We start from the raw sequence: 144,179 nt of genomic DNA on the forward strand, positions 1-144,179 counted from the left end.
CCATGGTCAATCCAGGCAATCCTCCATGGCAATGACAACTCATAACCAATAAACCACATGCATGTACTATGCATGCCAAAACTAGCAAGGAAACCATACATGCTACTCGATACTTGCAAAACAATCCCGCTATAGTTGTTGATCCAACTATTCCCTTGCACTTTCCTGCTTTCCTTTGCCTTCTTTTCCAATCCAATTGAATGATAGAGTGCTCCAAGAATACTCTAAGGGTGCAAGAGTATGAGAGAATAGAGAGAGATCTTCACCATAGAACTATCCAAAAGCCTGTGACTGATTCGCAAAAGCCTTTTTATCATCGAGCCCTCTATTTTCTTCATTTCCTTCATTTTTTCCTTCAATTTCCCTCTCATGCAAATATGTGACCTTTCACCTTCATTTTCTCTCATTTTCCATTATTTTCATAAATAAAATGCCAAATAATGTGTCTTTGCCTTTGCTAATTTCCTTAGCCATAATAAACCGAAATTGACACCCACTAGGATGTTTTGCCCACCATTCAACTTGGAATACGTGTCTCATGACCTTGGCCTTATATATTTTTTACATTGAAATTCAAACAAGGGCTGTTACAATAATCCTACACATTACCTATTTAAACACGAGAGTTACACAATAGGCAAAGAATACAATGTATTACCATCTTAGGTAACATAAAAAGGTCATATATATAACTTGAAATAGTTGCAAGAAGACCAAATTTAATTGAATTAATACTAGACATCTCAACAATTAATGCACATCTTTACAAAAGTTTTGAGAAAATATAAATTTATAAAGTTCATGGTAATGGTCGGTGGGAACATAAATGATTTTCCATTAAAGGAGAGTGTTAAAAATTGTGATAAAAAACTTGACCACAATGAAGGAAAAAAATAGTATGACGAACATAGAAGTGCAGGTGCACACTAATTGTGATTTGGCAGATGCACATATTAGTGGCTTAGTGTAGAGGTGTTTAACTCAAATAGAAGTAAAGTGCACAAGCATGGGAAACTTAAAGCATAAACACATAAGAGCATTGTAGTTGACACAATTAATTAGCAATTTTTAAATGGGAGCCAAATAATAGAGGAGGAATGATTTGGTTAAGCTTGCTTAATGACCCAATCAAAGGTAATCACTAGTGTGTTGGGCAACAACAACAACTTGGAGAATTAAGTTGATTATTGAGATGATCAAGTTTGGCTTCTCATTTAGATATATAGTTATAGATCACATCTTTCTTGTTTGGAGTTACTTAGTGTTGTGACATCTTGTGATTGTTGTGTTATGAGAGATATATTAATATTAGAGAACCATGACGTTCTCAAGTTTGATTATGGGCCCAAGAGCTATAAGTGGTTGTTTTCGTGGGCCATTAAATTAGATACTCCAAGATTTCATGGTATTCAATGTAAACTTGCACTTATTGTAATCCTATTGCACATTTGTACTTTTTATTTCACAAAGTTAGTTTTTTATAAATCCATTGATTACATGTCATATGTTATCTTATATTATTTATGTGTGATGTTGTGTTAGTTCTACACCCAAATACTTGATTATATGCCTTGTTATCATTGAATACTTGATTATATGCCTTATTATCATTGAAATCATAGTTGATCTGTTCATTATGTGATATAGTGCTAAAATTTGAGTGTGATCTCAACAAGTCATCATACACAACCACAATTAAAATAAATTCTTGAAAATATTGTGTTTAATTATTGAAGCTAAAACAATATTTGTGAGTTTAAATTGTAAGGTGTTATATTCATTGTTTAAAGCTCAAGTAACAATGATACTATATAAATTAATTAAATATTTATTAGTATTAAATTAATTGGATTTTTATTAGAACATGTAACACATTGATAAGTCTTTTCTACCAATTAATGAAGAGAAGACAACTAGTGAATCATTTGAATTTTCCACAAACTTAATATGATAATATGATAGGTGACAATTTTTTTTTAGTGGTTTTCAAATAAGATGTAATATTAATATAGTAGAGGACAACAACATGACCTTGCCTCTTTAATGGTAAACCTCATATAATATGTGACAAGTATTTTTTAGTGAATTTTAAATGTGATGTATTATTAATATGGTAGAAAATAACAACATGATCATGCATCTTTTATGATAAACCTAATATGATATGTGGTAGAGAACAACAACATGACCATGCATCTTTCATGATAATTGTATTTGAATCACCAAATTTATTTATGATAATGTTATTGTTATAATACAATTCTATGTCAACGTTTTTTAATTGCCATTTCATCTTTATGAAATCACCATAATTTAAAACTATTTAAATTATCTATTTTCATATTAAACTTTCCACACATTATGCTTTTATTTTATTTCTATTTTAAAGTAACCAATAAGGGTAAAATATTTTTAAGACTCAAGGCCATTCAACAATAAAATTTCAACTCATTATAACAATTATGAACTCAACATGCTTCTATTTTATTTCTATTTTAAATTAACCAATAAGTAAAATTAAGATATTTTTTAAGACTCAAGGCCATTCAACAACAAAATTTCAACCCATTATAACAATTATGAACTCAACATACTGCTATTTTATTTCTATTTTAAATTAACCAATAAGTAAGAATTATATATTTTTAAAACACAATGCCATTCAACAACAAAATTGCAGCCCATTATAACAATTATAAACTCAATATATTACTTGCGGAAATAGACGAGAGTAATAACCGTTATTCTCAACTACCCAAAATAAACTTAACTAAAGCGAACTTAAAATATATTTCCTCAAACAATATCAAAATATTTCATTTTAAATATAATGCAATACATTGTGTATCATTTTATTTATCATCATACGTTTGCCTCTCGAGGTAAACCGACAAAATACATGTATTCACTGTACAACTAATTAACCGTTGTCTTAATAGGGGAACACCATTTTCTTTTTACTTTGTGGAAAAAAGAATGTAATTAATCCACACCATTCATATAATACGAAAATGCCGACCCTTTTGAAAACTTTTCGAAAAGTTAGATAGTCTAATTGGATTATTCTAAAGATACTAAGGACTAATTCTCTGACATTTTTAACAAACCGTTTGGAAAAGTTATTCAGTACAACATGATTATACCAAGGTTGAAATTGTTTAGCTCATCATCAATATTTCCGAGGCCAACCATGGAAAGCTGAAAGCCAAGTGGGAAATTTCCGAACCTATTTTCAAAGGAAAATTGACACACCCGTGCTTTTGTTTCCAAGCCCAATTACTGTAGACGACGGGTCACACACGCTAACTCCCTCCCGACGGAATTCGTCCAATTAGAGCTGTAAAAATTGTTTAGCTCATCATCAATATTCCGAGGACAACCATGGAAATCTGAAAGCCAAATGGGAAATTTCCGAACCTATTTTCAAAGGAAAATTGACACACCCGTGCTTTCGTTTCCAAGCCCAATTATTGTAGACGACGGGTTACACACGCTAATTCCCTCCCGACGGAATTCGTCCAATTAGAGCTGTATACATCCCACGAAAGATGCAGTGTACAATTTCACAAATCACGGCGTCAGATGCAGAAGTATAAGAGAAAAATTTGAAAAACCATAAGAAAAACACGAAGATCCGAATGAGCAGGACAGTGTCGCAATCGTGATTGGTGAGGGTATTGGGTATAATATAATAATGTGTTACTCTTGAACGAAAACAAAACAGAACTCCATATGGTAGAGAAGAAGTCGGAGAATATTCTCTGTGTGATGGTGTTGATGCCTTCGTTCGTTTCTGGCCCTTTTCCTGTCCACTTGGGAAACCCTAGGTTAGGTTGCAGAACAATGCCGTGCTCTGTCCGTCATTGACAGGGTTCGAATCCTGGACCTCTTGATTGATTTTCACTAGGGCGTCGTGGGATCGAGGCTCATTGGCAGAATTCTACGAGAATTCGTGGGAGGATCGGTTTCCTTGAACGTATTCTGTTCGGAATTTGAGGGGTGATTGATGGCTGTGGATGAGTAGAGTTTTGTTATGTTTCAGATCAACACAATTTCGATCTGACTGACGTCTTGTCTTGTCCACCGAAAAAAATGGAGGACAAGCGGAGCGTTGCGCGGGCACTTTTTGCTGTGCTGCAATGGTGGTGCTTCAATGTTGCTGTCATTATTACGAACAAGTGGATCTTTCAGGTAAATGCCTCTCTCAATCCTTCCTAATTTTCTGTTCTTTAAGGAAAAGAAGTTTCTTTAGTCTTTAATTTGCCGTGGTTTCTTGCGCCGACTTTATGAATGTATCCCGTTAGCAGTCTGATAAAACTTTTTCGGGGTAGTTGCTATGTTTTTCCTTCTACGATGTTTTTGAAATTGTTAGCGTGTAAAACAGAATCAGCGCGTAATGGCTGTATCTTATAATCAGTTGTAGTAAATGCCACTTAATTACTTAAGCCACAAGTCACGAGTGATTATAGCTTAATTTACTTAGGTTTCCGTGTTTTAACTTGTAAATGCATCTTATGCTCAGATTTTGACCAGCACCATCCCGATGGAGGATGTATCATGTAAAATTCAGTCTATGCAGAACCTGGTTATGCGTATTCTTTCAAGAGAAGCTTGACACTGAGATATTTTAGATGGTTTCTATGCGTATTCCAGTGATGTGTTGTGTGATGCTAATTTTCCCATCCGGTTTAAAACAATTATGTTGCAGAAGCTTCTCTATGAGCGAGCTTATTGAATGTTACCATTTTTCCGATTGTGTTTAATTATGTTGCATAAGTTTCTGTATGACCGAGCTCATTTTAACTCGTTGAATGTTATCATTTTTGCAATTGTGATACTAGGTGACTACATCTATGGCTTGTTTAGGAAAGTTTCTTTGAGAATTCCATGTATTTCTTAAAAATGCACTATCTCCCTTGTTATTGCATCATACTGTTTCTCTTCCAGTTGTTTTATAACCGAGTACTTATTTTAACCGCCTCTTATTTTATAGACTAAATTGCAGTGTGTATATGTAGTTAATCAGGTTAAGTTGCGGTGTGTATTTCACATTCACACACAATTGGCGTGATGGATGAACTTATCTTAAAATTAGCTAGCTCAGACATGAAATTTCACATTCATAACACCGACATGGCACTACAAAATCAGGCAACAAATGAACTCTGAATTCTCATTTTACCGAATAAAATTGTACAAGAAGATATGAAAAGTACAAATCCTTACACAATCAACAGTTAATTAACAGTCAACCCTTCAAGCCCCATGGGAATGCTAGGAGAGATGTTATATTGGAGCCAAGCGAAGACGCAATGTTATTAACTTATTATTGTTTATATTTTCTATATTACAACTAGCATAGATCCATTTCAACTCCATATCTATTAAGCATGAGAGGGATCAAAAGGTAACTAGAGTGAAAATCTCTGGGTGCTTAAAACTAAGATGTATCTATGCTGATTTACGTTATTATTATATAATATTATTTTTTAATTATTATGTTTTTTTTTTTTTTTTTTTTTTTTTTTTTTTTTTTTTTTTTATTTTGCATTTTTAGGTTACAACCTTTAGCTTTTCTTTGGTTGCTGCCCAAGAAACCGGATTCGTCCTTCCCCTCGTGTCTCGAATCCCACAAATAGGACACGATTCTCTAGGACATGTGTCTGATTCTCGTGTCCAACGTGTCCTAGAGTACACCCATCTATCATTGTTGAAGATTGCAAATACATGGTTTGCCTCTTCATTCATCATGTTGAAGAGGTTAAGGGAGGTCAAGACCGCTCTGGGGGCCATGGTTATTTAAGAGTTTTGGTCTTTTTGGAGAAAGATAGATCATGCAGCGTCAGAAAGAGTGGAAGACACAATGTTAAATGATGCTTGGTGGGAGAGGGTAGATCTCACTATTAAGATCATGGACCCTATCATTACTTTGCTACGATTTGTAGATATAGACCAACCCATCCTAGGAGAGGTTTATGAGGGATGGGATTCCATGATTGAGTCCATGAGGACCATTATTTTATAGAGTGAGTGCCCCGAGTATGAGACATCATCAAAGACCTTCTTCACCACCATACAGGATATTCTTGTCAGTAGATGGGACAAGAATTGCACACCTTTGCATTGTTTGGCTCGCTCATTGAACCCAAAATACTACAACCATGAGTGGCTGAATGGTGGGCCTTCCTGTAGATTCCCTCCTCACATGGATGGTGAAATTTCACAGTGGAGGAAGGATGCATTGAGGCGGAATTTTTAGGATAGAGAATCCCTTGATGAGGTGGAGGATGCCTTTGCAGAGTTTTCAACTAGCACTGGGCGATTTGCAGATTGTGATGTGATTAGAGACGGGGGGCTAAGAATCCCTATTCTTGGTGGGCAACTCATGGGGCAACAAGCCCTCCTCTACAGCAGTTAGCCATGAGGCTCCTCTTTTAGGTGACTTCATCTTCTTGTTGTGAGAGGAATTGGAGCACATATGGGAATTTTGATTTTGATGACTTAATGAGAAAACTGCAGTTTCTTGTTTTTCTCCTATTGGATCATTGATGAATCTGTCACAATTGTATTTGTATGCATAATGTTACTTTGTAAAACTTACAAATTTTAAAACGTACAAATTTTAAATTTACAATGTAGAATCTAGATCTATGTTTGAATTTGTATCATGAATGAGAATTTGTGTAAGAATATATATATATATATATATATATATATATATATATATAATGTGTCCTAACGTGTCTTGTTCCAAGGGTCAACGTGCCTGTGTCGGACACTCAAATTTTCGTGTCCTGCATGTCCCATGTCCCAGTGTTAGGTGACTTAGCTTATTAACATTATTTCACATTACACATCTCATCCATGATTGTTGTAGTATGCACCACACTTTTCGTGGTGTGATAAACTACAAAATCTCAATGAAAGAGAAAGAGACAAAGAGGGAAGATTATACATCCTAGGTGTTGGTGTTCTACATGGAAATTGTTAAGTTGTCCAATTGTGCTTGCCTCATATTCTTGTGTCTCTATGATGAAATCAACATAGCAATGTTGCATGACAAATCTTAGCATGACTAGCTAAGTAACATGAAATGTCCTCCCCATTCTATGTCATGTTAGACACGACATGTGTGTGGCACGAGTTTGCTCGTGTCATGTTCGCAAGACCCGATTTTGATAGGTGTTGGACGTGAGCCCTACTTGTGTTCTGAAATTTGGACATGTGTCCAGTGAAAAAGCATCTCAAAATTGATTTATTGCCTCATTCTCACACAATTCAGTGACAGGTTTGGAGCTCCCAAAGGTTTTGGAGTGTATTTAAGGGCAATTAAGCAATGTTAGAAGGGGTTCCCAGTGTTGGGAAGTGGATTTACCCATGCCCAACTCATGTTATGCAAGTAAAAATGACATTCTCCTTTATCTTTCATTTTCATTATTTTACTTAAATTTTAAACATTACCATTAATTGACTCAGGATGTTTGAAGTGGTTATGATCTCATTGGATTTCATATGGAGAAAATATAATTTTAGATCCCACTCAAAATCTGATAGACTTAACAATTTTCAAGAATTCAGGATTGGGGGGATTGCAACTTTTCAATTGGGGTTTGTTATGTATGAGGGTATGGAACTAACATTTAATTAAGAGGACCAAGCCCTCTATGTATCTCAATGTTGGGGGTATTGATTGTTGAACTCTTCTATCATGATCCTAGTAAAAATGTACTCATCACTCAAGCAGAATCTTAATTTAACATGTTAAGCTTTTCCTATCTTATTTTAATGTTTAGAGTGTGACATAGATGACAAGGATCCCAATATAGGTAATGGTTTTGATGATATGTAGTACTAGTTGTATGTTGTAGCATGTTTTTTTTGGACACTATGTTGAAAAGTGTAGCGAAGAAGGTCCTTCTTGACTTGCCTTAGTCAAGAAAGACCATAAAAAATCTTTCTTTTAGCATGCACGAGTTCCTAGGAAATAGGACTAGTCATGGAGCCGTTAACTCATGCACAGGAGTTGGAGGCTCAATTTTGTTTATCTCTAAGTGTGAGTTTATTTTTGGAAAAGGACGAGTGAGAGTCTCACTGTCTAATTGAGGCTAGGACGACTTAGAAGAGTTAGTTTAATGCAGTTAACAAATTAGTCACTAGTCTGAGTTCTAAATTTAAACTTGCCAGTTATAGCTGAGTCGAAAAGCTTAAAAGGAGGACGAAGGCACCTTTGTAATCATTCTTGTATGCACAGGTTGTGTGTGTGAGAGCTTGTTGTGGGAAGCGCGTATCTAGGAGCAACCTATATCCAGTGTTGTGACAAAGAGTTCCTTGCAGACTAGCGATAGGAATTAGGAGAAATTCCTAGGAAATTGGGGCTTAGATTTGTGCTAGGAAATAGGGATTTCCAATGCTAGATAATAGGAGCCAAATAGTGCAAGGAAGAGGAGCTAGATCAAGTGTTCTTGTAGGGAGTTTCAACTAAGTATTAGCAATGAAGACTAGGTTGTTTTATTGAAATACACTGTTGATTTTTGGTAGCATCGGATGTGCTCTAGCCATGAAAATTGGTGGAGAGGCTAAGGCACATGAGATCTCCAAGACCCATAAATCATTTGGGGAAATTCCACCTGGATGGAGAAATATTAAAATAATTAATATTTTTAATGAGACCCTAAGTCTAAACTTAGGAAAATAAAAATATTAATGCGTATTAATATAATATGGGTGAGAAAGTTCTAAATAACGAGGATCAAGCCAGATCTAATCTTAGCCGTTGATTAGGGACTTAATCTCAGCCGTTGATTAGGGACTTAATCTCAGCCGTTGAATCGTCAATAGGAAAAGTATAAGAGGTGGCTTGAGGGTCAGTTGGAGACACACCAAGTTGATCAGTCAGTTCGATTTTCTGGGGCGAGGTTTGCTGAGGAAATCGAGCAAGTGGTCTGTTGTAGCGAGGAGCAGTTTGATAAGAGGCCGAGAATACATAGTAGAGAGGTAGTGAAAGTGTTAGAGAGTGATATGATATTCACTCTATGAGTGCCATCAGTTAAAGATTTATTAAACTCAAGGTATTACAGACTCATGTACTGGTGTGTGTGTGTTCTGTGTTATTGAAACAATGGATTGATCAGATTGCCAATACACAGAAAATAAAATGGAAAGACAACATAGAAATACAGTAAGCAAAAAAAAGACACAAACAGTTTTAATAAGGAGTTCACCCTATTCTCTAGGGCTATGTCTCCGGTCCAGCTTCAGTGGTGGCCTTGTTTTATTGTGTCTTTTAGCAGAGAAATTACAATACATGGACTCAATATGAGTTTTCCTGAAGCAGATTTTGCTTGGCAGGGTGGTTCTTGGATTCCCCAAGCCACTCGGAGTACACAGACTCTTCTTCTTCCTACCAGCTCTGTGACCCTTGGTCTACAGTGGAAAGAGCCAAATGTGATGCTTAGTCCGGACAGATTCCTCTATGGGAAGTCTTGAATTTTCAAGCTCTCTGGTGCTCGATGCTGCCTGTGGTCAGCTCGACCCTCTGTCTCTTTTGCTTAGTTTTACTGTTCTCTGTGTTCAGTCCTCCTCTCATGGTTCACTGTTCACTGTCTCTCTTGGTCGCTTGGACTCTCCTCAATTCAGATTCCAAATCAACTCTCTTACCTGTTCGACTATCTCTGTTCATGGCTTTAGCCATTCGATCCCTATGCCTGTTCGGTTCCTCTTCCGCCTGCGTCGATTCACCTTCTGCAGCTGCGCTTGGAGTTCCCTGCGTTTGGCGTCATCATGAATGCTCAGGGAGTGGCCACTTGTCCTCCTCTAAATGGTGCCAGCATGCTTCGTCGGTTCGTTTCTTCAGTTACGCCGTGGATGCGTTCTTCCTCCACTGTGGTGGTCAAACAGATTCCAAATCCCTTTAGAACGCGGCTTAATTCCCTGTTGATTCTGCTTCTTTCCATCGGGCGCAATCTCAGCCGTCCGATCTGGGCCCTCCAGATCCGACGCCATACGCACGTTTCACGCAATTGACTTGCTCGATTGATAGTGCGCGATCGACGACGGTTTTCTCTCACCTCCGCCTGCCACGCGTCGATTGGTGTATGGAATTGCTCCGCCCCTATGCAAAACCTCTTACCGTTCAAAGGCACCCCGATCAAAACCATCGGTTTCCAGAGCACGGGTCCCGCCTTTGTACTTTAGCGCTTTTACCTTTTTCCGCCTGCGGTCCTCCGGTTTCCCCACGCAACTGGGTGCTCGGGCTTTCCCATTTTGGCCATGTTCGCTTAGCGATGCATGATTAGCGCTAATCGCGCATCAAAAACTTCGCCCTTTTCCCATTCCCGGGCTCCCAGGGGCTACTTTGGTCTCCTGCGCGGTCTCCATGGGCCTCCGTTAGCGCGCTTTGACCAAGGTCCTCGTCGTTCCACATCGGTTGCCATGGCCACTGGTTCAGGGTGTTTTTGACACTGTTTTGGATTTCATTAGAGATTTGTTCGACCTGATTCAGTCATGGTTCTTGACAGTCTTTCTACCGTAGCTGTCCCAGTTGACCCGAATGCTAATGAGAAGTATGAGGAGGCCGAGGCGAAGGCGAAATGCATGATCCTAGATGGGGTCGAAGATCATGTCATACCACATATTGCTAAGAAGAACACAACAAGGGAGATGTGGGAGGTGCTGACCACCTTATACCAGGGCTTTTCCATGCAGTGGAAGATGTTATTAGAGAATCAACTGAGGTCATATTAGATGCATAAAGGAGAGGAGATAGATCACTTCCTCCACAAGTTGCAAGGAATTCACGACTAGCTTACTTCCGTGGGGTCTACACTGGATCCAGAGTTTATGGTCTAACTGCTCTGAATGCAGTCTCTAAGGACTGAGAGACGTTTGTCCAAAGTAATTTGGGCAAAGCGACTCTCCCCAGTTGGGAAGAGATGTGGGCAGCTCTTCGACAGGAAGAGATCAGGAGGTTGAACAAGGCGGGGAGTAGTGGTAAGGGAGTTTGAGTCAAGAAAGAGGAGGAGGATGATGCAGCTCTAGCATCTGCGGGACAACAAGGGAAGAGGAAAAAGAAGGACATCTCCAAGGTCAAGTGCTTCAACTGTGGGGAGTTGGGACATTATGCATCTCAGAGCCCCAGGAAGAAAGGCAAGGGAGAAGCTTTCGACTCAAAGGCAGCTCCAGCAAAGGCGGAGATGGATGTCGAGACCGATGATGATTTGCCATGAGTGCTCATGCACCTCTAGAGAAGAGGTGGGGTGACATCGAGTTGTAGTCAGGAGGACAACAAGCACAGGCAGGATCCTTGAGATGCCCAAACTCTTGGATCACATATGGCTATGGGAGCCCTTAACGATAGTAGCATGATGACAGGTGTTGGGTGGTGCAAGGTGTGATGGAGCGACAGGGCAGTGCCAGAGTGCAGAAGTCTGTAGCAGCGCAGTGGAGATTGCAGCAGTGTGAGAGGCACAGAAGAGGTTGCAACAGCATAGTGGCAATAGATGGAGCATAGGATAGTAGCAGAGGTAGCTTCAGCATCACGAGGCTTCTAGACTGACCAGGATGTCAGTGTTTGGGTGAATGAAATCAGTTACGTACTTCTCGGTAGCTAAGTTGCAGTGCTGTAGTTAGCAGTGGCAGTACTATGGGCAGCATGATGCAACATGTTGAGAGGGAGCTGTAGTACAGATGTAGGAGTGGCAGTGTCATGGGTAGAAGTACAGGAAGTAGCAGTGCAGTGGATGTGAGGTAGCAGGCCAAGCATCAGCACAGGTACCGATGCGGAACATTAGTGTGATGTTTCTATGGTAAAGCATTAGTAGGGCACATTCTTCGCTAAGAGGAAGTGTTGGTTTTTGGTAGCATCGGATGTGCTCTAGCCATGAAAATTGGTGGAGAGGCTAAGGCACATGAGATCTCCAAGACCCAGAAATCGTTTGGGGAAATTCCACCCGGATGGAGAAATATTAAAATAATTAATATTTTTAATGAGACCCTAAGTCTAAACTTAGGAAAATTAAAATATTAATGTGTATTAATATAATATGGGTGAGAAAGTTCTAAATAACGAGGATCAAGCCAGATCTAATCTTAGCCATTGATTAGGGACTTAATCTCGGCCGTTGAATCGTCAATAGAAAAAGTATAAGAGGAGGCTTGAGGGTCAGTTGGAGACACACCAAGTTGATCAATCAGTTCGATTTTCTGGGGCGAGGTTTGCCGAGGAAATCGAGCAAGTGATCTGTTGCTGCGATGGGCAGTTCGGCAAGAGGTCGAGAATACATAGTAGAGAGGCAGTAAAAGTGCCAGAGAGACAGCGCAGAGCCAAGGAGGACTGACACAGAGGCAGCCAGGATTGACGCAGAGGCTAAGGAGGCCAGCGCAGAGGATGCAAAAGGCCGTAAAGTTGACGCAGAGGCTAAGGAGGCCAGCGCAGACGATGCTGAAGGCCATAAAGCTTATGCAGAGATTGATGCAGGCAGCGCAAAGGTTTGCAGGGCTGACGCTGGGCTGAAGAGGCTGTGCTGAGGTGATTTTGTGGGGAAGACTGGGAGTTGATTAGCTGACACAGAGTCGTAGGAGGGTGACACAGTTCTAGAAGATAACTTGGAGCAGCTTTCGCTGTCCAGCTGAGGAAGAATCGAAGTTACTGTGGGGCCAATCAACCGGTTGTTGATTTGCTGGAATATTTGTCTCCAAAGAGAGGTACTACTGCCAAGGATATTCTCTGAAGGGTGAGTCATTTTTGGCACCCTAGTTGTATTCAGAAATTTGCTTAATAATAAAACCTTCATATAAGTTGCACCAGTTTTCCAGCATTGGGTTTTTCCGGGGACGATTGTCCAAAAATAACGGTGTCCCTTGTGTTGTCTCAATTTATTTCAATTGTTGATCTGTATATTTGTGAAGGCTGCAATTGTGTTTACTTTGATGTTTATGTTAATAAATAACTTGTTAATGTAAATAACAAGTAGGAGAGAGTAAACTAGATATTGCAGTAGGGGTTTCTGATGTGTTAGATTCATAAATTTTCACATAGACTAATTGGGTTCCCTAGAAAAAAAAATCTTGTGTAATTGTGTCTTTATTTCTATGTGTAATTCCCCTACTTCTATTGTTGAGAAATTCTGTGTTTTGGTGAAAAGAATTTAGTTGCAGATTGTTTGTCATAGCAGTTTCAAAATTTCAAGGGAATTTAACATGGTATCAGAGCACATATTTGTATAAAGACCAACACATCCACAAGAGCATTTCCTCTCAAGAGAAAACAGAGCCAAAGGAGCTATATACCTCAGGGTCTGAGTTGCAAGACGAAGGAGGAAGTCTAGTTGACTTGTGGAGAATTGCTGGAGAATTGAAGTTTCTGTGCATAGACCTACGCTAGGGCTGAGCATATACTTTTGTTCAGAGGTCCGTATCTCCCTGTGCATGAGGATGAGGAAGGGTCTAGACTATTGATTGCTGGCCGAGTTCATGAGGAGGGGATTGAAGGAGTATATGGATACATACACAGGGTTCTAAGCTATTGCAAAGAAGGTACAAGGGCCGACTTTCCTGTGGATGTGTACAAAAGTTAGGATCAGTCTTGGACTGAAGTTTCTCACTGAACCAAATTTGCTGAAAGGGGCTAGTGGCAACATTTTCAAGGAAGAGGAGTGTTGGGTGGAAAGCTGTTCATAAGTCTTATGAACAGGGTTTTGGTTAGTAGCTTAAGTACAAAATTGGAGGACTATTAGAAGTTGCTATGTGTCCTAAAGTATAGTCCTTGTGAAGGACTACAAGGCAGTTAAGACTTAAGAGGGCAGTTTTTTTAAGAGCATAGCTGATCAGATTTGTGAAGGACAGAGATTGGTTTGTGAAGGAGAGCTCTCTAGGTAAACAGGATGGTGTTCCACGGGTTGAGATCATATCACTGTTTAGAGGTAGCCTTTAACTTTGTTGCATGGAAAGCAAGGATCATGATAGTATTGGAGGATAATGGGGTGGGAGATTTTGTTAATAACACTATACCACCACCACAAGCTTCAACAATTGACCCAACATACTAAGAATGATATTAAGGCAAGGGGGACTATTCTAGAAGGGGTTAGAGATCATATAGTTACTCATATCCATGAGAAGAAGACAACTTTTGAGGTGTTCAAAACTATTTTAGATCTATATCAGAGTACTAGTGATACTAGGAAGCTTGCTCTTAAGGAGAAGCTAAGGAGTATTCGAATGAGTGCTGGAGAACCCATCGTCACATATTTGTCAAAGTTCACTCAGGTTTGAGATGAGTTGGGTGGTGTGAGTGTGACTATACCAGAACATGACCTTGTGAGCTTTGCTCTTCTAGGACTTCACAAGTCTTGGTATGGGTTCTAGGATGTTGTCAGTGGCAGAGAGAATTTTCCCAGTTGGGAAAGGCTATGGATTGACTGTGTTCTGGGAGAGATCAAGAGAGGGACCAAAGATGGTAGATTGATGAAGATAGAGGATGAGGAAAACTTTGCCCTGGTAGGCAAGAGCAGCAAGGCTAAGGGCAAGGAGGGCCAAGGAGTGGCCGAGTCCAGTCATAAGGGAAAGAAGAACGATCTAAGTAAGATCAAGTGCTTCCATTGCCATGAGTTTGTACACTATGCCACTAATTGTCCTAAGTGGAAGGAGTCCAGGTAGGATTATGTAGCTGCATTAGTGAAGGCAGATGCATTTTTTTCCCAGTTCAAGAAAGATTTCTTATTGATAGCTTGCATGGAAATCTCAACAGATAATAGTGTATGGTATATTGATTCAGGAGCATCCTTCCACATTATCGAGAACGCAAAGAATTTCAGCCACTTGAACGAGAAGGAAATGCAGTTTCAGACTGAGCTAGGAGATGATGTCATGTATGCAACTAGTGGAGTTGGCACTATCAGTTTTTAGAGGGAGTCAAGTAATTCTCTTCATCTTAGAGATGTCCTGTATGTTCCAGGATTAAGCAGAATCTTGTTTCTGTAGCTACTCTTGAGTACAAGGGCTATGATGTCATCTTCAGTAGAGGTAAGGCTTACCGCTAACACTTAGCTTCTATATGTAAGAAGCAGATACGTGTAAGGAAGAAGAATCTCTACAAGTTATAGGTAGAGAGAGGCAAGGGCAGCCTTTAGCAGAAAGGCTGGAAGCTCTCGGAGTAGAGAAGTGATGGTTGAGCGAGAGAATGATAGGGCTCTCAAGACGGAACCTTTGCTAGTATCTTAGTTTGAGTCTCAACTAGTTGGAACTTGGCAGTTGGGCTGACCAGCAAGATGAGGAAGATCATAACCCAGGGTGAGTGGAGGCAACCACTCAGTCAGTGACTCCCAATACAGGGAGAGTTCGAGCCAAGTGGGTGGAGGATTTGTTTAAGGGAGATCAAGAGAGAGTTGGATCTTTCGATATCAACTTCAGCCAGAGTAAGCAACCATAGAGGTATACAGGGTACATGGAACTTATGACTAAAGTGATAGACTCGCAGAGCATGGTTGGAAAGAATAGGTCTTCAAATCGGATTCTGCATAAGAAAGCAGGGAAGTATTCTAGTTTAGAGGGTGCGGTTGCGACAACGGAGAGAGCGGTAGAGTTGGAGACAAATCTAGGTGGATGAGGTTCTTCTAGAAGCACCTTCCTTGCGAAGAGGGAGTGTTGAAAAGTGTAGCGAAGGAGGTCCTTCTTGACTTGTGCCTTAGTTAAGAAATACCACAAACAATCTTTCTTTTAGCATGCACGAGTTCCTAGGAAATAGGACAAGTCACAGAGTACTTAATTCATGTGCAGGAGTTGGAGGCTGAGATTTGTTTGTCTCGATGAGCGAGTTTATTTTTGGAAAAGGGCAAGTGAGAGTCTCACTGTCTAATTGAGGCTAGGACGAGTTAGAAGGGTCAGTTTGACTCAGTTAGCAAATCAGTCACAAGTTTGAGTTCTAAATTTAAACTTGCCAATTATAGTTGAGTCGAAAAGCTTAAAAGGAGAACAGAGGCACCTTTGTAAGTCATTCTTGTATGCACAGGTTGTGTGTGTGAGAGCTTGTTGTGGGAAGACCGTATCTAGGAGCAGTCTATATGCACCCTTGTGACAGAGAATTACTTACAGACCGATGCTAGGAATTAGGAGAAATTCCTAGGAAATAGGGGCTCAGATTTGCGCTAGGAAATAGGGATTTCCAGCGCTAGATAAGAGGATCCATATAGCGTAAGGAAGAGGAGCTAAATCAGGTGTTCTTGCAGGGAGTTTCAGCTATAGGTATTAGCAGTGAAGACTAGGTTGTTTTCTATTAAAACATACTGCCTTGTAAAGAGATCAATTGCTCAATTTTTGTCAATAAAATCTACAACAAAGAGGGTTTTCCCAATTGGGTTCCCTAGAAAAAAATCTTGTGTAATTTCCCTAGGAGAAATTATTAGGAAATAGGGGCTTAGATCTGCGCTACAAAATAGGGATTTCCAACGCTAGATAATAGGAGCTAGATAGTGTAAGGAAGATGAGCTAGATCAGGTGTTCTTGCAGGGAGTTTCAGCTAAGTATTAGTAGTGAAGACTAGGTTGTTTTCTATTGAAACAAACTGCCTTGTAAAGAGTCAATTGCCCAATTTTCTGTCAATAAAATCTACAGCAAGTAGAGGGTTTTACCAGTTGGGTTCCCTAGAAAAAAATCTTGTGTAATTGTGTCTTTATTTTTGTGTGTAATTCCACTGCTTCTATTGTTGAGAAATTTTGTGTTTTGGTGAAAAGGATTTAGTTTCAGATTGTTCATAATAGCAGTTGCAGAATTTCAAAGAAATTTAACACACGACAGGTCATTTAAGGCCTCTTTGTTGATGTATTTTTGGTTCAGAGGTGGATTGCACTAAGTGTTATTTTGGTTATATGCATTAGTTGGATGATTGAACTTGAGTCTTTTATCATCATCATGTAAATGTTTTATATATTTCATATTTTATGTGTAATTCACTATTTTCTATGTTTTTTAATAGAAATTATATTTTTAAATATATGATTTATAATGTGTCCTCAGTGTCATGTTTTGGGGGTCATCGTGTCATGTGTCAGATACTCGTATTTTTCATGCCCTTTGTGTCCAGTGTTCTCATGTCATGTGACTTAAATGACTGGACATTTTGCTTGTGTGGTCGGGTTGCAATACTGAACTATACAACAAGGGATTAGCATGCCAATGACATAGAATAATTTGTCACTTTGATATGTTTTGTTGGTTGGTCGCTGCAATGTGCATCTCTAGGATGTTGCTGCTATACTATTTTGCACTACAACTGTTCAACAAACATGGACTTAGTCAATCTCTGATTCTTCCGGTATGATCAATTTTCATGTTGGATGACTAGATGGATTATATTTGCTAAAGTTGGTTGTATGAAGTGCCCCACAAAGATTGTTGCATGAATGCCAATATTTACCATTAAATATGGGAACTTCTTCTGTAATCTTCATGAACATCATAAGCTGGCGGAGAATATATGAAGATTGTTGATATGATTGTTTCATCATTGTTGAGAGGACTGAAATGGATACCATTTAACTGAGCACTCTAAGGATGTAAGAATAGTGTTTTTTTTTCTTTTACAGAAATGGTTGCTTGTATTAATTTTAAAAAGGGGCTCTCCACTAGAAAGTTAAGAGGAAAATACAATTAAATTTGGGGGAGCAGGGCCCGAGGTATTTCCCGACTCTATTTGTGACTATATCTCCGATTCGTCTGTATTAACGAACATGCTGGCCTAACAAAAATAGATATTTACATAGACTCTTTAGTTATTGCCTGCTGGTCGCATTTATTTGAATTTCCAGCCAAGTGACGTCGTTTTGCTGATGCACATGATCCTGGTTGGTTATCATTTTTCTTTGACCAGTCATTCATGAAGAATTTGCCTATTCTTGTCTTAGACATTTATGGAATGGGGATGTTTTGAATTGATTCATTAATTTTGGCTTCACCTTGCTGTTTGGTGCAAGCATTATTGGTGAACAGGTTTTCCCTGCGATTATTATCTCTGAGAACATGGTAGAATTGGACATTTTTTGTGCTTTTTAAGACTGATATGGTACAAACGATTGTTTGGGATAGAGCTACTTTGCTAAACTTCTTCTTTTGTATCAGCTGATCTATTAAGATTACAGAGTCTCCAATTATTATGATTGAATTTATGTGCCTTTATTTGATGATTTTGGCTCCCATAAGTGGCACAAACACGTCTGCTCTATTATTGGTTTGATTGCCTAGCCCTCATTCAAAGGTTGCTTCTTCTTTTCTGTCAGGGCCCAGAAGAAACACCCTAGCCCTTCCCCCCCACCTGCTGGCCCATGTTCTTTTTTGATGCTCCATCGAAAAATAAGATAAACTGACGTTGCTCCATTTTTCATTTCTCAAAGGATTGATGATCCATTATGATCTTCCATGAGTTAGGATCTGCTAGAGGCCTGATTGTGGAATTAAAGATAGGGAGCTTTGTAGTGCCCCCTGCTCCCAGCTGGGCAACACCACTCAATTGGGACTGGTTACTTGTAAATTAAGAATTAATTGTCGAAGCACATGACTCAAAATTATCATAATTTGTCCCTGCTTGGCCATTATAATTAAAAATGAATGCAATATCACATGCCATGAATGCATTTCTTTTCACATATAAACCATAAAACATAAATTCGTAGCGGAAATAAATACACAACAATGCAACTAACCAAACCCATAAATCTAGGGTCTTAATTTAAGAAAACAATAATTAAACATGGCAGATAATTATACAGTTGCACACAAGAATTTAAGAACTTATCTGAAAATGAAAAGCCAGCTAGCTATGGGCTTTCCACGTTCCTCCCATCCGTAGACCTCGGGGTTCATAAGCTCAACTACTAGTCATCCCTGAGTTGGGACAACAACTCCATAGGCAACAATCATAAAACCAAAATGAAACATTGGTCGAGGCACCAACCCCAACAACCCTAGTCCCCAACCACATGCTCATGTTCCCCTTGACCAGCACCCAAGTGGTGCAGGGCGAGCCTCTCGACGATGCCCACCTTCTAGAGCGACTTATAGTTGGCTAGGATGGTCTCAACCCATAGCTCTAGGAGCTCTGCAGTTGTCTGGGCATATAGATACCAATGGCCAAACTGAAATAACTCCACAACTAGTGCCAAAGCTCCACCAGGACTCACCGACTATCTCTAAACCAAGTTCCCCAACCAGAACTCCATGGCCACCCAGCCATAAATAGGGTCAACAAACCCTCAGAGCACCTAGCTCCTTAGAGCCAGGATAAGTGCTCACATCATAAACATGATGCATCCTAATGGTATTGTTAACTGAATAACTGCACCCCAACCAGTGTCAAAAACCACCCTATGATTCACTGAGTAATCAGTGACCAACTGAATGATTAACTGATTGAATAATAATCCAACGCAAACTACGTTTTTTATATATGCATGGCCCTAACTTGCCATGTGGCACCCTCTAGAATCCACATGGGCCCCAGGTGCACTTTTCACCAAAAATACCCAACCATTGCCTGTTTCCATGGAGTTGCACTTGCATCTCCCATACTCTTTTCGCAGAGTGGGCTCTGCAGCCAACCTTATTTTATTAATATCATGATATGTACAAATTTACAATGTCCATGTGGCATCCTCTAGAATCCACATGGGCCCCAGGTGCACTTTTCACCAAAAATACCCAACCATTGCCTGTTTCCATGGAGTTGCACTTGCATCTCCCATACTCTTTTTGCAGAGTGGGCTCTGCAGCCAACCTTATTTTATTAATATCATATGTACAAAATTACAATGTCGAGCACAATGACCCAAAAAATATGACTAAAAATAACTAGATGGAAATGCAGACCACATAATAAAATATTTGGCTCAACAACCTAATGTCAAAAATACATATATTTACATCGTCAAAATAGGTGGGGTATTACAAGCTTTGTCAAGATTGAATCAAACCATCATTTTTCATCTATGGAGAGTGCTAAATTATCCAACTTAGTTGCTCCTTTTATTAAAATTGCTTCGATGGCCAAGCTCCAAGTTTTTGTGAGTACTTTCCTTTTGTTGGTAGATTTGTTTTTGAATATGAATTTGTTTCTTGCTAACTAAAGTTGGTAGCAAAGAAAAGACGGGAGGCTTTTACAAAATCGCTTTAGGAGAGAGTTACCTTTGAAGGCATATGGGTATTTTGAAGACCAAGTTCTTAGGAAATCATAAAGGGGGATGTCAAATTGGAGAGAGATAGGGAGAGGACGGGTGAGAGGTAGCCAACATTCTTTTGCGAATGAGCAGCCCAGGAAGAGGTGATGTATGTCTTCTTCATAGTTGAGGTAGAAGGAGCAACGAGAAGGGCCTATAATTCCTCTTTTCTTCAGATTTTCAGTGGTTAGGATCTTGTCGTGAAGGAGAGTCCACGCAAAAGCTTTTATCTTGGGGAGACTCTCTGATTTCCATATGATCTTCCAAGGAGGCCAAGGGGGGCTCAAATTGGTTTCAATTGATAAGAGAGCAATGCCTTCTTTGACTGTGTAAGACTTGGAGGTCAAACCCCATCCCAAAGAATTAGGTCGATTTAAATTGAATGGGGCAGGTCCTTTGAGTTTCGTGATAAAAATATTCTTGGCATCCAATAAGTTAGGAGGGATTGAAAGGGATTTCCATCCTTTCCAAGGCCTGGAAACTTGATCCCACTCACAAAATTGGTTGAGAGTTGTCATTATTCTTGAAGCGCACCACTGTTGGAAAGCCCCTAAGGCTATGTAGGAGTTCAAAGGGGGATTGTTGCATATTTTGTCTTCCGGGATTGTTGCATATTTTGTCTTCCTAGAGTTTGATATTTCTTCCATTGCTAGGAATTTTATAGAGGAAGTCTTTTAGCGGCAGGAGGGATTTTTTAGACAGTTTCCATATGGAGGAGCTAGGTCTGGAGGGGATTTCATTCTCAATATTCTCTTATTTGGGGAAGTTTAAATATTTTCCTTCCAGAACTTGTTTCCCCCAGGTTGACTTCCCTGTGATAAGTCTCCATAAGAGCTTGGCACCCAAGGCTTTATTCAATAAATCAAGCCTCCTGATTCTAAGGCTATGTAGTGGTTCAAAGGGGGATTGTTGCATATTTTGTCTTCCTAGAGTTTGATATTTCTTCCATTGCTAGGAATTTTATAGAGGAAGTCTTTCAGTAGTGGGAGGGATTTTTTATGCAGTTTCTCTATGGAGGAGCTAGGTTTGGAGGGGATTTCACTCTCAATATTCTCTTTTTTGGGGAAGTTTAAATATTTTCCTTCCAGAACTTCTTTCCCCTTGGTTGACTTCCCTGTGATAAATCTCTACAAGAGATTGGCATGCAAGGCTTTATTCAATAGATCAAGCCTCCTGATTCTAAGTCCTCCTTTTTCAGAAGTGGTCGTTGCCTTGGACCAGTTTATGAGATGAAATATCTTTGTTATAGATCGTCCCCCTTGCATAGGAATTTCCTTATCAAAATCTCCAATTGCTTTAAGATTCCACACTTGTAACATTGCAAATTGATATATGGAGGGAGAAGAGAGGACTGACTTGATGAGGATGACTCATCCAACTAAACTAAGCCACTGGGAACCCTTTGATTGATCTTCTTATTTTTATCAATCATTCCCAACCAAACTTCTAATTTGGGAGAACTCTTGAAGATGGTCATTCCGAGGTATTTAAATGATGTCTAGTCCACTTTGTAGGAAAATTCGAATATTCGAAACATTTGACTCAAGAGGTTAGGATGAATGTTCCATCTTAATAAACAACTCTTTCCTTTATTTACTAGCCCTCCAGAGTTTGAAAGAAAAGTGTCTAGGAGTAGTTTAAACTTTTGAACCGTGATTAGAGATGCTCCTCTTAGAAGAAGAGTATCATCCGTGAACTAAGAATGATTGATTTCCTTGATTCCTCTATAGAAGAACATGCCAGGGATTCTTCCTATTCTTCTTTCTTTTTCCAAATTCGTCCTTAGAGCTTCTGCAAGGATGATATAAAGAAAGAGGGATAGGAGGTAGCCTTAACGAAGTCCCCTTGTTGCTTGGGAAAAATAACTTGGCTTGCCATTTACTAACACTGATATCCACGACTTGCGTATGCATTCTTTCATTAAATTTAAAAATAGTTAGAGAATGGCATACCCGATTGAAGGCGTTAGCCATGTCTAATTTCAAAACAAAACCTTTGTCATTTCTTATTTGGCTATAGTGCATTGCTTCCTACACAAGGAGGACGTTATCCACTATCTGACAATGCTGCAAGAAGCCTCCTTGATTTTCAGAGATTAAATTGGAAAGCATAGGCTTAAGGCGATTTTCCAGGATTTTAGTCAATATTTTTTAGGAGGTGTTACAAAGAGAGATGGGTCAAAATCGATCAAACAAAGTGGGATTCTAATATTTGGGGATTAAAGCCAGAAAGGTAGAGTTAGTGCTTCCACCCATTGTTTTACAAACCGGCCGTTTCGAAACCGAAACGGCCGAGTCAAACCGAGTTGAAGCCTTGAGGAGTGACCCGGTAGAAAAACCAGTCCGGGAGGCCGAGTCATGACTGACTCGGCCGAGTTATTGCATGACTCGGCCGAGTCAGTCATGACTCGGTCAACCCGGCCGTTTTGCACATCTACTCGGCCGAGTCATTAAATTCAGCCAGTCACCCAAAGAAACAACGATTTTTCTATTTTTTTTTTAACTTTTTAACATTTGGCTGATTGTTGGGGACTCCAAGGTGTTTTCTAAATTGGTTAAGTGCTATTTGGGGTCCATTCCCCTCTCCTAGTATTGATATGATGTTCAAATTTCATGGTAATGTTAAATTCTTAAAGTAAAAGTGACATTCTCCTTAATCTTCATTTTCATCCTTTTACTTAAATTTTTAACATTACCATGAAATGACTCAGGATGTTTAAGAGTGGTTCCAGCCTCATTGGATTTCATATGGAGAAAGTAGAATTTTAGATTTCATTCAAAATCCAGCAGACTTATCATTTTTTCAGGGTTTTAGGATTGGAGGATTGCAATGTTTCCATTGAATTTTGTCATGTATTAGGGTATGGAACTCGTATTTAATCAAGAGCACCAATCCCTCTGTGTACCTTGATGTTAGTGACATTGGTTGTTGAACTCCTCTGGGATTCGCTCTCAAACCTGGAGCTTCTGAAAATGTCGCTTCTGCTCCCGTTTTCGCTCTCGCTCCCCATTTCCGCTCCTGCTCCCAAGTAACACTGAGCTAGATGATGTTGGCAACTCTAGCAGTAGCCAGTACTGGTCATTGATGGGGCCCCTTGTCTGACTCTGATGATGATGATCCAGAGATTGGTCGAGATGATCTTGGCTCCTCTGGCAGTAGCTACTAGCCTCCTTGGTTATTTGTATTTTGTTTTGACTCTCGAGTCTTTGATCATGTATGACAGACTACAGTTGACTATGTATTTACTATTGCCATTGGGTACCACCGTACCATTTTGATATAATGGATTGGTTCATGAGCCTACTTTGATCATATGTTGTCTTCCATGTATATTATAATGTTGTGTGTTTGGAAACTTGAATGAAAATCTTTAAAATTATGTTTAAAATATTTAAAATTATGTTTTTTTATAAGAAAAATAAATATTTAATGTATTTTTTACAACGACCGAGTCATTGAAATCGAGCCGGCCGAGTCATTACCGAGTCGGACCGAGTCGGAGTCGATCCTCGGCCGAGTCCGAGTCCGAGTCCGAGTTGTAAAACATTGCTTCCACCTAATTTTTATTTTCATTCGCCCCCCAAGTATTTTCAAAAGGTCCTTATATATTTTGCCTAGGTTGCTGTTGAAGTTTCTAAGTCTAATAGTTAGAAACCCTCCATGTACTTTTTGATTTATTCCTTCCTACTTGTTCTGATTAATTAACAAGTTATTTACCATGTAATTACTGAAAATAAACACAAGTACATGCTCAACACATTACAGATCATCAACTGAAGGAAACTGAAACAAGCACACAAATGACACTGTTATTTTTGGACTAATGTCCTCGGAAAAACCCAATGCGGGAAAACTGGTGCAGCTATTTGAGGGTTTGATTTATTAAGCAGTTTTAGAATACAATCTGGGTGCCAAATCCGGCTCACCCAACAGAGAAAAATCTCGGCAGTAGTACCTCTCCTTTGGAGACAGATGTTCCAGCTGAAACCCTGGATAAACACCCCGACAACTCCTTAGCTCCAATCTGCCCCACGAAAAACCCTAGCGTCAGCCTCTAGGGACTGCGTTAGCTTTCCCGGCAGTTCCTGGTAGTTTTGGTTGTTCCTGGCAGTTTTGGCTTCTGCCCTCTGCGTTAGCTTTGTCGGCAGTTCCAACCAATGTTTTAAAACTCTGATTCCGACTCCGACTTGGCTAAGGGTCGACTCCAACTCCGACTCGGTACCGACTTGATCGGCTCGATTTCAATGACTCGATTGTTGTAAAAAACAAATTAAATATTTTTCTTTATTTATAAAAAAACATAATTTTAAAGATTTTCATTCATGTTTCCAAACACACAGCATTAGAATATAGATAGAAGACAACATATGATCAAAGTAGGCTCATAAATATATCCATTATATCAAAATGGCACCCAGTGCACTGTCCAATACATACATGATGATGATATGGAGATCAAAACAAAAACACATAACCAAGGAGGCTAGAAATGGCCTCTACAACAAAAGTAAACTATGACCAGTACTACTGGCTAGTGGCTACTACTAGAGGAGCCAAGATCATCAGGATCAACCACTGGTAGCATATCTACATGCTTCATAGTTTGTAACTCATTTTTAGTCTTGTACCCTCATCAATCATCTTAGACCATCTCACCAAGATGGATGTTAATAGATGTATTCATGAGAAGAACTACAAAAGCAATTTGTATGTGACACAGATCAAGATATAGGATCCCTAACGCCAAAACTTCTGCATCCACATCTACATGCAGTCATGACAAACCCATCTACACCCCATAGAATATTTTGTGGCTATTCTCTAGTTTTAGGATCCCTTGGGGCAACTTCAAGTTTTTTCCCATCAACTTTGTAATATGTATAAAGATAAACTGCCATCTTCCAAGAGAGAATTGCACCTATAAACATTCTAACTAGGATCACATGTCTGATCAGTATTTCAATTTCATGTGCACTCTTTATTACATGGTTCTCAGATAGTATCATTGTTTACTTCGAAATTCACTTTGTTCCTTGAGGAATTTTATACAATGAAGGCAACATATGTCTTGCTCCATTCTTACAGGAGATTTCATGTTCTTGGCAAAAAGTTCACAACATTAGATCCTATCAAATTGCCAGCGCCAGACTCATCACTTTCTATTTTCAAGCACTAAACGATTCATGCCACAGGAAGCCATGTGAACAAGTAAACAACCTATGAAAACAATCAGCTAATGTGGAATTCATGTGTCCACCAGCTTTTAACACAAATATCTTCACCAAAAAGCAAGTAAAAAAAATCATTTTTTTGAGTTTTCGGGCCACTATCACCGAGTCGGCTGGGTTATCATCTAGCCGGCTGAATCGGTTTGATGGTCGAGTCGACCCGGTGAGGGCTTGACTCAGACCAACTCGGCCGAATCGGTTCCAAGCCGGCCGATTCTTAAAGCAGTGGTTCCGGCTATTCCCGGCAGTTTCGGCTTCTGCCCTCTACGTCAGCTTTCCCGACTGCTGTGCTGATCCTCCCGACACTATCTCTGCCTCTTTGCTTTTGTATTCACTGCCCCTCAGTTGCAACTCCAGATCACTCTCTCAACTTCTCAACAAACCCAGCCCCAGAAAGTAGAAATCTTGATCTCTTGGTGTGTTCTCCAAGTGACCCTCAACCCGCTCTTATACTTTTCTCGTTGACTAATCAACGACTGAGATTAAGTCCTTAATCAACGACTAAGATTAGATCTGGCTTGATCTGTGACTTTTGGACCATTCTAACACAGTTTTATATTAATTCACATTAATATTTTATTTTCCCTAAGTTTAGACTTAGGGACTTCATTAAAAATATTAATTATTTTAATATCTCCCAAACTATTTAGAATCTGCCCAAACCCTTTCTGGGTATTGGAGCGCTCATGTGCCTTAGCCACTCCACCAATTTTCGTGGCTAGAGCACATTCGATGCTACCCCAAATCAACACTCCCTCTTAGCGAGGACACTGCTCTAGCAATACTCCTCACTGAGCATCACCCTGATCATTTAGCATCGGTCCTTGTGCTGATGCTAGGCCTACTGCCCAACATCCTCTGCACTGCTGCATCCTGTACTGCTACCCATGGCCCTGCCACTGCCACTGTTGCATCCGTACTGCAACTCCCTCTGCATCCATGCTGCTGCCCATGGCCCTGCCACTGCCATTGCTGCATCTGCACTGCAACTCCTCTCATCATGCTGCCCATAGCACTACCACTGCTAATTGCTGCACTGCAACTCAGTTACTGAGAAGTAAGTAACTGATCTCCCAACTCTAACATCTTCGTCAGGCTAGAAACACTCCTGATGCTGAAGCTCCTTCTGTCATTGACAAGTGGTCCCTCTCTGACCTCTGCGTTGCTGCAACAATTCTGTGCATCTCGCACCGTTGTACACCTCTCTGTGCCATCCTGCACTGGTGCAACACTCCCGTGCTTCTCGCACTGCTGCCTCACGTTGTCCTGGGAATCCTGCACTGTAGCTCCCTCTGTTGCTCCATCCACATCTGTCTCTACTGACATCCGCCAGTACTGCTACTCCTCTTCGGAGCTTCCGTAGCAAGGTCTAATCCAAGAGGCTGGGTACCTCGAGGATCCTGCCTCTCATCGCTTGTAGTCCGTCTGTCTACAACTCAATGTCTCCCCACTTCCGCTCAAGTGGTGTGTGAGCACTCGTGGCACAGTCATCATCCCTCAAGGCGAAGGCCTTGATATGATGTTTATCTAGAATGGACAGGATCTTGGCCTTCTAGACCACAAAGTTGGACGCTCCGTCCAGCCTATCCTGATCCCTCAGCCCATTCACGACCATCTCTCTACTCTTCTTTGTTGACTCTTCCGAGTCTCTCTACTTCCTCCCTGGAAGTTCTTGGTTCGACTCTTGCTGAGTCTCTCTACTTCTCGTTTGGAAGTTCTCGGTTTGACTCCTTCGAGTCTCTCTACTTCTCGCCTAAAAGTTCCCTTTTGGACTCCCTTTGAGTCCCGATTTCCCTCCTGGAAATCCTTTTGCCAACCGTCAAGTTGCCCCTATCCAATCGTCTGTGCAACTGCACCACTGATTTGGATTCCTTGGCTAGAAATCTGCCTCGACAACAACTCCCTCCCCTTGGTCTTGCCCTGTTAGGTACTGTTCTGACTACAGTACCCCACCAACTTCACTCTGGAACTTACCCACAACCTCCTAAGCCCCGACAAACTGAAGGTTAGAGCTTCTAGGCTTTGCACAACCCCGACACTAGCAAAATTCGCACCTACTGGCCACAGGTGTCAATCCCTCCTGACTGAGAAAGATGACTAGGCACTGCGTAGGTCGAGTCTGCTCCCCTCTACCACTGCGCTGATCCTCTTCCCGGCTCAAACTTGATGACGCAGGCACTGCATCACCCCTTCCTTGTTGCTTCTCTGCTAGGAACAACTTTTGTCACTCGGGACAACTGTTTTCTGTTGCTGTTGCTCTGCTCGGCTGATGTCCTTAGTTCTACTGTGATCTGCAATCACACTCTGGTACCATGTTGAAGTTTCTAAGTCTAACAGTTAGGAACCCTCCATGTACTTCTTGATTTATTCCTTCCTACTTGTACAGATTAATTAACAAGTTATTTACAATGTAAATACTAAAAATAAACACAAGTACATGCTCAACACATTACAGATCATCAACTGAAGGAAACAGAAACAAGCACACAAATGACACCGTTATTTTTGGACTAATGTCCCCGAGAAAACCCAATGCGGGAAAACCGGTGCAGCTATATGAGGGTTTGATTTATTAAGCAGTTTTAGAATACAATTTGGGTGCCAAATTTGGCTCACCCAATAGAGAAAAATCTCGGCAGTAGTACCTCTCCTTTGGAGACAGATGCTCCGGCTGAAACCCCGGATAAACACTTCGGCAACTCCTCAGCTCCAATCTGCCCCACGAAAAACCCCAACATCAGCCTCTTCTTCCCTCTGCGTCAGCTTTCTTGGCAGTTCTGGCAGTTCCTGGTAGTTTCGGCTGTTCTCGCCAGTTCCAGCTTCTGCCCTTTGCGTCAGATTTCCTGACAGTTTCAGCTGTTCCCGACAGTTTTGGCTTTTGCCCTTTGTGTCAGCTTTCCCGGCTGTTTCGACAGTTCCCGGCAGTTCCGACTGTTCTCGGCAGTTCCGGCTTTTGCCCTCTGCGTCAGCGTTTCCGACTGCTGCGTTGATCCTCCTGACTACTGCGCTGATCCTCCCGACACTATTTGCCTCTCTGCTTCTGTATTCACTGCCCCTCAGCTGCAACTCCAGATCACTCTCTCAACTTTCTCAGCAAACCCAGCCCAAGAAAGTTGAAATCTTGATCTCTTGGTGTGTTTTCTAAGTGACCCTCAAGTTGCCTCTTATACTTTTCTCGTTGACAAATCAATGGCCGAGAGTAAGTCCCTAATCAACGGCTAAGATTAGATCTGGCTTGATCCATGACTTTTGGACCATTCTAACACAGTTTTATATCAATTCACATTAATATTTTATTTTTCCTAAGTTTAGACTTAGGGACTTCATTAAAAATATTAATAATTTTAATATCTCCCAAACTGTTTAGAATCTGCCCAAACCCTTTCTGGGTATTGGAGAGCTCATGTGCCTTGGCCTTTCCACGAAATTTCGTGGCCAGAGCACATCCGATGCTACCTCAAATCAACAGTTGCACGGTAGAAAGAGATTAAAAATCCATCCATTCCTAGAGCTTTATTAGGATGCATTGACCAAATTGCAGACTTGACCTCCTCTTCTTGAATTAGTTTTGACAACATTGATTTTTTCTCTTGAGTGATCACGGTTGGGACATTTGCGAGGGCTAACCCAATAGAAGCCAATTTTGGGTCTGTTGAAAGGAGCTAGTTGAAATGAAGGGTTGCTTCTGATTTAATGTCTTCTAAATCTTTTAAAAGATGCCCCTACTCTTTTTGATGGAGCTTATATTGTTTTTGTATCTTCGGGCTTTGCCCCTGCTCTTTTTTGATGAAGCTTATATTATTTTTATAACTTCGGGCTTTATGTTGGTTGTAAGAAAAGGATGTGTTTTTGTCCCTAGATTTAAGTCACATGGTTTGTGATTTCAACCTCCATTTTTCTTCCTCGTTTCCAAAACAATGGTAGTGCCTATAATATATTTCTCTTTCCTGTGCCTGAAGCGCAAATGTTTCCTCTTCTACTTCAAGTCTTTTTTGTGTATCTTCTAGTTCTTGTTGAAGTCTTTTTTTCTCCTTTTATGGTTCTTGAAAGTTTTCCTTGGCCTAGACTTTCAGAGTTTGCTTTGTTCTTTTTAATTTAGTCTCCCATATAAAACTTGGTGACCCTTCTACTTTTGCACTCCAAGTATCCCTTATTAAGGACATGGTCTGCTCCTGTTGTAACCATAGAGGGTTGAACCTGAAGAGTAGAGGCCCAAGATATTTTCTTTTACTAAAAGAGATACAGATTGGTATGTTATCGGAGATGGCAGAAGTGAAATTTTTTGAGGTGATGTCTTTAGGCCTTCCTAGAAAGTTAGAGTGAACAAGAAATTGATCCAGACGTGCCTTAGTATTCCTAGGTCCCAATCTTCGATTGCATCAAGTGAATCTTCCATTAGTAGGCTTGGCGTCTACTAGATTTTGATCAATCGTGATTGCTTCCAGTTTTTCTTTTGAAGGTTCAGGAGAAAAGGAGCCACCTCTTTTTTCCTCTTGACTTAGAATGAGATTAAAATCCCTTGCTATTATATAATCTTTGGAGGAGAAGATATCTAAGTAATGAGAAAGGGAGTGCCAACATGTCTCTATGTCCTGTAGTGCACTGAAGAATAAAGGTTGATGATTTTGTAGATTTGGTTTGTGCTTTTATATCTCAGAGTGGAAAGAAGCCAATGAGTTTCTATATGTTTGTCTAAGAGCTCGAATTGATTTTCGTCCCATAGGGTGTAGAGCCCCCCTGACGCATCCCTTGTGCTTAATGTCTTACCTTGAAAGTTTTTATTTATTGTTTTGAATAGAGGAGTGATATCTTCCTCTAAAAGTTGTCTCCTGGATCATTAGGATATTGGGATTTTCGACCTTGATTAGGTCCTTAATTCCGTTTATTTTCATTGCATTGCCCAATCCTCTATAATTCCAAGAGGCTGTAAACATTATTTACCTTGATGGGGGTTTGTAGGTCCTTTCGCTTTTCCTTCTTGATCTGTATTTTCTTTATCACTTGTTGAATATTTGAGGAAGGTGTCCATAGATTTTTGTGTTCCTAAGGCCATCCTTTTGTGCTGCTTCCTTATTCCTCCCTGATCTCCTTTCTGAGAGCTCTTGATTAGCTGGGATTTCTTTGGCCTTGTTTCTTGTGAGAGAACCAACATAAGAAGGGGAGCTCTGAGTTGATTGATCAATAGGGGGAAACCATACCGAGGGGGATAAAAAAGGGAAGGTCCATGAGGACCTTGAAGGATCCCTTCATAAAATGGGGTTTGAGATTGGACTTCTTAAAGGACCACCCCGTTGAAGGGATAAAATATTGGTTTTGCTGAGCTACCATTGAAGGTATTGAGTTAATCTAGGGTTTCGAGGATGATCGACACTTTTAGGCTGCTCAATGGGATCCGGGTTCAGGTTCTCCAAAGTTGAGAAGCTATTGTTTGTTTTTGGAGTTGACTTTGAGGTGAGAGTAGGAGGATCCGAGGAAGGAGGGGTGATGGCAGTATGATTTTTTGAAGTGGAGGGGCATGAAGCTTGCTTTGAGGAGGGACCTTTGGGGGGATTGTTGGGTTTTTTCTTTACTGTTTTCCATTGATCTTCTTTTGGATCCTGGTTGTTTTCATCTTGGACTTTTGGGCATTGATTCGCAAAATGGCTATTCGTGACATACCTTCCATTTGAACAAACGTTGCTTGTAATCCAGCTGTTGGATATGGGACCAATTTTCCATTGTTAACTTAACTGCTTCAGGTAAGCCTTTTTCGAGATCCACTTCGACACATATCTAGGCGCATGCTTGCATTCCATCTTTGGGTCCATATTTGTCAAAACTTGTCAATTTCATTGCCTATTGCTCTTACAACATCGTCTCCCCAACAATGAAACGACAGATGCGAAAGTCTTACCCATACTGGGACAATGTTTGACGTGTTCAATTTTGGGTCGAAGTCAGTAGAGACCTTGCGTATCCATGAAGTATGGGTCACTTCTGAAAATGAGATCTCTATCTTCCTTTGTTTCGAAAATAAAAGTGTAATAGCCTTTTCCACAAAAATGTATGCCTATTCTTCCATTGAGATTTGATTGCCAATTGTTTTCGACCCCTCTGGCAATCACCCTTGGGGAGGGTCATAAACTAGTGAATTGTCCAACAAGAGCTTGTTCAACGAAAGACAAAGTTGCTTTTCGAAGAATTGTCGAAAGGAGGGCAATGACAGGAATTTTTTGACAAATTTTGAAACTGTCAGGCGAGGATGGGGAGGGTCGAGAGAGTTAACAAGGGAGTAGAAGGCATCAATTGCAAGACTAGGGGGGAAGAAGGTGGGTTGGGCACCCCTCGGAGGAGGCTCCAAAGTGTCCATGGGAGTGGGCAAAGCGGCATGAGAGAGTTGTATTTTGTAGGAGGCGGGAGCGAGAGTGCCTAAGGATGCAAGAACAATTGCTTATTGAAAGAAGTAAGGAATTTTAGTCAAGAGGAACTTTCTTCACAAGCTTCATTTCAATGTTCATAACAATTAGATAGCAAGGTTCTATAAATGGAAAATGACTCCCATGGAATATTTTGGTGGTTTCTGTGCTCAAGTTCTACAAACATAAAAAATTTGCATGCTGCTTAGTAACCAAGTTTGTCATTAAATAATGTAGTTTCAAAGAATTTGAAGGTTTTCTATCATTTAACAGTGTTGAACATGAGATATGACATTCTTACCCTTAGAGAAAACTCATCCTCAATTTTGGCTTAGCAAAATGATGAATTGAACACAAGTGCCATGATTTACAAGAATTGATCTAATTACATGTCTTCTCATCTTGATATACATGCTTAATATCTTGCCTTCTAGAGGGTCATTAATTAACCTATATATGGTGTCAACTCTATGAAGATAGTCTACCCTTGGGATTTATTCTTGAGTGTCATCTAATAACTAGGTTCATCCTTACATAACCTTATCATTGTTGTTTTCCTTTCAACCTTGTGAAAATATAAGGTTTTTCAATGTTAAATAGTTCTTATAAATGAATACCACATTTTCACACCTTTCAGCGAGCTCATTTTTTTGCCCCTTATGTTCTCTAATACCTTCGGTATTTGCAGACATTTGGAAAAATCAGAACAATGGGGTGGGGATGTACACGACATGATCTAGGGCCATCCCATGTGTCTTGAGGTGTTCCTTTGTTCCTACAATTGATAGATTGTTTCGTTAAAATTGTTTTATAATAGAAATGGAAAAACGCTAAAAATCCTTCTAAGCCTAGTCTTACAGGCCCTAGTATTGTTCTTGTTCTCAAACCTCATCCCCTTGTCCTTCTTATTATCCCATCTCTTTTTATTGGGGTTACATTGCTTCTTGCATATAAAAATGTTGAACTATAGTTATGGCATTCTTGATCCCTTATAAAAAAAATTTCACTAGGTTTTGCTCAACCATGGCGCTGTTGATTGCAAGACCCAAATTGTCACATGATTCGGGTTCAAATTTGAGTTCGACAACGATTAAGTTCGGTTCAAATTCAAAGTTTTTGATGAGGTTCCTATGAGTTTTAACTATATATATATTTTCAAAATATTTAGTTTTAACTATATATAAGAAACCAAAATCAACAAACATATGAACAATGAACATACATGAGAAATTTAATCATTTATAGTTGGAGAGAAGCCATATTGAGCATAAAAATGTTAGCAATATCTTGGTATGGCCTATAACCTTGGCCCTATAACTTGGTGTGCCACTTGGGGTGTGATGTTCTTGTTCTCAAACCTCATCCCCTCGCCCCTCTCACTATCTGATCCCTTTTTATTGGGGTTACATTGCTTCTTGCATATAAAAATGTTGAACTATAGTTATGACATTCTCAATCCCTTATACAAAATATTTCACTAGGTTTTACTCAACCATGGCGCTATTGATTGTAAGCCCCAAACTATGTCACATGTCTCGGGTTCTAATTTGAGAAGTTCGATTCAAATTTCAATTTTTTGATGAGGTTCGTATGTGGTTCACCATTAGGTTTGACTATTTATATTGTTTAAAATATTTATATGTATAATATAGAAACCATAAAATGATAAGAAATCAACATCAATAAACATATATGAATAAGAATTCTGAACTATGAACATACATGAGAAACTTAATCATCTGTAGTCGGAGAGAAGCCATTTTGAGCATAGAAATGCTAGTGGCATCTCGGTATGGCCTATAACCTTGGCCCTGTAACTTGGGGCGTTACTTTAACCTTGACTCGTGTTCATGAACGTGTACCTATAAGCTCGGTTAATGTTCCATTGCTAATGTTTGTAGCTTGTTCCACAACGACACCACATCATTATAACCTTAGACCCTCATCACTGTAACTTTGGCTTGTGTTCCTATATGGCATTACATCCTTATAACCTTGACCTCATAACTTAGTGCTTCAACTTGTGCCACATCCCTGCAAAGACCCTTGTTGATTTGCTAAGTGATGCCAAGTTTCGATTCTACCATTGTGATCGAGGCTCTGTAGCCTTGTACCTTGGTGTGTCATTGTAACCTTGACTCATGTTCATGGATGTGTACCTGTAAATTCGGCTGATGTTCCTCTGCTAATATCCGTAGCTTGTTCCACAATGACACCACATCAATATAACCTTAGACCCTCATCGCTGTGAGCTCGGGCCTCGACCCTTGTTCTTGTATGGCGCTGCATACCTGTAACCTCGACCTCGTAACCGCGTACTTCGACTTGGGCTGCGTTCCAGGAAAGACCCCTATTGATTTGCTAAGTAATTCCAAGATCCAATTCTATCATTGAGGTTTGGTAGCAGGTTGCTACCATCAGGTGTGCTGTTGAGGATTTGTGGTAGCAAGTTGCCATCAGGTGTGCCATCAAGGGGATCGAGCCATCGTTGTTGAGGAGATCAAGTTGTCATTCAATATGGCCTATCTCTAACTATTGAAGGCACCAAAACCAACAAACCCCAAAAAAATCCATTAAATTCGACTTTAAAGTCACCTTTCAGGTTTGAATTTGTATGGGTTTAAATTCAATCAAGTTCGAATTTAAGGTTCGACGAACCTCAATGAATTTGGAATTTTTTTTGAGGTTCGCCGAATTTCAAACCCCAAGGTGACATAGGCCCCAAACTCTAGTAGAACTAATCCTTCTTATGTCTTGACATCTTGGCATCTTAATTCAATCACGTAGCCTTGTAGAGGGAAATTGATTATAGTCAACCTTAGTCTCATTTGAAGGATTCTAGTGAGTTAAGTTTCTATGCTAATGTTCTCATGCCCCAAGTTGTGAAGCTCCATAAAATAAAGAGGATAGCTAAATCCATGTCTTTTTCTTTATTTGGAAGTACTTTAAGAAACATGCCATGACTAGTTGCATCCAATGTTATCAGAATCAAACTGGAAAACTTTATGGACTGGGAACCGGTTGGAACCGGACCAGAATTGGAAACTGGAAAAAAACCGGTTTACCAAAAACACGTAAAATATTCATATTTTAAAGAAAAAACATATATATTCATGTTCATCCATATGAATCCAAACCATTTATACACATGCAAAAGTTCTCATTTATATAGCAAGTAATAGTGTATATAACAAAAATAACACTTAGTGCAAAACATCGCTAAACCAAAAATGTTACAAACATCAAGAAGTAGGTTCTAAAAGACCTTTATAGTCCAGACTCCAAAATAACATTATAGATCATAGTATTATACTACAACCTACAATACTACAAGCTACAACTACAACAAATCAATGATCAAATCATCAATCATCATCAGAAATTAGAATCATCATCCGATTCTTGATCATCCTCCTCATTCTCATTTGAAGAATGAGTAGCATCCAAGTTTGCAATGGGATTATGGCTTCATTCCCCTGGCCCTGAAGTTGCTACTAGTGCTTCTAATATATCTGCCTCTGCATCCTGTGGAGGTCAGTCCAAGTCCATCCAAGAAAGGTCTTCATTGTCAAATGTTGTTGCTCGACTCTCCACAACCCATTTTGATGTTGGATCAAAGTCACCCAAGACAATGTTGCGTGATTCAGGGGTTTTATTCAGCAATTGGTTGCACCTCAAATTAAGATTGTACTGAACAAAAACCATGTCATTCAACCACTTTTGCTCCAAACGGTTCCTCTTCTTAGTGTGTATACGCTTAAACACACTCCAATTCCACTCACACCCTCAGAACAACCCTTCAAAAAACTCTTTGAATTCTCCTCACTGATCTCAGCTCAAAAATTGCAAGAGACTTGAATGGTGAGTGAAATAGAGGGGGTGGGGCATTAGAGTAGTGTTAGAAACTAGGAAAAATAATAAAAAAATTAAATTAAAATAAAAAATTAAAAAAATTGTTTTTTATGCCCAGGCCACTTGCCTTGTGGACCAGCGGAACCGGTCTCCGAACCGAACCGGTTCGGTGACGAAACAGGCCGGTTCGGTACCAAACCGGTCTTTTCATGTTTGGACGGATGGTTTGGACTGGTTTTGCCCCCAAACCGGTCCGACCAGTCGGTCCCAATAACATTGGTTGCATCACAAAGCATGTACTTATTGTGACTTACGTACCTAGTTTGAGGGTTATATATTTTGCAAAATTTCACTAGGACTTGTACGTATCCATCCTTTTGAAAATCAAAATTCATGCCATACAGGTGAGGCAAATGATAGTAAGAATGGAACTCTCGTGGATTGCTTAACAGTGTATGGTTAAATAGCAATATGGGCGATCTTTCCTTTTTTTGCTTAAATTAGAAAGGTTATCTTCACTGTGTTGACATTATGGTATCTTTGTTCAATCATCAAACCTTGTAGATAAGTTGCTAGGTTGGTATGGTACAATATTTTATTTGAAAATAAAAAATGATGGGTAAAGGAACATTGTAAGTGTCATTTAGTAGCTAACTTGAAATTTCTTGTAGAGTGTAATATAAGGAAAATGCAAAATGATTGGATGATGAGTATTATGAAAGCTGTTTAGTATTTACTATTAATGTTGTAATTAGCTATCAAAATTACATTGTGACCTGTTTGACCTTCATAGGTCAACGTGACCCTAGTTTGGTTGAGTTGCAACTTTCACATCAAAAGCCTTCATGAGACTTATTGCACTGTAGCTAGCTTGGTAAATTTGTGAATGTTGTTATACTTCTCATCCTTACTATTTGACATTGCCATAGTTTTGATTTGACAATGGTTTTGGAAAGTGAGTCTGTACTTTTAAGACTATTGAAAGACATGTAAATTCACAATGCAAAGCATGTATTTAACTAGGTTAGGGTTAGGATCAAGACCCTAGTTGTGCACTTTCCTTTAATTTGTGTCGAGATTAGACTTGCAATGTGACTTGGTTGCACTACAACATATTAGCTAAGTTAGTCATGATGAGTTATTTGTGACAGAGGGGCTAACTACTATAAGCATATTTCAATCTCTCAAGTAAGTGATAACAGATATGAATGCAAGAGCAATCTGTTTGTTTTGGGGGTGAGTCGGTAGTTGTATAAAATATGCAAAATCGCAAAGTGTGCTAAATACTTAAGAGAATAAGCGTAAATGAATAGAAGTGAAATCAATAACAATGATAATAGCGAGCAATCTCGATCAAATCATGTCATGAACATGAAGAATTAGCTCAATTGTACATTAGCTGCCATTATAGAGAGGATGAACTACAAAAAATGTCGTGATCGAATTGATGTAAGGAAATCATTGAGGCTTGAGCTATGAGGATTGTTGTGGAGAGCTCGATTTCACTATGTGAACACAACTAGATGAACCAAAATGTGATCCCAAATATCGATGATCATTTACTTTCGAAATGATAATATTTATATAAGTTAAATGTTTAGTGTTGGAATCATTAACTCCTACTTTTCTTATGAATTAATGTGTGATTCCTCATCATACTATAAGGTTGTGTTTGTGGAATGTATTGGTTATTGTAAGGTAGAGTTTGTTTCTAAGTAAGCGGTTCGATTATTTAGGAGGTTGTTGTATCTAGTTGGACTTGAGAGATTCTTTCTAACTAGTTAGCTCTGAGATTGGTGTGTGGTTGAGATATTCCCTCAACAGGTTGTTAGCAGTGTTAAGATAGCTTGCCTATCTTAAAGCCAAATCTTGAAGTATTTGCATAACAATGCTGACTGAATAATATACTCAGAATGGTTTTGATTGTGTGAAGAAACTATGTCTACTCTCCCATTTTCTATCATGGTATTAGAGCCATCTATAGAAGATGTACTAAGTAGCTGCTGTATGGGTATGGTAATACCAACTTTATTGAAAGGGAGAGACAGAAATTGTAATTTTTTTGGCAAGAAAATCTGTGTGGCTGAAATCAGTGCTGAAATAGAAATTGCTATGACATGTTAGATACATATCACAATGATTTGATGTTTGAGGAATGATTTCTCATTATTTCTCATGGTTTTTAGCCTTGAAAAACAGGTAGTCAAAGAAGAAGAGGGGACAATCATATTAGTTTCATTAATGTGTTTTTTTAGTAGAAGAGATTTCATTAACATTGTTTTTGTGAAATATTTGATGATGAATCTCTAGAATTAGAAACACAATGGATGTTGAGAAATCTAGGGGCAGCTAGAGTTGAGGATTTCTCTTAACTTGATAATTGCTTGTGATATATTTTTAATTTACTTGATTAGCTTCTTCTTACACTTGATTATTATTAGTGTTCTTTATCATCAAACAACTACCAAACAATAAAATCAATGAGACAATAGGACACAATATGTAGGCAATTGGCCAAGGTCAAAACGTCTCCAATTGAGAGGAAGACCCACAAGAATTCTTCTCTACTTACAGAAATTCAATTGACGAATTCCAAGACCTATGACCTTTGACCAAGAACCTCCAGGACCAAGTCAAACCTTGCTTCCGACAACTTGTGCAATTTTGACTTACCCAACAGATTCTTTTGGAACTTCGATCTTCCCAACAAATTCTTCTGCAACTTCGACCTGCCCAACAAATTCTTTTGCAACTTCGACCTGCCCAACAAATTTTTTTGTCGATCAAATTCTTCTGCTCAACAAATGTAGAAACCCTAACACAAGAGAGAGAGAGAGAGACCCAAAAGCTTTGATCTAGTTCTTCTCCTTCTTTTTTGTGCTTTTCCAGCTTCTATATTGAGAAGATCGAACTTGCTTGAGTGAGTCTCCAAATGAGGTTGAGTTCCTTCTTATTTATAGGCTTGTGAGGGGTACGAATTGCTATCTTTAGGCCGACTTGATCTTTGCACCATGACGAGGTCTTGGAGGGTCTTTTGACTCTATTTTGACTCAAATAAATTTTCTTTACAATATGTAACATACCTAAATGGGTCTTCAATATATGACAATGACTCAATTGAATTTATGACGAACCTAGAAGCATTAAATGGGTGCTTGACCTAATAATAAATTTTCCATGAGCATGAAATCCATGCCTCAAGAATAACAATAACAAATATATTTTTCACTTTTCATTAAATACATTGTTAATTTTAGGTATGTTCTATGCTAGAGCAATTTATTTCAGTTTTCATAGTTAGCTCAATATCTTTTCCAAATTAGCAATCACATCAGCATTAAAGTAAACTGCAGATAGAACATAAATATAAATCGCAGAAGACAAGCCATGACAAGAGGACACAAGATATGGCGCTAGCCAGGGACAAACCCCAATGTGGGGAAATCCTTGATCAATTCTTCTTTTATGTTCTTCAAAGTTCAGCAGAGAAAGAGAGAGAGATAGTACAATTACAATAAAAGTCAACATTTTGACTTTTGATATCTGCATGAGATCAGTTGAAGACATATTGCTTCCACTGATTCTACAAGGTGACTATTTCACCTATCGTAGTGTTGCATTTCATCATGGTGCTACACCTAGTCACAGCGCTGTTCCTATCACTGAGCTGCTCCCATTACCATGCTGCAATTCATCATCATGTTGCACTATGTTGTACTTCATCTTCTCAGTGGTGTACTCAAACATCACTGAGCTCAACGTCATGGATCTGTATTTAATGTTGTACACATTGCGGATCTACAATGCCTGCTATGCTACACACATCATCGGTTGCACTTGTCAACGTTGATGACTTCTAGCTGCACTAGCTATCACTACTTCATGACTTAGGGCATCAACCTTCATCCCTTATCTTTCACTCAGTCAACAATAAAGGCCTTCAAAGGCTGTGATGCACCAAGGTGAGACTATACTACTGTCATGCTGTCAAGGTCTGGCTTGTGCAACCCTTTGACGTTGTCTATGGCCTGTGGCCTAGCCTAGTAGCAAGATAGGCTTACGGTCTTCCACCAAACAACTTCCAATAACCATCAATGCAGCAGTGTAAGAACATGGCTTACTGTCATTACCTTCTAGCACTGAATCTGCATACCTATGCTGATTTGATCAGAACCTTTATGGCAGATTTCTTTTACGCACAGTCTCACCTTATGCTGCAGCTCCTTTGCCTTGCAAACAGTCCTTGACCCAAGCCTAGGAACAACCTCTATCTTTGTGCTGTTACCTTCAGCAATTCATGCTTGTTTCAGGCTTCTTCTTGCTGCATTAGGACTCATTTTGTTGCGGCTAAAGGTCTCTCCTTAGTTGTGAATTAGGGCTTGTTATATCTGTGGCCAGGTCTTCTTTAGCTGCAGCTAAGGGTCACTTCTAGACTGCGGTTTAGGAGCCTCCTTATGACAACAGATTAGGGCCTTCTTGTTGATGCAGATAAGAGCCTCCTCTGCTGCGTATTAGGCCTCCCTTTACTGCGGATTAGGCCTCTCCTTAACAACGAATTAGAGTCTCCTTTCACTGCATCTAAGAGTCTCCTTGGACAACGGATTAGGGCGTCACTTCTTAGTAGATTAGGGCATCATGTTGACTCTGTATTGGAGCTCCTTTAGACAGAGGATAGGAGCCTTCCTTTGACTACGACTAGGGTACATCTGAACTGCGGCTAGGGCATCATACAGTTAGCCCAGCGTACTCTTTAGTGTCTCTCCTTCACCAAAAACCCAAGACGTGGAGAGGAGGAGATCACATAAAGAGTGTGTCTCACAATTCAAGTCCTCTTCTATTTATACTAAAACGTAGATGATGAATAGACATGTCTATTAGGCTTCTGAGCCTACATAAGATGCTGGCCGACTTGACAATATGTCTTATAACACAAATAAATTCATAACTCCATGAATACTTGTCGGAATCGGATGATCTTTAGATCAATCCTACACCTCTCGATGAGAGGGATCCAAGAAAAATATCAGTTGCCATAAATAAGATGACCCACATGGAGTTTGGCCCTAGTTGCCAATTTTAACATACATAAAATCATGATTACATATGTCATTATGAAGATCGAACCTAGTTACATATTTCAACACTCCCTCTTAACTAGGGAGGTATTCATAATCCATACAAGATGTACTTGGACATTCTCAATCTTAAGAATTCTCATAAGAAGAGTCGAATTGGTAACTCACCTGTTTAGCATCGTATCATCCGACATTGTCAGATAGCAAGGCCTTGACTAACTGCGCTATCTCTCCACAAGATCAAAGCATAATGTTGGCAATGTTGGCAATGTTGAAGAAAGTGTAGCTAGGTTCGGTATTTACAAATGTAATATTGATCTTTGTACTTGTCAAGAAAAAGAAATATTATTTCTGTAAAATTATAAGAATGAGTCTCTTGCTCATTCCATAAGTCTAGGAAAGTCAAAGAGTTAAAGACATATGTAAAGAGCTCTTCTTGAGCGTATACGTAATATATACAAGTCTGTAAAATGGTGTCTAACAACCCTCCAGTAATGACAAGCACAATCCTCTTCACATCGGCCAACAAATGAATTAAATAGAAGTCATGTGGACTTACACAACGATTCACTTGATCAAGTTGGCTAATTATAGAGACGAAAGTTGAAACCACTATATATACCTAGTGAGGGTCTGTGCAAAATAGAGACGGGAAAATCAGATTCCTCTGTGATTTTCGTGGGTACAGTATAGAGGAGACACTCAAACTTTATGAATTAACTCAATGGGTACATGAGTCTGTAATTCGTATTACAGGAGGACACTATTTCGAGATCTTTGAAATTTCGTGGATATTTGCAGTCTCAACACAATCATTCATGAATGAGAGGATCACGATGATCCTACTACAGTCTCGACACATCTCTTATATGACACTCTCAGGATAACTATAATTACAGTATCTCTGTCTCGACATACTGATAAGATGAACCCATGGACTCTGTATCTTTAACGATGAAGGGATACACACTTAGAATACTCTATAAGAACAGTCACAGTCAAGGCGTAAGTACGATGATAAGGATCTTGGCAACACACCTTGTCTCATGTTCTGGATGCAATTATAATCATGACACAGTGGGTTCATGACTTTAATGTAGATATAATTACAAAGGCATAATCATAATAGAAGATCTCAGTGCAACTTCAGTAGATAGACTTCGTAGGAACAGTGATGATCTTCGTAATTACACAGTGATAATCTCAGGAAATATGCAGTGATGATCTCAGTAAATGTACAATGATAAACTCAGTGAATGCACAGTAATGATCTCGATGATGGCGTAGCTATGATGATCTCAAAGATGACCTCGGTAAAGTAGTAGTGAAGATGATAATCTCAGCAGTGAAGAGGATTGGTGTCTTGGTCTTGGAGTGGCTTAATTAGGTGAAGGGTCATGGTCTTCGTGTTCGTCAATTGGAATCTCTATAAGAAGAATTTTGTGCGGGTTTTCCTCTCCAAGAGGGAGAGGTTTTGGCCCTGGCAGAAAGCCAACATTTTTGTGTTCTTGTCTCTTTGTTATGGTAGCTATTGTTAATCAAGGTTGTCATTGATGTCAATATGGCACTAGCTGAGATGGCTAATATTCTTGAGATGCCTGGTTCCAAATGATGATGTCATAACTCTTGTTTGAAGAAGATGTCAAGCCACGAAGATGTCAAGCAACTAATGAAGAAGGCTTGCCCGAACAAGTCCTTGAACTAACCATAATGTTTCTGAGTGCCAATCATGTGCCTTGATTGGTGATCTAGACCTTAGGTGCCAATATACAAGCCTTTGAAGTGGAGGACTATAATTGATGAAGTCATACACGTGATAATGTCATACCCTTTAAGAATGACCACACTTTGACATAATTGGAAGACTACTTTGGTGTCTTTGACAAATTAATGAAGGCTGCACTATGACATATTATTGCACTATCATTGAATACATGATGTTGGATACTATCATGATGGCATTATTGGTGCAAAACAATGGAGAAGCCACCCTGTTCTAAAACATTCTTCATACTGTTCCAAATATTTTTTGCACAAAAATCTAAGGACAATCACAAAGAAAATTAATTTTCACTACCATAGAGGCAACCTCTCAATGTGATTCCTATACCATCCTTTAGAGCATAATTTTGTCTTTCCAACAAGCCCTCACATGCCTCCAAACTCCTAGTAGTTTGGGAGATATCAAATTTTCAAGTTAAAAATATATATTTCTGATCTTGAGCCGACCTGTGCTAGGGCTTTCATGTCAGCCTCCCTCCAAAAGACGTGACATTTCGTTTACAGTCCAAAATCCACTATAAATATGAATGCGGTCTTCATTTTTTCATCATTATCTCAGTCATCAAATACAGAAAAGAGGAATTACAATTCACAACTCGTGAACTTGAAGAAAAGGAGCATAGAACTTGTTAGGTCCCTATACTACTAGTGTAACCCCTTAATGTTATTAGTACAACCCCCTTATTATATTGTTGTGCCCATGTAGTCCGCATATTGTTATTATTGTGCCCCATAGAAGCCCACTATTGATATTATTGTGTCCTTACGTTATTATTGTTATGTCGGCTCTGATTATATTATGACCCCTTAGACTCCTATATATAGAAAGGAGGTCTTGTCATTTGTATCATCCAAGAATTGTTCATTTGTGTAATGTAAAAGAGGTTGCCCCCTCGAAGAGGCTTATTTTTAAGGCGTTGATTTATCTTTTCTATCTTTTTGTGAGCCGGTTTCATAACATTTGGTATCAGAGCTTTGGATTCTAGGGTTTCGCTGCTCCAAACAGGTCATTGTGGCATTTTCGCTATAACTTTTTTTCTGCGACGTTTCAGAAGCGAACAAATCCCATTTGTGACGAAATCACGCTGATCCTCGGAGATATGATCTAAGGAAGTTAGGGTTTTTGCAAGCTCCAGAATTCCATCTAAAATAGGTCATCGTGGAATTTTCGTTATAGCGTTTTTGCTACGAAGTTTTAGAAGCTAAAAAAAACCCATTTGAGAAGAAATCGATCTGAACCTTAGGTCCGAATTTCAGATCTTGGCTCGCTATATTTTCGGATATATGATCTGATGAAGTTAGGGTTTTTGCAGACTCCCGAATTACATCTTAAACAGGTGACCTTGGGAAAATCGTCATAACTCTCTCTGAGCATCAGATTGAAATTTCGTAAGAAGTTACAGAAAGAGAATGGACTGTATTTTGTTTGGGTATAATTTTCAGAACCTTAGGTTGAAACAGTGACACGTGGCACATCATACAAGTTCACTCTACTGAACTAGTCTATAATTAGGTCATTGCAGGAGATTGGGAATAAATCTTTCTTCGGGAATTCAATTGCAGTCAGACTTGCGGAGTTAGAAAGAGGACTTAGAGGGTTATTACAGGGCGAAATTTCATAACTTAAAGATCCGAAACTACAAAGTTACAATCATTTCAAGATCAAGCTCCTAAAATCAAGAAAAAACGAGATGAGGAAGTTTGATGGCAAGGATCTGGTAAATTGGATACTACAGATGGAGAAATATTTTGATCTACATGGTGTACCACTGTTACAGAAGGTACGTATTGCATCTAATTATATAGAACTGAATCATTTTTTATGGTATAAAGGGCTTTGTTCTCCTAAACCACTTGTCACATGGTCAATTTTCACGGAGGAAATGATAGCACATTATGAGGATACCAAGAGCAATACCTTCTTTAACCAATTGATAAATCTCAAACAAAAGTGTTCAATGGAAGAGCACATTGAGGACTTTCAAAAATTGAATATAAGGGAAAATGATATTCCAGAGACGTAGAGGATTGATGTTGCCATAGGGACTTTAAAGGATAACATTCAACATGAAATTCATCTCTGGGTGCCTGATTCATTGGAGAAGGCATTCAAGTTGGCAAGAAAAATTGAAAGCGAAATTATGGAAACAATGAATCCCACCACTCACGACTATAATTATGGAAGTGTTTTTTCTCCTAGCCTTCCACAACCTACAAGGTTTACACCACAACAATTGGAAGAAAAAAGAGAAAAAGGGCTCTGTTACAATTGTGATACCAAATACACTAAAGGCCATAAGTGTGCTGAGAAGAAATTATTTTACATAGGTTATGAAGAGGCGGAAGAAAAGGATCAAGAAACATCAAAAGAAGAGGATATACACCAGGAACCCACCCCAGAGAAAGAAGAAATGAATCTGACCATATCTTGTAAAGCATTGGAAAGAATTACCACTCCTCAAACTCTCAAGATAGAAGGACATATCAAGAAGAAAAAGGTTCAAGAAGTGAAAGATCACATCAAGAAAGAAGAAATGAATTCGACCATATCTTGTAATGCATTGGCCGGAATTACCACTCCTCAAACTATCAATATAGAAGGACATATCAAGAAGAAAAATGTTCAAGAAGTGAAAGATCACATCAAGCATCAAGAAATGAATCCGACCATATCTTGTAATGCATTGGAAGAAATTACCACTTCTCAAACTATCAAGATAGAAGGACATATCAAGAAAAAAGGGTAATAGTGTTGATTGATTCGGGCAGTACCCATAATTTTATTCATTGTAAGATAGCTAAGGAATTGAATTGCTTCTTATATCCAGCACCAGAGTGTCAAGTGATGGTTGCAAGTGGAGGAACCATAAATTGCTCTGGAAAGTGCCATAATATCAAGTTATCCATGGGAGAATATGTATTGAATAGCCCAATGCTTTCCATTCCAATGGGTGGTGTTGATGTTTTACTAGGATTCCAATGGCTACAATCTTTGGGTACGATAGCTTTTAATTTTCAAGAACTTTTTTTGAAATTTTTTTAAGAAGGAAAGGAAGTTGAATTGAGGGGTATCGAAGGGAAACCGGGAAAGATAATCAACTCTAACAGCATGACAAAGCTTCTAAATAAAGAACAACGCGACGTAATTGCACAATTATGTTCACTAGAGGATCCCACATCGAAATCATGTATTTCTCCAGATCTCCAAAACGTTTTGGACAATCATTCCAAAGTATTTGAGACTCCCAAAGGCCTCCCACCTATTCGTGATCATGATCATGCTATTCATTTGATTCCAGAAGTGTTCCTCCAAACATCAGGCCTTATAGATATTCATATGCCCAAAAGAGTGGGAACTCATTCAAAAGTTGCAGAAGATCCCAGTTCAAACAATATTGCTAGAACTTGACGAGGAAGGAAAAATCATATTGGAGCCTGGAGCAGTCACGAAACAAGAAATTGACAGCTACGATATAGATTAATTTCAGAGTATCTCATCAAATGGAAGAACTTACCTACTGAATATTCCACATGGGAGGACAAGAATTTATACAGAAGCATCAAGAACTACTCAAGCGTTGAGAACCCCTTATTATTATTAGTACAACCCCTTTATTATATTGTTATGCCCATGTAGTCCCCATATTGTTATTATTGTGCCCCATAGAAGCCCACTATTGTTATGATTCTGCCCTTAGATTATTATTGTTATGTCGGCTCTGATTATATTATGACACCTTAGACTCCTATATATAGAAAGGAGGTCTTGTCATTTGTATCATCCAAGAATTGTTCATTTGTGTAATGTGAAGGAGGTTGCCTCCTCGAAAAGGCTGAATTTTAAGGCGTTGCTCTATCTTTTTGTGAGCTGGTTTCATAACAGAACTTAAGGAGTAAAGGCTACGATTGATAGTTATGCGTTATAAAACAGAGATTGACACCTCCAAGAACATGTATAAATCTCAGATCCATTGTAAACAGTTTCAGATCTGTTTCACTGTGTTTTTACTTCGGTTACCACACGGTAATATACCTCGGATTAATAGTTAAACACTTGCTTATCCCTCGTCTTGGTGCTATTGTAGAAGTCTTGTGTCTTGGTGCTGTTGCAGAGGATTGTGTCTCAGTGTTGTTGCAGAAGACCTGTGTCTCGGTGCTGTTGCAAAAGACTTGTGTCTCGGTACTGTTGGTAAGATTGAAGCTCGAATTGAAGACTAGGATCTGTCCCTACTTCTGTTTCAGACCTGAGCCTTTAAAACTCAACCCCGTGGCTCTACTATTTCGGATCTGTGCAGTAGCATTGGAGCAGTGTGATAATTTGGCACATGAATATTGATATGGTGAAAAATCCTTTTATTAGATCAATGTGATGCAAAAATATTTGGCACAGTAATATTGGTGCAGTATGGTGTATAAATCCTTGTGTAGAAGTATTGGAATAGTTTGAACAGTGGTCTAGTGCAGTGTGGTGCAATGACATTTATAAAGAAGACTTGTCATAATCTAGTGCTGAAGTCTTGGGGCAATAGTGGTCTAGTAGTCTTTAGATAACTTGGTGTTGAAATATTGGTGCAGTCTAGAAGTCTAGTGCAAACTTTGGTGCAAAATTGACGAAGAAGCGTAGATGGTGCATTTTTTGGAGCAGACTTGGTGCAACATAGTGAAGAGACCTTGAAAACATCTTGGAGTACCTATTGAATAGCTTGTGGATAAATCTCTTGTTGGGCAAAGCATTGTGAAGACTCCCTTGAGAAGTTCTTGAAGAAGCCCTTGAAGAGGCTTAGAGCAGGGGCAGAACTTGGACTGCCTATTGTAGAGACCTTAACTGACCTTGGAGATACTATTGAAGATATTTCAATGAGTTGTCTTGAAGATAATATTGAAGATCACGATGCATTGTTGATGTCATCATGAGGTGACCTTGGAGTATCATCCTAGAAGTACCTTGTGAAGACATCTTGAAGAAGACATTATTGGAGACCATGATGCATGAGACATCATGAGGTGACTTGAAGAACTTGTTTGGGTATGATGAAGTGCAGTGGCGATACCTTCTAATTGACAAGGTTATCATTGATGATGTTGCGTGGAGACTACAGTGACGCTGAAGATTGATAGGGCTTGGTGAAGAAGACTTTGGGAGCCGTGAAGTACAACCAAATATATCTTGACAAAGTGAAGCTATAGGATTGGTGTCCTTGGAGTTGGTGCTCCTAAACTCAAGGTTGGTGCCTTGGATAAGATAGGGTTGAAGCCCTAGAGGTCAGAGCCTCACTAAAGTCCAAGTAGGTGCTTGGCACATCCCAGGTTGGAGCCTGGGTGTCTTCATATAGAGTTGGAGCCCTACCTATATTGTACTTGATTCATTATAAAGATTATATTAATAAAAACATTTATTTTTGTTGTTCATTTTGTGTTCTAAATATAAGTGATCTAACTGGTAAAAGTAACGATTGAAAAGAAATATTGATTCACCCCCTTCTCAGTATTTCCAACAATTGGTATCAGAGCCAATACCTTCACTCAAAGCCTAACAACTTGAAGGTTGATCATTAGAACACAAATGGCGAAGTCAAGGAAGAAAGTCTCCAGTTCTCCTAAATATGTGTCTTCCTTAGGCATCGAAACTGATGTCAATCAATTTGTGAAGGCTCCATTGTTTAGTGGAAACTTTGATATATGGGAGGCAAGAATGAGGAATTTCTTAAAGACTCAAGGCATTGAAGTTTGGAAGTCGGTGATTGTTGATAGCATGATGGAAGGAGAATCCAAGGAATATAATACAAGAGCAATGAAAGCAATCTTGAATGGGCTACCTGATTCTATGAAGGCCAATTTTGAAAAATGTTCGTCAGCAAAAGGCATATGGGATAAAATTCATGATCTTCTCTCAAAAGGAGCGTTGGCAATGATGTCTAGTCAAGAAGATGATGGAAAACAAGAAGGAAATCCAAATCCCGTCAAGAAAGCTAAAGATAAGAGTGATGACAATAAGGCGAAGGAAGACCTAGAAGATGAAGATAATGAAGAAGACTTTGAAGAAGATCTCCTCACTAAACTTATGACTGCCATGGAAGAGATTAACAATTTGAAAATTGAAATGAGGAACTTAAGAAGAAAGTGCAAGTTGGTGACCAGGACAAGACAAGGAAGGAAGTTGACCTTGTCAAGTTTCAAGTACAAGAAAGAGATGAGGAGCTCGTTAAGATTAAGGAAGAATTTCATCAAAACAAGAGAAAGCATCATGAAGAAGTCATATCCATGACAAATCAATTGGATAAGGCAAAGAAACGGGAAGACACTTTGTCAAGCCACCTTGAACAAAGGCATAAGAGCTTGAACAAACTTGAAGCAGAGATTGGTCAATACAAGGAAAAGGTATCCTCCCTTAGATCTCAACTAGAAGAAGCAAGGAAACTAGCACAGGGAGCTGAGAAGGCAATGGAGGCTTTGGCATTCATAGAAGGACAAGTTGATGAAGTAGAAAAGGAGAGAAACACCATGACATGCCACTAGAAATGGTTGGTGAAGCAACCAAGATGAAGGAAGAAATGGAGATCATACTATCAAAGAAGGATGAAGAATGCAAGAAAATGAAGGAAGAAATGTTTTTTCTTAAAAAGGAAGTTGGCTTGCTGAATAAGAACTTGAAAAGCTCTCAAACCCTAGATGACATCCTAAGTCATCAAGGGTCTCCCCTTAATAAATCAGGGCTTGGCTATGCTGGCGAATCCTCAAGCAAGAATGATAATGCTTCAAATGACAAGGACATGATGAAGCTAGAAAGAAATGTTGATGCTCCCAGTTCTAGCAAAGGCAAGGAGAAGAGTCAAGACAATAATGGAGGAACTCCCGTTCCAAGAAGACTTGCAGATGGTGTCAAGGATGCAAGAAGCAATGGTTATCATCAAAGGATCCCAAGGCAAAAGACTTCAGAAGTACATCAAGGAAACCTTCTTCTCCGAGGTACTAAAGTATATTTCTTGGTTATTGCTATTCTTGTACAAACTTTGGGCACATGGCAAAAGATTGTGGGGCATATCACAAAAACATATTTAATGGTCCCTGTCAATCTTTGAGAAGCAATTTTGCAAGAAGTTATGAATTCTTATTCATGAACAACATAGAGTGCTTCAAGTGTCATAACGTTGGACATATGGCACACGATTGTAACTTGACTTGGCCCCCTACACAAGCTAGAATCGTGCTAGAGAAGAAAGTTACACAAGTATGGTGAAGGAAGCAAATTGACTCTAGAAGTCTTTTAAACACTCCAACCAACAACACATGTTGTTGACCTGATGAAGTTGTCCTTGATATTCCAAGTATTTGATGGGGAGACTCTGCCAAAAGGAAGACCATGCATAGAGTTAGGGGGAGCTTATGATGATTAAGCATTCTTGTAGAAGCTATCCATGAATGGACCTTATGAAATCCTTGATGAGCTGCTATATTGACAATCATTCTTTGATAGATTATCGCTCGGGAACACTCCATTGAAGAACCTAATCCTTATTCATTCGATGGACTATTGTTGAGGATCTCTTCATTTGATCACAAAGAAAGCAATATTTCTTGAGTTGAAGAAGTTTATGAAGGCAGGGGGTGTTGGTTCATTACATGAAGAAATGAAAACATATCATGAACCACATTGCCAGAAGGAAGAGTTGCATATCTATCATTGATGAAGAAAATATGAAGAAAAGAAGCAGCTTGACAGGGTGAGTACTTGGGCGCCCCATTTTCCGTTGATGTCAAAGGGGAGAGAATGTTGGAAGGGCAAGAATATTTCCATCAATGACAAAGGGGGAGATTGTTAATCAAGGTTGTCATTGATATCAATATGGCACTAGCCGAGATGGCAAATATTCTTGAGATGCCTGGTTCCAAATGATGATGTCATAACTCTTGTTTGAAGAAGATGTCAAGCCACAAAGATGTCAAGCAACTAATGAAGAAGTCTTGCCCAAACAAGTCCTTGAACTAACTATAATGTTGCTGAGTGCCAATCATGTGTCTTGATTGGTGATCTAGACCTTAGGTGCCAATATACAAGCCTTTGAAGTGGACTATAATTGATGGAGTCATACACGTGATAATGTCATACTCTTTAAGAATGACCACACTCTGACTTAATTGGAAGACTACTTTGGTGTCTTTGACAAATTAATGAAGGTTGCACTATGACATATCACTGCACTATCATTAAATACATGATGCTATACCTTCATCATGATGCTGGATACTATCATGATGACATTATTGGTGCAAAACAATGGAGAAGCTACACTGTCCCAAAACATTCCTCATACTGTTCCAAATATTTTATGCACAAAAATTTAAGGCTAGTCACAAAGAAAATTAATTTTCACTACCTTAGAGGCAACCTCTCAATGTGATTCCTATCCCATCCTTTAGAGCATAATTTTGTCTTTCCAACAAGTCCTCACATGCCTCCAAACCCCTAGTAGTTTGTGAGATGTCGAATTTTCAAATTAAAAATATATATTTATGACCTTGAGCCGACATGTGCTAGGGCTCTCATGTCGGCCTCCCTCCAAAAGACATGAAATTTCGTTTACAGTCCAAAATCCACTATAAATATGAATGCGGTCTTCACTTTTTCATCATTATATCGGTCATCAAATATAGAAAAGAGCAATTATAGTTCACAACTCGTGAACTTGAAGAAAAGGAGCATAGAACTTAAGGTGTAAAGGCTATGATTGGATAGTTCTGGGTTATAAAACAGAGATTGACACCTCCAGGAACCTGTATAAATCTCAGATCTGTAGTAAATAGTTTCGGATCTGTTTCACTGTGTTTTTACTTCGGCTACCACACAATAATATACCTCGGATTAACAGTTAAACACTTGCTTATCCCTCGTCTTGGTGCTGTTGCAGAAGTCCCATGTCTCGGTGCTGTTGCAGTGGACTGTGTCCCAGTGTTGTCGCAGAAGACCTGTGTCTTGGTTCTGTTGCAAAAGACTTGTGTCTCGGTACTGTTGGTAAGACTGAAGCTCAAATTGAAGACTAGGACCTGTCCCTACTTCTATTTTAGACCTGAGCCTTTAAAACTCATACCCGTGGCTCTACTATTTCGGATCTATGTAGTAGCATTGGAGTAGTGTGATAATTTGGCACAAGAATATTGATATAGTGAAAAAATCCTCTTATTAGATCAGTGCGACGCAAAAGTATTTGACGTAGTAATATTAGTGCAGTATGGTGTATAAGTCCTTGTGTAGAAGTATTGGAACAGTTTGAACAGTGGTCTGGTGCAGTGTGGTGCAAGGACATTTGTAAAGAAGAATTTTTACAATTTAGTGCTGAAGTCTTGGTGCGACAGTGGTCCAGTTGTCTTGAGATAATCTGGTGTTGAAATATTGGTGCAGTCTAGAAGTCTGGTGTAAACTTTGGTGCAGAATTGATGAAGAAGTGTAGATGGTGCAGTTTTTGCAGCAGACTTGGTGCAGCATAGTGAAGTGACCTTGAAAACATCTTGGCATACCTATTGAATAGCTTGTGGAGAAATCTTTTGTTGGGCAAAGCATTATGAAGACTCCCTTGAAAAGTTCTTGAAGAAACCCTTGAAGAGGCTTAGAGCATGGGCATAACTTGGACTGCTTATTGTAGACACCTTGACTAACCTTGGAGATACTATTGAAGATATTTCAGTGAGTTGTCTTGAAGATAATATTGAAGATCATGATGCATTGTTGACCTCATCATGAGGTGACCTTGGAGTATCATCTTAAAAGTACTTTGTGAAGACATCTTGAAGAAGACATTATTAGAGACCATGATGCATGAGACTTCATGAGGTGACTTGAAGAACTTGTTTGGGTACAATGAATTGCAATGATGATACTTTCTAATTGACAAGGTTGTCATTGATGATGTTGTGTGGAGACTACAGTGAAGTTGAAGATTGATAGGGCTCGGTGAAGAAGACTTTGGGAGCCGTGAAGTACAACCAAACATATCTTGACAAAGTGAAGCTATAGGGTTGGTGTCCTTGGAGTTGGTGCCTTGGATAAGATAGGGTTGAAACCCTAGAGGTCGTAGCCTCACTAAAGTCCAAGTAGGTGCTTGGCACATCCCAGGTTGGAGCATGGATGTCTTCATCTAGGGTTGGAGCCCTACCTATATTGTACTTGATTCATTATAAATATTATATTAATAAAAACATTTATTTCTATTATTCATTTTGTGTTCTAAATATAAGTGATATAACTGTTAAAAGTAACAATTGAAAAGAAACACTGATTCACCCCCCTCTCAGTATTTCCAACGACTATTTGATGAACAGAAGACACATTAACATTAAAGAATTTGCTAATAAACTAAATGTTAAATACGTCACAAATAGTTATCATGCTAAGAAGAATCTCATTAACTCCATACCCCTGATTCTTCAACATGGTATCGGAGCTAAGGTGCGGAAGTCAAAGGAAGGGCAACAAAAGAGACATTCAAGGACCAATCTTCAAGAAGGGCATCAAAACAAGTTGAAGGAATTGAAATATCAATCTACAACAACAGTCTACAATAGCAAAGGATTTTTGTGTATGTAATCTAGAAAACAGTCTACAACAGCAAGAGCTTCTATGCTCACAAGTCATCCTCACAAGGCCATCAAGACCCTCATAAAAGTTGTCTACAAAGAAAGACCTCACCTTGGAACAGGTTGACACCATGTAAGCAATCCCAATCTACACTACAAAAGAAGGCAGAGCATATTGAAAGCAAAAGGCATTGTCATCTTCAAGGTTATAATCAAGCAAGGATCATTTCCTTATCTGAGAAAAAGATCATTCAAGGAAGCAGCAAATCATCCCTATTAAAAGGAGCAACCTTTTCTATTAAGAAAAGGCTTTCTCATTTGAATGAAGATCCTTCAAGAAGAGGCCCTCATACATCTTCTTCAACCATCATCAAAGCAAGCAAGGTGAAGATTTCATCTTCACATGACAGGTAAGTATCTTTTCAATTTATAAATTTGGTTAAATTACTTCATGATTGCAAGGACATCTATAAGTTGGATGGGTCATGAAGATTCCTTGCATGAAGAGGGAGGATAGACATAGTTCTCTAAGCAGCTGAAGTCATTAAGCATATCAATAAGTTTCCTCTGAATTTATGGAAGGGGATGTTTATGAAAAATCCCCTCACATAGCAATATGGGAGACATCAAAGTGATGTAGATGATAAACTCATTATCCAAAGATGCAATGTAGAAGATTTCATGAAATCTGATCTACATAAAAGTAAAGGGTATCAAAGGATGTAGGATATCTTCATAAGGTCTCATCTACAAGATCTAGGAAGGAAGATAACCATCATTGATCTATAATGCACTAATAGACAATCAAGGTAACAAATATCCATGGGATAAGAAGCTTACCTCGTTCGACAACTTATGGTCTCTATGCTAAATAGAGAAAGACAAGTTGATGGCAAAAGTATTGAAGGATAAAGGACTAAATCATGTACAGAAAGGAAAGGGAAGTTTGGTCCTCAACAAGGCAGAATAGGTATAGCTAAAATAATGAAGCTCATATCACCGAATAAATTGAGGAAGCTGAGGAAAAGGGCCAAGGAAAGAGGAGTAACACATCTCTATGATTGGGATAGTATCCCACACAAGAGGGTCCTATCATAAGCTTCTGTTATACGATATGACAATAATGATAAGATGCATCATAGCATCATGGAAGCATTAGAAACAAGAGCTCGTGACATCACCATGGGAATCATAAAAGACAAAATCCATGGCAGACAAACATGAAGGATATTGCTCTTGGGAACCTCAGTGGACATTGAAGGAAAAAGTCATCTAGCACAAGACTCATCATACATCAAGTCAAAAAGGAAACATATGCCAGTTGGGGATATACAAGATCCTCAAAATTCTCTGATGGAATCCTCATTGGAGGGCTCAGGAAGCAAGTGTTTCAACAAGAACTCCAACTTATGGAATCCATGAGATAGTGATATGATGACATGAAGCAAATCAAGGGTTTGAAGATCTCTTCAATCAAGGAAACTGCTGGAAGATGGCCTCGATGACCTAAAGATAAAATTTGGTATGTATACTTGTATTTAAATTTTTATAATATCATCTCATATGGTTATAGGTAATATAGATCATCACTTCTATCTTAAGAAGCATGATCGAGGGAAAAGGATCTCCTCCTCTGAAAGGATGCAGAAAGGCACAAGTCACACTAGATGAAATCAACATAATATGTCCTCATATGAAAAATGAGGTGATTCACGACAATGAAGAAACTCTGCTTAAAAGCTGTTGGGAATGGAATGTGTGAAGAAGGAAGAGATCGTGAGATATGCAACCATGATGAAGGCAATCAACATCCAAAAGACCAAGAAGATTTGAATAAGAAATCTCCTGGAAAGATATGAAGATTCTGAAGAAATTCTGAAAAAGGTGAAGACCCTTGACAATGGATATCTTTGGGAGATATGTTAATGTGTGTGCAGGATGCTGATACCTACAGAAAGATGTCATGCTGGCTACCTAGCAAGGTACGATTTAATGTAATGATATATTTGATTTCTTGAATAATATCTAGATAAGTTCATGCAGGGCTACTTACAAGTACAACTAGCATTCATGTAATGAATGGAAGAAGCATGATGAGAAAGAAGTAGTCATATGACGAAGGTTCCAGATATGAAGAAGGCCACTTTCCATGAAGAAAGGAATGACATGACGAATTAAGGAGGAAAGTGATTGATGATTGTTGCCCTACAAGAAAGAAGCTCAACTAACTTTCATGACATCAAGGAGAGAAGTTGATCAAGCAACTAAAGAATCCATGAAGAAGAAGTTGCTTATGTATAGAAAAGTCCCTAGCTAAGAGGGAGCTCTGACAGGTCCCTGATCAAGAGGGAGCTTGAATTAGATCACCCTTGATTACAAAGGAGTGACAATTGTGTTTTTCTATTTCATGTGTCATGCACTAGACTAGGATTAATAGCTGTAAGTCTAGGTGAAGGCCATGAATGGAAATATAAACACATGATAGACACATTCTTGTCTTCACTTGGGAAGAAAGAATGGAGGGTTGGGTAATCATCTGGCATCTGATACTCTTTGAGGATGTGTAGGGCATCCAAGATAAGAGTAGGCAAGAGGACCGATATTCTTTGAGGGTTGGGAACCCAAGATAAGAATAGTCCTAGAAGGTCATACTCAGTGAACACCCGGGTGGGTATGTACCTTGAGAGACAATGATGAAGGTGTCTATAAATCATTGGTCTCGCCAGCATTGTAGCTCATGGTCTCGTGGAGAGAATGAGGTGTTAGTCAAGGCCTTGCATTGCGACAATGCTGATTGATATGATGCTATACAGATGGGATTACCAATTCGATTCTTCTTATGATAAATTCTTCAGATTGAGAATGACCAAGTACCATTATAAATACCTCCCTAGTTAAGAGGGAGTGTTGAAGAAAGTGTAACTAGGTTCGGTATTTACAAATGTAATTTTGATCTTTGTACTTGTCAAGAAAAAGAAATATTATTTTTGTAAAATTATAAGAATGAGTTTCTTGTTCATTCCATAAGTCTAGGAAAGTCAAAGAGTCAAAGACATATGTAAAGAGTCAAAGACATATGTAAAGAGCTCTTCCTGAGCATATATGTAATATATACAAGTCTGTAAAATGGTGTCTAACAACCCTCCAATAATGACAAGCACAACTTCTTGATGCTTATTAGTAGCTCTTGGTAACCTCATTAGAAGCATAAGTAGTACTTATGGGTAGAAGGAAGTCATCTAGTGTAGAACTCATCATACATCATTGGAAAGGAGCATTTGCAGGATGAGGATAATCAAGATCCTCCATTGGAATCTTCATTAGAAGGTTCATCTCTTGGAAGAAGCAAGTGTCTCACTAAGAATACCACCTTGGATGGGATTCACTATTTGAAGAATGATGGTATGATGACAAAGAAATGCAGCATGTCGAGATGGTTGAAATACTCTCAATCAAGGAAAGGAAGTTGTTGAAGGAATTCTAGACCAAAAGAAGAAAAGAGGTATGTATGCATATGTTTGATAAGTTAGGTCATGTCATCATATAGTTGCAGATAACTAGGATCGATACTCTACCTCATGAGTATGATCAAAAGAAAGGGTTACCTTCTATTGGAAAGATGCATTGAAAGCATGTTTCACATATTGACTAGATGAAATTAACTTCTTGATGCTTATTAGATGCATTTCTAGTGCTTTGGCCCTTGAGTGTCCTTTAAGCTGCCTTTCCTTGTCTTGTCACCTTAGCTCTGATACCATGTTGAGAAATCTAGGGGCAGCGAGAGTAGAGGATTTATCTGAACTATTGCTTGTGATATATTTTTACTTTACTTGATTAGCTTCTTCTTACAATTGATTATTATTAGTGTTATTTATCATCAAACAACTACCAAACACTAAAATCAATGAGACAACAGGACACAAGATGTAGGTGATCAACTAGGACCAAAACCGCTCTAGTTGAGAGGAAAACCCACAAGAATTCTTCTCTTCTTATAGAACTTCAATTGACGAATTCCAAGACCAAGTCAAACCTTGCTTCCAGTAACTTCTGCAATTTCGACTTACCTAGCAGATTCTTCTGGAACTTCGATCTTCCCAGCAAATTCTTCTGCAACTTCGACCTACCCAACAAACTCTTCTACAACTTCGACTTGCCCAACAAATTCTTCTACCCAACAAATTTTTCTGCCCAACAAATTCTTTTGCTCAACAAATGTAGAAACCCTAACACGAGAGAGAGAGAGAGAGAGAGAGAGAGAGAGAGAGACCCAAAAACTTCGATCTAGTTCTTCTCCTTCTTTTTTGTCCTTTTCCAGCTTCTATCTTGAGAAAATCGAATTTGCTTAAGTGAGTCTCCAAATGAGGTCGAGTTCCTTCTTATTTATAGGCTTGTGAGGGGTACGAATTGCTATCTTTTGGCCGACTTGATATTTGCATCATGACGAGGTCTTGGAGGGGCTTTTGACTCTAGTTGACTCAAATAATTTTTCTTTACAATATGTAAGATGCCCAAAAGGGTCTTCAATACATGACAATGACTCAATTGACTTTACAACAAACCTAGAAGCACTAAATGAGTGCTTGACCTAAAAATAAATTTCCCTTGAGCATGAAACCCATGCCTCAAGAATAATAATAATATTTTTTTTTTCTCTTTTCATTAAATACATAAAATCATGATTACATATGTCATTATGAAGATTGAACCTAGTTACATATTTTAACAATGGAGACATCTCTAGAGAGATTTTAATGTTCAACTCAAGATGACCTTGATGGTCTGATATCTAACGGATCAGAGAAACTATACCTCATTGTAGTTATGAGATATGTCTATGTGGATTGCTATCCAATAGTTCAAGTGAGATTTGAGATTTGGAAGTTCTACATCGTACCTTTACGAGGGTTACGAGACTTTGCAAATGCTAATGGTGTCCAATGATGTTGAAAATTTGGATAAGAGCTAGAAAGGTATACCTTTTTGAGAAATAGGAGACAACTTGATGGAGTTCGAAGCTTGAAGATTTTGAAATGGTTAAAAATGTTGATGAATATCATGACATGTACTTGCTAAGAAGGGGTACTTGTCTTATTAGTTAATGTGTGATTCCTCATCATATTATAAGGTCGTGATTGTTAAATGTATTGGTTATTTTTAGGTAGAGTTTGTTTCTATGTAAGTGGTTTGATGATTTAGGAGGTTGTTAGATCTAGTGGGATTTGAGGGATTCTTTCCAACTAGTTAGCTCCTAGATTAGAGCGTGGTTGAGATATTCTCTCAACAAGTTGTTAGTATGGTCAAGATAGCTTGCCTATCTTAAAGCCAAAGCTTGAAATATTTATATCTAACAATGTTGATTGAATAATATACTCAGAACAATATTGATTGCGTGTGAAGAAAATATGTCTACTCTCTCATTTTTTAATCAATAAGGTTGCCATTAATGTATTAGTTACAAAGTTGGTTTGGAAGGATTGAAAACAAGGAAACAAATTACCAAGATTCCTAGAAATTAATGGACTTGGTTAGCTTTGATCACCTAGAATTGTCAATGGTGGCAAGTGTTTTAGGTTTTGGATCATTGCTGATTGAAGGATTTGTCTATGTTATAATTTGCTCAAGCGTTGGGGGACTATAAGGCCACAAGATATTTATGTTAAAAATTTGATGCATACAAAAATATGATGGTAAGTCGAGCTTGAAAGTGTTTGCACAACTTGGTGATGGTGGAGGGATTATATCATAGTGGCATGGGCCTTGAACTTATGATGTAGGCGTTTGAATATATGAATTTGATTTGAAGCCAAACTTTACTCTCCATTGAGATGTTGTGTGTTATGTGGTACCTGTCATGCCCCTTCTTGTGCATTGTTGAGGTGTGTTGTAGAATCTCATCGACTTGTGGTTAGACACGCTGGACGTTCTTGATGAAGCATGTTGCTTTGTCAATTTCCATTTGTGTAGACACAAAACTGCATATAGGTGGAGGAATTAGATAGGTGACATCCATTGATATTGCAAGTAGACAAAAGGATTGTGCAAAGCATGTTTGTAGCTATGTTCGATGAAAGCAAGATTTCATCCTAAGTGGGGGAATGTTTATGATTGTGCATCCAAAGCAAATGAAAAAGTGTCATGTTAACAACTCCTATTTGCTTATAGTCTTATGATGAAAGGATGTGTACATGTCAAGCCTTGTATTTGTGAAGACATTACTAGATGATAGATAGGAACTTTGGATCTTAATCATTGACAATAAATGGGGGAAATCTAAAATTGACATAGATGTGCGTGAAGAAATGTTTCCTAGTGTCCCGTGTTAAGAAGAGATTACTAGAAGATAGAAAGGAACTTTGGATCTTTGTCATTGTCAATAGATGCGGACAATCTAAAATGGGCACAACTATGTGTGAAGAAGTGTTTTTTCATGTCCTATGCTAAGCTGATTTTCTTCCAAGGAATCATGATTGCCATATTCGAGAATTGATCAACTACAACAAAAACTACATCATGGTCATGACATGTGGTTGGGATGCCTATCAAAAATTCCATGGAAACAAATTTCTCTGGGCACAAAGGAATGGGTGCAGGAACATACAATCAACGCTTCCAATTGGCTGGTTTGACAATTGCATAAGTGACACATCCTTTTTGGTATAGTTCTCCACATTGCTGTGAAGCTGTGCCTAGTAGAAATACTTGGAGGGTTGTTGATGTCTTATGGATGTTGAAGTAACCTGTCTTAGAGTAATGGATCTCCCATACAAGTGTGTCAGGCTTGTGTACATATGGAACACAAAGTTTACCAAGTCAGAAAAAGTTGTCATAGGCATGAAAATCTAACCATGATGCACTTAGGAGAAGGTTTGCAAAAATTCAGGCAAATCTAGATCTACTCCATAATACTTTGTCCAATTGAGTGTCTGATGTCCAAAGGTGTCCAATACAATCAACAATACATGTTCTACTGGTTGTCTAAATTAGTTAACCACACAATGAGATGCATTATAGTTATGATTGATCACTTGATGGAACTATTGTAGGCAGGTCATCCACTTTAATTAGTGTGTTTAGTAGCTTGCTATGGTTAAACAAACTTCAAAGGGTTATGGTTAGAATGTGTAATAGTCTCCTTACCAAGAATGTAATGCCACTGTTGCTTAACAACTTGGAGGACACTTAAAGCTCTAGATCCAAATAATTTCTAATGACATTAGTGAAGGATTCATTGTGGTACATGGTGACCTGTCTGGAGGACAATGTCAAGTGAATACCTCAAGGCATTGTGGTACATGGTGACCTGTCTGGAGGACAATGTTGAGTGAATACTTCAAGGCATTGGGTTGTATCTCAAAAAATTGACAAAGATTAGGTAGGTATAGAATGGGTCTAGAGCACAACTAGCATTTTAATTTTTCAAGGCCTTGTTGTTGCTCAATATCCCATGTGAACATTCTCTTCTTGGCGTTATTTTATAGTAGAAAGTGTGGAGGTATGTAACATGTGAGAAGCCCAACACCAATTTTTGGTAGAAGTTGGCTAAGCCTAGAAAGCTTCTTATCTTCCTTAGATTGGTTGGGTTAGGCCAGTATCTCATGACATGCGCTTTGTTGAATCCACATGCACTTTTGTGTCATTGACAATGAAGCAAAGGTATATCATGTAGTTTATGGGAAAGTTGCATTTCTCTAGGTTAGGAAAGAGCTTTCAGTGGGATGAAGTGTTGAGGATGTAATGCCCCTTCTGGGAAAATTATCCATAGGGCACAATTCTGATCTAGGGTTTCAATTAATAGAAGAAGAATTTGTGTTCTGCAATAACATTTCAACACTTATTGAACTATGACACAGTAGTGCTCATAATTCAATATGCAGTAGTATAGTGAACAATCTAAACAATCAATTGATTCAATAAGCAGTTACAGTCTTACAAATTCCATAGATAACATCAAAGCATAGCTTACTAGATTGTAGCTAACCCTCACAAATTTAGGACTCTCTCTTAGTTTTGCTGTCACCAGGCATATCACAACTGTTGCTGGTTGTTTCGCCCTGTTGATAGTGCTAGCTGCCTCAGACTCTGATCAGCCAACCTCTTTAACTCTTGCAACCTCTGATTATAAGCATTTGTTACCAGCCACCTTCAAGAATGGCGCCTCGGTCATCCACTGCCACAGGGGACTTATCCTTGGCTGTCCCTTACCCCGGGCAGGCCTTTGTTAGCCTCTCGCAGCCACAAACAGCTTTCTGCTACCTCAGGGAGAGGTCTCCAATGTTGCTGTCACAGAGACATGGAGATTTCACCCTCCACGCTACCCAGAATAGCAATCCTCTGCCACCTCACTGCTACTGTCAGCTCAACCAGACTTTGTTTGCCTCAGAGCCACATACCATGCTACAGAGGTGATTCACTACTACATACAAGCCTCAAGGATCACTCACTGCCACAGACCAGCCACACATATGATTTTTCTGTCACAGCTGTGATCTTAGATATGATCCGCTGCCAAATAAGCACCTCATGGATGGTTTGCTGTCACCAATAAGGCCTCAGAGGTAGTCCACTGCCTGCACCTTACTCAGGAGATATCCAGTCTCAGATTTGATGGATTTAGCCCTGCGCCCTCAGTAAACAGCCCTTACTAGCCTCAGGAACATCTCGCTGTTATAGACAAGGTCTCAGAGAAGACTTGCTGCTATAATAACACCTTAAAGATGGGCTGCTGCCTCAGATGCTGTCTGGAGGGTAATTTGCTGCCCAGATAATGCCTGGAACCCTTGCTGTCACAAAATTACTGCCTCGGAAACCCTTGTTGCCACAAAATAGATGAATGCTGCCTCAAAAATTATGCTAAACAGAATAAAGAGAAAGGTGGATTGATCAGGGTGGAATCTTTCACGACTGAAACCAACCAGAGAAAAGGGGTCTTAAAACCCTCCAAGAGCCTCAACTGAAAAATCAGAGAGAACCACAATCCATGATGATCACAATGAAACTTGTCTCTCCTTTTTATAGATTCCCTTTGTGGGTTTCCCTCCTAATTTTTATTTGAGTGATTAACAAGTTTCCCTCCATTTTCCCCAAATTTGACTTTATTGCAATTTTTCCTCCTTTGCCCCAAATAATCTAATGTCACCTCAATAACATCAAATAATGGATTCCCCCCTTTACAAATGACAATAACCTACAGGGTTAAATATGCTACTTTGTCCTCCCTTAGGTGATTTAATTTGAAGTTGACATTATAGCCCCCCCTTCCTGACATTGCTTGTCCTCAAGCAATTGCGAATTTGGGTGCTGCAAGATCTATTCTCCTTTTCACATGGCATCCTCTTTAGGCAAATCCTTCTATCTGATAAAATTTTCTGAGATCATCCTGCCATATGCTTCTCTTAAATGTTCTGCACCTTCATCATTATCAGCTGTTGCTGAACTATTATGAATTTTCCTAGCAAATTTCAGAGATCTTTTAAATCCTTTAGCACTCTCCCCATTTGACGCGATTCAAAGGTATCTAGCTTTCCACTTTTATCTGCTAGTGAGACCGACTCTGGAAATTTGGGCATATCCTGTAATAGTGGATTTGAGTTTGGAAAACCTGAAGTGCCTGCATTCAGACTATCACTCTCAGAAATTGGTACCCTTGGGATGAAGATCCCTTGAAGTCCAGAACTTACTTCAGGGGCTAAGGGAGCATCATATGTAATAGACTTGTTTTAAGATCGCTCATCAATGGAAGTTAAGCGGGTAAATGGTGCATGATATGATTCATCACTCTCACTGATTTGAAGCATGGATGACGAAGGTTGCAAGGCATTTCCTGCATCTTCCGGTGCATTAGGTTCTGCAGAATTAAAGAGACATGCATAGTTGGAGGAACAGATATACTTTTAAATACCTTGTCAGTTTCATGCTCTTCAGCTGATTTCACCAGGGCTCAAATCAGCATTGCTTCTACTCCTTGAGATGGCACGAGCCTGACAGTGAATCAGATAGATTTTGAGCAGTTGCATCCCCAACATTTGTTGAAGCTGGAGGACGGATTGAAATAGACCCAAGACCAACCCCCAATTTCTTTGCCGATTCATTATCTGAAATAGCATGTTCTGGCTCTTTATTTCCAACTGAAACTTCTGGTCTAAGAGCTTTAAGAGTATTTGGTTCACTAGATTCCAGTAATACAACATTATTATGTTTCTTTGAAGCATCAACTAATGTATTTCCCTTTGAGCTAACACCAATAGGCAGGTTATTTCCTTTCCCTCTCTGAACAGCATGAACACCACTATTCTTTGCTTCCTTTGGAAGGCTAGTATCTGAACCTTAGGAACCTTTGGATGACTTGTTCCTTGATTGAGTTATCACAGTCGCACCTTTCCTTGTTGCAGGTAAATGACATTTATTCGTATATGAGTTGTCTGAAGAGCATGCTGTATAAGGTGTAGCAATTGAAGGTTGACCATTTCATCATGCAATAACCAATCTAGCTCAGGCCAGACCTGCTCTTGCCAAGCAGTAAAGTAATCACCAACTCCAAATGTTGAAAGGGATAGGTGAGTTTGGATGTCACAACTCGCAGAGTTTGCTCCATATTCATGCTTAATCAATTGTCTATTTCAATGGACATTGTCAATTGCCTCTTGGTCCAATAAAATATGTCATTTCCTTCTCGTCCTAGTTTCAAAATTCGGTTCATTGGAGGTTGAAACGGAGGTGCCTGTCTTAGGAAAAATGCTTCACTGATGACCATTCTCTTCATCTCACCCATGTCATAAGCATCTTCCAAAAGTGGATCTGCAAGCTCTTTTACAGAGCCAGCTGCAAGTAACGGCCTTACCCACATAACCAGGCATTCTTGTGAATTTGGTAGAATGACTCTCACGTGGATCAGGACTTGAGAACCATAAAACTTCTGATTTATTAGGTACTTCCTGAAGGTGCCCATAATTTGACTCAGAATAAGAAGTTTCTTCAGACCTTGAAACTTCCAATGCTTGACTGCTGGCTTCTGGAACATAATTGACCATAGTGCTAATGTAATTGGTCGATCTTGGGGTAGGTTCAAAGCAGGCCCCATTTTAGGTATCTGTGAAAATTTCTGAATCTACACATCAGAAATCCTACTGCTATCACTGGTTTATCATCTCCTATTTGTTTTTACATTCAACAAGTTATTTAATTATTTAAACAACGATGAAAACACTATTGCAGACTACACATCATACAGATCATGAATTGAAAATAGAACAAGACAAATACACAAGGGACACCGTTATTTTTGGACAAACGTTCCCAGAAAAACCCAATGCGGGAAAACCGGTGCAACATATAGAGGGTTTATATTATTAAGCAAGCAAAATTTGAGTACAACAGGTTGCCTCTCACATTGGCTAACCTATCAGAGAAATCTCGGCAACAAGAAATACATACGAGGGTTTACCTCGTTCTCCAAGTCACAACTGATCCACTGAATGGCTGACTTCGACAAGCACTGCAAAAATCCCAGCACAATCTGCTCTGTGTGGGCCAACGTCTTGCCTCTGGGAGACTGTGTCACTTCTCTGCTGGATCAATTTGCTCACAGGAGCTTCGACTTCAGCCCTCCCGGCTCAGAACATCGAACTCCTAGCAAAATCTCGAACTCCTAACGATTATCTCGCACTACCACTACAAGAACCCTCTTAGCCTGCGTCAGCTCTGCATGAGTCTCTTCCTGGGCAGCGTAGGCCTCTGTGCTTCCTCTCTGATGCTATTGCTGCCTCTCTGCCTGGTACTCGTTGGCTCGAAACTCCTTTCCGATCGAACTCTCTGCTACTACCCTTCTCATTGCAACATATCACTTGTTCGATTTTCTTAGCAAACCTCGCCCCAGAAAAATCGAACTGACTTATCTCTCGGTGTGTCTCCAACTGACCCTCAAGCCTCCTCTTATACTTGTTGATGAATCAATGACCGAGATTAAGTCCCGAATCAACGGCTAAGATTAAAACAGACTTGATCCTCGTCACCTAGAAGTTTCTCACCCATATTCTTATTAATACCCATCAATATTTTTATTTTTTCTAATTTTAGACTTAGGAACCCATTAAAAAAATTAATTATTTTATTAACTCCTCATCTGGGTGGAATTTCTCCAAACGATTTCTGGGTCTTGGAGATCTCATGTGTTCTAGCCCCTCCACAAAATTTCAGAGCTAGAGCACATTTGATGCTACCCAAAATCAACACTCCCTCTTAGCGAGGAATGTGCTTTAGTAACACTTCTCATCAAAAGTACTAACGTGATCCATTGCATTAGTCCTCTGTGCTGCTGATGCTTGGCCTGATGCCCTTCATCCACTGCACTGCTGCGTCCTGTACTACTGCCCATGACTCTGCTATTGCCACTACTACATCTGTACTATAGCTCCCTCTCAATATGTTGCATCATGCTGCCCATAACACTGCCACTGCGAACTCCTGCACTGCAACTCAGTTGCTGAGAAGTAAGCAAATGAAACTTCACCCAAACACTGACATTCAGGTTAGTCTGGATGCCTCGTGATGATGAAGCTACCTTTGCTGCTAATCTGTGCTGACCCTCTGCTGCTATTGCGTTGCTGCAAACTGCTCTGTGCCTCTCGCACTGCAACAACATTTACTGCGCTGCCTCAAACTTGGCACTCTAGCTCTGCCACTGTTTGCTCCATCATCCCTCGCACCAACTGACTCTTGTCATTCTACTCCTATCATTAAGGGCTCCCATAGGCGTATGTGATCCAAGAGTTTGGGCACCTCAAGGATCCTGCCCTTCATGTAGTCCTATCGACTACAACTCTATGTCTCCCCACCTCTTCTCCAGAGGCGCATGATCACTCATGGCACAATTATCACCCTCGCCTTCCCTGTCAGCTTTCGCTGGAGTAGCCTTCGAGTCAGAAGCCTCCTCCTTGCCCTTCTTCTGGGGGCACTGAGTGGCGAAATGTCCAACTTCCGCACACTTGAAGCATCTGACCTTGGAAATATCCTTCTTCTTTCTCTTTTGCTGCCCTTGTTGTCCCGATGATGTGAGAGCTGCATCCTCCTCCTCCTCCTTCTTGACACAGGCTCCTTTGCTGCTACTCCTTGCCTTGGTCAGCCTCCCGATCTCTTCCTGTTGAAGAGCTGCCCAGATCTCCTCCCAACTAGGGAGAGTCGCTCTGCCCAAGATACTTTGGACACATGTCTCCCAGTCCTCGGTGATTGCATTTAGGGCAGTCCTGACCATGAACTCAGGATTTGGTGTAGACCCCATGGAAGTCCACTTGCCGCGAATCCCTTGCAACCTGAGGAGGAAGGGATCAATCTCTTCTCCCTTCTGCATTTGGTACCATCTCAATTGATTTTCTAATAGCATCTTCCGTTGGACGGAAGTGCCCTGGTACAAGGTCGTCAATGCCTCCCACATCTCCCCTGCTGTTTCCTTCTCAACAATGTGTGGTACTACATGATCTTTGACCCCGTCTAGGATCATGCACTTGGCCTTCGCCTAGGCCTCCTCGTACGTCTTTAACGGATCAGCGTCGACTGAAACAACAACTACTTTCAAGGAATAGTCCTTGATGTGATGTTGGTCTAGGATTGCCAGGATCCTGGCCTTCCAGATGACAAAATTGGATGCTCCATCCAATCTTTCCTGATCCCTTAGTCCACTGACCGCCATCTCTGCTCAAAAAATAGGACTGGTTCTCTTCTGCCTCTCCTGCTGCCAAGCAAGACTCGGATCTGTATTTCTTTGGCGCTAGAAATCCTCTAAGGAACAAGTTCTTTCTAGACTCCCTCTGAGTCCTGATTTCCTTCACGGAAATCCTACGGCCAAATGTCGAATCACTCCTCTCCAATCCTCCTTTGCCGCTGCAACCCAGATCTAGATTTCTTTGGCTAGAAATTTGTCAAGGAAGTGACTCACTCTACCTTGCCTCTGTCTCCATAGACATTGTTCTGCACCAATAGAAACAATGTACCACCAGCTCCACTGATCGAATCTGCGCTGGTCCTTCAGCCGCGACAACTGACTGATTTGAGTCTCTCAAGCTCTGCGCTGGCCCAGAGAGCTGACGTAGTCCTTGCGTGAGCTCTTCTTGGGTTCTATGTCACCCTCTGTAGGCTCAAAATGCTGACCTAGGCACTGCATGGGCCTCTGCGTCACGCCTTCAGTTGCTCCTCTGCCTCTGAAACGTCGCTGTCACTTAGGGCAACTGCTTCTCTGCAACAAATTCTCTGGATCTCTCGACTGGTGTCTTCAGTCTCCTATGATTTGCAATGCTCTGATACCATGTGAAAATTTCTAAATCTATACATCAGAAATCCTACCGCAATCAATGGTTTATCATCTCCTATTTGTTTTTACGTTCAACAAGTTATTTAATTATTTAAACAATGATGAAAACACTATTGCAGACTACACATACATACAAATCATGAACTGAAAATAGAACAAGACAAATACACAAGGGACACCGTTATTTTTGAACAAACGTCCTCGGAAAAACCCATTGCGGGAAAACCAGTGCAGCACATAGAGGTTTTGTATTATTAAGCAAGCAAAATCTGAGTACAATAGGTTGCCTCTCACACAGCTAACCTATCAGAGAAATCTTGGTAGCAAGAAATACATATGAGGGTTTTCCTTGTTTTCTAAGTCACAACTGATCCACTGAATGGCTGACTTTGGCAAGCACTGCGAAAATCCTAGCACAATCTGCTTTGTGTGGGCCAGCGTCTTGCCTCTGGGAAACTGCGTCACTTCTATGCTGGATCGATTTGCTCATAGGTGCTTCGACTTCAGCCCTCCCGGCTCAGAACATCGAACTCCCAGCAAAATCTTGAACTCTCGACGATTATCTCGCACTGCCACTGCAAGAACCCTCTTGGCTTGCGTCAGCTGTGCCTGAGCCCCTTCTTGGGTTGTATAGGACTCTGCGCTGCCTCTCTGATGCTATTACTGCCTCTCTACCTAGTACTCGTTGGCTCGGAACTCCTTTCCGATCCAACTCTCTGCTACTGCCCCTCTCACTGCAACAGATCACTTGTTCTATTTTCTTAGCAAACCTCGCCCCAGAAAAATCGAACTCACTGATCTCTCGGTGTGTCTCCAACTGACCCTCAAGCCTCCTCTTATACTTTTCCTATTGATGAATCAACAGCCGAGATTAAGTCCATAATCAACGGCTAAGATTAAAACAGACTTGATCCTCGTCATTTAGAAGTTTCTCACCCATATTCTTATTAATACCCATTAATATTTTTATTTTCCTAAGTTTAGAGTTAGGAACCCATTAAAAATATTAATTATTTTAATAACTCCTCATTCGGGTGGAATTATTCCAAACGATTTCTGTGTCTTGGAGATCTAATGTGTTCTAGCCCCTCCACAAAATTTCGGAGTTAAAGCATATCCGATGCTACCCAAAATCAACAGTATCAATCTGCACAGTCTAGAATTCTGTGAATTGTAATTGATATTCCTTGTAGATACCCACAGGAGTAACTTTGATGCTTCTCTCAGGATTACTTTGTGTTGAAGATGGTAGGGATGTGCTTATTTTTAATGGACTGGCACCTAAAATTAGTTCAGCAGATTCTTCCTTGGGGTCAAATTTAAGCACCATTGTTTGACCTTTTGAGCCACTAGATTCTATCAAACCCGCATCTTCTGTATCATCTTTATATTTTTTACAGGTACTCAGTTTCCTATTATTCAAGGGAGAGGCAACAATCCCACTGATCATAGGTTGATACCTCGCATGTTCCAAAAATCTCATTTCTCTCACCTGAGCTTACAACATCGATTGGCCTTTCTGAATTGTGTAATATCCCTAGGGAATTTTTACCCTGAGGGTTATGAAATCATAAGATAAACCCTAGTAATTTCATAGTATTCTTCAACTTCAAGCTGAGATAACATAGGTTTTACAATAACGGTAGATTTCACAGCACATCAATTAGTCCACATCTATCTTACTTTATACCAACAGTAGTTGTCTATCCAATGTAATTGTCCACTTATGTTTTTACAACAGTAATCAATTTCTAATCAACAATACTGATCCTACAATCAACTTTAATCAACTTACAAAATGATTTGAGCTGCTGAACAGCTTGATCTCAGCCTACAAAGAATCCTGCTACCTAGTAATGTCCTAACTGGGCTATCCGTCTTACTGTTTTACTCAGTCATGCTTCCCAAGCTCGTGTGCACTGCTCAGTTCAATGCTTATCCAACAGGCCCTTGGGAGTATAGGCCGCAACTCTCCCAGATGTTTTGCTGTTCTGCTCTGTCACCAGGAATCTTGTTCTATCTCCTCGCAGGTCCGCTGCCTCAGGAATGGGGTCAGGACTGCCCTAACAGTCCCAGGAAGGAATTCAGTGATATATCGTCACTTAGAATTTTCTCACCCATATTTTTATTAATACCCATCAATATTTTTATTTTTTTAAAGTTTACACTTAGGAACCCATTAAAAACATTAATTATTTTATTAACTCCTCATCCGGGTGGAATTTCTCCAAACGATTTCTGGGTCTTGGAGAAATTGGTACCCTTGGGATGAAGATCCCTTGAAGTCCAGAACTTACTTCAGGGGCTAAGGAGCAACATATGTAATATACTTGTTTTAAGATCGCTCATCAATGGAAGTTAAGCGGGTAAATGGTGCATGATATGATTCATCACTGTCACTGATTTGAAGCATGGATGACGAAGGTTGCAAGGCATTTCCTGCATCTTTTGGTGCATTGGGTTCTGCAGAATTAGAGAGACATGTATAGTTGGAGGAACAGCTATACTTTTAAATACCTTGTCAGTTTCATGCTCTTCAGCTGATTTCACCAGGGCTCAAATTAGCATTGCTTCCTACTCCTTGAGATGGCACGAGCCTGACAGTGAATCAGATAGATTTTGAGCAGTTGCATCCCCAACATTTGTTGAAGCTGGAGGACGGATTGAAATAGACCCAAGACCAACCCCCAATTTCTTTGCCGATTCATTATTTGAAATAGCATGTTCTGGCTCTTTATTTCCAACTGAAACTTCTGGTCTAAGAGCTTTAAGAGTATTTGGTCCACTAGATTCCAGTAATACAACATTATTATGTTTCTTTGAAGCATCAACTAATGTATTTCCCTTTGAGCTAACACCAATAGGCAGGTTATTTCCTTTCCCTCTCTGAACAGCATGAACACCACTATTGTTTGCTACCTTTGGAAGGCTAGTATCTGAACCTTAGGAACCTTTGGATGACTTGTTCCTTGATTGAGTTATCACAGTCGCACCTTTCCTTGTTGCAGGTAAATGACATTTATTAGTATATGAGTTGTCTAAAGAGCATGCTTTATAAGGTGTAGCAATTGAAGGTTGACCATTTCATCATGCAATAACCGTTCTAGCTCAGGCCAGACCTGCTCTTGCCAAGCAGTAAAGTAATCACCAACTCCAAGTGTTGCAAGTGCTAGGTGAGTTTGGATGTCACAACTCGCAGAGTTTGCTCCATATTCATGCTTAATCAATTGTCTATTCCAATGGACATTGTCAATTGCCTCTTGGTCCAATAAAATATGTCATTTCCTTCTTGTCCTAGTTTCAAAATTCGGTTCATTCGAGGTTGAAACTGAGGTGCCTGTCTTAGGAAAAATGCTTCAATGATGACAAAGAAGAAATTCTTGACATCAAATGAAGGAGTTCTACAAGCGGCTAGTGATCCCATGATCTCCACTTGAAGTGTTGCTAGAAGCAAGTCCCTGGTTAAGAGGGAGCTTAGAGTCTAGACAAGTCCCTAATTAAGAGGGAGCTTGGGTACATTCCTTTTCATAGGAATGGGTACATTCCTTCAGTGGAATGGGTATGTCCTCCCTAAGTTGAGAGGGAGATATAGCCACATCATCTTGTCTTCACTTGGGAAGACATAATGGAGGATTGGGTAAACATTTGGCATCTGATACTCTTTGAGGATGAGTTAGGGCATCCAAGATAAGAGTAGTCGTAGAGGACCGATATTCTTTGAGGACTAGGAATCCAAGATAAGAATAGTCCTTGTGGAACACACTTTGAGAACTCGGGTAGGGTATGTTCCGAGAGAGACAATGAGGTGGGTGTCTATAAAACATTGGTCTTGCCAGCATTGTGCTCTGATCTTGTGGAGAGATAAAGTTGTTAGTCAAGGCCTTGCTATGTGATAATGCTGGAGGATATGATGCTAAACATATGGGTTACCAATTCGGCTCTTCTTATGAGAATTCTTTGGATTGAGAATGTCCAAGTACCTTGTATGGATTATGAATACCTCCCTAGTTAAGAGGGAGTGTTGAAATATGTAACTAGGTTCGGTCTTCACGATGACGTGTAATCATGATTTTATGTAATTGATGAAAAGAAAAAAAATTATTTTGTAATGCTTGAGTCATGAGTTTCATGCTCAAGGAATTTTATCTTTAGTTGAAGCTCCCATTGTGAGTTTTGGTCATCAAGTCATAAAGTTTAGTGAGTCAATGTCAAGAAATGAAGACCCATTTTGGGCATATTATACATATTAAAATAGTGAAGTAAATTGTGTTACAAACCCTCCAAGACCTTGTCACAAGTTCTACCTCATGTCGGCCTTCAAAAGAGACGAAGATCATTCTTGTCAAGCATGTCGGCCTAGTCACCAAGGGTAAGTCGGCCTATTATTCATGGACAGTCTACTATAAATAGAAAACTCGACCTCACTTGTATGGCATCAATCAAGGATCTGAAATATATCAAGAAGTGCGAAGAAGTAGCCTATAATCCAGTGAAGAAAGGAAAAAGAGTAGCTGAAATATCTTTTGTTTTGGTGAATTCCTCCCACATGTGCAAAGAAGAGAAATACTGTCTACTGCTAAAAGAAGCCGAGTTGTTACAATTGTCTTACAAGACTGAATCAAGGAAGAAGAACAAGTCTTTCATCAAGCCGAGTTAAAGGAGAAAGTCATTTTGTCCAAGCGAAGAAGATCAAGGGATCAAATCACCATCTATCTCACACGTGCTGCAACTAGGGTTTCTATAGAGGCCGAGGGTTGCAGGTTTGAACTAAGAAGCCGAAGTCTGAAGGGAAGCCAAGATACAAAGTGAATCAAGTAAGTTGACCATCGTTGACTCAAGGAAGGAGTTGAATCAAGAAGGCTTGTGACTTGGTCTTGGAGAGGTTGTTGTGTCAAGGGTCTTGGTATTTGTCAGTTGAAGTCTCTTAAGAAGAAGAATTTGTTTGGGTTTTCCTCTCAAGTTGGAGAGGTTTTGGCCCTGGTTGATCACCTACATTCCGTGTCTCTTGTCTCTTTATTGTTTATGCTTTGGTAGCTATTTGATGAAGAAGAACACTATGATAATCTAAGTAAAGAGAAGATCCTAATCTAAAGAAGTAAAACGCATTCACAAGCAGTTATCATCAGAGATAAATCTACTACTCCTAATGCCCTATATTTCTCAACAAAAATGAGATATCCAAGACCCAAGACCAAGACCAAAAACTGCCATAAAGATCCAAGTCAACCCTCCAAGTCTCCTCCAATCAAGTCAAAAGTCAACTCTGGTCAACCTTCTGAAATCTGATCAACTCCTGAAATTTCCCGCCCCTGAAATTTTGGGCCTGCAATACCTCAGAAATTTGCATGTGTGAGCAGACCTAGGGCAGAAAACTTGTCTTCTTTCTCTCTCTCCTTTGACTTTGACTATCTTCTTATTTGGCATAGAAATCGATGTGTTGTGTTGGTGAATGAATGAGCGCCCAAGAGGTCGAACTCTCTTGTATTTATAGCTGTCCAGGAGGGTCGAATAATTGCCTCTCAGGCTGACTTATCCAAGGAGCGCGGACTTGGTCTTGTGGATGACATTTTGACTTTGACTCAATAAATAATTTTTCCTTTTTCTTACAACTAGTCCAAATGGGACTTTGATTCAATTACATTTCTTTGACTCAATGATTTTTTGACTCAATTGACCCTATAAGCATGAAGAACATGCTTTGACTAAAATAAAATAATAATGATGAATATAATAAATACATCAATGGTACATTTGAGTTACATTATGAAGACCTAAACTAGTTACATTTCCAACATGAAATTCCTTGAGATTCTAACTCATGGTTTTCATCAACTAAACATGAAATCTCAGTATTATTGGTTGGATTCTGTCCATTTGATAAACACCGTTTAGACTTCTCATCATTAACATACTTATTTTGAACTCCAACACTATTGTAAGGCGAAGATTTTGTGTTGCCCATACTACGAGATTCAAAAGATTGAGGTCCTTTATTCTTTTTAGGAGGGTATAGCCATGACCAACCATTTAGGCGAGCTGTCACCCATACTTCAACTTCTCTTGCTAGGTTCTTGTGATATTCTTCGCACTTCCAAAAAGACTCTACATACTCCTTCCCACAAACTGATTCCTGTAGCTCCATTTTCCAAACAAACTCTTCAGGCCTGTAGCTCCATTTTCCAAACAAACTCTTCAGGCCAGTAGGAGAGCCAACTCTGATACCACTGTAATATCTCTAGGGAATTTCTAACCTTAGGGTTATGAAATCATAAGATAAATAATAGTAATTTCACAATGTTCTTCAACTTCAGGCAGAGATAACACAGATTTTGCAATAACAATAGATTTCACAACACATAAATTAGTCCACATCTATCTTACTTTTACAACTGTTACCAACACTTTTATACTGACAATTGTTGTTTATCCAATGTAATTGTACACTTCTGTATTTATAATAGTCATGAATTTCTAATCAACAATACCGATCCTACAATCTGCTTTAATCAACTTACGAAATGATTTGAGCTAATTAATAGCTTGATCTCGGCCTACAAAGAATCCCGCTACCTACTAATGTCCTAACTGGGTTGGTTATCTTAATGTTTTATCCTGTCCTTCCCAAGCTCGTGTGTGCTGCCCAGTTCAATGCTTATCCAACAGGTGGGAGTATAGGCTGCAACTCTCCCAGACATTCCACAATTCTGCTCTGTCACTAGGATTCTTGTTCTATCTCCTCGTAGGTCCATTGCCTCAAGGATGGGGTAAGGACTGCCCCGCTGCCCTTAATATTCCCAGGAAGGAATGCGGTGATATATTGCTGCTCTAAACAGGGAGAACTTATACACTGTTCCACTATCCAAAACAGTTTAGGAAAATATGACTGAGTGCAGATTATTGCCCTAGAGGCCTCACTGCCCTTGATATCTACAAGAAAGGGACTCGATGCTTAGGACGAAGCCTCGGTGGCCAAGATTGACCACAAATACAACCTTCACTGCCTCAGGTTATCCACAGAATTGCCCTCACTATTCTAGATTAGAGGTTCAGTGGCTAAGGGATACCTCAGGGATGACCTTTGCTTCAAAGAAAATCCACAGGAATGAATTTCGCTGCCTTTGAACATAGTCGTTGACCAACAAAAATCCACTTCCTTGCATGCCAAACCAGACCAGAGAGGAAGAATTAGAGAAAGGTAGAGGATTAGCTAGGGTGGGATCAGCTCCACCGAAACTAATCAAGAGAAGAAAGGGGTCTTAAAACTCCTGGTACCTCAACTCAAGAAACAAAGATATTTCAATCCAAAATCAATTATGATAAATGATTCTATCTCTTATTTACAGATTTCTCTTGGGGGGGATCTTTTCCTTAATTTAATGTGAGGAGTTACAAGTCTAGCCCCCAATTCTGGCGTTTTGACCAAGCTACCCCAAATTTACCCAATGTTACCCCAAAACATTGGATAATGGGTTCCTCCCTTTATCAATGACTACAGCCTACAGGTTTGGATAGGCTACCTTGTCCTTCCTTGGGCAATTAATCAACAGGGAACATTACAAATTACAATTCAATGAATCACCCTCTGCGTAGTGTGTGCGATGTTTCCATTGCTTAGATGGTAGTAAGCCTAAATTGTTTGTATCTTCTGTTTCCCAATATGCATATGGAGACCAATTTGAGCCATCATCCAAAGGTAAAGTCACCTTTTCTTGTATCCTAGATGGTTCCACTCGTGATGTTAGACTGGTGTTAACTATTGTAAATAAAAAGGACTTGAACACTTCTGTATTAAATCTAGTTTGAAGATAACGATGCAGATGGCCTTCATGCCCATTCTTTTCCTTTGCATTCTCAGATTCCTGGAGACAATTTGGCGTCTGTTCAACGGTCAACCCCTGTCATATTATGTGTTTTTTGAACAAGCAACCTCAGATCTGATGCCACCTTGCTTAAAACCTTACTAATGGAGTCAAAATAATGAATTCCGTTTGTAAGATCTCTTATTGAAAACTTCTGTACACTAGGATCATTAAAATTTAAAACTAAAGGCTGCCTCAATCCAAAAACAGCCTGGTCCTCAGGTTGCTCAGAACACCATCCCCTTGCCAAGAGATGAGGCCACATTGTAATATCCCTTGCAGTAGCATATTAAATTTCTTTTGGCTTGTCGGAAGAGATTCTTGTGTCATCCCTTTCTCGGAAACATGACAAGAGATGGTTGAAACTATCCACAAGGAATCATAGGAAAAATGGCTCTCTTGATTTGTAGTATATTCTCCAAAGTCATCATATCATCACCACAATGACTATGGGTCTTGCACTTGTAGACTGTACAAGCTGACTTCAGAGGAGAACATATATTGAAGGCTTCCATTTTCACTGGGACAATGGCCTGCCTCTCAGGGCAGTGACTAGAGTCTAGGAGTTGATGCATATTGTTTATTTTCCACAGATGCAATTTCTTCCAAACCATCTTTGGTGGTTGGACCATAGCCATCACCATTAACCATTGTCTCAGCTGTATCCGCAACATGGTTGCTAGGGTTTTGTTCAGCAGTTATGCTCTCCATTGCTGTTCCACCTTCTATAGGTCTGCTTTTTCTTTTTTTCTTTGCTGCTTCTGCTAAAGCCCATAACCCAACCTGCTCTATTTCTTTTGTAAAGTTTCTGTTATAAATTATAATATTCAAATACTTTGTTATAGTCTTTAAAAGTGTGCAAGAGGGTTTACCTTCTCTACTGATAGGAGTAATCCCTGCTGCAACATTTCTCAAATAAACCCTCTAGGCTGTAAGGAAAGCCAGCTCTGATACCACTGTAATGTCCCTTCTGAGAAAATTATCCTTAGAGCACAATTGTGATCTAGGGTTTCAATTGATACAAGAAGAAATTGTGTTTTGCAAGAACATTTCAACACTTACTGAACTATGACACAGCAGTTCTCATAATTGGATACACAGTAGTCTACTGAAGAATCTAAACAATCAATTGATTTAATAAGCAGTTACAGTCTCACAAATTCCATAGATAACATCAAAGTATAGCTTACTAGATTGTAGCTAATCCTCACAAATTTAGGACCCTCTCTTAGTTCAGCTGTCACCAGTCATATCACAACCCTTGCTGGTTGTTTGCTCCGTTGATAGTGCTATCTGCCTCAGACTCTGATCAGCCAGCGTCCTTAACGCTTGCAACCTCTGATTGTAAACTTTTGTTCCCAGCCACCTTAAAGAACGGCACCTCTGACATCTGCTGTCATAGGGGACTTATCCTCGGCTGTTGCTTACTCCAGGCAGGGCTGTATGAGTGTCCTGCAGCCACAAACAGTTCTCTGCTACTTCAGGGAGAGGTCTCCAACCTTGCTGTCAGAGGGACAGGGAGATTTCACCCTCCACGCTACCTAGAACAACAATCCACTGCCTTTTCACTATGACAGTCAGCTCAAACAGACTTTGTTTGCCTCAGAGCCACAGACCATGCCACGGGTTATTCGCTGCTGCATCCAAACCTCAAGGATGATTTGCTGCTGCATACAAACCTCAAGGATGATTCACTGCCACAGACCAGCCTCATAGACGATTTTTCTGTCACAGGTGAGATCTTACAGATGATCCGCTGCCAAATAAATACCTCATAGATGGTCCACTGTCACCAATAAAGCCTCAGAGGTAGTCAGCTGCCTCCACCTTACTCGGGAGATACTCAGTCTTAATTAATGGATTTAGCCCTGCGTCCTTAGTAAACAGCCCTTACTAGCCTCAGGAACATCTTTCTGCTACAGATAAGGCCTCAGAGAAGGCTTGCTGCCACAAATAACACCTTAACGATGGGCTGCTATATCAGATGCTGTCTCAGGTGTAATTCACTGCCCAGATAATGCCTCAGAACCCTCACAGCCACATAATTTCTGCCTCAGAAACCATTGTTGCCACAAAATAGATGAATGCTGCCTCAGAAATAATTCTAAGCAGAGTAAAGAGAGAGGTGGATTGGCTAGTGTGGAATCTTAAACCACCGAAACCAACCAGAAAGAAGGGGTCTTAAAACCCGCCAAGAGCCTCAGCTCAAAAATCAGAAAGAACCACAATCCATGATGATCACAATGAATCTTGTCTCTCCTTTTTTCCAGATTCTCTTTGGGGGTTTCCCTCCTAATTTTAATTTGAGTGGCTAACAAGTTTCCCTCCATTTGCCCCAAATTTGATTTTTATTGCAAGTTTTCCTCCATTTACCCCAAATTATCTAATGTTACCTCAAATTTCAATAACATCCAATAAGGGGTTTCCCCTCTACAAATGACTATAGCCTATGGGGTTAAATAGGCTTCGTCCTCCCTTGGGTGATTTAATTTGAAGGGGACATTACAGAAGACCTTTATGATGTGTTGGAGATGTTTGTCCTATGCCTTTCTAGAAATTAACACGTTGTCAAGATAAACAATGACAAATGTACTTGTGAAGGGTTGCAAAACATCATTTTTTAAGCCAAAAGGCATCACCAACTACTCAAGCAATCCATCCTTAAGTTTGAAAACTAATCTTAAGGATTGAAGCTAGCAATAGTGGTCAAGTTGATTATGGTAAAGTACTTTGCTCCCTTCGTTGTGTTGAGAAGGTCATTGATCTTGACCTATCTATTCTGAAAATGAAGTTGCTGATTTGAGCTCAGGTTTGTTCTGGTGCATATATTAAGTTACACAATGCCAATTTCTATGGTTCATGTTTTTCTATAAAATTTGGTTTTAAGCCATCATTATCTGCATTAAATCACTTATTTATTTCTGTACCTTTTATCTCTGATCTCTACTGTAAGTTTACTTTGTTCAACCATTTTGGGACAGTGGATGATGGATTATTTACATGTGGAATTTACGAAGTAAACTCTGGAATTTTAGTATCCATGTTCATTGTTTTCGGTTTATGAAATAGATTCAGATTTGAATCTTATACCTGCTTTACAATACTCAAATTAGTTACCTGCAATATTTCATGTGTATTATTTGTCATGGATGGGCACTGATTGACAAATACCCTGCTAAATTGTCAGAAATTGGACTTCAAATTTCCTCTGTCAGTATCATGTGTACACTTCATATGCTCAGCAGTGGGGTCATATATTGCAATTAAAGTTTTTAAGGTGAAGCCATTGATTGAAGTTGATCCAGTTGATCTCTGGAGGCGGATTTTCCCTATGTCATTTGTCTTTTGCATCAATATTGTGCTGGGGAATGTGAGCCTGCGTTACATACCTGTTTCTTTCATGCAGACAATTAAATCTTTTACTCCTGCTACAACAGGTTTGGTTCTACTCATGCATACTATTTTCAGCATTATTGGGATAAGTGGTATTATTCCTGTTTCCTTGAGCATTCTAGCAATTTACAAGGCGTAGCATGGAAAATCTTAAAAGCAATGCTATAGCGAAATACATTTGGTAGCAGATGCTATTTAATTTGCAGAAACTGCTTCTAGATCTTTCTGTATAGGATAAAATTCTTTCACCAGATTATGTATATATTGGTTCACATACAGTTTATACATCTTTCTGATCATAATTCCGTTTATCACAGTATTTCTTCAATGGCTAGTGTGGAGAAAGGCTTTTGATACGCGCATATGGTGGTCCCTGGTACCTATAGTGGGTGGCATTCTTCTTACTTCTGTTACAGAACTTAGTTTCAATATTTTTGGTTTCTGCGCAGCCTTCTTTGGGTGCCTTGCTACTTCAACAAAAACAATTCTTGCAGAGAGTTTGCTTCATGGATATAAATTTGATAGGTACACAAAATTGCAACCTTCTTTTCTATTTTCTTTGTAAGAGGAAAATGGACATTGTTGCATACTTAATACTGCAATTCCATTCGATTTCCTTTCTAATTTGTTGTCAGCATCTCATGTAATGTCTCCTTAATTTTCTTGCAATATATCTGAAAGTAAGCTGTTGCAATTGTCCTTTTTCATGTCTAAATGCCTGTGTACCAGACATGTAAAATGTGGAGCAAACATCTTGTTCTTTATTTCTGTATATTGAATGGCAGGAGTTGTGGGAATGCAAATGTGTAATTTTTCCTCAATACCCTAGACCCAGTGTAAGCCACCCTAAAGAATTAAGAAATGCTAGTAAGCATTCAGGATTAGCTGCTTGAATGATTCATAAATTACCTGCTTAAAATGGATAATGAAGGCCCAGATAACTTGAAAATTGAAATGGCTGTTAATTGCAACCCAAATTGGCTATGTTCTGGTGAATTGAAATGACTGCTCAGTAATATTAATATATTTAGGGGACATTTATACTGCCAAGAGAGAATGTTCAAACTATAGGGGCCATTCAGAAAGTTTGTTAATCTGTGAAAAAGGTTTAGCAGTGGATAATATTTTTGTCTTCTGTGAATCTGCCAAGTTCTGTAATAGTTATATCACGTTTGTACTAACATTGGTTGAACCACTGATGCCCTGTTTGAAGCATACTTTCTGTTTGTTAAAGGTTAATAATGTTTGCTTGATAACTTGAATCTTCTGATAAATAATAATTCATCTCTATAATATATCTCATCCATAGCTAGCAGTGTCCTTTGTGATGTATAAGCAATTCTTTGGTTGTAGATCATTGATGCTGTGAAAAAGAACATAAATCTAAAGTTGAATCTAAGACCCTTGTACAGAATGAGGACATAACTTATCTATTTTGAACACATCATATGATCTTTTAAATTTCAGTGATTTCTCTGCTTATCACTGCATGTTATTATCTCCCAGACGTTGTCTAATGCAAAATTTGGCATAGGAAATGAACTTTAGAGCACTGGAGAATCAAATTGTGAAGAGAATTAGTGAAACGAGGGTAAGGCCAAAGGAAAATTTGTGCTTCAGAAGTCTAATGTTTAATGTATGTTAGCAGAAGTGTTCCTTTTTATTTAAAACTTAAATGTATGCTTAGGGCTATGTAGGCACATATTGTATAGTGCGCTGCAGGTTGGAACTTTTGGATTGATTGTAAATTTTCAGCATTGCCAACATTTTTGATTTCCATCACACAAAAAAATAAATATCAAAATACTGCTTAATTTAACTAAGCATATAAAATGTAACTTTATAGATCCTCTAAAAAAGAGGTAATATTGATGGGTATGAAATAATATATCTGTGATCAATCTAGTCAGCATGATAAGTTTTGTTCTAATTATATCTGTTTGTTCTAGTTAGCTTAATAAAGTTTTTAATTTTTATAACTCAACTCCTTCGTCACACTATGTTTTAGTTGCAGTCTTAAATTCCGCATGCTACTGACAGTTCATTGGTGTACTGATTCATCAATGATCCAAAAGGAGAAAGACAAGATAGTAAGATAAAGACACTGACAGCTGTAGTTTTCTCATTAAGTCGTCAAATCAAAATGTGTTACATAGGTAGTGCAATGCCAATGGCAAATAGAAATAGAAAATATAAAACAACTACAGATATACAAGCCTCAAGGCAGTAGGTAGCTCATGACTCATGAATCATCAATCCTCATAGTCATCATCAGAATCAACATCAATGTCCTCATCATCATGGTCACCACTGCTCTACTCTGTGTCCTCCTCCTCCCCTGTATCCATAGTCGCCTTTGCATCTGCTGGTGTGGAGGATGACCCCTCTACAATATCACCGTCATCAAATCTAACAGGCTCTAGCACTGGATCATTGAGATCCATGTTAGCCAATGCCAACTCAACACTGCTGTCCAAACCCATATCATCAGGGAAGACATCCCACATCTTTGTCTTTCCCTTCAACCACTCTTCCCTCTACCTGTAAATAAGACTAAGGTTGGTGTGCACATACACCATTGTCTCTGCCCTGGACTGCTTAAGCCTGCTCTTCTTCACACTATTCAAATTCCCATATGTGTTCCAATTCCTCTCACAACAAGAGGATGAAGTCACTTGGGAGAGGAGCCTCATGGTTAACTGCTGAAGAGGAGGGCTTGTTGCCCCATGATTTGCCCACCAAGAATAGGGCTTCTTAGCCCCCTGTCTCTAATCGCATCATATCTTGCAAATCGACCAGTGCTAGTGGAAAATTCTGCAAAGGCATCCTCCACCTCATCAAGCAATGCTCTATTCTGAAAGACCCGCCTAAATGCATCTTTCCTCCCCTGTGAGATTTCACCATCCATGTGAGGAGGGAATCTGCGGGAAGGTCCACCATTCAGCCACTCATGGCTGTAGTATTTTGGGTTCAATGAGTGAGCCAAACAATGTAAAGGTGTGCAATTCTTGTCCCATCCGTTGACAAGAATATCCTGTATAGTACCACAGAAGGCCTCTGGTGATGTCTCATACTCGGGGCACTCACTCTATAGAATAATGCTCCTCACAGACTCAATCATGGAATACCATTCCTCATAAACCTCTCCTAGGATGGGTTTCTCTATATCTGCAAATCGAAGCAAAGAAATGATAGGGTCCATCATTTGAATAATTAGATCTACCCTCTCCCACCAAGCATCATCTAGCACTGTGTCCTTCACTCTTTTAGAGGCTACTTGATCTGTCTTTCTCCAAAAAGACCAAAACTCAGAAATAACCATGGCCCCAAGAGCAGTCTTGACCTCCCTCAACCTCTTCAACATGATGAATGGAGAGGCAAACCATGTATCAATAATCTTCAACAATGATAGATTGCTGTACTCCTTGTAGATAGTGAGGACGTTTGTACGATTTTGCACTAAGTTACGAATATGTCGTGCATCCTCAATAATGTTACCAATCCAAAGCACATCAGAAGAAATGGATTTTAGTGCTAAGTTCAATGAATGGACAATGCAAGGTGTCCAAAACACTGTGGATATTTAGCTTCCACAATCATGCCAGTAGCCTTGCAAACAGGTGCATTATCTGTAATGATTTGCACACAAGAATCAACACCTACATCTTCAATAACTTTAATAAATAACTCACCCATAAATTGTGCATCCTTGTATTCTCCAAGTGTATCCACTGCTTTCAAGAAAACTGGACCATTCAAGGAAGATACCATGAAGTTGATTAGTGGATGTTGTGCTGGATCTGTCCATCCATCAGACACAATGCTAACCCCAAATGTTGGCCATGATGCTTTAATAGGCTCAAGCATTTTTCGCACCTCTTTTTTTGCCTTCGTCAACAACGTGGTTCTAAGCTTCTCTGAACCAGGAGGCACATACCATGATGGAGACTTGTGAGTTAGAGCTTGGCACATCTCAATCAATAGAGGTGAATGTGCAACATTAAAGGATATGAAGTTTTGATAGAAAAAGAAGGCAATGGTGAGATCAAGCTCTTCCTGTTTCTCTTTTTGAAAAATTTTGTCCATTGGACCAAGTGAAATTGCCTTTCTTTTTGATGCTTGTCCCCCAATAACACTTTCAAATGGAAATTTTGTGTGCCTTTCCTCAAACATGGAAGGGAGTCATCATTTTTTGTTTTTCTTGATTTTGCAGCCACATTTTCCATACCCAATAGTGAACTCTTTTTCCATTTATTTCCTCTTTTGTAAAGGAAAAACTGTACAAGCTCCAACTCCACAACCTGGTAAAGCCAACACATGGCCTTTCACACAAAAATATGTGCTTGTGAAAGTATTGTGGCAAAAGTGGCATCTCCAATGCACATTGCCTCCTCCCTTCCCCTTGGTGCTTGGCGCATCCTCTCTTGTGACATATTTCCACAAGGGATATTTCTCAATGTTGCCTTTAAGAGGAAGTCTTCCCTCAACATTAGTTGCAGTAGACTTTGATGATATTGGAGGAGGAGGGGCATCTCCAATGGGGACATTCTTCCCCTTCCTTTGCCCCCTACCTGCTGCCCTTGATTGAGCCATGAATGCTGTAAAAAAATAAACAAAACATGCACAAATTTGTAAAAGAAATGCATATACAAACTGCTGTAATACAAATGCAAAAAAATAGAGATGAAATGCACTTACTTGGTGTTTGAATCTCCTTGGAAGCGTTCCAAACCCTTGGCTCCTTGCTCCAAACTTCTAACAACAAACCCACAGCTCACTGTTTGCAAAAGGAATGAGTGAAAATGATAAAGAAAATTAGGAATGCGCTGTTTTTAAAGGCCCGTGGGTTCCTTTTCACGGCATGCGAATCTGGTTTTCGGGACATGTTGTGTCCTAACGGGACACGACCTGGATTCGAGCGTGTCTCATTAGGACACGACGTGTCCTGAATTTACAATTCGAACTAGGGCAAATTGTGTCCGATTCATAGGATTCAGACACTTGAGGAAAATATGATGAATCCAGTTTCATAGGTTGATACAAGTTTAACTTTGGGAATAAATATTTATGCACCTAGGTATATTTTTCTACTTGTTAACTATTCAATGTTAAGAATTATACTAAATGCAATCAAAGATTAATATGTTAACTCTAGTCAAGCTATTTATATTCATTATTTATATTCAAGTGTGTATGTGTATTAGTTTACACATTTTTAAAAATCTATATCAAGAGGTCAATCCTAGGGAAATGAACATGAACTTCAAGTAGGGAAATATTTTGTTTTGGTAAGCAACTAACGCAAATACTAATATTAATAGGAACAAAAATTGTGATACTATTTACTGTTCATTGATTAATAACAAACGTAACCTTATAACAAATGAAATTCATTCGTGTCACTAACTTTTTTATACAATGGAAAACCTATCATAACTCAATTGTCAAACCAACAATGGGGACAACCATCACTGGCTTGTATGTGCGAATGCAGGGGATGGAATTACCTTTTGGTGGTCTGTAAGGGGGCAGGTTTTCAGTCCTGCCAGATGCGTTTGGGTCTTGGTTGATTGATATGTTTCGGTATGTTCGAGGAAGACAAGCTCTTAACCAAGCAAAAGTAGTTTTAGAGCATCATTCTTGCCACTATCTTACTAAGTGATGATTTAACAAAATAACTTTATTGATCTATTTAAATAGTAAGAAAAAAATACAATCCTACTTATAACTAGTAAGAAACAAACAAGAATATTATGCTTAGAAAAGAAAGCAAAAAACAAACAACAAAATATCCGTTAGACTTGAAAAAATCCAATGATTTTTTTTCAAGAATCCCACTTGGATTCCCTTACCCTTCCTTATACTCTCTCTTCTTGAAAAGAGATATTTGTAGAGTAGTTAAGGTTATGAGCACTAGTGGAGTAGTGGATGAGGAAGGCTTCCAAGCTGAGTTGCCTCAAGCATGGTATCCAATCTCTTGATTCACAGATTGCTGATTTGTTTAACAATGTGGTTTGCTATGGTTTTTCCTATTCTTGGACTAGAAATATCGTTCACTTGATCCACAAATTGAGGAGCAATTCATAACAAAACACATACCAGATTGTCATTGTTGGACACATTTTCCAAGGTATATGCCATAGTCTTGTATTTTGTCTTTTAGATGAGTTGTGGAGTTGACACCTTGGAGCTAGAAGATAGGCCAATTTTTTCTATGAGTACCGAGTGATTACTGATCACATCTTCATGTCTAAAGTCGTTGAGGGGGATTGCTATCTCTCTTTAGAAGTTGTCTATTGCTTTGTGTTCTTTTAGAAAGTGTTTGACACAACTCCAAGAGAGGCTCTATTCCAAATGCTTCATGGCATTGGCATCTTAGATACCGTCACATGGTGGCTGTCATGACATTATATGAGTTGGTGGTGGGTTGTTTCCACACAACACAACCTCTTTGACTTTATCCAAAGTACCACGGGGATAAAGTAGGGGTGTCCCTTCTAGTCGACACTCTTTGGGATCTACATTAACGCATTGGAATGCATCCTCCATGTGCACATTTGGGAGGGAGATTGCTGCCTTCTTCATGAAGTGTTGATTTCCTTGGTCGTCTTCGCTAATGGCTTGATCTTGTTGGCTTCTATTGATGCCTTGGCTAGTTTTTGTGACCTTTGATCGTTGATGACCAACTTGGGAAAACCAGGGTTATGATCTTGAATGCATTAAAGGGCTTCCTCTCCTACCCACATTTTTTTATTTTCAAGGGAAGAGATTGAGATCATGACAATGCACACCTATTTGGGTCTAATTTGTGGGACCTCCCTTTAGCATGTGTAAGGCCTTCCAACCTGGACTTAGTACATGGTACAAATCCCTTGCCATCCTTGAGAGATAGTGTTTTTGGAACCAATGTTGTGACATTTTGTCTAAGCCGCGCCTCTTGAAGATGATTATTAGACCTATGGTCCTCCATGGTTCAAAGATTTGGTGATTAAATTTGTTGTAGAACCATTGTGCTTAGATCGAGAGAATCTAGACCTTGCTTCTTAAGCACATTATTCAATGTGAACATGTGGTACCAGTGTTGAGAAACTATGATGCTAGTAAATAATGATTGATTTCTCTTACTTGATAATTACTTGTGAATGTTTGTTGGATTGTTATTAAATTTGTATTCTCTTCATCAAGCAATTACTAAAATATGAAGATCACAAAGAGACATAAGTTAGAACACAAGAGATTAGGCTCCAAGCTAGGGCAAAACACCACAAAGGGGAAAACCCAAATATCCTCCTTATAGAATCAGATCGAAGTGAGATATCCAAGACCAAGATTGCCAGAAAGGCCCAAGTCAATCCTCCTCTAAGTCTACTCCAAAGTCAACAAAAGTCAACGCTAGTAAAATCTTTGAAATCTGGTCAACTCTTGATATTTTGGATCCCTGAAATTTTGGCCCTATAACAGCTTCTGAAAAACCGTAGAAAACTTGCACGTGTGGCCAGATTTAAGGCAAAAACAATTCATTTTCTCTCTCTTTTGACTTCTCTCTCTCTCCTTTGACTTTCACTGATTTTCTTCTTCTTCTTGCATAGCAATTGATGTGATGATTGGTCTTCCAAATGGTCAAGTATATATATATATATATATATATATATATCCAGGAGGGTCAAATAGCTGCCTCTAAGGCCGACTTGTCCAAGGAGGGCAGACTTGGTCTTGTGGATGACATTTTGTCTCTTTGACTCTAGACAAAAATGATTTTCCTTTTCTTGCAAGAAGTCCAAATGGGACTTTGACTCAATTAAATTTCTTTGATTCATAATAAATTTTCTTTTGAATCAATTGACCCTATAAGCATGAAGAACATGTTTTGACTAGAAATAAAATAATAATAATGTATATAATAAACACATCAATAGCACATTTGAATTACATTATGAAGACCGACACTAGTTACATTTCGAAAAACTAGAGCCCATTGTTTAGGTGGAGTTTAGAGCCCACCCTTTTTTCCTTTTATGTAATTTTTTGTCTAGTTTCTTTCCTACATAGAGTTTGTACCTTTGGGGACTTTGCTTCCAAAAGAGACCTCTTAGCATTGTACTCCTCATACTATCCCATTTATTGTGCAAGAGGTTGGTGCTCAGAGACCTCTTAGCTTCCCCAGTTGATGACCATCTTGCCATAGAAACTACTTGCTTCTAGGTACTCTCTTCATGTGCTAGGTCACCTTGTGACATCTAGACAAGAGTTGAAATGGGTCATTGGAGAGAACATCTATAGGTTGTGCATTTGAGTTACATGGTCTTCACCTTTGAAGGGCCTAGGCTTGAAGATGGGCTTCTATCTAGATTCTAGAGCATTTCTTGGAGTTGTGGGATGGCATCATTATATTCCCCGCATACACATGGATACAATGGATGCACTCATTAAGGATCCTTTGGGGTTAGCTCTAGGTGGGTTCGCATTAACCTTGTTTGGAAATCAATCACCATAGCTAATAGCAAGACCAGATCTTTTAGGTGTGTCAATTATAAGAGTAGGTGACATAAGCACACCTCATTTTCGGTTGTCCCTTATACAATGAGATTAGAGGACATTATTGTTGCCTTTATAAGGACTTGGGGAACTAGCTCTCTACTCTATTGTAGTATCACAATCATAAATGCTTATCCCTCTTCATCAAGGAGATACTTTGCCATCGATTTCAGCTCTTGCATGCCTTGCCTCACCAAGTATCAATTTGGAGATCACCTTATACTTTCATGTTGCCTAATCAGATCAGAGCAACAAGTGATTGACAAACCTTTAGAGTATTTAATATCATAGAGTTGTGAGACCTTTGGTCTCCCTTTGACCTCCCGTTTGGGTGGTCGACTGACCTCTTCAAGGTAGTTTCTAAATTTCTAAACAAGCTAATAGACCACATATCATTAGTGTGATAGATGGACTACCCCTCAGAGATAATTGAGCAACCTTGGATCTATTTGGAGTTTTTTCCTTTCACCTTGGATGGTAAGAGAGCAAGGCTTCCTCACTCCTATGCACCTTGAAAGGATCGTACATCTAAATCTTCTCATAGTGCCTAACAACTATGACAATGAGCTAGTGCCCTGGTCCCCTCTCCCTCGACCCCTTCCCCTCACTCGTTATGATCGCAAAAACTTGACATCACTCTTGCTCCAAATCGAGATTTTTAGATTTCTAGTTGCGAACTCTCCCCTTGTATATCACTGCACTTGTACCACAATTATACATATCTGTTTTGGTTAGACTTAGTGATTTGCTTGGCTAGACATATATTTATGTTGCACTCTTTTCACTATCCTTCTTTTTCTTTCAACATTATTTAGCAACTGCTATAACAATCCCACTTTGTAATTCACACTGGATATATCTCTTAGCCCGATTGACCTACTTTTGTGGTTATATTTTGGACAATAAGACAATTATCTTATCTCATTTTATCAATTAATTCGCGAGTGTCTCCTTTAAATACCTCTAGAGGCACTTAATTCCGAAAAATTGAGTCTTTCTAATACCACTTGTAAACTCAACTTGGCATGAGCGTGTTGGAACTCCCTTTTTTCAACTCAACAAATTCAATATTTTCTAATACCACAAATCAATGAAGAACTTCATTAAGCAAGGAAAATATTTAATAGAATAAACACGTATTTGTGCCCATTGTTTTGAGGAAGTCCAGCTCACTAGTGCAAACCTAGGTTGCACAAAACGGGGAAACGGGTACGAGTTTCCAAAATGGAAACCAATACGATACGCGACCTCCCTAAATTTTGGAAACGGGGAAACGCGAATATATATATATATATATATATATATATATATATATATATATTAGGACATTTAAGAAATATGTGCAATCATAAAGCATATATGATACATTCTAATTTATTACATTATGATAAAATTGTCAATTGTCAATGCATAAACTATAAGTCTTTAAATTTACATCACATTTACTCATGAATGATCACATAATGAAAATAGAAATATCCAAAATCAGCCACGAGAAATTTCTAATTTCTTGTCTCGTGCTTGATTGGGAGTCTCCTCCTACATAGTCGAACGACCTTAGTGCTCTTGATTAAATACAAGTTTCATACCCTAGTACCCTACATGCTCTTCATTATTGGGAGTCTCCCCTGCATAGAGGGCTTGGTTCTCTTAATTAAATACAAGTTCCATACCCTAGTACATGATAAAATCCAATGGAAACATTGCAATCCCCCCAATCCTGAAATCCTGAAAAACAGATAAGTCTACTGGATTTTGAGTGAGATCTAAAATTCTACTTTCTCCATATGAAATCCAATGAGGGCGAAACCACTCTCAAACATTCTGAGTAAAAGTGATATTCTCCTTTATTTTTCATTTTCATATCAACACTAGGGCAAAAATTCACTTTTATAACTTTAGACAGGAATCTAGAAGCAACTAGAAGTCACTAGGATAACCTAAAAATAAATTAGAAAACAAATTAAAAAAAACACAAGTAAAAAGCTGAAACGTGAGTCGTACGGTTTCGTGAAACGTGGCAGTACGCCCTGAAACACGTTTCAGGGCCGTACCATACGCGTTTCAGCATTTCGTACATGTTTTCGTACGGAAACGCCCCCTTGCCCTACGTTTCCTGCAACATAGGTGCAAACCAATTTTCAATTCCAAACAACTACAAGGGAATCACACACCCTAAGGGTATCTTTTCCTCCCAAGCAATGTAACATTAATAACCATGGTGATGCTCTTCGTGCAAGGCCACGGATACTCAATTGACATTTTCTTCTAGGGCTGAACTCAACCAAGGAACTTTGCACAAGAAACAAGGTAATAATTAAACAATGTCCAATTGACTATAAAGTGCTATAAGGTGGAGACCTGAAAACCCTCCATAGGGCTGACTGGGTATGCAAAGGGACTTCCCACTTTGGCGATGATACTATAGCACCTCTAGTGGTGGAGTTATTCGACCAAGCCAAGAAAAGACACCTAAACAGCATCACTGAATAGTGTTAGATTATCACAATTATTTCCTCAATCAAGTGAATAAACCACACTTACTTTTCCCAAGAACTCACTAGTTCATTTGCATAAATTCTAGAACCAGAACTCAAAAGCAACTGTTATCTTTCCTTTCACCATTGAACCAAGAACAAGAGTCTCTCTTTTCGTTCGTCTTGAACCTAAACCACCTAATTCTCCATGATAATGGCCATGTAATGAGAGACCATAAATAGTTTTAGGGCGAAATTAGGGTTAGGGTAACTTTACAAAGGTCACATGATTGACATTTACTAACTTAATCCCAACCCCTTTTGGCATTACACCCTATTCAAACATTAGGGACGGATATTTCCTAATTTCTAAATAAACCATTATTCATTCCTATTTCTGTCTCACAAGGTCATAAAAATTCTAGGCTAGGTTATCCACATTGATACGGAGTCCTTCCCTTAAGAGTATTATTCCACGACAATGATTATTAATCATTTGGGCTTCTCCCAACATCTGACCTAGGTCAATGTGGGTCCCCAGAATTGCATTCTTGGGACATTACTCAAATTTCCTTTAAATAACGTCATTAATTCCATGAATCCCATGCACATGATAATCAAAATTCAAAACAATACAGTTTAGATTTCTCACAAATAAGCACAAAGATGATAGAGTTACCATAATGTTCCAAAAGCTTATATTCAATGTTCCATGAAGTTTTTGGGATGCAGGACTGGGGAAATGCACATAGGTGACATGTGGAGATACCCCACAAATTTTAGGGAAATTCATGTGGGACTGGGGATGTTGTGGTCCCTTGCGTAAAGGGTCCTATCTCTAAATTATAAAAATAAAAAATAAAAATGATAGAATCTAAACAGTAACAATCATCTCATGTAAATTCATCATTGCACAATGTAAATTCAAATTGGTAAATGATATAAACATAATTTAGATTTAGATTCTGAAACTATTCTGTCAGGCGTGTAGTGTCAGGAGTCTCATGATGTTGCATGTGGAAAATCTGTCTGACTATTATGTGTCAGTTATTGAGATAACAACAGGATAAATATCTGGAAATCTTCTTTGGATACTAGGTGTCAGCTATTGTTCACATGATTCTGGAGGTTCTCCATGATAAGCCTCTGTTCTATAACTTTAATGTTACAGATCAGGACTAAGCTTACTAGGTGTATTTTTCTAAGTTTATGGGCAAGTTTCATAGGTCAGCGCTGAACATCTAATAAACCGAGATATTAAACTTTATTAAGGTTTCTTATTTGTCACAGTTTGAGGTTTACATTCATATGCCCAAAAGCATTTCTGTCAAAATTTCAATGCCCCTGATATTGCCCTTCATTTGATCACCTTTGTATATAAAGCTTTCTGAAAAATTAAAGATTGTGTATAACCTGATTATCACTGCAGCAATTGCTGCCATTTCTAGCCTCTTTACAATCTGCAGTTCTTTAAGGTTTGTGGGCTTTCAAATTATCTCCTATTTGACACCTGGAACTCAGCATTCCCTCAAGGTGCTGTGTATGGCAATTCTGCTACATGTACATCATTTTTTTGTGTCCTAGACAGATCTGTGTAGGTTGTGGGTTTTTTTTGACTTTACTCAGAGTTGATGTTGTCTTTGATGAAATTTGTACCTGGTGTTCCTCTCCACATTTTCTGAAGCAAGTACAAATATATAAACAATGTCTCACAACTTCTATGCCCCAGTTTTCATAGAAATTTTCAGGCATCTCAGTTTTGTTTGCCTCATTTTATCGTTACTGGTGTCTGTCTTGTTCAGTGCCTCAAAAATCTGTGGGAACTCTTTTGGATAGGGCCGTCTACTAGATTTTTCTTGTGCCTTCAAATCAGCCACTGTGCAATCTTTGTGTTCTGCTCCTTTATTGTCAATCATGCGTTCTTTATGCTACTATCAAATGTCGCCAGTGTCCAAATCTATGTTTTTTCCTGGGTCTGCAAATTCTGGCAGGGTGGCTTTGGTGATTTTTTATCTGAACGTTCTGTTAGGATATTCCGACACATAGGATATAGTTAAGTTCAACTTGGTCTAGTATAGAGTTAGGTTAGAGTTAGGTAAAGTGTGTTTCTTTACCGTTGTACATTTTGTAACTTACAATCCGACGGTCACGATATGTAGTGATCCGACGGTTCACTCTCACCTCGGTATTACCGACACTTGATCCGTGGCTTGACACCCGATTGGTCCATGAGTTCTATTTAAAGCGCATGGAGGGTCATTGTTCGGGTAATCCGTGCATGAGAGAAAGCTTATGTAAATTTTCATTCTTTGATTAATAAATTGCCTGTAGTACCCACGTTGGGACAGGCCGTGGACTGTTTCCCTCCTTGCACTCTGAGGGTTTTAACCACGTCAAAAATACTGGTGTATTGATTTGAGATCTGGTTGTGAGCGGTGTCCTTTTGGTATTCTTTCTGTGGAACTTACCCTGTAAATTCCTACATGGTATCAGAGCTATTTGAGGGCCGCGTCCGTTGGTGATCCAAATCTGAAGCCGGTAGAACTGCATGCGGCTGTCGTTTCCTAGATCTGCTGTTTCTGACTGCTTTTGGGCCGAGAGGACTGCTCTGTTGCGTTCGGAGCATCTGTTCCAGTGAAGAACCCCTTTCGTTTCACGCGAAAAGGTTTCCGGTAGCCCTAGCTGCGTCATTTTTCAGATCGGGAGGTATACAGTGTTTTTTTTTTGCAGTTTACTGTTATTTTCTCTCTGCTTATTTCGGTTTCGGTTTATTTAGCCTTTTTTTAACTGGATCTATACCTTTCATTTCTGCGTATGCTCTTTGCCCTGCGACTCTGTGCGATCTGGGCAAATCAGAAACAGAAAGGAAGGATTTTTCTCATGCGTATGCTCTTTTCCCTGCACCTTAGTGTGATCTCGGAAAATCAGAAACATTGAGAAAAATATTTAGTTTTTCGGCTAAAGTTAACTTTGAGATTTTTTTTTTTAAATTTCTAGTTTTTTGGCTAAAGCTAACTTCGAGCCGCAAGGTTCGTTTTTCTTTGCATATTCGTGTTGGGTTTTGCGTTTTGTGTTTTGTAGGGAAAAAGAGGTTTCTCAAGGCAAGCACGCAAACCAAGGCCCCCCCCCCCTCTCTCTCTCTCTCTCTCTCTCTCAAATTTTTTGTATAGATCAATTGGTTCAAAGCTATTTTAAGAGAGTAGAGGTCTTGGGTTCAAGTCTCCATTTTGTGGGGGCGGATTTTTTCATTCCCGCACATTCGCGCACTTTGCCGGCAACTTCAACAATTATTTTTCAAAAAGCCATAACTTCTTCATCGGAAGCCTTTTTCAGAGCCGTTTTTTTTAAAACCGCCTATTTTTTCGAGATCTATCCATTGGAACACTTACTTTCAGCATCTTCAGCTTCAGTTTTTTTAAAAAATGGAAAGCCCATGCCAAGTCATTCTTGACAGCACTAACTACTTCCAATGGGTAGCCTACATCGAAGATTTACTTAGAAGTAAAGGTCTCTTCAGAATAGCCACAGACCAAGAGAAGAAACCAAAAGATGAAGACAAGGCGGCAAAATGGGAAAATAGACAAGATCAAGCACGTGGTTTGATAGGGATGTCTATTTCTCCTGATCTTAGATTCCACATTGCAGAACTTGAGACTCCTCATGAAGCATTAGAAAAACTTGCTAAAGTTTTTGGGATTAAAAATGAAATTAGAGCCCATCAACTTGAAAATGAGCTGCTTACTTTGGATCCTAATAATTTTTCTTGCATTGAAGATTTCTTGTCCAAATTCAAGAACCTTAGATATCTCCTGGAAGGTGTTAAAGTTAAGAAAGACGATGGTAACCTTATTTATTCCATCCTTACTAAGTTGGGACCAGCCTACTCTGTATTTGTTTCCACTTTCCATTCTACAAGAGAAGCTTTCATTTGTCAAGGACAAGACTACAAGGCCCCTTCCTTTGACTCCTTTTGTGATTCCTTAATAAGAGAACAAGAAAAACTCTTACACCTTGGTCTTCTTAATCTTGGCAACTCTTCCACGAAAGCGTTAGCCGCCCAGCAGCAACCAAATTCCAAGAATCCTAAGAAGTCATATCCTCAAAAGAATGGTCCTAAACCATCTCAGCCTCAAAATGAAAGATCATTTCAGCAAAATGATAAGCCCAATAAAAACAAATGGAAGAAGACTGATAGACATTGTAACTTTTGTAATCGAGATGGCCACTTAGAATCTAAATGCTTTAAGAAGATGGAAGCCTTGGAAGTCGCAATGAAGAAACATAACATCCATGTGGAGCCTACTTCAACTTCAACTTCCGGAATGGCACTTTCTGCATGTCATCGTCAATCATCTCAGTCTGGTTATGCATTAAATGTATCTTCTTCTTCTTCTCATTCTCATGAGTGGCTCATTGATTCTGGAGCCTCTTGTCACATGGCCAAAAACCAAGCCATGTTTTCTTCTTTAAATGATTGTAACACCAAAAATATATATATTGGTGATGATAGATCTCTTAATGTTGTAGGGACTGGAACTGTTCATCTAGACAATGGTCAGTTTAATGATGTATTATGTGTTCCAACCTTATCCTGCAACCTTCTATCTGTCTATCAGATAACTCATTCAGGTGAAGGTAAAATTGTTGAATTTTCACCTCATGATGTTGTAATCAAGGATCTAAAAGATCCTAAACAGATTCTAGCTACTGGTCTTGCTGATGATTCCAAAAGGTTGTATAAGTTTCACAACTTTGGGTCATCAAATCTTCCCTCAGTATTTGTTGCTCATAATGATGAAGTGAGCAAACTTTGGCATGAGCGATTTGGTCACTTAAACTATCGCTCCCTTCAGCATCTATGTAAAGAAAATATGGTGACAGGTCTTCCTATGGTATCTTGCAGAGATGGTGTTTGTTCCGGATGTGTACTCGGAAAACATCATCGGGACAGTTTTGACAAACGTGCCTCTTGGCACGCCTCAGCCCCTTTACAGCTTGTGCACAGTGATTTATGTGGTCCTCTTCCTGTTGCTTCATTCTCTGGCTGCAAGTACTTCTTAACTTTCATTGATGATTTCTCCAGACGCACTTGGGTATACTTCTTAAAACTCAAGAGCGAAGTATTTAACACTTTTTTGGCCTTCAAAGCCTTTGTTGAAAAACAATCTGGACATCAAATTCTTAAGCTAAGAACTGATAATGGTGGAGAATATGTTAAAAACACATTCATCAACTTTTGCACCGAAAATGGAATTCAAATGCAACATACTGTTCCATACACTCCACAACAAAATGGTGTAGCTGAAAGGAAAAATCGCACCTTAAAGGAAATGGCTAATTGTATGCTGCAATCTAAAGGACTCAGTCTTAGTTTTTGGGCCGAAGCAATTAATTGTGCAAATTATATAATCAATCGCACTCCTACTAAGGTTCTAGAGAATATCACTCCAGAAGAAGCTTGGAGTTCCATTAAACCAGATGTAAGTCACTTTCGTGTGTTTGGAAGTGAAGCATGGGCCCATATTCCAGATGAAAAGCATAAAGCTTTAGAACCTAAGAGTGAGAAATGTACTTTTGTTGGATATTCTGAAGATGTAAAAGGTTATAGACTTATTCCATTTAAGTCTAAAAATGTTATCATTAGAAGAGATGTAAAGTTTGATGAAAATAAATCGGCCTGCGAGCCTAGTCCGGCGGATGTGCCACCTCTTCCTATCTCTTCTATCTTTGAAAACATTTCTTCTTCAGATGATGAAAGCGAGGATGATAATCCTCCCCCACCTTCTCAGGATCCTCAACTTCCAAGATGGGTCCGTGCCACTCGGGATGCAGCAGGTGATCTTGCCGGTGATCCTACAGATCAGCGACGTACACGTTCTCAGTTTGAAAGAGCCTCTTCTTTACTGGCTCAAGCTCCAGTAAATCATGATCCTGACACTTTTGCAGAAGCTTCAGGCCATCCACATTGGGAAGCAGCTATGAATGAAGAATATCATTCATTGATGACAAATGATACATGGGATCTTGTTCCTCTACCAAAGGGACGCAAACTTGTTAGATGTAAATGGGTTTACAGAACCAAGTATGGACCAGATGGGAAAGTTGATAAACATAAAGCTCGTCTCGTTGCTAAGGGCTTTTCACAGGTTGAAGGCATTGACTACACTGAAACCTTTTCCCCTGTTGCCAAAATGAACTTCATCCGCCTTGTTCTTTCCCTTGCTGCCTCTTTAAAATGGGAAGTCCATCAGATGGATGTTAAATCTGCCTTCTTGCATGGGGACTTGCAGGAAGAAATCTATATGGAACAACCCATTGGCTTCATACAAACAGACTCCAGCCTTGTTTGTCGACTTAAGAAATCCCTTTATGGCCTCAAGCAAGCTCCTCGGGCTTGGTATGCCAAAATGGATAGCTTTCTTTTAGAATCTGGCTTTTCTAGGTGTCATTCTGACAATACTGTCTACACCAAGAAAGTGGGCAACTCTCTTATCATCCTTGTTCTTTATGTTGATGATCTTATTCTTACTGGTAGTGATCCCAACCTTATAAACCATGTGAAGTCCAGCCTTAAAATGAAATTTGAAATGACAGACTTAGGACATTTACACTATTTTCTTGGTCTTCAAGTCTTGCAATCCCAAGAGGGTATTTTCCTTTCCCAGTCCAAGTATGCTTGTGATATTCTTCGTCATTTTCACATGGAAGACTGTAAGCCAGCCCCTTCTCCCTTTCAGTCTGGAGTCAAACTTTCAGTCTCTTGTACTTCTCCTGAAGTTGATGCTACCTTATACCGTCAACTTGTCGGAAAACTCCTGTATTTAACCCATACTCGTCCTGATCTTTCCTTTGCTGTTGGCCTTGTTGCTCGTTTTATGCAAAACCCCCGTGAAAGTCATTGGAAAGCAGCTAAAAGAATACTTCGTTATGTTCGAGGTACAGTACAGTTTGGGATTCATTACAGTGCCAAAGCAGCTCCTCTGTTAGTTGGTTTCACTGATTCTGATTGGGCTGGTGACCCTGATGATCGGAAGTCTACTGCCGGTTATGTCTTCACTCTTGGTTCAGGACCTATTACATGGGCTTGTAAGAAACAGGCTGCCATTTCTCTTTCGTCAGCAGAAGCAGAGTATCGTGGTGCCGTGGAAGCTAGTAAGGAAGCCTTGTGGCTTCGTCAGATCCTATCAGAGTTTGGCTTTGAGCAGCAGCATTCAACCACACTTTGGTGTGATAATCAAAGTGCCATTCAGCTATGCAAAGATCCAGTCCAGCATCAGCGCAGCAAACACATTGAACTACACATGCACTTCATCAGAAAGCTCATTCATGATCATGTTCTTGAAGTGCAATATTGTCCAACAGATGATCAGGTTGCATACATCTTCACAAAGGCTCTCACAGAGGCGAAGTTCACTAAACTTCGATATATGCTTGGAGTTCAGGAAGTTGTCACTAAGGGGGGATAGGCTCTAGTGCCTCCTTCCTTCTCCTATTGTGTCATATTTGTAAATCCTTCAATCCTATCACAAGTTGTTCTTAAGGGGGGATGTTAGGATATTCCGACACATAGGATATAGTTAAGTTCAACTTGGTCTAGTATAGAGTTAGGTTAGAGTTAGGTAAAGTGTGTTTCTTTACCGTTGTACATTTTGTAACTTACAATCCGACGGTCACGATATGTAGTGATCCGACGGTTCACTCTCACCTCGGTATTACCGACACTTGATCCGTGGCTTGACACCTGATTGGTCCATGAGTTCTATTTAAAGCGCATGGAGGGTCATTGTTCGGGTAATCCGTGCATGAGAGAAAGCTTATGTAAATTTTCATTATTGATTAATAAATTGCCTGTAGTACCCACGTTGGGACAGGCCGTGGACTGTTTCCCTCCTTGCACTCTGAGGGTTTTAACCACGTCAAAAATACTGGTGTATTGATTTGAGATCTGGTTGTGAGCGGTGTCCTTTTGGTATTCTTTCTGTGGAACTTACCCTGTAAATTCCTACACGTTCTCCTGGGAAACATTGCTTCACTGAGTATGGTATATAATATCTCTTTTTGGAAGGATATGCTCATGTATATCAGTGTCTTGCGTTGATATATGCAGGTGTCTTACCTTGAGATCTTTGCAAAAGTATGTGATATGGATGCTATCAACTTTTCTGATCTGTATTCACCGTAGTTATAATACTTTGATGCCCACCATGCCTTTTCCCAAACGTTTGGCCTTTGCAACTCTGACTTATTTGAAAACTTCAACTTTATTAATGCCACAATTAAAAAATCATGTCTAGTGCAGGAACCACATGCCTTATATCCTCTCTCCTGGAACTGAATTGCCTTCTCTTTCTTTGGCGGGGCCATGCACATGTTCTCAAAACTTTGACATCAGTTGTTACAGGTTCATAGATTCTGGTATTACTCATACCGTGCAGAAATTTAAGGTGCACATAATCATGAAGAAGACGGTGGAAATATGATAAGGAATAGACTTCCGTTAAAAGTTAAAACTGTTGCAGTCAACACATCTCTCTCACTCCTTTACAGCATATCTTAGTGCAGTTTATAACACAAGTGGTTATGGTGGATCAACCATATAACCCTAGCCTCAGCATTCAAATGTTACCTTAAATTGGTCACATCCCAAATTTATAAAGTGAACATATTATTCCTAACTTAAATATTATTAGAATGTTAATGCTCGAACATGTAAATATTTTACGCAGTAGCTAAATGATCTGAGAAAACATCAAAATATTACATTGATTTTATCTTATCATGATTAAACAGAAAGTATGCTGCAGGCTGGGATATTGCATTTGAAATGTTCTCTCGCTATGGCCTACCTTTATATTTGGGCCTTGCTATTTATTTCAAACTGACGCTAGATTCTTTGAGGTCAATGTAGGTCATGTGCCAGTCTTATCCACAAATATCAGGATGTGCACCCAACAGGTTGGATACAGTTAGTGCTACACATAACATTGGATGGGATATACACATAATATACATTCTATGCACTTCTATGTACTTAGAGTCACTTACATTTATTATTTGAGTGCAACTTGTTTTAATTGTTGTAGTCCGAGCCTCAAGTCACCAGATTACCTGGAAGCACTCGGTTGTTTATTCAGTCTAATCATAGAGGCCCAGACTATAATTTATGACAACAGCTTTTGGTGGTGAAGCCATATACTTTCAGGAAGGAGCTCCATTGGGTTTTAGCATCTGCATTGTATATTTAAATATTTTGCAGTATCCCCAGAATTATGTTTATAAGTGGAAGTTTTTTCTAATAATCCAGATGTTTTGTCTCTGCAGCATAAATACTGTATTTTATATGGCACCTTTTGCGACTATGATATTGGCTGTTCCGGCTTTACTTCTTGAAGGGACTGGTGTCTTGCACTGGTTAGAAACGCATGATAATGTTTACGGCCCCTTGTTTATAATATTTGGCTCTGGCATAGTTGCCTTCTGTCTGAACTTTTCGATCTTCTATGTTATTCATTCGACAACTGCCGTTACTTTCAATGTTGCAGGGAATATGAAGGTCAGTTCTATTGATTTGATTCCTTTTATATCTGTTTTCCTTTCATATACGTTATGTCAATTCTTTTTTGTTTTGTTTTGGTGTCAAATAATACAGTGGTTTGTGACAACATCTGTTTTCTTGTAATCTTTGATGATTTTGATCATCCAGGTGGCAGTTGCAATTATGGTATCATGGCTTATATTTCGCAATCCAATATCCCTCTTAAATGCAGTAGGATGTGCGATTACCCTTTTAGGTTGCACTTTCTATGGATATGTGAGGCACAAGCTATCTCAAGATGTAGGAAAGTCCATCAGTGAAAGCCCACGGATGTCTGGAAAAAGGCTTGAGATTCTTCCACTTGTGACTGAGAAGATTGACAAGAATTGAGCATCTGAACCGAATTAATTAAGTTGGAGTTCTTTATAAAGCCTGCAATTCTTTTTTTAGTCATCTAGGTGCTTCAGAACTGTGTAAGTAAAGCACTAGCTTTTTTTCTTCTTCTATGGATGGCAGTCTCAAGGAGAAGATGGAATCAAACAAAATGTTGCGAGTGCAGCTCCTTAGGAAAGCTCTCTACTAACAGTGAGCATCGATTAATTTATTGTTTGTGCATAAACACCTGGAAAAGATATTTTTCATTGTTAGTTGTTTCCAATGTAGCATTGTTGCTCATTCATTAGCCATATCAGTTGATTCTGACATAGAATGCAGAGATTTTAATAAAATAATTGAGTTAGCTAATTTCCTCAGCCTATTCCTGTGCTCGTAGAGTGCTTTGGAATACTTTGTCACTGTAGTCTTCAAAGTCTACTGTGTACAGGATGCAGGTGAGGATTTGATATTTTTTTCTCGTTCTACTAGCAAATAATGTACGAGGCATAGGTATAGAATCAAAGTATTTTAATACTGTTCAACATCTTAAAGAGAAATTATGATTATATAATGTTGGTTGTATAGCATCGCAGAATTTGTCAATGATGATTATATTAGGTTTATCTTGTTGTAACATAAATATATAACTTTATAGCACAAAAGAGGATGAAAAAACTGTGACGTTGGAAGGATTTTTGTTTGTTTGTTTTATTTTGTTTAACTAATTCTGCTTCAAGCCTGGTTATGTTTTGTCAAAGCAGTGCAATTGCCATGTAAAGATGGTATACTTCTAATTGTTGGTTTGTCATTTTTGTACAAGTATGGCACAGGCATGCTAAATCACAACTTAGTATAGGGCATTATGATAATTCAGGTGTTATTTTGTATTGGTATGGTGCATATGCAAAAAAAACAATTGTTCATCACCTTTCACCTTAGGTCTTTAGTTTCATTAGGCATGCTACAAGTTAATCATTGGTATTTAGTCTTACCACTGACTGGAGAATTATATCGGTACCCCATATTTGGTCTTGTAATCTTTGGTTTTGTATAATATTTTGACTTTAGAGTGTTATATTGTTTAATGTGATTTGTCTTATTAGTACTGTAATTAGAGTCTAATCATAGTGTTGATGATCTCCCGAGCGGGATATTGGATGACATTTACTCTCGTTGTCATGAAATTTTGTAACTTATACCTACAAAACTTCACGAGGTAACATCGTATCGGGCGCCATACCTTTTTTCCTGTGTTCAGACCAGCGATTTCACATAGTTTTATCAATATGCCATTCCCTGTGATTTCCTTTTTCTTGAATATTCCATCCTTGGTCATGTTTGCAGGATAGTTTTATAAACTGGAACTAGGTTTTGAAGGGACGCATTATCTAGCGGGGTTTTAAATGGGAACCAGATCAAACCAGATCAAATGAATCAGATGTAAAAAAAATACAAATAATAATTTTTATGGGAACCAGATCAAACCAGATTAAATGAATCAGATTTAAAAAAAAATACATATAACAATTTTTATGGGAACCAGATCAAACCAGATTAAATGAATCAGATTTAAAAAAAAAAATACATATAACAATTTTTGTTGTTGTTGTTGAAAAAAGTATGTTTAAAATTTCAAATTATGATTCCAAATTATTAGAGGTAAAATAGGTAAAGTTTGCTCATTTATATATTATGTAGGGGTGAATATATTAAAATGACACATGTAATACATATCAACAACAAAATATATAATCAACAAATATATTATGTAGGGGTGAATATATCAAAATGGTACATGTAATACATATAAACAATAAAATACATAATCAACAAGGCTCTAAATGGTTTATAGAGAGTCTACTGTAATATAAATTAATCTTACAAGATATTTAATTGTAAGTAACCTTAGCCTATTAATTTTTGTCCCTTAGCCATTTTGCTACACTAAGTCTTGTTCCTTATATCCACATTTAATTACAATAAAAAAATATTATCATTATATTATTATTCACGGAAAGCCATTGAAGCTAAGTTACTTCACAATTATTAATTATTATTATTAAAAATAAAAAAGATGAATTAAAAGAAGTTAATTAAATTTAATAGTTTTTATTTAAAAATTATGTAATAAAAAAACCAAACAAAAATTCAAATCATAAAACCCCACCCAACACTTTTTATGGAGCTCACCATTTTTCTTGGGGGTAATGAAATATAATATTTATTAAACTTAGTGAACAAATAAAAGAATGATATTTTAACGTTCACGAGAATAAAAGTAGTCTATGAGACTACCAAGCTCTTGTTTTTCTGCCATTTGCAATTCAATTCTTTTCTTACTCAAACTAATGATAAGCTGACCCAACTTTCTAATAGTCCCCTCATTGAAAAGGCAATGCCAAGGAATTGATGCTAACATATTGCCATAACTGTCCTTGATGTCTGTGAAAGCATCACATTCCAAAGTCAAATGCTTTTTGATTCCAATGTAGCAGAAGAGCAAAAAGTATGCACCCGTTCTTCCCAAGCTTCTTTAGGTCTCTTCCACTGTCTCGTTTCACATCAAGTTGATGTGAGTTAGTTCTTGATTGAACAATAAGAATCTTTGCTCTGCACTGAATGTTGGCTCCAATGTATTCTTTTTGTTGGAGATCACAAGTGGGGTTGAATTCCTAAACATAGTACTTTTTCTTTCTACACAACTCTTTTCCCCATATACGTTTATGAAAATTCTTCAACTCCTTGCTATTTGTGGGACATGCATTGAGGTAAATATTCTATTTTTGCATCCATTTGTTGTTTTATCTCATCCATGATTTCTTTCTTTCACTCATGCCTTCGTTGAAGGTAACTTTCGACCATCTACCTACTCCCATTTGCTCAATTCTTTTTAGATACATTATAAGATGCAACATAGCAATTGCTTCGATGAGAGTTACTCTTGTTTCACTCAACGTTATCTCACAAGGAACTGAACTTTTTATTTTGAACTTGCTTATGATTAAACGTTTTTGGATTTTCTCAATTTCTTTTCATTTTGAAACAGGGATGCTACTAGCCCATAGTTCACACCCATATAATATCACCGGACAAACTAGGTGTAAAAAAAGAACTTTAATCATTTCCCAATCCCATAACTCTGCCTCTCTACCTCTGTTTTGAAGTGCATATAATGCTTTCCACCCTCCTAAAATTTTCTTCTTTCTACAGTCCTCCCAATTAAGCTGCTTGTTGAAATCGATCCCGAGGTACTTGCATTCATTTACTTCTTCAAGAATGTTGCCTTCAAAGAAGAACATATGTTGGCTTTGCTTACTTTTATTAGAGAAAATCATTATTTTGGTCTTATTGGTATTGACTTGCATCCCCATTGCTTTACAAAAATGCTTAAGGGCATATAGGTGCATTTGCAATACATGGGCCTATCTAGCAATCAATACAAGATCAACATATAAAAGAAGCTTTATCACAAACTCCCCAACCGAACACCATCCCCACCTTGTAGATTTGGCCACTCTTCCAATTTGTCAATATATAAACCAAAAAGAGGAGGGGATAAAGGGCAACCTTGCTTGACTCCGATGTGTTCAAAAGTAACTAGGTTCGATCTTCATGATTTTATGTAAATGATGTAAAGAAGAAAAATAAAATTATTATTGTAATGCTTCCCTCATGGGTTTCATGAGCAACAAATTTTATTTTTAGATGGCTCCCATTGTGAGCCTTTAGGATTTGTCATCTAGTCATAAAATTCAAAGAGAGTAATGTCATGTATGAAGAACCCTTCTTGGGCATGTTACAAATGTATATTAGTTAATAGGATTGTCAAGTAGCCCTCCAAGACAAGCACAAGTTATCCTTCTTCAAGTTGGATTCAAGATGAAATGTAGAACTCATATCAACTCATCTAAATTGGAGACACAACTCTTCATATGGTCATGTCGGCTAATATACATGGATATACTACTATAAATAGGCAACTCGGCCTATTCCACAGGACCTCTGAAATTTGGATGACAGTTGTAGAGACAAAATTTAGTGAAAGAGCTCGGATAAGGGTATAGAAACTCGACCTTATTGCAGAAAGAATTTTGGATATTTTCAGAGTGAAGTTTAGATAGATCAGAAGGATATTCTCTGCATAATTTTCTTAGATAGAAAGCGGATTACAGTGAATATCAAGAAGGCAAAACTTCAGTGATATATCACAGTAAATGTTTTAGTGCTATATCTCAATGTCTCCACAATAAATAAGTTTGGTGCTATCACAGTAAGAGGATTTCAGTGCTACCACAACAAAAGGATCTATGTGCTACCATAGTGAATAAGATCTCAGTACTACCACAGTAAGAAGATCTCGATGGTGATAGTGTCTCGGTGCTAAGAAGTTTGAAGTGGAAGAGGAATCGAGAAGAGGAAAGGAGCAAAAGGTTATTGTCAAGAGAACTTATGTCTTGGTCTTCGGGTGGCAAATAGGTCAAGGGTCTTGGTCTTGGTATTTGTCAATTGGAATCTCTATAAGAAGAATTTATGTGGGTTTTCCTCTCAAAGAGAGAGGTTTTGGCCCTGGCTAATAGCCTACATTCTGTGTCTCTTGTCTATTTATGTTCATGCATTGGTAGCTGTTTGATGAAGAAGACCACTAATGACCTAAGTAAAGGAAGATCCTGATCTAAAGAAGTAAAAAAGATCTCACAAGCAGTTGCTAATTAAAGAGAAATCACTTAATGTAGCTGTTTGATGAAGAAGACCACTAATAACCTACGTAAAGGAAGATCCTAATCTAAAGAAGTAAAAAAGCTCTCACAAGCAGTTACTAATTAAAGAGAAAGCACTTAATATCTTTGCCCTAGATATCTCAACATGGTATTAGAGCTAAAGTAATAAAGTCAAGAAAGGGCATCTAATCAAGAGACACTCAAGGATCAAGTTTCAAGGAAAGCATCAAAACAAAGATCATTGTGAAGTCAAGATCTACAAAGGAAGCATCATAACGAAAGAAGAAGCCTACAAAGAAGTTGGTGGAACCCTCAAGACATCTCAAGAGACCACAAATACCCTACTTAAGTTGAAGGACTTATACATCAAGTTCCTTCTTAGAGAAGCTAGATCAAAAGGTGGCGTCATCTGACTCCTTGTGGGATCAAGTATCATTCTTGAAGAAAACTACTTTCATCAAGGAGAAGTTTTCTATCCTCTATATCATCACCAACATCAAAGAAGTAAGGAGAAATGAGCATCCTATCAAGTAAGTATATGACCTTATCTGAATATGTCAAAATGCCTTTTTGCAAGGAAAGCAACAAGTTGGTTGGGGCTTCAAAGTATCTTGCATGGAAGAAAATGATAGATCTAAATCTAATTGAAAATGAGGTCATGGATCATGTCAAAGGATCTGTCACAAAACCAGGGGAGGAAAATGCTCAAGCTCTTGCCAAGTATATGAAATGCGAAGTTAGGGCTCGAAGGATTCTCATAGAATCCATCAAGGATCCCCTCATCCCATATGTATCTAAACTCGAAACTTCAAAAGAAAAACAAATTCATAGAGTTGTATTCCGTAAACACTGCTGGAGAAGTCATCTCATTAAGGCAAGAACTCTACAAGCTGAAGATGTTTAGGGAAGATGGAATAGTCTCATACTTTATGAGGATATTTGAGATCCGAGATCAACTACAAGATCTTGGAGAAGTCATGTATGATAGTGAAATGACTACAGTTGTATTAAATGCACTACCAGAGGACTGGGGTAACTTTACTGCAAGTGTTTATGGGAAGAAAGAAGCTACTCCATTCCAGGATCTATGGTCACTATGCAAGATTGAAGAATATAGACTAAGGCAAAATATGATGTGGGAGCAGGTGACCAAAATCAAGCTTATGCTACAATGACAAGAAAAAAGGACAATTTGGAAAGTTTGGTCCTCAGAAAAGGAAAAAGGACATGGCTAAAATCCAATGCTATGGGTGTCAAGAATATGGACACTACAAAAGAGATGGTCCTAAGAACAAGAATGACAATAACAAAAGAAGAGAAGAAACCCACATTACCGAGGAAGCTGAAAAGAAGAAATCCAAGAAGGAGGAAGTAGTAGATCTCCACTATTGAGATAATCTTCCTCACGTAAGTCCTTTTCAAGCTCCCATGTCTTCTGTTGTAAGATATATCATCATAATTCAATAAAAGCGACACATCAAGGCATCATAGAAGCATTGAAAGAAAGAGCTCGGGACATCATCATACAAGAGCACGAAAGATCGTTAGAATCTATGGAAGTCAAGGATATAGCTCTTGGGAATCTCATTGGAAACACAAGTGGCAAGGTTATCTAGTACAAGGTTCATCATACATCTGACAAAATGAAACATTGGATGATGGGGATACTTTAGATCCTTAAGATTCTCTGATGGAATCTTCATGGAAAGGTTCACCGATCGAGAAAGGAAGCAAGTGTTTCATCAAGAATTCCAACCTTGAATTCAGATGATGTTATGATGACATAAAAGTGAAGCAGATCAAGCGATTGAATCTTTTTCAATCAAGAAGGTTGCTGCAGGAAGTCTAGATGACCCAAACGATAAATGAGGTATGTATGCTTACATTTTATAACATGCACCAATGCTCTATCTTAAGAGCATGATCAAAAGAAAGGATCTCGTTCCTTAAAGGGATTTAGGAATGCATGGGTCACACATTCATTAGATGAAATCAACATAGTATGTCCTCATATGAAGTATGAGGTGGTTGACTACAATTGAGGAACTCTGATTGGAAGCTTCTGGGAATGAAATGTGTGAAGAAAAGAAGGAAGTGATCGTGAAATATGCAACCATGGTAAATGCAATCAACGTCTGGAAGACCAAGAAGATTTGACTAGGATATCTATATGAAAGATATGAAGACTCTAATGGAGTCTAAAAAAGGAAGAGATCTTTGACTATATATATATATATATATCTTTGGGAAATGTGTCGATATGTATGCAGGATGGTTATGCAAACTTGTAGATGTCATGATGAAAGGCCATCACAAAAGTAATGGTGTATTTAATGTTCATTCCTTTATTTTTGAACAAATATCTGGATGGGTGTCTTCCACCACTAATGCACATGTAGTAGGATGAAAGATCCTTAAGTAAACATGGCATGAATAAAGCAACATGGCATGATGACATCGCTGACTCATGGATGAAAGTGATGGATGGTCGACGCCCTATGTAGAAGTCCCAAACATGAAGACTCCTAGATAACGAAAATAAGATCATGACATCGTGGGGAGTTCTTCAAGCCGCTGGTTGTCCCATCATCCCTACCCGAGGAGCCGATGTAGGTCCCTAATTAAGAGGGAGCCTGGAAACAAATTTCTTACTTGCAAGAAACTTGGAAAATTCCTAAGCCAAGAGGGAACTTAGGTACATTCCTTCTATAAGAATGAGTATATGCCTTTATTGGAATAGGTATTTCCTCCCGAATTAAGAGGGAGAGATAGACACATCATTCTTGTCTTCACTTGGGAATACATAATGGAGGATTGGGTAAACATATGACATCCGATGCTTTTTGAGGATGTATTAGGAAATCTAAGATAAGAGTATTCGTTGAGGACCAATATTCTTTGAGGATTGGGAATCCAAGATAAGAATAGTCCTGGTGGAACACACCCTAAGAACCCAGGAGGGGTATGCTCCAGGATAGACAATTATGAGTGTCTATAAATCATTAGTCTCGCCAGCACTGTGCTCAGATCTCATGGAGAGATAGAGCTGTTAGTCAAGGCCTTGCTATGTGACAACGCTGGTTGATATGATGTTATACAGATGGGTTACCAATCTGATTCTTCTTATGAGAAATTCTTCAGATTGAGAATGACCAAGTACCATTATGAATACCTCCCTAGTTAAGAGGGAGTGTTGGAAAGTAACTAGGTTTGGTCTTCATAATGACATGTGTAATTGTGATTTTATGTAAATGATGTAAAGAAGAAAAATAAAATTATTATTGTAATGCTTGCCTCATGGGTTTCATGAGCAAGGAATTTTATTTTTAGATGGCTCCCATTGTGAGCCTTTAGGATTTGTCATCTAGTCATAAAAGTCAAAGAGAGTCAATGTCATGTATGAAGAACCCTTCTTGGGCATGTTACAAATGTATATCAGTCAATAGGATTGTCAAGTAGCCCTCGAAGACAAGCACAAGTTATCCTTCTTCAAGTCGACTTCGAGATGAAATGTAGAACTCATGATGACTCACCTAAATTGGAGACACAACTCTTCATATGGTCATGTCGGCTAATATACATGGACAAATTGCTATCAATAGGCAGCTTGGCCTATTCCACAGTCAAGTAGTTCGATCACCTTTGAAATTCGGATGACAATTACAAAGGCAAAATTCAGTGAAAGAGCTCAGATAAGGGTACAAAAACTCAAATTATTGTAGAAAGAATTTCAGATAATTTCAAAGTGAAGTTGAGATAGATCACATGGATATTCTCTGCATAATTTTTTGAGATAGAAAGCAAATTACAGTGAAGATCAAAAAGACATAACTTCGGTGATATATCACAATGAATGTTCCAATGCTATATCTCAGTGCCTCCACAACAAATAAGTTTGGTGCTATCATAGTGATAAGGGTTCAGAGCTACTACAGTGAGAGGATTTCGGTGCTACCTTAGCAAGAGGATTTCGGTGCTACCACAACAAAAGGATATCTATGCTACCATAGTGAATAAGATCTCATTACTACCACAGTAAGAAGTTCTCAATGGTGATAGTGTCTCGGTGCTAAGAAGGTCGAAGTGGAAGAGGAATCGAGAAGAGGAAAGGAGCAAAATGATTGTCAAGATAACTTGTGCGTTGGTCTTGGGGTGGAAAATAGGTTAAGGGTTGTGGTCTTGGTATTTGTCAATTGCAATCTCTATAAGAAGAATTTGTGCGGGTTTTCCTCAAAGAGTGAGAGGTTTTGGCCCTTGCTAATAGCCTACATTCCGTGTCTTTTGTCTATTTATGTTCATGCATTAGTAGCTGTTTGATGGAAGAACACTAATAACCTAAGTAAAGGAAGATGCTAATCTAAAGAAGTAAAAAATCTCTCACAAGCAGTTACTAATTAAAGATAAATCACTTAATATCTTTGCCCTAGATTTCTCAACACGATATCACTTCTAAAACTTTTTGAAATGTCTGTTGAAGTTCTAATTTTGACTTTCACCTCTTCATAAAACCTATGGACAACAAATCTATATTGCAAAGCAATTTCAAGTTCTTCCATTCTACGCCACAACTTATCTCTAGGGACCGTGTCAAATTCTTTTTTGAAGTCAACAAAGCAGCGAAATACTTCTTATTCCTTCCCCCCCGCCCCACAAACATTTTCAATAATGTGTCTCAACATGATACCATGATCTACTTTATAATTCTTCGGCCTAAAACCCGCTTGCCCTTTTGCCCTCTTTTCTTTTACTTCTGCCCACTTACAGTTCTATTTTCTACCATGCCGCTGAAAATCTTTGCAAACAAAGGATTGATCATGATGGTTCTATAGTTGGAAAAATTATTAATGTCTCCACTTTTAAAAAGGGGTATTGCTAGACTAGTTGTCCAATCTCGTGGGAATCCTTTCTGAATGACATTGTTGAATATTTCCATGATGTGTGGTGCGAGCATGTTCATTCCCCACTTTAGATATTTTGCTTGAAGTTCAACCAAGTCCTTTGCCTTCTCTGTTTTCAAATTTTTAATTCCTGCCTCCACCTCTTGTAATGTGAAAAGCTTTGTAGCTGTGTTGATCCTGGGAGGAGGCTCAACCTATATTTATTTTTCATAGAGTTGTCTTGCATAGTCAAACCACTAATTGGCTATAATATTATTTTCAATTTGCTTCCTCCTTGGTTGAAGTTCCATGCATAAATAATCTTGTGGGCTAGGGGGTGGGCGGTGAGGTAGTGGAGGGATTCCATTGGGATCTTGCCATGGTAACACCCAGGGTCCATTAGGATCTTTCCATGATAGCACTCGAATGAGACTATATGTTTAAGTTTAACTTAATACTATTTTAAATTAATTAAAGATTAAGTTTTTAATATAATTGTATCTGAAATAATTCATAACAAATGGTAAACTATAATTTTATTGTTGTAACAAATAAATGAAATTAATTTGGATTTTATGATAAGGTTCCTGTACTCCAATTGTGGCATATTTATTCATAGTGTTTAATCCTAAATTCAAAGATATTTTTGTGCCAATAACCCATATTTGCAAGCTTCTTTTGCTACAATTTAAATAATATAAAAGGGAGTAGTAGCAAAGACAGGGGCAAACGGGAGGGGGATTAGATTTCTATGCAAAGAGACTATGTTTATTTTTTGTAAGCTCGATGAGTCACTAATATTGTAATTTCTTAAACCCAAGGGATTGTTTTCTTGGATTCATGGCTTGGATAAATAGAGCCCAATTTTCTTTGTTATTTTCTACATTAAGCTGTCTTTTAAATTCACCTCTTTTCTTTTTGTTTCAGTTGTGCAATTTTGACGTATTATGAGATATTTGAGAGGTTAAGATGATGATCAATTTACCTTATATCACTCGGCAAATTTATTATGGTATAATAAGATTGTTTATATCTATATCATGCCTCTAAAAGGATAGATTGTTGCCTTGATATTAAATAACTAAATTTTACTAATATATTCAACCATTAGAATATCATTTTGATGTGTTTTCTGCAACAACAGACACTAAAGATATTTGGTGAATATCAAAGGGTTTGTTATAATTATTCTTAGGTTCTTCCACTTTCCATCATCAGTTTTGTGCTTTGTTCTTCAAGACTCCATGCCCAATGGACTTTATTTTGAGTATTTGAGAGTTACATTTTATTTTTATCCCAACTCTCTGTTTTTCCAATTCTCAACCTAGTCCAACTTATCATTTCTCGTTGAAATTTGACTACTATCCTTAATGTATGAACAATTGTTTTGGTGACATTGGATAGTTGATTCATCAAAGGAGCCCCCTCTAACAGGAAGGGCCAATTTGCAGTCCAAAGTTGGTTGAAAATGTTCTTTGCATGTTCTTGCTTAGTTGGAGAATACCTCAAGTGTTAACCGAGTCCAAAAACAATGCTACAAGCTACATGGCCATTGACCTGCTACAAATCATTGATCAACATGATCACTCACCAAATGCATCATTGATTCACCACTACTAGAATTGGGATCATAAATAAGAGCTACATAAACATCATTTGACTCATAATGTTTAGACTTGGATTCCTCAACTTTATAATATGGTGAAAATTGAAAAAATTTAACATGTGTAACCAATGATTTTGGTTTGAGTGAAGGGTTGATCTCTTCAATCTTATAATACGGTGGTAAAAAATTAATATGCCTAACCAATTATTTTGGTTTGAATGAAGGGGAATTTTTTTTTAAGGCTGTGAAAAGGGAGTTCAATAACCAATACCACCATGTTGGCTTGTTGGGGCCTGACCCAAGTTTGGAGGTGATTTAGCCAAACAAATCTCGGTACTACTGGCCCTTTCGGAAACAGTCCGTGGAACGCGGATTGAGGTCTCACTCGAAGTAGTATGGGAGGGTGCTAGAACCAGGTTTCCGCACCCTGGAGATGTCTAATGAGTTCAAGTAGTCCGCAGTTCGACCCTACGCGCACGTCGCTACGCACACTTACCCGTACCTCGCAGCCTACGATGCTGCCTTCGCGCAGTCCTACTCGGGGGCCGAACACTGTTATTACCCAAGTCCTTACTAGTATTTTACCGTTAGTTGATTAACTTAGCTTACTTGCATGGGTAAAGTATACTTAGCAATATAAATCATTCATACAAGTGTGCACAATAAATAGTATATTTGCAGTTGATATCAAACAAGTAATAACTCAGAACAGATACATAGAATTTGGATAAAACTTCTCTTTATTATTCTCTTCTTCGGTTACAGACTCGATTTTGCCCTGCGCACTCAGTTGCGGACAACTAGGTCTCTGCGCACTCAGCTGCAGAGCCTTCTCCTACTCTATGACCCAAGACACACTTTACACTTGCTCTATGCTTCTACTTCTCTATCTCCTACTTCGCTCTCCTTAACTAACTTTTACACTTAGAGCCTCACTCTATTTATACTATCCCATGGTCCGCGGACCATGGGTAGGTCGACATTACATTACAAAACTAGGGTGGAAAACCCTAACATACATTTCCCGCTTCACGCCCGTAATTCGCGAAGTCTTTACAATAATATTCGGTCAAAACATGGGCTTTGAGCCCCAAACCATGTTTCGGGGGAGGGGGTGACGGTTCCATGCCCAACATGCCCCTAACACAAACATCGTGACTCACCCTCGAGTCACTCTGTCGGTGCGGCAATCTTGGCACGAAGTTCCTCCAACTGTCCTCGAATTGTGCTAATGTCGGTAGCGCACTGCGCCGCTACTTGCTGAATCTGTTGCATCCGCTATTCTGAGACCTCCGTGTCTGGATTATTTCCCTACATCTGTACCGGAATCTGCTGCGTATGTTTATAGTCCCACGCCTTTGTCCGGCTCCTCGGAGCGCGAAGACTGTGCTTTGGCCGGTTAGTCAGATAGCCAGCCCACCCATGTAGGGCTTCAAGCAGCTGCCATTTACTTTGCTTGGGAAGGGTTCTCCATTTAGTTTGACTAGCTGGACCGCACCTCCGTCTGTGACCTCCTTAACCACGTATGGTCCCAGCCAATGCATTCTGAATTTTCCCGGAAATTTTTCAAACTTACTGTCATACAGTAGCACTAAGTCATTTACCTTGAAGGTGCACAACTTGATATGGCGGTCATGCCAAGATTTTTCACGCTTGCTTTTGTACCTGCTGATGAAACCCAGCCAAGAACCATTCTTCCTCAAGTTCTTCCAATTGCATGACCCTTTCCTCCAGAGCTTCGCGGTCTGTCACCCCTGTGAGCGCTACTATGCGTGGACTAGGCTTCGCATGCTCCATAGGGATCATAGGCCCTGCTTCATACTTCAGCTTCAGGAGTGCTTGTGTGGTCAGGGTTTTGCACATGGTCCTATAAGCCCATAGAACTGCTGGTACGCGCAGGTCCCAGTCAGTACGTCTCACATGGTCGACTGTGTTCAACACTTCGCACACCTTGTCAAAGGCTCCCCCATGTATAATCCTCGGTGCGCTTGGTCATATCATACTTCGTTGTTCGCACCCTCATCGTGCCTACTCCTGCTTGTTGTTCTTGTTCTCTATCGTGAGGATGGTGTGCGTTCATGCAGGTTGTGTACAATACGCCTCTACCCATCTGGAGAGGTGGGTGTGTAGTCTGTTTCGTCCATCATACCCGACTTCCATCTGTAGCTGAGGCTTTCCAAACTGTATAAGCATCACCATTCTGCATTCGTGCCAGTTCTCAAAACTTCTTTGATGCGTACCCCACCATCTTGCGGGCGTAGCACGCAGTGCCCATTTCAGAGCGTCAAAATGCTGCTGTTCTGGCACTTATCTTTCAAATTTGTTCAGGAATTCATCCACCGCTGTCAACCAATCATACATAGGTAGATTCCTTACCTCTGTTGTCATGCAGCGCAATGATCTTACCATCATGTTGCAATTGAGCGTGGTTACCTCGTGTAACCGGTTCTGCCATTGTTCTATTTCCTCATCTGAATCCGATGTGTAGGAGCTTTCGCACTCCCACGAAATCCTGCCATCTGCTGTAGGATTTACCCAATCCTGTTCTCGAGCGGTTATGTTGTAGATACAATTTAGATCATTGTCGCTTTCGTCACTGCGCACTGGCTCCGTCTAACGCGATCCTTCCGCAGGGTCTAAAGGTACTACTACACGCAGTGACTTTTTCTCAAAAATCATTTTGCACTTCTTCAGCTTTATCACCCCGTTCATATCAGTGGCCCAATCCATTCCCAGTAGCGCAGGATAGGGATTGCTGTCATCAACAATCTCTATCACTTCGAAATCTGCAAGCGTGTTCACACCTTCGATGTCTACCGTTATTCCTTGCAATCTTTCCATCAGTAGGATCTTCTGCTGGTTCGCTATTTGTAATTGAATAGGGGACCATTTCAACGCGGGCCTACCCATGCACTCCCATGTTTTCTTTGGCAGTATGTTCCCGTCCGATCGTAAATCCAGAATCACTTGATCCATTTCATATTCCTCGATTTGCGCAGTCAATATCATCTTCCTTCCTGTTCGCGTTGTGTGCTTCCCGAGCTTCTGAAATACGTGCGGTTCTCCTGACCCAGTGCACCTAGTGATGAGTCCCTGCAGTCCATTCACAGCCTTGCTGTCGTGCAGTAGCTTCATGCATGTCTCCAGAAAGGTAGTAAGCATTGATGGGTCCATCTCTAGTTCTAGTTTGTCCTTACTACATGAAGTGGAGGCCTACGTGAAGCTTTTCTTAGCTTCCATGAATGTCTCCTTTCCACGCTCCAAATCGAACTCTGGTTCCTTTGTAATACCGCTTCAGAGCACGATGTTTACATTTGGGTCATCTTCGCACGGCTCAGACCTCATCATTTGCAGATTTTGAGTAAGGGGAGGCTAGAGTATTCCTTTATCGTACAACCTCGCTATCAGCATGGGGCAGTCCTCCATATCATGATCAAAGTGGGTACAATATAAACATGATGATCTTGTCGGATTTGTACAATCGCGGGCATAATGCCCTAGCCCTCCACAATTGTAACAAATTAGTTGCCCGCGACCCCTTCCTGGTCGCATTCCACCTCGACCTCGTCCGCGGCCTTGAAATCCGGTGCGTGCCATCCCTGTATTTTGATCGAGGGCTCGTGTTTCGGTCTGAACTCTGTAGACAAGAGTCCGATCCATCATCAGTTCATAACTTCTATATGTGCGTTCATCATGGTCTACTGCCCTGCAGAAATTACAAAAAACTGTTGGGACGTCTACGTATACTTTTGTAATAGGTGACATTTATCTATAGCGTGCTTTCCTCCTATCTGAAAAATCGCGCACCATAATGTAGGCACTGCGCTCGGCCCTGCTTGTGCCTCTGGTCTCAATGGCATTGGCCCTTCTTTTGCTAGGTAGTTCGTGAAGACTGGACAATGGTCCTTGTCATGCCCCTGGTGTTTGCATTTTATGCATCATACCTCCTCGCACGCTTCTGGGTGAGTTTTCCTGTCTTGTTTCATACTCTGCATTTCTGGACAATTTTTTTTTCAGTTGCGTGTGGATTTGTTGGACTCCCAGGCCAGGATCTTGTATTGGGGTCTCGTGGAGTCTCATCGCAATCTCCAAAGCTTCGACCTGGGTGGATAACTTCTGTTGCGACAACCCTGTCCTTAGATGTGGTGTTAGTGACCCTACAAACCATCCGCGGTATTGCCCATCTGTCAAGGTCACGTTGGCTTCGCGAATCATGCTCTTCAGTCTTTGATCCAGTTCCCAGTGGGTATCGCTTGGAAGCATTGTGATTTCCTTAAACCCGATAATCGACTGTGTCTCCGATTTTGGCTTGCTAAATTCCCTGTTCAGCGAAACCTGGATATCTGCGATCCCTGCGTTTGGATGGTTATTAGAATGCTTAATGTACCATGTTAGTTCGCGATCCTACAATGCACTTACCAACGTTGCCTTCTTTATATTGTCATCCATGACTCCTTGTGCTTCCAATACGGCCTTTACCACGAACCAAAATTGGTCTAGATCTTCGTTCCCTATTCCTTTGAACACCGAAAATTTTATCACGCTCGCCATATTGAACTATGGTGGTGGCGTGGGCGGAGATGGGGGTGAAGATGGTGAGACTGGTGGTGGTGGTGGTGGTAGAGGTGGTATTTGCTGCCTTATCAGACTGATCACACTTCTTGGTGAAACTTTCCTGAGCTCTTCCTCGCTTTCTCATCAAGGCGAAATCAAGGGGCTATTCTCTATCTCTATGCTACCTTCATTTCTATAGATCCTCCCACTTCGCGTAGCCCCAAACATCAACTTATTCGCATAACCTGTTTTTCACACAGTATCGTTTTAATCCAACTGTTCAAAGATTTAATGTACTTACCTTGGGGTCCTTTGAGGAAGCGTCGTTCCGCCTTGTTGTAGCTGGCTGAAGTATATTCCACGAATTTGGTGAGAAACCCTCTTATAATTCGATCGAGCCAATGGTCCAAAACGCGCACAATCTTATCTTCCGATGCTTCTAGTCTGCGCACCAATTCTGGAGTCCACACAATCGGTTTGTCGAGCCTACACCTTCCCTGACTGTTTGCTAGCTTTGCGATCCACTCATACAACTTAGAGGGGTAGGATGCAAAGAAAATTTTGTGGATTTCTGTATATAAGTAGCGCTCTAGCCACTGTTCCTTTGATACTCCCAGATTCCTATTTTCCTATGCCACGAACTCGTCAATCTTTCTGTCTAGCCACTCTTCAATTCCTTTCTTTGTCGGATTCCAGTGACACAACATCAGACATCCCTTATGCAGATCCCGGTCTAGGCAATGGAACCATTTTTTGGCTTGTTGGTGCCTGACCCAATTTCGGAGGTGATTTAGCCAAACAAATCCCGGTACTACTGGCCCTTTTGGCAACAGTTTACGGAGCGCGGACTGAGGTATCACTCGAAGTAGTATGGGAGGGTCCTAGAACCAGGTTTCTGCACCTTGGAGATGTCTAATGAGTTCAAGTAGTCAGCGGTTTGACCTTACGCGCACGTCGCTACGCACACTTACCCGTACCTCGCAGCCTGAGATGCTGCCTTTGCGCGGTCCTACTCAGGGGCCGAACGTTGTTATTACCCAAGTCCTTACTATTATTTTACCATTAGTTGATTAACTTAGCTTACTTGCATGGGTAAAGTATACTTAGCAATATAAATCATTCATACAAGTGCACACAATAAATAAACAATGTATACAAAATTTGGATAAAACTTCTCTTTATTATTCTCTTCTTTGGTTATAGACTCAATTCTGCCCTGCGCACTCAGTTGCAGGGGTCCGCGCACTCAACTGCGAACAACTAGGCCTCTGCACACTCAGCTGTAGAGCCTTCTCCTACTCTACGACCCAAGACACACTTTACATTTGCTCTATGCTTCTACTTCTCTATCTCCTACTTCCCTCTCCTTAACTAACTTTTACACTTACAGCCTCGCTCTATTTATACAATCCCATGGTTCGCGGACCATGGGTAGGCTGACATTACATTACAAAAATAGGGCAGACAACGCTATGACTCTAGCATACATTTCGCGCTCTGCCCCCGTAATTTGCGGACTCTTTACAACAATATTCGGTCAAAACATAGGCTTTGATCCCCAAACCATGCTTTCGGGGGGGGGGGGTGTGGTGGGCGTGGGGGATTCCATGCCCAACACACCACCATCAAGGTGTATAAAGAGATTCATGCTCTTGATTAAATTCCAATCTCATACGTTCATATGTGATACAATTCATTGAAAATGTTGCTATCCTACCGATCCTAAAATCCTCAAAATTTTTAAGTCTACTGAATTTTGAGTGAAATATGAAATTCTACTATCTTCATATGAGTTCTGATAAGGTTGGAATCACTCTCAAACATCCTCAAACAATTAATGGTAATATTAAAAGTTTAAATATAAGAATTTAACATTACCATTGATTGCCAACATTGCTAGGGTTATGTTAGGTTTAGATTTTAGGAGGGTGAGGATTGGTATTATAACCAAGGGAGGTTGTTTTGGGATGGAAACAACTCCTAGTTTCCTCCAAAACCACTTGAGAAGATGTCACTATGGGGCATAGACTCCCCCCACACATATGATATTTGACAAACTTGATTTAGAGTGGATCTGACTAGTTCGGGTCAATTGGTACCAATTAGGTACCAAACTGGTTGGTTTGGTACCTAATCGGCACTAACTGATCCCCAAATCTAATGTTTCTAATGAGTCATTTGGCTAATGGTTGTTGACTAGATGGTTTGATTGGTTGTCAATTCAATATGCTATTTGAATGCATTCACAACTCAGGAAAATCATAGTCAACATTTGGTATTGTTATCATATTAGGTTTACCCAATTGTGATTACTAACAATAGCTAGATTGAAGGAAAAGTGTATTGAGTTGATTTATTTTCATCATTTATTGAAGAGTGGACACAAGTGAGTGCTAGGTCCCTATAATGCTAGTGTATTTCCCCATTATTATTGTCATTGTAGCCCCTTAATATTATTGTTGTGCCAATGTTGCCCCCATATTGTTATTGTTGTGCCCCATAGAAGCCCACTATTATTATTGTTGTGCCTTTACATTATTATTGTTATGTCGACTCTGACTATATTGTGACCCCTTAGGCTCCTATATATAAAAAGAATGCTTTGTCATTTGTATAATCTAAGAATTATTCATTTGTGTAATGTAAAGGAGGTTCCCCCCTTGAAGAGGTTTATTTTGAAGTCGATGATCTATCTCTTTTTCTATTTTGTGAGATAGTTGCATAACATTTGGTATTAGAGCTTTGGATTCTAGGGTTTTGCTGCTTCAAACAAGCCATCATGGCATGTTTGCTATAAATTTTTTCTACAAAGCTTCAGAATCTAAAACAAAAATCCCATTTGAGACGAAATCATGATGAACGTTGTGTCCTAATTTCAGACCGTTCCTCGCTATATTTTCGAAGATATGAACCAAGGAAGTTAGGATTTTTGCAGGCTCCCAAATTCTATCTCAAACAGATGACCTTGGGAAAATTGTCATAACTTTCTCTCTAAGCATTAGATTCAAATTTTGTAAAAAGTGACAGAAAGAGGATAGACTGTAGTTTTTTGGGTATCATTTTCAAGGCCGAAGGTCAAAATAGGGACACGTGACACATCGTCCAAGTTCTCTCTACTGAACCGGTCTATAATCAGGTCATTATGGGATATTGGGCATAATTTTTTCTTGGAAAATCCAATCTTGATCAGAATTGTGGGGTTGGAAAGAGGACTCATAGGGCTACCACAAGACGAAATTTCAGACCTTGGAGATCCAAAATTACAAAGATAAAACAGATTCAATATCGAGCTCCTACAAAGCGAAAATATGTGTGTAGTCTTTTTAAAAATTTGCATAAGTTTTATTTGAAGTGATTAAAAGGGAATAATGAAGAAATTTATCATTATTTTATGCCCCGAAGAAAGAAAATGGCAACACCTACTAAGCAACCCAAAATCTCTACTATGTCACATGAAGAAGAGGAAGAAATGCAACATGATATATCAAAATTATGAGACCAAGTGCAACAAATTTCGCTCTCACAAACAATAACTGAAGCTAAGATGGATGGTTTAAAGAATGGAATGGAAACTAAGATGGATAGTTTAAAGAATGGAATGGAAGCTAAGATGGATGGTATAGAAGCAAAACTTAAAGGCAACACAAAATATTTGAATATAGATTTGACAAAGTTGCTACAATAAATTCTTACTAATGGTGAAAGGGTAGTAAAGGAAACTCATGATGTGAACAACATAAATGTTAATCGTGATTTCATAGACTCTAACGTTGGATTGAAGACCCATCACATTCCAAAGATCGATATGAGGAAGTTTGGTGGCAAGGATCTCGTAACTTGGATACTATAGATGGAGCAATATTTCGATCTCCATAATGTGTAAAACACACAAAAAGGTACGCATTGCAACTTTATATTTGGAACCCAATCAGTTTGTATGGTATTGATGGCTTTTCTCTTGTAAACAAATTGTCACGTGGTCAATTTTTACGAAGGAAATGTTAGCACATTATGAGGATACAAAGAGCAACACCTTCTTTAGCCAATTGATAAATCTCAAATAAAATGGTTCAATAATAGAATATTGAAAATAGCAACAAGAAATGATAAAAATAGAATCCAAAATATTCCAATTTTAATTTGTCCTTGAATTAAAATTGTGTATTAAAATTCGAATTTAGTTTCACCAGCTGCCTGGAAATAATTAATTAATTCATTATGGATTAATTAGTTTGAGAAATTCAAGTTAGAAGTCTTTCTGAAGTCATGCAAGAGTTATCCATTAAATTAATGAGATTATCCCTTAATTAAGGAGATAATATTGAGTTATATTTGAGTTGTAATTAGTTAGCTCAGTTTACTGAGTTAAGTCCAGTTAAATTAGTTCCAAACTGTTTGAGGAACTAATTGTGAGATAACAGTCAATTGATGCATGCATGCACTCAATTAGTGTACTCCAGATAACTGAAGATTCTCTCATCATAACCTCATGCATGTATATTCTGAAAAAGACCCAGTTGAGCTAAATGTCAAGGACATGTTACTATCAATTGCATGTGTTTTCCTATAAAGGAAACTGATCCATGCAGTCAAGGTAAGGTTCCTTGAGGATTATGCAGTTCTGACAGTGTGTTAGAGCAATGCGTGAGAGCAGTGTTACACTGGGTGAAGGAGATCATCCCAGAGGCAACTACGCAAGGAAACAAGAGCTTGGAGGGCAGAGGAGAAGGCTTGTGAGAAGCTTTGTTTGCCTACGAGTATCTAGGAGGATTGTACTGAGAGCTGGCTAGCTGTGAGAGCTAAGGCTTTGTATAATTTTGATGTATTACCACCTCGTATGATAATACAGATAGTGGGGTTTTAGCTGAGGCTTTCCCCTGAGTATTTTCTATGTTTCATGTGTATTGATTCTTCTTCGTATGGTTATATGTGTTCAACTCTGATTTAGCTCGATCTTTAAGCTTCCGCAGGTTTGATAGTAGAAGTAAATTATAGTATTTTGCTTTGGTATATTGCATTATCGAGTTAATCTATAATCAGATTTTCTACATAGATCTCAAAGTAGATTTGTAGTTAATTTGCAGAAATTCTACATGGTATCAGGAGCTAGCTGATCTATAGAGAAATTTCTACATAAAACACATTGAGGACTTCCAAAATTTGAATATAAGGGTAAAATATATTCCAGAGGAGCATAGGATTGATGTGTTCATAGCGACTTTAAAGGATAACATCCAACATGAGGTTCACCTTTGGGAACCTGATTCATTGGAGAATGCATTCAGGTTGGCAAGAAAAATTGAAAGCAAAATTATGGAAACAAGGAAGCCTACCACTTACAATTATAAAGATGGAAGTGTTGTTTCCCCTAGCCTTCCACAACCTACAAGGCTGACACCACAACAATTGGAAGAAAAAAGAGAAAAAGGGCTTCGTTATAGTTGTGATAACAAATGCACTGAAGGTCAGGAATATGCCGAGAATAAATTATTTTACATAGATTGTGAAGAGGAAGAAGAAAATGAACAAAAAACATCAAAAGAAGAGGATATACGCCAGGAATAAACCCTAGACGAAGAAGAAATGAATCCGACCATATCTTATAATGCATTGGCAGGAATTACCAATCCTCAAACTCTCAAGATATAATAACATATCAAGAAGAAAAAGGTAATAGTGTTGATTGATTCGGGTAGTACCCATAATTTTATTCATTGTATGATATCTAAGGAATTGAATTGCTTCCTATATCCAACACCAGAGTGCCAAGTGATGGTTGTAAATGGAGGAACCATAAATTTCTCTGGAAAGTGCCATAATATCAAGCTTTCCATGGGAGAATATTTATTGAATAGTCCAATGATTTCCATTCCAATGGGTGGTGCTGATGTTGTACTAGGAGTACAATGGCTACAATCTTTGGGTACAATAGCTTTTATTTTTCAAGAGATTTTCTTGAAATTTTTTTGGGAAGGGAAGGAAGTTGAATTAAGGGGTATCACATGGAAACCAGGAAAGATAATCAACTGTAACGACATGACAAAGATTCTAAAGAAATAACAATGAGGCGTAATTGCACAATTATGTTCACTAGAGGTTCCCACATCGAAATCATCTATTTCTCCATATCTCCAAAAAGTCTTGGAAAATCATTCCAAGGTATTTGAGACTCCCAGAGGCCTCGCACCTATTTGTGATCATGATCATGCTATTCATTTGATTCTAGGAAGTGTTCCTCCAAACATCAGGCCTTACAGATATCCCTATGCCCAAAAGAGAAAAATTGAACGTATGGTTGCATAAATGCTAGAGACTGTAATAATTCAACCTAGTCAAAGTCATTTCTCTGCTCTAGTAGTATTGGTGCACAAGAAGGATGGATCATGGCGCATGTGTCCAAATTATAGATAACTCAACAAACTCACTATTAAAGATAACTTTCCATATCTTGTCATTGATGAATTATTGGATGAATCACAGAGCAATTTACTTCACCAAGTTGGATCTTTGTTCCAGCTATCATCAAATGAGAATGATGACTGAAGACATTCCAAAAATGACATTTATAACTCATGAGGGTCATTATGAATTTTTTGCCTTACCAATGCACCTTCTACATTTCAAGGCTTGATGAATTCCATTTTCAAACCCTTCCCTAGAAAATTTGTTCTAGTATTTTTTGATGATATACTAATCTACAACAAGTCTTGGAAGGATCATGTTCAACATGTTGATAGGGTGCTCAAATTATTAGAGGAGAAAAAATTATATGCAAAAACCTCCAAATGTTTCTTTGGAGTACAGGAGGTGGAATATCTAGGTCATATTGTATCTCATGAAGGTGTTAAGGTAGACCCTAGAAAACATAAATCCATTAACGAATGGAAAATTTCCACATCCATAAGGCATCTGCGAGGATTTCTCGGGTTGACAGGGTATTATCGTAAGTTTGTTAAGAATTATGGGAGAATCACAACACCTCTAACAACATTATTGAAGAAAGATGCATCTTCTTGGACTCCAAAAGCAATGAATGCCTTTGAACATCTTAAAGAGGCAATATGCCAAGCATCAGTCTTAGCTATGCCTGAATTCACAAAAACCTTTATTGTGGAATGTGATACCTCAGGAAATGGAATTAGTGTTGTTTTAATGCAATAAGGAAGACCCATTTCTTTTGAAATTTGTACAATCAAAGGAAAGTATTTACACAAAGCTATTTATGAGAAGGAAATGTTGGCAATACTACATGCACTTAAGAAATGGTGACCTTACCTAATGGGAAGACACTTCAAGCTAAAAACAGATCATGATAGCCTTAAATACTTTTTAGAACAAATATTATCTTCAGAAGAGCAACAAAAATGGGTCACAAAGATGTTGGGTTATGACTCTGAGATCATCTACAAAAAAGGGAAGAAAATTGTTGTTGTAGATGCACTCTGAAGAAAGGATGAGGGTGTGGAAGCATTGCTTTGTGCCATTTCTATTATTCAACCAGATTGGATAAATGAAGCAAGGGATGAATGAAAGAATGATGAAGAAGTGTGGACACTCATTCAAAATTTGCAACAAGATCCCAATACATCTGATACATTTAGCTGGAAAAAATGATTCATCATGGTACAAAGATTGCTTATACCTTTGTAATAATTCCCAAATCAAACAAAATATTCTTCTGGAGTTGCACACCTCTCCCTTAGGAGGGCACTAAGGACTTTTAAAAACTTACCACTTGGTTAAGAAGGAATTTTTTTGGGGTAGCCTTAAATCTGATTTTCAAAAGTTTGTGGCGGAATGTTTAGTTTGCCAACAAAATAAAGTTGAGATTAAGACCCCGGTTTTGTTACAACCTTTATCCATTCCAAGTCAATATGGGGAGGAGGTTTCAATGGATTTATCATAGGTTTACCCAAGTCCAAAGGAAAGAGTGTCATCATGGTGGTAGTTGATAGACTTACCAAGTATGCACACTTTTGTGCATTATCTCATCCATTTAAAGCTAGTATAGTTTCTACTGCATTTATGGAAATAATTCAAAATCTACATGGAAACCCAAAGATTATTGTAAGCGACCGGGATGCCATTTTCACTGGAAATTTTTGGACGAAATTATTTTCTTGTCTTGGTACTTAGTTAGCTCATAGATCATCTTATCATCGTCAATCTGATGGGAAAACTGAGATAGTGAACAAATGTTTGGAAGGATATCTTCGTTGCTTTGTATATGATAAACAGACACAATGAGTCAAGTGGTTGCCTCTGGTTGAATGGTGGTATAACAACTCCATACTGTAGCAAAAATGACCCCATTTATGGCACTTTATGGATATCATCCACCATCCATCACATCATATTTAAGAGAAAATTCTAAGGCTTAAGCAGTGGAAGATCACATCGAGCATCAACAACAAGTTCTCAAACTCTTAAAAGATAACCTCACTTTGGCGCAGAATAGAAAGAAACAACAAACATATCAACATCGTAGCGAAATAAGTTTTGATGTAGGAGACTGGGTATATCTACGACTACAACCATACAAACAAATGTCCCTCCATGTTTTATGCTTGAAGAAGGTTATAGGTGAAAAGCTCCTAGTTCAAACAATATTTCTAGAACTTGACGAGGAAGGAAAAATCATATTGGAACCTGAAGCAGTCACAGAAACAAGAACTCAACAGCTACGAAATCGATCAAATTTAGAGTATCTCATCAAGTGAAAGAACTTAACCACTGAAGATTCCACACGGGAGCATGAGAATTTTATACAGAAGCATCTAGAACTACTCAAGCATTGAGGACAACACTTTTTTGAAGGAGAGGGGCATGTTAGGTCCCTATAATACTAGTGTATTTCCCCATTATTATTGCCATTGCAACCCCTTATTGTTATTGTTGTGCCAATGTTGTCCCCATATTGTTATTATTGTGCCCCATAGAAGCACACTACTGTTATTGTTGTGCCCTTACATTATTATTGTTATGTTGACTCTGAGTATATTGTGACCCCTTAGAATCCTATATATAGAAATGAGGTTTTGTCATTTGTATAATCCAAGAATTATTCATTTGTGTAATGTAAAGGAGGTTTCCCCCTCGAAGAAGCTTATTTTGAAGTCATTGATCTATCTCTTCTTCTATTTTGTGAGATGGTTGCAGAACACGTGAGTTAAGGAATGATGGTGGAATTGGAATCCATGATAAGAGTCCTTGAGGGTCATTCTTATTGTTGGTATTGTGCAATATGTGAGACACCATTAATGAGGCTTGAGAGGATTACTACTATAAAGAGGATGTCAAGGTTTCTCTTTTTGTTGATGAGGCTTTCATTGATGAGACTATTAGGTTTTTTGGTTACTACATCAAGATTCATTGAGGTGCCATTGCACGACCTTGAACATTTATAGACTCTTGACCAAGGTTCCTTCTATGTGACTTTGGAGTGATCTAAACTTCCTTTTCTTTAGCATCTATAGAATTGATATTTTAACACCTTTTTTTTTGTATTTATAGAACTCATGCATATATGTATGCATTATCCCTTTTCCTCTCATTTTGGTTACAAATTTTCAGGTGGATGAATCTGAAAGAAATAAAAGTTAGGGCTAATAAGTGGTTATGTTGTTCATCTATCAACAAAGATAACATGTCGAACACGAGAGTGACAAATATTGTAACTCCAGGTGTCGATTGAGTGGAGTTACAAGTCAAGCCTAAACTTCTTTACTACATGCTTAGTCTAAATACTCACCAAACGTGTGAGAATATCTAAAAGAATAATTCTAAATGATTTCTTTTTGGAATGTTGACACAACTAATTAAGAGATATTACTTGTTAAGTTAGTTATTAATGGAGAGCTTTATCATTAACAATAAAGGTTTATTGTTTAATGAGAAATTTAATGCTAATAGGATATTTAACATTAAATGATATTTTTCAATGAACATAAAATGTTGATGTCTATGATCCAAATCAATCAAAATAACATAATAACAATTGGATTCCATAATGCCACTCCAATAGTATGTGAAATAGTGAATAAATGTTATTAATATGCCACTTTGAGGGGTTAGATATAGGAGTACTAGGGTTAGGTATTTTTGTACTACCCTCTAGGCCAACAGTCCTATTACCACCCCACAAATCCTCAATCAAGAACATTGAATAAAAGAATGAGTGAAGAGGAGGGAAGATGCGCTGGGAGGAGATTAATAACAATTACTATATAAATAATAGCTATGTAAAAATTCATTGTACCCATTTTGGAAAATGTTTTGGTTAAAGCATTTTTGTTAAGGATGTTGCTATGTGAAGTGCTCATCTTTCTGTGTGGGTTCTTTTGCACACATATTCCTCCCAATGAGGTATTATGTGATGGGTATGTACATATTCCCCCCCACGAGGTAATCTATGATGAGCATGTTCCTAAGATGACAAGTGCGACAATTTAAAACTCCTAAAAGCTCAAGGTTCAACTTGTTAATTCTAGAAGTTAAGTTTGTATTGGATGTTTTGGTGTGCTTTTTGCTAAACTTGGTTTTGAGTCAATTAATGATTTTCCTCATAACTTAAAATGTCACCCAAGTTTGTTATAGATGAGAAGCCATTGTTGAGAACTTGGAATATGCTTGCAATTAAGATGTGATTTTGAGAGGGATCATACTTGATATAATCTCAGTGGACTTCTCCTAATATTTTTCTAGGGGTAGTGCGGATGCAATATCCTAGAAAAAATGGTTATGTTTATCTAGGATATGTAGTAGCTTTGAAGGAGCTCTTACTATGCTTTGTTGAGTTTATATATAATAAATTTTGGCATAAACTCCTTCAACACTTTTCCTGAGAAAAAAATTCATTCTATGTAATGTTAAAAAAGTAGATGGGATAGATATCTTTGCATAGGCCTTATGTCCAAGCATGCTATAGATATCTTGAAAATTTACTTATTTCGACATTTTTTTATTTTTGCATAAGTCCAAACTAGCAAAAGAATGATAATTAATTTAAACTAGTTATTATTAGCTTTATTACTTATATTTCTAAAGTTTATAAATTTTGAAATTAATATTTCCATTTGACAAAAACAAAGGTAGTGATAAGATAAAATTTTGGTCTTTTCATATTTTCTTTGAGATCTCAAGGAGGAAATAGTGTTATGAGAAAAATTAGAAATTGCTAGAATGAGTGGGTGAAGGACACATTGGAGATCACATTGAGTGAGAGAGAAGAGGGCTGATTTGGGTGAGAAGAAGGTTGTACAACTAAGAGAAGGGGTTGTCCTGTTTAGAGAAAAGGTGGTGTAGCTTGGTCGTACTGAACAATAAGAGAGAGGATGAACCACAGACTGGGATCTGTTGAAGAAGAGGGGATTTACTCTGTTGGAGAGATGTTGTACTTCAGGCTGTACCATTGCAAAGGAGAGAGGGCCTATTTTGTGGCCATTGTTGGCTGTACATTCTCTAGATCTTTTGCTATAATTATTTCCTTAGTATTTTATCTGAAGCCTATTAATTTTTGTCTTTGCTGGATTTTCCCCACACTAGGGTTTTCTAGGGTAAACACCATGTAAAATTTTATGTGCTTGGAGGATTTTTGTTTCTATTGTGCATAATTTATTAGAAGCTCAATTGTGTTAATTGCGTGTAGATTTTGGATATAATTTTTTTTGGGTTCTGAGTAAATTTTTTTTCAGAGTATAAAAATTCACTGGCACATTAATCGTTTGGTTGGGCTTAGAGAAATAACATGGTATCAAAGAAAATCCTCTGAAATAAATTCAAGCATTTCACAGGTTTAAGCTCAAAGGGTTTCTTTGTCTTTTTAGGATTTTCAACAAACAATTATTCAATGGTTTGATTTATCATGGTAACTAGTGTCATGTATGAACAAAGGTTAGAAGGAGCCTCAAACTATTTTCAGTGGGAAGTACAAATCACAGTTGTTCTCAAGGAGAACACATTGTGGAACTTTTCTAACTCCCTTGGCTGTACCAATGTTAGATCCTATTAGCTTAGATCTCCATGAGGTGAAAGAACCGGGGGCATATATGATCATCTTGGATTGCGTGAAAGATCACTTGATTCCCCATATGCCTGAGAAATTTTTTTCCAAAGAGATGTGGGTTGGACTTACCAAACTGTACCAGAATGACAATTAGAACCAGAATATGGTGCCAAAGGATAAGCTCTATGGCACTATGATGTCCATGGGAGAGAACATGGCTTCCTACCTTGCTAGGCTCGCACAGGTGTGAGATGAGATGGTAGCTGTAGGGGTGACAATCCTCAAATATGAATTGGCGTGGATAGCCTTGAATGAATTTACAAAGAAATGGGATGTATTGTAAAATGTATCATGGGATGAGAGCATCTTCTCACCTAGGAAAGGATGTGGGATGATTTCACAAAATAGGAGATCCAAGAAGGGTCTTAGCGTGGAGACCAAAAAAGAAGGGTGAGGAGGAAGAGAGCCTCACCTAACCTCTAAGGGAAAGGGAAAGGCCAAGAAAGCATCCACTAAAGGAGATACCTCAAAGGGAAATTACAAGAAGTTTGATGCTAGCAAAGTGAAATGCTTTGCTTGCCACCCGCTAGGGTATTTTTCCAGCTAGTTCCCTAACGAGAGAAAATGAAAACAAAGGAAGCAGGTCATTTCTATAGCTGATATGGATGAGTTTGCATCTAGATTTGAGGATGCGTTCTCACCCATTGTGTGTCTCTATAGCTCAATGGCCGCCAATGTGTGGTACGCTGACAATGGTGCTTCATGTCACATGATCAGAGTGCGATATTACTTACCAATCTAACAGAGCACTATGTGGACTTCCACATTGAGCTTGGTGACAATGCCATGTACATGCTAGTAGGCAGTGGAACTGTTAAGTTTCAAAGGGAGTTCTGGAAGCCTCTACTAGAGAAGGATGTGTTGTACGTTCTATGTTTAACGAAGAATCTGATTTATGTTTTAGTCTTGGAGTTATGTGGTGATTTTCAAAAATGGAAAGGTGTATTTTTGTCCCAAGGGTTCCAAATTTAACACAAAAAAAGTGCTTGAGTGAGAAAGAATAAGCTATACAAACTTTAGTTCAAGGAAACCAATGTTGATGAGCAGCATTAACAACAACCATGACTTGGGGGAGTTGTGGCATATGAGAATGACACATTTTCACTAGGGAGCACTCAAAGTGCTAAGGGAGGTTGTGATTGGGACCCCTAATTTCACTACAGGTCAAAATGACGTGTGCAAGGAGTGTACCATGGGAAAGCACACCAAGACCATGTTTCCCAACAATAGAAACATGCACAAAGGGATCTTGGACTTGATCCATGTAGATGTATGTGGGCTCATGATAGAGACGCCTATTGGAAGGTGCAACTATTATGTGACTTTCATAGATAACCATTCCAGAAAAACCTGGCTCTATATTATGAAGACCAAGGATGAGGTCTTTAGGCGGTTCCAAGAGTTTAAAGATCTTGTGGAGAATCAAATGGGGATAATGATCAAGGTGCTTAGACTTGAAAATGGAAGAAAGTACAACTTAAATGACTTTAAGGAGTTTTGTGTAGATTCTAAAATTAAGAGGTAGCTGATAGTTCTATATAACCCATAGTGGAATGGAGTATCAGAGAGGAAGGATAAAGCCATTATTGGAGCAACGAAAGTAGTGTTGCATGATCAAGATTTGCTTATGTTCTTATGGACACAAGTGTGTATCATGAAAGTTATTTTCAAAATAGGAGTTTGCACAAGGTGTTGCGAAGAATGACCCTTGAAGAGGCATACATAGGGAAGAAACTAGATGTTGAGCATCTTCACATTTTTGGGTGCTTGGTTTATTTCCAGTTTCCATCAGAGAAGAGGACGAAGCTCAAGTTTACTGCAGACAAGGTTATATTCATTGGATGCAACAATACCTCAAAGAATTATTGAGTTTACATTCCTACACCCAGGAAGAAAATGGTGTGGCGGGATGTGAAATTTGAGGAGGTCAGGGATTTCAGAAAGTGTTGTAGCTTAGTGCCATCTGTAGTAGAGGTTTAGGAGTGGGAAGCACCAAAGGAAGAAGGGAGAAAGCCATTGAAAATTTTAGGACCCCATAATAGTGTGCAAGACGAGCAACATAAGCTTGAGGAGGAGCAAGATGCTCCATTTACCCAGGTCGATATTTCTAGGATGAAGAGGTTGAAATGGGAAGCACATACATTAAGGGAATCTTAAGATCAGGAGGATGCTCTAGAACTTCAATTAGGGATAGTAGACCACCACATATATTTTCCAATTACATGGATTTTATGAGCAAGTTGATTGAGGCGTAGCCTTCCAATTTTCAAGAGGCATCTAAGTAGCAGGTGTGGAGGAATAACATGGTGGAAGATTACTCTTCCATTAAGAAGAATGGTGTATGGGAGTTTGTGCCATGTCTAGAAGGAAAATTATTGGTGGCATCTAGGTGGATCTAGAAGATCATACACACTGCTAATGACAGTGTTGAGAAGTTCAAAGCCTGGTTCGTGGCTAAGGGGTTCTATCAGAGAGGAGGAATTGACTACGATGGGACATTCACCCTTGTAGCTAGGTATTCTTCCATCAAGTCCATGATTTCCCTTGTGGTAGAGATGGGTTGGAAGATCCATTAGATGGACGTTGAGATGACATTTTTTAATGGTGTGATTGAGGAGGCGGTCTATATAGAGAAACCGAAGGGATTTGAGGTGCATGGGAGGGATTCCCATGTTTGCAAGTTGAAGAGAGCACTGTGTGGTTTTTAGCAAGCACCACATCCGTGCTATTCCATGACAGACAACTATTTTTTGGGGATGGGCTTCACCGAGAGTGATGCTAAATAAAAACTACACTACATATTGGTCAAGGGAGAGCCACTCATTGTTGTTTTATATGTAGATGAATTGTTTTTTATAGGTTTAGAGAAGCTCATTGCTGACTACAAGAGGGATCTTGCTTTGGAGTTTGAGATGAAGGACATGGGGTTGGTGCACTAATTTTTGGGGCTATAGGTGTGGTAGATAAATGGGAAGATGTTGCTTGGACATGTGAAGTACACCGCGGATATCCTGAAGCAATTTTGGATGTAGGACTATGGCTATGCCAATGGTGACCAATATTAAGAAATTGATGCTTCCAAATCAGAGGCAGTGGACCCCACTATATATAGGAATATGATTGTTTGTATTATGTATATGGTCAACACGAAACTGAGTATATTTTTATATTAATATAATCAATCAATTTATGGTTGAGCCGAAGTGAGTGCATTGGGTGGTAGTGTAATACATACTCAGGTATCTATGTGGTACGATGGAGTATGGGTTGAGTTATGTATAGGAAGATGGAGTGAAGCTAGTGGGTTATTCAAATGCTATTTGAGCAGACAACATAATTGACAAGAAAAGTACTCCAATTTATTATTTCAACTTGGGGTCTAGAGTTGTTTCTTGGTTCAAAAGGGAAACAAAAGTCAGTTGCATTGAGTTCTGCTGAGGCTGAGTACATGGAAGAAAGTTTTTCCTCATGTGAGGCCATAGGGTTGTTTGATTAGGAGTTGGAGCTGACCGTGATACATTGTGACAATCAAAGTTTCATCAAGCTCTTAGAAAATCCAATGTTTCATGACAGGTTGAAACACATAGAGATTAGGTACCACTTCATCTGGGTAGAAAGAAACATTGAAGCTACAATATGTACCTATAGATGAGCAGGTTGTAGACATCCTCACAAAGGCCTTGATGAAAGGCAAGTTTGTATTTTTCAAAGAAAAATTAGGGGTTGTGTAGAACACCTTCCTTTCTAAGAGGAATTTTTTAAATTGTAGCTCAGATAGGTTTCTCTACATAGGCCTTGTGTCTAGGCATGTAGAGGATATCTTGAAAATTTACTTATTTCGAGATTTTTTAATTCTTTCTAAGTCCAAACATAGGGAAAACATGAAATTTAATTTAATTAATTATTGGATTTGTAACTCATATTTCTAAAGTTTATAACTTTGGAAATTAATATTTCCATTTGAAAAAATCAAAGAAAGTGATAAGGTCAACTTTTGGCCTTTGAACTTTTCTTTGAATATCTTAAGGAGGAAATAGGATTATGAGAAAACTTATAAATTGTTAGAATGAGTGGGTGAAGGAAACATTAGAGATCACATTAAGTGAGAGAGAAGAGGGCCAATGTGGGTGAGAAGAAGGAAAGTTGAGTAGTTGAGAGAAGGGGTCATCTTGTTTAGAGAAAGAGGGGCCGTAGCTTGTCTGCACCGAGCAATGAGAGAGAGGCAAACCTTGGGCTGAGATTTGTTGAAGAAGAGGGGCCACACTCTACTGGAGAGAGGCCATACTTTAAGACCTACCATTGTAGGGGAGAGAGGGTTGATTTATGTGGTCATGTTTAGTTTTACATTCTCCGAATACGTTATTGCAATTATTTCCTAAGTATTTTATCTGAAGCCTATTAAAATCCTTCTTTGTTGGGTTTTTGTCACACTAAGGTTTTCCAAGTTAAAAACCATGTAAACGTTTATGTGATTGGATTTCTTGTTTTTGTTGTGAATAATTTGTTAGAAGCTCAACTATGTTAATTGTGCATAGATTTCGGTTTTTGTTTGTTTGTTGGGTTTTTAGTAAAAATAAATTTATGGGTATAAAAATCTTTTGGCACATTAATCGTTTGGATGAGATTAGAGAAACTAAATAATAAGTTGATCATTTAAGTGGAGGCTACTTTAGGCACTTGATATTCCCTCCCATCCATGAAGAAGCTCATAAACAATTCTCATAGTTTTTTGAACGTACCTAGAGGTTTTAAGCACTATACACCCATAACTATGCACACGTGGTTTGTAATGTTAAGAATTAGAGAGAGAACAATATAATACAATAATTGGTGTTGAATAATTTAAGCCATATTCAACATATGTATTCAGCCACTGATATCAATATATAGTACAAGTATTAGACTACCTCTAAATCTAGATCTCATTGACTATTCATCAATGGATAATGTTGGCACCTCATCAGTAGATAAGGATAACAAATTGTAAGAAGGTGATCTCAAAATTTGTGATTGTTTAGGGAATTATTAAACCATAATGAATTATTTTCTTCTTATCCTTCTCCTTTTTGCATTTATTCAAATGGTGATTTATCTTCCCATATTGAAGACAAGTATGTGGATGAAAACACTAATTCTTCTGTAACAAACTCAATGATAGTGTTGGAACTTAGAATTATGATGTCGAGGTGATACATGGGAAATTGAATCTCCTTGAAGTAATCATGTACTATAAAAGTGGTTTGGTTTGGAATAGCTGAGAATATGAAAGGTAAAATATCATATTTGAGTCTTGTTCTAAGTCTGTTGTTGTATATTTCTTTTGAGGGTTTGATGATAGACCTGGAAAGATCATTTTGTACCTCGATGTTCTTCCATGTATCCATGATAAATTTTTTCTATCACTTTAAAAGAAAACTCATGTGTACTTTCATTGACATTATTTATGGTATCACTCCTCCTTGTTGTGACTCATATCAAAACTTAGAAGTACTATCATGTTTGCAATCACACCCAATATTTAGCACTTTTTAACCATGCCTTGATAGGGTGACTGAGATAATACAAACAGTCCTTGTTTCATTGATTTTGTCTTTCACGTAAATTTTTAGTTTTAACTACTAATCTCTCATCTAAATATAAAACTTGTCTATTTTTTCAATGTTCTATAAAATCGAATTATTACTTAAAAAATAAATTGAATAATAATAATAATAACATTAATAATAATAATATTTCATATTTTATTTAGAGTTCAATAACTCTAGGGTGGGGTGTACATGGTTCCCAGAGTTGTGTCAAAACATTATTGAGTTTCTCAATAGTCCATGCATTGATCATGATTCGGTCCAAAGAAAAAGAATCTTGAATGAAAATGGGATCTATCCTCCATTGTTTCTAGATAGTCTTCATTAATTCACTATTTATAAATAATTCATTCTCATGACCCACTAAGTAATCATCATTCATATAATTTGATGTACATGTATCAACTATTAGGTTATTTGTGTCACAAATGACATAAACCATTTGTATTAGGCCATTTACGTTACAAGTTACATCAACCATGTTCTCAATTTACTTCTCCTTTTCAATTAATTTTAGTTGAAGTGCATCAATCAGTTTATCCTTTAGATCAATTTGCTTGTGAAGATTAATAACTTAATTATTCCACTCAGGTAAGGGGTTATGAAATTATTTAATTTATTGATCAATGTTTACAAATATTTTCCTTCTTTACCCATTTTAGATTTTTCACTTGTCATGCTTTCTTGTACTTTCTCCCTTGCACGTGTTTCTTTTATGTCACACTCACTTGCGAGTTTCCAACATTAGGGTGTTAGGTATCGCTGATCATGCACCTCAAATTATGATTTTACAATGATTTGGTTTTTATTAAAATAAGATCTCTTATTCGAATTTCAGGTAGGACTTTATGACAATTTTCACATTTTACTTTGAAAGGGTTTGAAACTCCACCCTTTTGACAATTCAACGACTTATCCTTCAATTTTTAATTGAATGCTTCAATCAACTCCTTACTTAAAATAGATTTGACCATAAATTTTAGCCTTTTTCTACAAGAAAATCTAATCCCTCATGTTACATGGGATTACACAATCCTTTGTGTATGATACGACTTGCTTTGTTGAATGATCAAATTTTATGCCTTTTTACTCCATATATGTATGGTGAATGACTAGGTGAGCTTCTAATTTGTGTCAAAACTAGAAACAAAGTTGAGTATCACACATCCAAAATCATACATAATCACAAAACTATAATGTGTATCTTAGACCCCCTTATTATGATTTTGTGATAAGTCAATACATCAATAAAATAAAAACATGATTTTATTATGATATGTTTTTTGTGATCACAATGTTGTGCCCAAATACAAAGAGATGGATACAATGATATTCATGTCCTAATATGTCTCAATATATGCCTCTCACTTCACTTTTGTGTATCTAGGCATTGTTCGATACCATGTTAAGAAATAGAGTAAGCACAACACAAGACATTAATTGGTGGAAACCACTTTAAGATATTATTGGACACATGTATTTATTAGATGATATTAATGCGTAGTACACATATTTGACCACCTGTAGATCCATATCTCATTGGAAACTCATCAATGGTAATAACAACACATCAATATATAAGGATGGAAGGTGATCTTAGAACCTTAGATTATTTAGGGATTATAATCTAACACACAATTTGTAATCTCCCATGTTAAATTTATGGATTCATAAGCTAAACTCTGTCATGTGAAATTTGATGTGGAATTTTCTTCCAGTTATAGTTTGTTTGATTGTAAATGGGTAGGTAAAGAAACTACATTGTTGTGCCTATTGTATAATACCTAGGTCTATAAAGACTACATCCTTTTTCTTCTTGATGTATCTATTAGCTCCGCTATATAACATTGATTTTCTAAATCTGGAGGCAAGTCATTCCTTGGTTGTGCTCAAAGAAAGCCTATAATGTTACCCTCACCTTTTCCTTCACCCCGTTCATCCCCTTCTTGTCTCCTTTTTCCATGCCTTTGTTAAAAACATATACGCCCCTTTTCTTAAGCCTCGGGTGTTAACACACAAAAACCCATAAAACCATGCCCGCAGGACTTCATTCCTCCATAAAATCTCCACTGTAACCCTTGCCATTCATTTCCGCCACCCCGATCCAACAGTTCTTCGTCGCACCTGACGAAAATCCGTGCGAGAAAATCCTTGCTGTCCGATCATTCTCGCTGCGATCGGACGACATCCACTTTCCCCGCAACCACAAAGTAATGGTGCGATAATGCGCAATGGAGGGTGGTTTTCCCCTCTCCCCCGTTGCCACGTTTCATGATCCGAGTGGTATCGCACTCCATTGTACCTTTACCGCCCAACGATCAATGGTGGTGCGGGCAATTACCACTTACCGCCTGTCCTCCGTCCCCGCCCGTTAACTCTCGCGCGTCTCCTCCGTCCGATAGCCATTGGAGCTGTCCACCTGAGATCGAATGGCCCATGCTTGCCCCACTCCCATATCTCCCGATGCCCTCAGCCAAGAAATCCCCGCCTTCTTGTTATAGACATTTTTGTGCCTTACAGCATAGAGCATGAAATGTCAATAATCTAAGGGATCCAAAGTCCCTAAACATGTTGTTCTTACCCTTAGAGGAACAAGGTCAGCAAACCACAACACTGCAAATCAGTTCTCCACTGAAAAACACTCAAAAACAGGTCAGTTTTGGATCATTGCAGCTGCTCCACTAGGCATCTGCGCTGCATAGCAGGTACAACAAAGGCTACCTGCGTTGCATAGCAAGTAGAACAAAGGCTACCTGCGTTGGGCGTACTTGGACATGTGGAGGAATCTTTTTCTCAAAGTGCCAGTGCCCAGGAAGCTTCTAAAAAGACACTTGATGATAAGATTCGCCTAATGATGAGTTAAGAGCTTCTAAAACTCCAAGTGGAAGACAGAAACTCCGAGTGAAGAACTGAAGAACAACTGGAGTTGAAGAGGACAACAAGTCACACATCAAGCTGACTTATCTTCACTCCAAAACTCTATATAAGGATCTCATCCCATGGGATCTGGAGGAAGGCGGAATTTTGTGCAAAGAATTGCTGTTGGTTTACAGTTGTGAGCATTGGGTGATTGCTTGAGGGAGGTGAAGAAGAGATTTCTCTCCGTCGGGAAGGTGATGCTGGATTGGACCTCTCATGGTTGTATCACCGCCTGAACCTTACTTCCATATATTAATAAAGCATTTGAGGTTCTTCTATTCGCATGTGTTTCAATGATGTATTGTCTTACTTGCGTATTTGATTTATGCTAATCCTTGAATCAGTTATGAATGCATGCCCCTTGTAGTTTCCTTTCTTTGTCTTGTTTGCAGGATCTCATGTAGCTGGGCCCGTGAAAAGACTTGGAGCTGGGAGCAAGCGGCAATCAAAGGAGATTGGATCGACCATTTGCGCAAGACATCGGTAAGTGGATCTCTTCCTTTTATCTCTTGCATGTCATAAAGAAGAAACTTTAGATAGCTTTGCTTTCAGCTGTTGCTAAGGAACTGTCACCCTTAGAGTGGGTTAGGGTCATTCCGAGTTGGATACTTTCCCCCACAACAGACTGGCGACTCCGCTGGGGAGCGTGTCTTGTTGGTAGCTTGTGTTTCTTGCTATTCATTTCTTAAACAAAAGAGTACCGAATCGAACTGCATGCGAGTCCTTCAAATGCAAAGTAGAGGGCAGCTACTCTAGCCCAGTGCTGGGCCTGTTTATGATTTGAAGAGCAGATCCACAAGGACTCTTTTTAGCTCTTTGTGATAGTGTTCATCTTCCTTTAATCATCCTCTAGTGTATACTTGACTGACAGCCTCTGATTTGGCCAAAAACCGCTCATTTTTGAGCAAACTGTGACCCGGAATCTGAGAGAGACGTGACTTGTCTCATCAGTGCAGCTGCCACAAAGGCTACCTGCACTGCAACGCAGGTCCCGAAGGGGCTACCTGCGCTGCATCTCAGATTGACAGTGCAGCACCTGCGCTGATCCAGTTTTGCCTTGTGCAACTGGGATTCCCCACTGTCTGTTGCCCAGTTTTCAGTATTGTTTTTTCAGCCTGTTGTCAACCTGTATACCCAGCTGAAACCACTTCTCTTTGCCTTCATTCTGCCTTAGTTGTATGAAGAAACCGTGATTGTTCTTATTGTATTTCTTGCTGTCATTCACAGTTTCCCATAGCGAAAGTGAACTAGTCTTGCTATGACCTCTTGAATCTAGACCTGTGAGAAAGTGTCGTTGTGATTCTAAGAGTTAGTTTATTGCTGTTCATAGCTGCTTGAGCATTTGCTTTCGTTATATGGTTCGAATTTCAGTATTTCTTGTGTTGAAACGAGTGAATCTTAAGGTGTTCTTTTGATTGTTGGACAAACACTTGTTGCGTTCGCTTGAAATTGAATTCGAAATTATACAACAGCTTTCTTTTTGTAATACATCAACATTAAGGAAGAAGAAAAGAAATACTTGCATTGTGCATGTGCATTTTAACAGTTTGCATGTCGATTTAGGAAAAGTGCATCAGTGTGTGCTCTATGATCTGTTTGAAAAGATGATGTCTTTCTTTTCCTTCAGTAGTTAAGGTTTTCATAAGTTGAAAGAATTGAAAAAGCTTGCTTATCATTCTTAGACTGCATTTAGGAGTTGTATCATACATCACGTGGTGATCCATAAAGGCAAACTGCTAAGCAAGATCAACCTAAAAAGAACTGAATTTATCTAACAACGCTTTGAAACATAACGAAACACAGTAGAGGTCTAGGTAGAGACGTGAACCGGCGTCGTTAAACATAGTGACTGTCGATCTCTACGAAGGTGGGTGATTCCTCCTGAGAGACGATAGCACTAATACGGACTTGTGCCCCCGCGTACCGTCGCGTATATTGGGGGACCCCTATAGGAACAAAGCCTTTATCCATAGGAAGCCGTGTCGGCCGCCCTACTGATCGCGATGCAGTGAACACAGCATTCACGAAGATCGACCACTCGTACCGTAAAACGTATTCTGTGGTTTCGCGAAAGGTTTGGCACACCCTCTGCCTAGAACTCGAGAGTAGTTTCTTTTGGCCTTTTTCAAACTCTATAACTGAAAAAGTCCATCCGAGCATTTGTCACTTCGGGCTCGTTAATACATCGAAGGAGACTAGAGTCATCTTTAGCTTTTTCTCGACTCTTAAAAAGTGAGAAAGCAAGTTGTGTCTAAAGCGTCGTCATAATAAAATTCATTTTAAACGGAACATAATCACCTCCTATTCCTGCGTTGATCTTCGAAGTTAGTCTTTTGGCATCGTAAGTTCTTGTAGAATCGCTAAAATCTTTTGGATAGACTCAAAATGTCTGAACAACCGTCAACATCTAGGACTGTGTCGTCCGACACAGCAACAGCAGAGCCTCCTGCTGCCAGTCCAACGATGTTTGCTGGTATACCATCTGTCTCGGCAAATTGCCAACAACAAGCCGGAGTCCCATCAGGGACAACAATATGGTTAGTTCCTATTTCTTCATCCGGATTATCATCTGGTACTTCTTATGTTGAAACTCAACAAATTGATCCAATGTGTCTTCAAAGGCCAATTTACCCTTTAAGTACTGGATTTCCACCATGTGGAGGGCAGTATGCTCTTTCATTATTCCCTCCCGGAGAACAACCATGTGGGAGTTTACAACAAAGTTCAGGTCAAACTGGAATCACATCTAGCGGTTGGGTACCAATACTGCCTCAACAATCAGGAGTTGCATATTCAATGCAACCAGTACACCCTGTGTCGAATATTCCCACCACACCTGCTACGGCGAATGCGTCGCAAGTACAAGCGCTACCTGTTGTAATACAACAACCTCTTGTCTCGGCGGCTCAATCACAATCTCAGGGTAGTGCCTCCTTATCTGGAGCGACTCAGGCTCGAACAAGTACTGTGACTCCTCATCTTGGTCAATCATCCAGTATTGGTCAACAACAAATGGTCCAACAACCAGAGCTGGTTCAATCTCAACAACCGCCATTCCAGCAATCATATCAAGGACCTGAGCAACAAGTCTTTGTAAGTAATGGGCAACCATGCTATAATGGTTATGCCCATCAACTTTGTCAAAGTTGTCAGCACTATGCTGGTCTGCAAAGACCCATTGCTCAGGCGATACCATCTTATCCTGGATATGCTTCGCCTAACCTGAACCAACAGTTGCCCTTTGTAGCAACTCTAGAATTGCCAGATCTAAACCGGCTGACGAATGATCCAATTGCTTATGCCCCTTGGTGGCCAGCGATTCCGCATAAACTTCCATCGGACATTCCTAAATTCAATGGAAATCCAGGTGAAGACCCGTCGAATCACGTCATGACTTTTCATCTGTGGTGTTCATCGAACACTCTAAACGATGATTCGATAAGACTTCGCCTCTTCCAGAGGACATTGACAGGTCCAGCGGCTAAATGGTACATTGAATTGCCAAGAGCCTCTTTCGACAATTTCAGCTCCTTAGCCATGACTTTCTTAACCCATTTTCAATTACCGATAAGGTATGAAACGGGAACAGAACTCCTTACCAACTTCAAACAGACAACGGCCACTCACATATCTGATCATATACATGAGTGGCGACGTCGTCGTAGGATGGTGAAAACTTACGTTCCCGATCAGCTGTTAGCTGAATGGTTTATAAAGTCGTTACTTCCGGCTATAACGGAAGATGTGGCCAAGGGGGGAGTCGTAACAGAGGAGCAGGTCATTGCTCGTGCTCAATATCTGGACTTAGTATATACTCAGTCTGGCACGCTCTACGACAAAATACCTGACGCCCCCAGACCTGAATTTTCAATTCCTCCCCCTCCTAAATCGAATACTGACTCTCACGCCAGCAATGGCGTGACTGGCAAACGCAAAATTTCTAGTCAAAATGCAAATGAGGAACTTCTTGCCTCAAAAGTAAATGCCATGTCGACCGACAAGGGAAAACAACTGAAGCAACCAGGGGGCAAGAAGAAAAAGAAAAGGAAAGGGAAACCCCCGACAGGGTGTCATATATGCGATGAGGATCATTGGACGAAAGATTGTCCTCATATAGCTGAAGTTAAGAAACTCTTCAAGAGTTCAAAAACCCCAGCAGTATTGACTGATCCGTTTCCTAGTCCAAGACAAAATCTGGTTGCTAATCAAAATGCTTCCCGATCCCAAGTGCTTATGTTGTCCACCTCAAAGCAGCAAAATAATGCTTTGACAAGGAATAAAGATCACAGGAATCCAAAGCAATTGAACAACAAGGCAAATAAACAACCTAGTAGTTCAACAACAACTTTGACCAAAGTTGTGCCACCCATCGTTCCTAAACCAATGATAAAGTCGCCAAAGGGAGTAGTACACAAATCGACATTTAATCCTCGTGAAAAAATAACACAGGATTACAATATAATAGAGGACCTGACCCAATCGTCGTCCGCTATGTCGACACTTGAGGTAGCGCAAAAATGCACCTCCCAAGAGCAAGCTTTATTATCAGCCATAGGTGGGATTGGCCCAATGGATTCCAATCTTGTGGCCTTTGATCATAAAGGATATGACCCTCAGATACCAGCTCAACTAGCTTTCCTTATTCAAGTGAAAACCCTCAACAAAACTGTTCATCGAACAATTATTGATGAGGGGGCATCTACATGTCTTATGTCGATGAGTTGCTGGAAAAATTTAGGCTCACCACCCTTGTCGAAATCGTCAACGACGTTAAAAGCATTTGATGGACGATCATACACTCCATACGGGATTTTAAATAACTTGCAAGTTGAACTGGGGGGCAAAACAGTAGAAGTTGATGTGGAAGTAATCGACGGAAACCTCGATTACAACATCCTACTGGGAAGGCCTTGGATATATGCCATGACCGCAGTTGTGTCGACCTACTTCAGGAGGATTGTATTTCCTTTTCAAGGAAAAATTACAATCGTCGACCAACAAACATTTCTCCCCAACAGTTCTCAAGTTACGGGAAGCAGCACAATGATCCATGAAAGTAATCAATCGCTCCAAAATATTGGAGTAGGTCTCCTAAAAGACCCTGCCTTAATGGGTACTTTTGCCCTACCGCCGGCGAGTAATCTGGCGGAAGTAGCCACAGTGGAAACCTACAATATGAAATCTTCTATATCCAACGGATTCAGAAGATTCCTAAATATTTTGTCAGCATGGATCATCACCCTAATGGAAATACTGTAAATACAGTGGGCTCCGAGGACGGTTCTTATCTCATGTCAACCTCGTTAAAAAATGAAACAAGGAGTCACGAGGATAGTTCTTTTACTATGTCAACCTCATTAAAAAATGAAACAAATCCCCTTTTCAAAATTCAAAGGTAAACCTTCATTCCAACCACCAAGTTGAATGCAATGAAGCTTGGGGGGCACCCTCCTTTGACATGCGTTATTATGATGCTGGGGGCATGCAAAAGAACGAGCAGTTTTGGCAAAGTTCATGCTCGTTAAAAAATAAACGCAAAACCGAGCAGTTTTCGCAAGAGTTCATGCTCGTTAAAAAATAAACACACATGTGAGCAGGCTTCCCCCCAGTGTTCAAGCTCATTCAGAAAAAATGAACCGGTAAATAACCATTTGAGACCGTAAATTCATTAGCCATAAAAGCCTTGGTCGTGTTTGTGCACCGTCACCTCCACTTCTCCTTTGGCCGATCATTCACATCCACTTGATTGTTTACCTATTTTGAGGAACAGCTGCGAAGAGTGATGCCATTTAGCCATCCTTGTAATACTGCCGTGATTGGAAAATTCCAACCTGTACCTGGAATCTGCTGCTATCCCTGTTTATCACTCGTTCCTCAAAATACGAGTCTTCTTTGAGCTCTTTTCACTGACTCGTAAAAAATGAAAAGTTTGCCGAGTTTTGGCCTTCCAGCTCGTTAAAAGGACCGGAAGAGCTATCCCTCCTCTAGATTTTAATCTTTTTGGACCTGAGGGATTATTGCACAAAAAGATCGAGCGCTTGCCTGGTTCGGCTCGATAAAGATATCGAACATTCATCCCTTCTGTATTGTTTTATACTTTTTCGGACTTAAGGGATTAGATGACGAAAAAGGACCCCTGGAGTCTACTTTATGTACCCTTTTCAGACTCTCTAAAAATGAAAAGGACCGAGTTGTCTTTGTCACTGGGCTCGTTAAAAATGTTAGATAGCGACAAACTTGTCTTTAGACAAGAACGAGTTTCCCTATCGCTAGGCTCGTTAAAACATAGCGATGGGCTTGCCCGAAGGGCAGGTTATAGATCAAGCATATGTTATCCTCCTCAAGCTTGACAAAAATAAAGAGGTACTGGTCAGAAATGACTGGGGAAAAATTGGGAAGAACCTCAAAGCTTAATGGTAGCAAGTCGCTCTTGAACATGACACTTTTGGCCTCCGTAAATATCGGGTTGGGTTATTATCATTCACCGGTCCCTTCACCATGGTCTCGCCATACCATCCATACATGGGGTAATGCTACCGATCCATCACATCAGTGTCGTTATATGTTCAAGAGATGTCATTCAGAAAGTGTCAACCGGGTCCCATCCACTACCATACATCATCTTTCATCCTTCCATGACCGCCCCCCTGAATCATATTTCACAGATCGTTTTCACCATCATCACTAGCTCCGTTCCGTGTCACTGATGTGGGATTCATTAAGGCCCTCCTTTGACGGATCACTTCTTGTCGACATCAGCTCATTATCCAAGAAGTTGATCTAGGAACACCCCCTCAGTACTTTGAAGCTTGCATGCCTCAATGGCAAGTTTCTCACTTCCGGCGATAGGTATACATTAATGACCTTCGACCGGGAGACTTTGCGTGGTGTTCGACGTCAGATCCTATATTCACGCCACGTGAATTGTGCTGCAGTACCTTGAGGGTCATCATCATTATCGGTGATTCCTCTCGCGCTTGTTAACAGTTTACATTATTGACTGGTAATCAAGCGATGTCTTTCCATGTTCGACTTCAAGAAATTCTCACATGGAACGACTTGTACTAGAGTGAAGATCAGACAAGTTTGAAGACCCCGGATCTAGTTTCATCCATCCGGGCTGCGATATATATTCAGGAGATAAAAACATAGACATGTGCAGCAGATGAGCATCCTACTAAAAGGATGATAATTAAAAGCAGAGAATTATCCGTCTCTTATCAGACGATCGTCTGTTTATGTACGACAAATGTATTTATAAAGCTGATCATGGGAAATGCCCGCATCAGCTAGATCATGAAAAGAAAATATGAAAAGATAATGTATTGTATTGTATTTTGTTACAGGTCACCTCCCGGCGATTGAATGAACTTCGGATCCTCCTAATAAAGCATTTCACCCGATAAACGACCTCATACTTTAGGGGGCAACTGTTATAGACATTTTTGTGCCTTACAGCATAGAGCATGAAATGTCAATAATCTAAGGGATCCAAAGTCCCTAAACATGTTGTTCTTACCCTTAGAGGAACAAGGTCAGCAAACCACAGCACTGCAAATCAGTTCTCCACTGAAAAACACTCAAAAACAGGTCAGTTTTGGATCATTGCAGCTGCTCCACTAGGCATCTGCGCTGCATAGCAGGTACAACAAAGGCTACCTGCGTTGCATAGCAAGTAGAACAAAGGCTACCTGCGTTGGGCGTACTTGGACATGTGGAGGAATCTTTTTCTCAAAGTGCCAGTGCCCAGGAAGCTTCTAAAAAGACACTTGATGATAAGATTCGCCTAATGATGAGTTAAGAGCTTCTAAAACTCCAAGTGGAAGACAGAAACTCCGAGTGAAGAACTGAAGAACAACTGGAGTTGAAGAGGACAACAAGTCACACATCAAGCTGACTTATCTTCACTCCAAAACTCTATATAAGGATCTCATCCCATGGGATCTGGAGGAAGGCGGAATTTTGTGCAAAGAATTGCTGTTGGTTTACAGTTGTGAGCATTGGGTGATTGCTTGAGGGAGGTGAAGAAGAGATTTCTCTCCGTCGGGAAGGTGATGCTGGATTGGACCTCTCATGGTTGTATCACCGCCTGAACCTTACTTCCATATATTAATAAAGCATTTGAGGTTCTTCTATTCGCATGTGTTTCAATGATGTATTGTCTTACTTGCGTATTTGATTTATGCTAATCCTTGAATCAGTTATGAATGCATGCCCCTTGTAGTTTCCTTTCTTTGTCTTGTTTGCAGGATCTCGTGTAGCTGGGCCCGTGAAAAGA

General features: G+C 39.1%; 1 protein-coding gene across 1 annotated transcript; it reads left to right on the forward strand.

Moving 5' to 3' along the window:
• The first annotated feature begins 3,247 nt into the window (after positions 1-3,247).
• Positions 3,248-100,165, forward strand: LOC149191957 (UDP-galactose transporter 1-like). The gene is made up of 5 exons (XM_089404441.1): positions 3,248-4,191; positions 78,451-78,700; positions 78,974-79,181; positions 98,990-99,221; positions 99,372-100,165. The coding sequence occupies exons 1-5, from the start codon at positions 4,093-4,095 to the stop codon at positions 99,591-99,593; spliced, it is 1,011 nt and encodes a 336-aa protein (XP_089260567.1). The 5' UTR covers positions 3,248-4,092; the 3' UTR covers positions 99,594-100,165.
• The last annotated feature ends 44,014 nt before the right edge of the window (positions 100,166-144,179 follow it).

This window comes from Pinus tabuliformis, chromosome 2_2 (genome assembly GCF_031772625.1).
Source record: "Pinus tabuliformis cultivar Carrire ecotype Pingquan chromosome 2_2, CPIR1, whole genome shotgun sequence".
Taxonomy (NCBI): domain Eukaryota; kingdom Viridiplantae; phylum Streptophyta; class Pinopsida; order Pinales; family Pinaceae; genus Pinus; species Pinus tabuliformis.

What these genes read in the sequence shown, in the direction of transcription:
- LOC149191957 (XM_089404441.1), top strand. Translation starts at nt 4,093, where the DNA reads ATGGAGGACAAGCGGAGCGTTGCGCGGGCACTTTTTGCTGTGCTGCAA. An exon ending in TTTTACTCCTGCTACAACAG is followed by an intron (nt 78,701 to 78,973) that starts GTTTGGTTCTAC and finishes CGTTTATCACAG; the next exon opens with TATTTCTTCAATGGCTAGTG. An exon ending in ATGTTGCAGGGAATATGAAG is followed by an intron (nt 99,222 to 99,371) that starts GTCAGTTCTATT and finishes TTGATCATCCAG; the next exon opens with GTGGCAGTTGCAATTATGGT.